Genomic DNA, 144,179 nt, shown 5'->3' with positions numbered 1-144,179 from the left:
AGACATGATCCATTCAGCCCTCTTCCAGAACAAGACATGCTACAAATCAAAAGAATTAGCCGTCTCTCTCTCTCTCTCTCTCTTTCTCTCTCTCTCTCTCTCTCTCTCACACACACACACACACACACACATGCTTTGTGTATAATATTTACATTCGTTTTAAACATATTAAGTAAAGTACGTTGAGCTCCCACCATTGCCACGAGGTGTCAGTCCTAACATCAATTAAATATGAACAGATAACACTCATGCCTTCTAAGAAATTTTCTAGCACGCGTTGCTGAAATCCTTTAAGTTATATTGTTATATTTTTATATATTGCTAAGTTATATTGTTCTCTGAATTTTATATGTAACTGTACGCAGTGACCCATAAACAAATCTACCACTATCCCCTTTCTAAGAAGGCAAGGTGATACATTCCCGGTTTTTCGCTGAGGAAGCGTTACCAATTAAATTTGATTTTATTGTATTGGCAGACCTTGTTTTGACAATTCATGGCCTACGAACATAACATAGTGAGCTTCAAGTTAAAGCTTCATGCTGCACCGGGACCCATGCCCGGAAACTCCCCTGAAGTTTATAAAGTAGAGGAGAGGTACTGGCGTAATTGAAGTATTGAGGAAGGATGTTCAAATGGTAACGGCATTGCTCGCAAAGGTAAATCTTCCGGATTCACACCTACGGCCATCATACATTTTTAATCTGTTAATATTTTCAGAAGAGCACACAGAGTCCCTGCAAAGTAAAAGATCATTCTGAAAAATTGCTGAAGCATTATAAGGAGGTTGCTCACATTGTTTCAACAGTTAAGAAATTGTTAGGTAATTCAGATCCGACCGTACATCTTCGGATGATGTAGTACACCAAAATGCAGGAAAGCGCACGTTATAGTTAAGAGATAGAAGGAGCTTTCTCCAAAGCATGAGTTATGGAAATTTTACACGGTGAATTAATTGTCAGCAAACTTTGTGCAAGATAAATTCAGGAATTCCGACAACAGGCAAATGCGAAAACTAATTTCTGAGCACTGTTTGAACCGTGCCAGAATGAATCTTTTAATACGTAGGCCTTTTGCGGCCAGTGTTTACTAAAACAACTTCCGGTCGGAGGAGCCGTGGTCAGTATATGAAACTAGTAGCTGAGTTTCCGGTGTTGTATTTAATCCAGTCTCTTATTACTTCATCTTCTCCTTCCCCACTTCCATGTGGTCCTCCCCCTTCTCTGACCATCTCCTCCTCCACACAATCTTTCACCCACCTTCTCTTTCTCTCTGTCCACAACCTCGACCCCCCACCCCTTTCTGTTTACGTATCCTCCTGCACCTCTCTTTCTCCATCTGCCCCTTTGTTTATCTCCTCCTCTAGCCCTTCTCTGCCTATGTCCTTCACCCTTTCACCCTCTCCATCTGCCCTTCTGTGTCCATCTTCTCCCCTCTCTTCGTCTGACCACCTCCTCCTCCACGCTTCCCCCTTCATCGTAACGTTATCATTTTTGGTGATTCTTGGCCTCACAGTATTTACTTGCAAATAATAAATAACATGTGTACCGAGTTTAGTTGAATCGATTCAGGAGTTTAGGAAGAGGTTTTCAGCCGTGTCTTTTCCCTGAGTCATACATATTGCACCTACATTTAACATATTTCACACATATTTGTTCGCATGTTTGTGCACATACTTCACATGTATCTCTAGCCAATTTTGTCCTGTAGTTTCTTTTCCGAGCAGCTCATTGTTTACGACGTCATATCAGTGGAACTTGTGTCGTACAATCATAAAATTTTGCAGGTACAGTCAGTGACTGTCTGTGAAATGTGTTTCCGACAAAAATGGTAATAAAGGGCTAATAAATGTCAAGCATACAGCGACAGTTTTTCAAGCATCCTATTGTTTATGACGTGGTCTCTTCTGAAGTGTGCGTCGTCGTGATATTTTTGCAGGTACGTCCAGTGATATGTGTGAATACTATCTGCGAAACGTGTTGCGAATGTAATGAGTAGTGAAGAAGTAATAAGTTAAAACCCTTGCCTAATGAAGCAGCAATGCTGCATGAACAGCGAAAACCTATTAATTGATAAACATTTTTCCTTTCATCATTTTGTGAAGGGGGGGAGGGCTGTGGATGTCAGCGAGAAAAAGTCTCATAAAGGTTTTAAATTATGTGTAAAGTTTATTGCAAGTCGCTTAAGTGCTATCATTCTTAATTCAGTTAAGGGGGAAACCACATTAGGAAGTTGTTTGACACTGATTTTTTGGGATTTTTTTGGGTGGGAAGAATTGATTAGAATTTAATCGAATTTTGACATAATTTCATTCATATTCCCAACAGTTTTTGATAATTTTTTTGAATAATTTCAGCCAAAAATAACAAAGTTACGCTGTGATGTCCGCTGAACGTTGTGAGTATAGTTCTCCAACTGCGTGCAGTGTAACCATTCCTATTTTCATCTGAAATCAAAACAGTTTTGATTTTACATTAATAACTTATTTTCTAAGAATATGAACCTCAGTGCAGGTGGAAATAATGAAAATTAAAACTTTTGCGCGCGTTGTAACAATTGAAACGTCCCCTTAGAAAAATTGGAAATGACTGTGCTTAAACTGACACACAATATTTTTAGCGCAACGCAATCTGACTTTCAATAATCCCTACAAAAGCATAGCCCTGACTAACAATAACCTATACCTTTCATGAATCACTTACCTCACAAAAATCTTCGTTACTCGAACTGCTGCAATACAGCGAGCGCTAATACTGCCAGCTAAATAAAGGATTCTAACTACTGAAGGCACTAACTACTGATAGGCATACTAAGAAAATGAAAGATTTTGATAGAGAACAAGCAATGTATTTACTTTAATAGTGTTCAAAAGTCATTATATATATATATATATATATATATATATATATATCAGTTAATGATATCCAATATTACAAATTTACTCTTTCTGATGGACACACGTCCAGATCGTCCGCTCTCAAAATTCTGCCCTCTCTCTCCCCACATCCACCACTGCTGACGGCTCACCTCCAACTGCACAGCGCTACGCGCTGTTCACATCCAACTGCCCAACACTACAATAGCAAATTCCAGCAATGCAAACCAGCCATAGACTGCACACAGCACAGACAGTGATTTTTATACAGAGCGCTACGTGGTGTTAACAACATAAAAACCTAAACAGCCTAGTTACAAAATTTACTTCGATTTTCACGATTTTTTCTCTAATTATCCAAAGAAAAATACCCTTAAAATAATTATATCATCTCACAAGTTGGTTCACATAATTATAAAGAATCATACTATCAATTTTCATAATGATAGGTTCTATACGTTTTAAGTTAGACTGCATGCAAATGTTTAAAAAAAAAGTTATTTCGAGGTAAACGCATTTGAAAAATAAATTCTCGGAAACTAGAAATTCAAGGAAGTTAACAATAATGACAAATGCGATTCCAGCACCGTATAGTAATTCTTCTTCGTCCTCATGGGCTTCATTTTGCACTTGCTGCTGTGCTTTCCGAGCTTTCCGAACTTTCGTCGATTCCAATGAACTACGTCGATTCTGCCGGTTTATGCGGTGGTTATCAATTTTTTCGGCATAACTGCAGCTTTGCGTGCCTACTGCAATTCCTGCCTCGTGTTCATGACCATCAGAAGGGATGAAGTTCCTTCATCGAATAAGCCTGCTGCCAAATAGAATGCCAGCTCAACGACTTTTAGTCCGGAGTGCAAGTGTTTAGGAGCTAATCGACAAATAGTGGAATTAAAACTTTCATTCGCATTTTGTGTGTGGCGAACTAAACATCTCTCCAGTAATTCATCACTTGATAAATCTTCGCATAAAGACTTTCCTTCTGTACGTCGGGGTGCAATGAAGTAGGGTGCGGTTCATGTTCCATTCCAAGGGCTGTTCGTTTCCACCACTCTCACCAGCTGTCTTCTCCCTCTGGGCAATACTCGTGTCGAGGATTTTAATTCGTGGCAATTATATGATAGTATGTCGCTATACCCGATGTGCACTCGGTTCTATGCTCATAAAATCTAAACGAATGCGAATTTCGCTTTGTATTTTGGACAGCGTATTCTTGGATAGTTAAGCTAACGATTTACGCAATAAAAAAATCGGATTTTTTGAACCTGCTAATGTTGTTTTCCCCTGTTCCGAGCACGGGGCTCACAACCCGAACCGCACGTCACTGTTAAGCATTAATGAAGGACTGGGTCCCTTACTTGGGTTGCACATAATTCATTAAGGTCAAACCAACACATTTATTTCAAATACATAAATGAAGTTACATTTGAATCTGTCTGGCATTAAACAGGAATAAAAAAAATCAGTTTTCTTTATGTGTTTAAATCACAGCATTAAGGAATTCCAAATCTTTCCCTTTTCTAGGCGGAGGATGAGCCAGAAACACAGAATGCCACAAAAACACAATTTTGCTTTGAAATCTTACAGGACACCCGGAAGCAGTAACAGACAAGGGATCGGCACCCACAAATAACACAGGCTAAGAGTTAGGCCGGGAGCACATCCTACGAGAACATGTTCGCACTATGCTCACAAACTGTAGACATTCCGGCCGAACATCCACTTGCGGTGCCTGCCAGAAGGACGAAGCAACCAACAGGCCCACGCCGTGCTTCTCACACAGGCACCTCAATTTGTACAAACATCTAGGCCAACACCAACTTCGGACTCCCCTCTCACTGCGAGCCACAGGCGTTTCAAGATTCGCGAACAGCCCCAGCTTAACATATATCACACATGTGCTTACGCCCGAGCCACAACTCCACCAGTCTCACCTGCCGCCCCAAACCGACTGCCTCTCGCCGTCCCGCGCGCCCCAGCCGAAAACGCAAAGATGCTCATGCCCGGGGACAAGCCAAAGATAACAAGCCGATCGCTGATGATCGACCAGCGATCTGGCTCGCCCCCATAATGGGGGAGTATAGTCTGGCTACTTATGCGTCAAGAGCTACGTTTCTTTTTCACCCCAGCCTCCACCCATTGAGGTTCTTTCTTACCCCAACAGTGGTTCTTTCCTGAGAATAAGTGATCTGTGTACCAAGTTTGGTTGAAATCGACGTGTTCAGATGTGTGTGAACTCGTAACGGACCAAACTGCTGAGGTCATCGGTCCGTAGACTTCCACATAAACGAACTTATGCTAAGAACAACACACACACTCATGCCCGAGGGAGAATTCGAACTTCTAGCAGGAGGTGCCGCGCAATCCTTGAGACGGCGCTACTAAACGCTCGGCTTGAAATCGATCCAGTGGTTTAGATGGAGATGTGGAACATATATACACGCAGACGTACGCACATTTCTATAATATTTATGGATTCCGTCACGCTTTGTCTTCGACTACGGGAGACATCCTCAGAGGTAATACGGCAATTGCATCAAAGGCTCGGAAGGCACTATAATTTATAGAGCCGAACATAGGTCACCAAAATTCGTTACGTGATGTCTGTTGACATGGTAACGTATGTGGCCACGTGAAAGAATTTTTTCACTTGGCACTAACGTTACCTGTTCGCCGCGGCTGGACAATAGCTGCCAGAATAATCACCCTGAATCAGCTGCCAGCGGGGCCGGAATAACGAGGTCCGTTCCAGCTGCCAGCCCTTTGTACCTGCATCGCGCGGGCCGTGACGCGTCCATAATCTGCTTACCGGCGTCGCGGCACGCGGAACGCTCCACCAGACAGCCGTTGTGGTGTCCGGCGCGTATTTGCGACACTGCTGGCGAATCACTGTCACTAGTCCCCTTACAACGTTGCAGTCATTTATAAAGCCAGTTCAGCTCCGTATTAATCATGCATACGTAATATTGAAATTTGTCCTGTTTGTTCGACGTGAGCCAGAAAAAAAAGAAAATTTTCGTTCTCTCTCTGCATTAATTGCTGTCGCAAATAGCTAATTGGTACTGTTACCATTTTCCCAGCGGCGCAACGCCCATACAAGTTCGCGGCATCGCTCTTTCCGGTTTTATGCTCCCAGAATCCAAAAACTCCATCTGTTCTGTCGCGGTGCTTACAGGACGTTACTCCGTAGCAGTCGTGGTTAAGACAAACACTTACAGCCACTAGTGGAAAAGACCCTCATACAAAAAAGAGGAATTCTAAGAGGCGAATACTACACAAGTCTGCTTCATTCTCTAGTTCTTAATGCAACATATGTTAGCCCACATTTCTAGAATAATAAACATCCAACTCCTAAGGAATATCTGTCGTAAACAGTGCCCACATTAATATCCTTGTGTTGTGAGAAGTCCAAATGTGTGTGAAATCTTATGGAACTTACCTGATAAGGTCATCAGTCCCTAAGCTTACACATTATTTAACCTAAATTATCCTAAGGACAAACACACACACCCATGCCCGAGGGAGGACTCGAACCTCCGCCGGGACCAGCCGCATAGTCTATGACTGCAGCGCCTTAGACCGCTCGGCTAATCCGGCGCGGCCTCCTTTTGTTGTGCGAAAGGTATTACACATTTAGAAGGTAGCACTAAACCTGTAATTACCATCCCATAAAAATAAAATTAGAAATTATTTCGTTTTGTTTGGAGGCGCATGTCAGTGTAGCTAGTACACAATGAAATCCTCGTGCGACTCTAGCTTAGCAAGCCACCAGAGGAGCCAAAATAAAACAATACAACCCCACTGATATGGTACCGTGCTATATTCGTTTCCAGCCCTAGCGGAAACGTTCCTCCTTTGTGAGGCCATTCCAGAAGACTTCTTTAGTCGCCTGGATTGCCTTAAAAATGTATTATCGCACTTTAACAATGGGCTGTAAAATTTTGTTCTGCGGCTCTCTAGCGGGGTGCTACTGTACATTTGGCGTAAGAACTTCAGTGAATTCCAGAACTTCAAACACGTACCTCCAAACAAAAGACTTAAATGCGGAACTTTACTTTTTGTTGGTGATACTTAAAACTATTTGACTACCCCATGTAGTGCTGTCATAATGCCAGTGAATTCACGATAGTGTCAAAAAGCGTTAATTTATAAAATATACAAACTATAAAGCTGACATTTCGGAAGTATTACAAAACAGTGTTCCACTAAATGTAAATGTCGTGTGACTAGGGCCTCCCGTCTTCCACTACCGAAACGTCGGTTTAATAGTTTATATATTTTAAATGAAATGGTACAATACCGTAGCGGTCGCGCGGTTCCAGACTGAAGCGCCTAGAACCGCACGGCCACACCACCTGACTCTTAATGACGTTCCTGACAGTAACAAATTTTCAGCAAAATATTGCAAAAATGAAGATATCTCGGAAACTAAAGTTAGTGACATGAGAGAATTAAAAGTTATTAGCATCGGACAGGGGTGCAACGACTCTCACATTACTAAAATTATCCCATATTACAGTACTAGTAACCACTTGCTAAAAATGACATACGTACTTTTTCCACCTAATTAGAAAATGATTGCAAAATTTTTACGCGAACTCTGCTGAAGTAGGCCTTGGAGAGACATCGTCACAATTTGAGTGTCATGATTTGGCTTCAGATGATTTTGTTTCAGCACAACGACACACTGTGTTAATCCCACCGCTTATCTGGTGCACAGTTAGTAATAAGTGGCTATCAGACTGAATGCAGTTATGACTAATGAAAAGATAGCCACAAGCAATATTATTCAACAAAACATAACCTTACGGTGACTGTGAGTTCTTTAGCTGCCACGAGAGACGGAGTCTTCATCGCGAGTTGTAGCAGTTTTCTCCGACTTCGCTTGGTGTTCTCTGAGAACCGGAGAACGGAAACCTCCGACTGCCAACTCGTCCTGTACCTAACCCGTTCTCTCCTTACAGGGGCCACGAAGAAAACATATTCATCTATAGGCTAATTTTTTTACAGATTTTTATATTAGGCGGGTCAAAATTTTAAAATCTATGCATCTAGGCAAAAAATCAAAAGAGTGTTTAAACTCAGTACCTGTCTTATCTGTGCCAAAGTCAAAGGGCAAGTTCATCAATTTTTCTTTACGACGTAGCAGTTCATTATAACTTCATCTAAGCAACACCAACGGCTACAAAATTGTAGTAACAACACAGAAACAACGAAGTTTATAGAAATGGCAGCAAAAGAGTAGAACACATTTGCTCACGCACTCGTATCAGCACTGTTATTCAGCATTCATACTCACACCATGCACACACCAACTACAAAACATAACAGTTTCAATCGGTATGTTTACACAGTCATGATTAGCAACGATTTTGCGATTCTGTCGTTTAATTACCCACTTAGTGCAAATCAGCGAAAAATATAAATTATTTTATGAATTTCACTTTTGAATTTGATTATCTCTTACATAAAAATTGAATCTGGCATGTTTTGGTAGATGATGCTAGATTTAAAATTACCTATTACAAAGGAAGAACTGTTTGCTGCACTATGTAAATTACTGTACACGAACGTAACTTTCAGTCGCCTGGTTTGATGCGGCGCACTGGCCTTCCACTCCTGTGCCAACCGGTTCATCTTAGAGTAGCTATTACACCAAGCGGTTATTAATTATTTGATGAAAATGTTTCCTATCTCTACCTCTGCTGTTTCTGGCCTCTACAGCTCCTTTTAGTAGGGCCCACCATGGAAGTTATTTCCTGATGTCACAACATGACCTATCGTCATGTCACTTCTTCTTCTCAATGTTTGCCACATACACCTCTTCTCGCCGATTCTGCCATATCTGATCTTATCCTTTAAATCAATATTTCATAATTATTCGCAATTTTTATGAAAGAAATAAATGGTGAAGTTTACAAATCAAATTACTGTTCAGATAGAGGTGCACAATCGACGCAATATTAGAGCATTGTAGTGATGAAGCGTTGTCCACACTGGCTGCCGTGCATACCTCTGCAGATTCAGATTCTCGTCTGCATCCTGCTGGACCTCTCCGTCAGGCCAGTCAGTCAATCAAGATGCCCTTCGCCACATTATTTCCAAACCAGGTCTCAATATAGTTGTCAGAGAGTGATTCCTGGATGCATTTCTCCTCACAAGTGTATCGTACTGCTCAGTGTCCATCGTCTGAATCTTTCAAGCGAGCAGACAGTGACAGGGTGGGGCAAATAAAAGTGACCCGGAGAATAAAGTTCCAGGGTACAGAAAACGCAGCAGAGGAAAGGAAATACAGTAATAGCTTGACTATAACAGCTGTTGAAAATGAACACCATTCATCCCTTGGCACCGGGATGGTTCCTTTGAAAGGGCACGGCCGATTTCCTTCCCCATCCTTCCCTAACCCGAGCTTGCGCTCCGTCTCTAATGACCTCGTTGTCGACGGGACATTAAACAACACTAACCTAACCCCCAATCCCTTGGCACTTTGAGCCCTGGTCAGCAAGTTGCTGAATGGATCGAAGCTGGGCTGCTGGAACTGCAGAAAGCGCAGCAGAAATGCTCTGCTGCAGTTCTTGAAGACTGTGAGAGTTGCTACGATACACCTTAGACTCGAGGTCTCCTCACACAAAGTAATAGCACCCCGACATGTCAGGTTACCTGGGTGGCCAGCCACAGCCACGGCCACATTGCTAACAACTCCGTCAGGCGCGAGGGTAGTGTAAATCTGCTACAAGGTCCGGCCGGCTGTATAGGCAGTTGCTCCATCCCGTCGTTATGGCATATATTCACTTCCAATAGTATCCACTTGTCCGGGACACTCTTATTTGCCTCTACCTCTGTAATGCTTTCTTCTAACTGGCAATACTTGGACGCTTTTACAGATATTATAAATCCATACATAGTTTCCAGTCTGATTACAGTTTGCATTATTGACATTTATACGAACAGTACTGATAATTCACTAGCTGCATTTAACTACTTCATTACAAACCAAAAGCTTGTCACTGAAGAAAACAGAAGGTTTGAGAAATATTACACCCAGATCAAGTATGATAAGTTTTGAATCCGACGCCAGTAACGATATCAAAAGGAAACATTTCTGTTGGTGTTACAGTGGTACAGGCCAGATATCCAAAACTTGATTCAGTGTAATTTACTAGACAAACTGCATTAGTGGTAACTGCAAGTTCTGGGTAGCTCCATCTCAGATGTAACCAGGCGGAACACATCTATCCTTTGTTTATAGAATGTGACAGTTGCTAACCACAGGCTGGACACCAGCAATACAAAGAAGAGTGGGCAAGGGCTGCTGTGCGTCCAGGTAGTCGATAACTGCGGTTATGAGACTGAAAGTAGCTGAACTAGCCCCTGATACTTTCTATCCCTATTTTTGACAGTAGGAGGACTATATGGCACTACTGTGAGCATGTTGATTCACACTTTCGATGCAACTATCCAAGTATACTTTCTCATCGCCCATCACAGGACAAAGCGTAACCCGTAGGCACGCTATCATTTGCACCGAGCAGCAGTCCACAGGATGGCTGTTGCTCCACGGAAGATCCAATATTAAACTTCAAAACGACTGTACGTGCCTTTGGTTTTGTTGGAAAAAGAAGATTAATGTCCCATCGACGTCGCGATCAAGCATCAACTCAGACAAGCTAAGGATGGGGTTGAAATTGAGCCTTGTCCTTTTCCAAACTATAGTGGCATTCGCTTTAGTTTCTGGGGAACAGGAAGTAGTTAATTTTGGGAGATCAAAGACAGAACTCGATTATCAAGGTTTTAAGAACCGCGCCACCTCGCACAGTTTGGTTGGAATGACCAACGCTTTATTATGTAAACGACATCTGTGAAGCACTTTTCCAGCAACTGATGCTTTGCACGGATGATATATTACGGGGTTTATGCTCAGATCGCCGTGTTTCACTATGAACTGCAGCTACGGAGGTATACAGAATTTTTCTTTCTTATAGAAACAAAGTAGGAGATAATTCCATGTTATAACGATTCACACCCATGATCGTCTCGTCTACTGGTAAGTTCTACGGAAAATAATAGACCACGTTTAGTTGTTCGACCTGAATCTGAGAAACATGATTGGAACAACCCAGGAAGACTGGTAACTACACGCACTTCTACAGTTTACTATTTCTGGAGCATTACAGATTACTGCATATACTTTACTACTTTTGTTACTATGGAGTATCGCACTCCTTAATGTTGCATTATACGGATGTGACTAACCCAATTGGTATGTGTCAAACGTGGTTTAATTTCAAAGATAAATTCTTTGCCAATTACTTTATTTTACTGTTTTATATGGTTTCTCGCGTTTTATGAACATCGGATAATTTTCGTCGTGTCGAGGTTGCTTCTTTTATTGCACAGTATTTTGCTTAATTTATTTAAACCAATTTATGTTTTCATCGTGAAGAAAATTGTTACAGCATATTTGCAACTGAGAAAATCTGTCGGCGTTTTAAATTTTTCATTTAAGCAGCCATTTACTTAATGTCGTGAGTATTGTTCCTTAATATTACAGTTTTTCTTTTTTCCCATCAGTCTACTGCCTGGTTTGGTGAAACGCTCCAAGAATTCCTGTCCTGTGCTAACCTCTTCATCTCCGAGTGGCACGTGCTCCTTAAGTCCTCAGTTTACTAGTTGGCTGTGCATAAATCGCTGTCTTTCTCTACAGTTTTTACCTTCTACTGCCTTCTCTAGTAGGCCTACTATAGACGTTATTCCGTGACGTCGTAACACATGTCCTGTCATCCCCCTTCTTGTCAGTTTTTGTATTCCAGTCTTGCTGTTGGTATAATATGCCTTACAAGGTATATGGTGTGTCCAATTCAAAGATAAACCTTCACTGTAGTGACGTTGTATGTAGCGCCAATGAGTGGATGTGCTTGCTAGGAGGTGGCGTGGTGGTATTCCCAGCTGCACAAGCGGAATTAACGGCTTCACAGTAATTTCCTAATTTCTGCAGATTTGTTTCCGCTGTTCATTGCGTGATGGATTCCTCGTGATCAGCACAAATAGTCGTTAGTCAAATTGTTCGCGCAAAAGTGGAGCGTGCTTCACAAATTTAACGCAAGATAAAAGAGGCGTACGGAGAGCGGTGTCTCGCTCACTGTACAATGTTCCAGTGGTGTCGGCATTATGAGGCGTGATGTGTAAATATCGAGGACATGACACGCTCTGTGTAGGCGCACGTTGTCACCACCAGTGCCACTATTTTGCCTGTGGACGAGCTCATATGGTCAAATTGTTGGTTCACCAAACGTGACACTGCTGTTAAACTGTCGAGAATCAGGAACTGTGCATCACATAATCCTCGACAATATTTGTTATGGCAAAACTTGTGCACAGTGGATGTCCCACCATCTTTCAGAGAATCTTAAGACGGCGAGGGTGGGTGTTTGCCTGACCCATCTGTTCACATACGTGGAGCAGGTAGAGGATTTCGTTGCTGAGTTGGGGCATATGGTGAGATGTAATGTCACCACTTCGACCCTACCTCCAATCTGATCAGCATGGCGTTGTAGTATATCGGCTCCTCTTGACCACGAAAAGCGTATTCTACCCAGAAGGCCAGAAAAACCATGCTCAATTTCTTTTTCGACGAATAAGAATCTCTACTCATGGACTGGCTCCTTGGGGTGCAATAGTTAACGCTGAGCGGTACTGTAACGCTATGCTGAGGCCCTAACAGGCCATGAATAACAATCGAATGTGCAAGCCCTCAAGTGGGATAGAGCTTTGCCAGGACAAGGCTACGCCATTGTGGCCAAGAAGAGCCTAGACCATCTTCAAAAATTTCGTTTGGAGGTCCTGGAACATCCTTCTTACAGCTCCGATATCTCACCAGGTGACTTGCATATCTTCGGTCCACATAAACCAGTCTCAGAAAGATCAGAGTTTCGTCTGTGGCAAGAAAGTGCAGGACACTGTCGAAAACTGGATCCATCGACAACACAGAAACGGCTTCACTGAAACCATCCACTCCCTTCCAGCGCGTTGGGATCAGTGTACCAGTCGAGGGCAATTGTTTATAGTTGCTTTAGTCCACATGAACTTTTCATTACAATGCTGTTATTAAAATTTCTTTACATGTACCTGTAGTCTCCTTTTCATTTCGGCATACCTTATACAAAAACAAAATAAGATTTACATTCTTGTGAGCGTATTTATATAATCTCTGGCTTCTCAGTTTCAAAAACGGTTCAAATGGCTCTGAGCACTATGGGACTTAACATCTGTGCTCATCAGTCCCCTAGAACTTAGAACTCCTTAAACCCAACGCGGCCGGATTCTCAGTTTCAGTTTCCATCACTGAACAATTATTCATCGAGAAAGTTCCAGAATGTCCTCAAGAGTATGTGCAATGTGTCTCTTCCATATTAGTTCTCTTCATGTAAATATGGACCGTTTCTGGGACGAAGGTAGGATAATCTATATATATACAGGGTGGTCCATTGATCGTGACCGAGCCAAATATCTCACGACATGAGCGTTAAACAAAAAAACTACAAAGAACAAAACTTGTCTTGCTTGAAGGGGGAAACCAGATGGCGCTATGGTTGGCCCGCTAGATGGCACTGCCATAGGTCAAACGGATAACAACTGCGTTTCTAAAAATAGGAACCCCCATTTTATTATATATTCGCGTAGTACGCTAAATAAATATGAATGTTTTAGTTGGACCACTTTTTTTCGCTTTGTGGTAGATGGCGCTGTAATAGTCACAAACATGTGGATCACAATTTTAGACGAACAGTTGGTAACAGGTAGGATTTTTAAATTAAAATACAGAACGTAAGTACGTTTGAACACTTTATTTCGGTTGTTCCAATGTGATATATGTACCTTTGTGAAATTATCATTTCTGAGAACGCATGCTGTTACAGCGTGATTAACTGTAAATACCACATTAATGCAATAAATGCACAAAATGATGTCCATCAAACTCAATGCATTTGGCAATACGTGTAACGACATTCCTTTCAACAGCGAGTAGTTCGCCTTCCGTAATGTTCCCACATGAATTGACAATGCTCTGACGCATTTTGTCAGACGTTGTCGGTGGATCACGATAGCAAATATCCTTCAACTTTCCCCACAGAAAGAAATCTGGGGACGTCAGATCCGATGAACGTGCGGGCCTTGGTATTGTGCTTCGACGACCAATCCACCTGTCATGAAAAATGCTATTCAATACCGCTTCAACCGCACGCGAGCTATGTGCCGGACATCCATCATGTTGGAACTACATCGCCATTCTGTCATTCCGTGAAGCATCTTGTAGTAACATCGATAGAACATTACGTAGGAAATCAGCATACATTGCATCATTTAGATTGCCATCGATAAAATGGGGGCCAATTACCCTTCCTCCCAAAATGCCGCACCATACGTTAACCCTCCAAGGTCGCTGATGTTCCACTTGTCGCAGCCATCGTGGATTTTCCGTTGCCCAATACTGCAGATTATGCCGGTTTACGTTACCGCTGTTGGTGAATGATGCTTCGTCGCTAAATAGAACGCGTGCAAAAAATCTGACATCGTCCCGTAATTTCTCTTGTGCCAGTGGCAGAACTGTTCACGACGTTCAAAGTCGTCGCCATGTAATTCCTGGTGCGTAGTAATATGGTACGGGTGCAATCCGTGTTGATGTAGCATTCTTTTTGAGATTCCCGATTCACGCGCAATTTGTCTGCTACTGATGTGCGGATTAGTCGCGACAGCAGCTAAAACACCTACTTGGGCATCATCATTTGTTGCTGGTCGTAACTGACGTTTCACATGAGGCTGAACACTTCCTGTTTCCTTAAATAACCTAACTATGCGGTGAACAGTCCGGACACTTGGATGGTGTCGTCCAGGATACCGAGCAGCATACATAGCACACTCCCGTTGGGCATTTTGATCACAACAGCCATACATCAACACGATATCGACCTTTACCGCAATTGGTAAAGGGTCCATTTTAACACGGGTAATGTATCACGAAGCAACTACCGTCCGCACCGGTGATACCACGTAGTTATACGTTTGTGACTATTACAGCGCTATCTATCACTAAACGTAAAAAGCGGTCCAACTAAAACATTCATACTTTTGTACGTACTATACGAATATGTAATAAATATTGGGGATTCCTATTTTTAAAAAACGCAATTGATATCCGTTTGACCTATGGCAGTGCCGTCTAGCGGGCCAACCATAGCGCCATCTGGTTTCCCCCTTCAAGCTAGACGAGTTTCGTTCTTTATAGTTTTTTCGTTTGATGCTTATTTCGTGAGATATTTGGCTCGGTCACTATCAATGTACAACCCTGTATATATATACTACTAGCCATTAAAATTTCTACACCAAGAAGAAATGCAGATGATAGACGAGTATTCATTGGACAAATATATTATACTAGATACATGTGATAATACTTTCACGCAAATTGGGTGCATAGATCCTCAGAAATCAGTACCCATCCTGAGAAATCAGTACCCAGAACAACCACCTCTGGCCGTAATAACGGCCTTGATACGCCTGGGCATTGAGTCAAACAGAGCTTTGATGGCGTGTACAGGTACAGCTGCCCATGCAGCTTCAACACGATACCACAGTTCATCAAGAGTAGTGACTGGCGTATTGTGACGATCCAGTTGCTCGGCCACCATTGACCAGACGTTTTCAGTTGGTGAGAGATCTGGAGAACGTGCTTGCCAGGGCAGCAGTCGAACATTTTCTATATCCAGAAAGGCCCGTACAGGACCTGCAACATGCGGTCGTGCATTATCCTGCTGAAACGTAGGGTTATGCAGGGATCGCATGAAGGGTAGAGCCACGGGTCGTAACACATCTGAAACGTAACGTCCACTGTTCAAAGTGCCGTCAATGCGAACAAGAGGTGACCGAGACGTGTAACCAATGGCATCCCATACCATCACGCCAATATGGCGATGACGTCCACCGCGATGTCGCCAAACACGTATGCGACCATCATGATGCTGTAAACAGAACCTGGATTCATCCGAAAAAATGACGCTTTGACATTCGTGCACCCAGGCTCGTCGTTGAGTACACCATCGCAGGGGCTCCTGCCTGTGATGCCCCGTCAAGGGTAACCGCAGCCATGGTCTCCGAGCTGATAGTCCATGCTTCTGAAAACGTCGTCGAACTGATCGTGCAGATGGTTGTTGTCTTGCAAACGTCCCCACCTGTTGACTCAGGGATCGAGACGTGGCTGCACGATCCGTTACAGTCATGCGGATAAGATGCCTGTCATCTCGACTGCTAGAGATACGAGGCCGTTGGGATCCAGCACGGCGTTCCGTATTACCCTCCTTAGCCCACCTATTCCATATTCTGCTAACAGTCATTGGATCTCGACCAACGCGAGCAGCAATGTCGCGATACGATAAACCGCAATCGTGATAGGCTACAATCCGACCTTTATCAAAGTCGGAAACGTGATGGCACGCATTTCTCCTCCTTAAACGAGGCATCACAACAACGTTTCACCAGGCAATGCCGGTCAACTGCTGTTTGTGTATGAGAAATCGGTTGGAAACTTTCCTCATGTCAGCACGTTGTAGGTGTCGCCACCGGCGCCAACCTTGTGTGAATGCTCTGAAAAGCTAATCATTTGCATATCACAGCATCTTCTTCCTGTCGGTTAAATTTCGTGTCTGTAGCATGTCATCTTCGAGGTGTAGCAGTTTTAATGGCCAGTAATATATATATATATATATATATATATATATATATATATATATATATATATATATATATATATATACTGATGATGCGTATAAGTTAATGATATCAAATTTGCATTACTGAAGTAGAGAATCTTGTTACATTTTTAGGGTTCTGTACCTCAGTAGGTAAAAATGGAAATCTTACAGGATCACTTTGTCTATCTCTCTGTCCGTGTGATCGACTGTTGAAAACTTATTTTCTTAGGAACGGTGAGACGCATCAACATGAAATTTATGCCACATGAAGGTCTACGGGCCTTTGGCGGTGTAGTAAACGCAAACATCTAAGTCAATACAAAAAAAAGATATAGAATTTTATACCACTTAGTTTGATATTCGTAAACTATTTTATTTCTTTCATACTATCTGTCCGTTCTTCTGTTAAGACCCATTTATTCTTATGAGTTTTTAGACGTATCAGGTTGAAATTTATGTCATATTCTAAGTTCTGTGGTCCCTTGGCAGTATAATAAACGTTTTCTTCTAAGATTGAAGAATACCTCGAAGCATTTCAGAGGCGGGCTGTAGATATGTTACGGTAGATTTGAACAACACGCAAGAATCAGGTCGAGTTTTCGAGAACTTAAATGGGAAAACCTGGAGGAAACACGACGTTTTTTGTTAGAAACTATATTGAGACAAATTAGAGAACCGGCATTTGAAGTTGACTCAATACGGCCATTTATGTCACACTTTTCGATACTCGCAAACTGACGCATTAAAACCTATAAGGTATTTCCTCTTGGTGTAGATTCATGAAATTTGGTAGGGAGAATGCTTGCACTGTACAGATAACGGAAAAAATCAGATATTTCTTAAGTCATAATTATAACGCATGCAAAAAATATTCTTTTCTTCATTTGCTATCCGACTTCAGACATGAAGTTAAAACGTTCTCAAACGTCTTGGAATCTGTGGGGCCTTTATCTCGCAAGTATCAAAGTCGATAACAGCTAAAAATCTTAGAGATCCTCCATTCATGGAACGGATGGACTGTCTATATGCATAAGTTTATTCGGAACTCTCAGTGCGCGAGTCCTGGCCACTTTTTAATAATAATTACCTTCTTTTTTACAGGTAAGGAATAAGATTGGGAACCATTTCTCTCATCGATCTCATCAGTGCAGTAACCTTTTCCACACCGTGAGTACACAAATAATTTTATCATACTAAACCTGATCTTAAAAGAGTTCAGAAATTAATTTATTATTATCATTACTCACGTTTAGTGCTAATGGACCATGCGGTGTGTAATTAGAGACATTTTCAGTATTTCGTTTTAGCTTTTCTTCGAGCCTACATTATTTTGATTCTCTCATAATGGGTTCGTTTACGCTTGTCATAGGCAGCTGTTCCCGTCTACTTGGGTTTCCTTGCCAGGCCAAATGTCCAGTCTTGAGTTGTCTGCCTAAAATTTTTTCCGCTTTGCGTATCAAGCTGCGTTACTCTTGCTTCTTCCCGATCATGCTTAAGTTCACCGATCTATTTTATTGTTTCAGTTTTAGCTTTACTGCGGATAAAACTGTCTTGTTAATATTATTGGTTTCATTCTTTTAATATACCCACAGAATTATAGGGTGCATCTTTTCATATCTGAATAAATATTTATGCAATTATCAGTTTCTTTGTTTACTCTTTGCACGCTACTTCATCAGTTCAACGTGGACCTAGTATTTTCGTGATTACTTTATATTTTCTCCTTTGAATCACTTCAGCGTTGGTGCTTCTGTTTAAAATGAGTATTTCAGCCCAGTAAAGACACTCCGTTTGACGTCTGTGTTGTAGTACTCCGTGATTGATTCTGCTTGGTAATAGTTTTAGATTCTCAACCCATCATCAGAGCAATTTAAGCACCGAGGGCGAGAATGAAGCGTTTCGATCAACGACGAAGTAACAGCTTCCAGAAAGTATCAGTCTCGTGAGGAGATTCAATGACGTATTGTAAACAGTGTTAGGGAAGGCCTTCGGAGATAACAAACATTGGTAACAGATGCAGGAGCTGTAGAAACTAAGAACTGGACCACAGATTTGTATGGAAGCGAAGTGTGTGGACTGCCGATGAATTTCAACTTGAAGCACTTCAAATGTAGCGCTACAGATTAATGTTAAAAAGATTTGATAAGCAACGTCCAATGTTTAGACCAACCTTACTGCAATGACTAATAGATATTTTGAAACATGTGTTTGGGATTCATTTTTCTTTTGTATGATAAAGTTTCGGCGATCACTAAAAGTACACTTCATCCTATTGCTAAAGTCAATTTGTCAGGAACATGTTCCAGTATTTTTTCTCGAATGTGTGGCTTGGATTGGCGTGGACTGGCATCCTGCCTTGACAGTAGCTTTTATTGTAGTTGCTGTTGCGTGGTATCGACGAATGAGGGGACGCGATAACAGTGAGGTAGTACTTTGCTCCCGAAGTGCCCGGTGGCAGCTGAGGCAACTGAGTGCGTCACGTTACGGGGCTTTGGACGCTCTCTTTACTGCCGTTACTGTTGGGGCTGCACAAAATATGCTGCTAGCAGACACGAATGTGGGCTTTCTATGTATGTATCCTCCACGTTTCATGTTAGCAGGCTGTTTCAAAATTTTCATCGTCTCTCGTATTCACCTCTTGAAGGTAAATGGCTGCACGGCTATTACACGAGTCTCCAAATTTTAAGATCTTACCCTTCTCATTGTGTGTTTCCGCTACTACCGTCTTGCTGTGCTGTCCTAATCGTATATCCCATTGCATTCTGTTAGGCTTGTGCACCCCGTCTCGTGAATGTAAACTATTCCACAACGACTTAAATTGTGTTTCTGATTCAGTACATTGTCTTGATGCCCACTCGGGGGAGAAATTTTGCGCACATGCTGGTTCTTTGAATGCCCTCATGAAGACCCGGTGAAATATCCCGATATCCGTATATGTCGTAGCTCCTCCAGTATAGTGAATACACGCAAAAAACTTAAAAGATCTGTCAAGTTAAATATATAATTGAAGAGAAAAAGCTTCCAACTCAGAAGTGTCAGTAGCGTTCAAATGAAACTTCTGAGTGTAGATTGTCACGTAAGATAAGTAAAGAACAAATCTCCCAAACGTCAAATCACAAATTAAGTTCCATAAACGTAACTACTCGATAAGTCGTATAGTTCGTGCTATTAACAGAGATTGATACATAACTCGAAGTCCAAAGAGAGTTCTACTTCCGCCATTACATGCTGTCAACAACATCAATATACTAGTAATGGCTTCAGAATGGCTTTAAGCACTATGGGACTTAACTTCTGAGGTCATCAGTCCCCTAGAACTTACAACTACTTAAACCTAACTAACCTAAGGACATCACACACATCCATGCCCGAGGCAGAATTCGAACCTGCGACCGTAGCAGTCGCGCGGTTCCGGACTGAAGCGCCTAGAACCACTCGGCCACAACGGCCGGCAATATACTAGTTAGCGAGGAGAGTCGAGAGGTATCGTCTTGCCTACAGTAATATAGTTTATTTGGTGGCAGTGAACTTTTACTTTTTTTATTTAAATTCAACAGTTGCTGTAGAAAACAACTATACGGGAAATTTAACAGATTATTAATAATGAGCTGAGAAATAGGTTTTTGTCCCCCAACTCTACTTCCTCCCAAATATAACTAAATAATTGATAGAATGTTGAAAGTATATACTGTATGTACATACCGAAAAGACTTTAGTAGTGAGATTAAAGAAGACATGGTCCCATGCATCAAAAATTATATACAGCCTTGAGCTTGAAAAAAATTTACCAACTTCCATGAGTTAAGCATAACACGTATTTTCCGTAAACCGACCTACACTTACGCTATAATCAGTAGACTGTTAACATGATTATACGTGCTCTTAAAGTGATTATAAATATTTAGCTGCTAGTGAGTCTCTCGGGTCCACGAAACTTTTCCGTTCCTAACGTTTTGTCTAGAGCTGCACTGGACATCTTCGGAAGCGGTCCTGAGAGTTTGGCGACATACCAGCATCTAAGACACCGGTCGTGAAAGCCATCATTGGATGATTATACATGGTATTGAAGCGAGTAGTCATATAGAAAGAAGAGTCAGGAAAATGTATAGTAAAGCTGAAAACGGATAAAATAAGTTACACGCGAATCGCCAGATGGAGAGAACTGAACTGAATACCCAAAAGTCATAGGAATTGTTGCCCCATTGGAAGATGCAGCGTGTACGATGCCCGAATATCGCACCTAGTTTTGGCTTATGGTTCGGCTGTAGGTAAGATATCCGAGCGGTCTCTTACAGGCAGGTGTCCCCTGACCATGTCTGCACGCTGCAAGTCAATAGACTCTCAATAGGCCTAAGGCCGTGTCCCACGTGAGCGAACACTGTGGAGATGTGGGGTGCAAATTTCTCGACCTCCGCTAATGGGTAGAGAAATGTAGGGTCCCCCTGAATAGGTCAGGCGTGCACTACACGCCGGAAGCGGCTGCAAGGGTAGCGGAGTACGTGTGGAGTGCACATGGGGGTTTTTTAGGTTAGAGAATTCCCTCCCTAGGCCCGACAAGACGCGGCAAGGCAGGAGTAGGCAAAATGCATCAGGGAATAACAATATTAATGTGCTAATAGTAAACTGCAGGAGCGTCTATAGAAAGGTCCCAGAAGTGCTCTCATTAATAAACGGTCACAACGCCCATTTAGTACTAGGGACAGAAAGTTGGCTGAAAGCAGACGTAAACAGTAATGAAATCCTAAACTCAGATTGGAATGTATACCGCAGAGACAGGCTGGACAGTGAAGGGGGAGGCGTGTTTATAGCGATAAGAAGTGCAATAGTATTGAAGGAAATTGACGGAGATCCGAAATGTGAAATGATTTGGGTGAAGGTCACGGTTAAAGCAGGCTCAGACATGGTAATTGGATGGCTCTATAGGCCCCCTGGCTCAGCAGCTGTTGTGGCTGAGCACCTGAGGGATAATTTGGAAAATATGTCGAGTAGATTTCCCCAACATGTTATAGTTCTGGGTGGAGATTTTAATTTGGCGGATATAGACTGCGAGACTCAAAGGTTCATAACGGGTGGCAGGGACAAAGAATCCAGCGACATTTTTTTAAGTGCTTTATCTAAAAACTACCTTGAGCAGTTAAACAGAGGACCGATTCGTGGCGATAACATATTAGACCTTCTGGCCACAAACAGACCCGAACTATTTGAAACGGTTAACGCAGAACAGGGAATCAGCGATCATAAAGCGTTTACGGCATCGATGATTTCAGCCGTAAATAGAAATATTAAAAAAGGTAGGAAGATTTTTCTGTTTAGCAAAAGTGACAAAAATCAGATTACAGAGTACCTGACGTCTCAACACAAAAGTTTTGTCTCAAGTACAGATAGTGTTGAGGATCAGTGGACAAAGTTCAAACCCATCGTACAATATGCGTTAGATGAGTATGTGCCAAGCAAGTTCGTAAGAGGTGGAAAAGAGTCACCGTGGTACAACAACAGAGTTAGAAAACTGCTGCGGAACGTCACAGCAAACATAAACATAGCCAAAGCCTTGCAGACAAACAAAAATTACGCAAAGCGAAATGTAGTGTGAGGAGAGCTATGCGAGAGGCGTTCAATGAATTCGAAAGTAAAGTTCTATGTACTGACTTGGCAGAAAATTCTAAGAAATTTTGGTCTTATGTCAAAGCGGTAGGTGGATCAAAACAGAATGTTGAGACACTCTTTGACCAAAATGGTACTGAAACAGAGGATGACAGACTAAAGGCCGAAATACTAAATGTCTTTTTCCAAAGCTGTTTCACAGAGGAAGACTGCACTGTAGTTCCTTCTCTAGACTGTCGTACAGATGACAAAATGGTAGATATCGAAATAGACGACAGAGGGATAGAGAAACAATCAAAACCGCTCAAAAGAGGAAAGGCCGCTGGACCTGATAGGATACCAGTTCGATTTTACACAGAGTACGCGAAGGAACTTGCCCCCCTTCTTTCAGCGGTGTACCGTAGGTCTCTAGAAGAGCGTAGCGTTTCAAAGGATTGGAAAAGGGCACAGGTCATCCCCGTTTTCAAGAAGGGACGTCGTACGGATGTGCAGAACTATAGATCTATATCTCTAACGTCGATCAGTTGTAGAATTTTGGAACACATATTATGTTCGAGTATAATGACTTTTCTGGAGACTAGAAATCTACTCTGTAGGAATCAGCATGGGTTTCGAAAAAGGCGGTCGTGTGAAACCCAGCTCGCGCTATTCGTCCATGAGACTCAGAGGGCCATAGACACGGGTTCACAGGTAGATGCCGTGTTTCTTGACTTCCGCAAGGCGTTCGATACAGTTCCCCACAGTCGTTTAATGAACACAGTAAGAGCATATGGACTATCAGACCAATTGTGTGATTGGATTGAAGAGTTCCTAGATAACAGAACTCAGCATGTCATTCTCAATGGAGAGAAGTCTTCCGAAGTAAGAGTGATTCCAGGCGTGCCGCAGGGGAGTGTCGTAGGACAGTTGCTATTCACAATATACGTAAATGACCTTTTGGATGACATCGGAAGTTCACTGAGGCTTTTTGCAGATGATGCTGTGGTGTATCGAGAGATTGTAACAATGGAAAATTGTACTGAAATGAAGGAGGATCTGCAGCGAATTGACGCATGGTGCAGGGAATGGCAACTGAATCCCAATGTAGGCAAGTGTAATGTGCTGCGAATACATAGAGAGATAGATCCCATATCATTTAGCTACAAAATAGCAGGTCAGCAACTGGAAGCAGTTAATTCCATAAATTATCTGGGAGTACGCATTAGGAGTGATTTAAAATGGAATGATCATATAAAGTTGATCGTCGGTAATGCAGATGCCAGACTGAGATTCATTGGAAGAATCCGAAGGAAATGCAATCCGAGAACAAAGGAAGTAGGTTACAGTACGCTTGTTCGCCCACTGCTTGAATACTGCTCAGCAGTGTGGGATCCATACCAGATAGGGTTGATAGAAGAGATAGAGGAGATCCAACGGAGAGCAGCGCGCTTCGTTACAGGAGACGATAGATAAACTCCAGTGGAAGACTCTGCAGGAGAGACGCTCAGCAGCTCGGTATGGGCTTTTGTTAAAGTTTCGAGAACATACCTTCACCGAAGAGTCAAGCAGTATATTGCTCCCTCCTACGTATATCTCGCGAAGAGACCATGAGGATAAAATCAGAGAGATTAGAGCCCACACAGAAGCATACCGACAATCCTTCTTTCCACGAACAATACGAGACTGGAATAGAAGGGAGAACCGGTAGAGGTTCTCAGGGTACCCTCCACCACACATCGTCAGGTGGCTTGCGGAGTGTGGGTGTAGATGTAGATGTAGAAGCGAGCGACAGCGCGCTACAGCTTCAGGCGACAAAACACAACAGCAGGTGTAGTTACGGAAGCATCCTACGTGAGCGACATCTGTGTCGCTGCCTGTCTCCCGCTGCAACTGGCGACGTTTGAATTCAAACATGTTTGAATCTCGTCGCTGCAGCAAGTGCGACAGAGAGCGACAGCCCCGTGTCTTCTTGCAAAGCAGTGGAGCGGACGCGACGGCAGCTATGAATTACTAAACATCCGATTATAAGAAAACTATTCGGTGCAAAAATTTGATTCTTCCGCATCTTATAGCTTGATATCTTTAAACGATAAAGGTCTGAATTTATTTTCGTTATTCGTCATAGTTACTGTACTGCACAAAATTGAGTACATGGCTGCACGAATTTTTAAGAATTTGCAGAGATAAAATCACACTGCGAAGACTTTCCATATAGTTCATTTAAGCCCATACATTATTGCCTATGAAACGTAACCAATATGTCTAAATTGTATTTAAAGTTGAGACCGGAATGACATCTCTTTTCATTCTTGAGATATTGGTTGTTATATCCACGGACGGGTCGCTCGCGGCGCGTCCGAACCTTTCGCTTCGCGAATCAAGTGGTCGTAAAAATCGTCGTATCTCATAAATGGTTCAAGATATCGAAACGACTAATTTTGTAAATGACAGCACGCAGAAACAACTATTTTATCATATGACTAACACTTGATACGTTTTTGTAAACGCGTTAGGAGAGCCAAAACAAGACTCTCTATAACTTACACCACGAGGTTTTGTCCAAATTTTCATAGCCAAACGAAGGGAGAGAAACTGGTAAACGGGGTATCAAAGTGATCAGCATGAGGTCTAGTTTGGCATGAAAATATTTAACTGCTTGAAACTAACAAAAAATTAATTAACAAGCCGAGGAAAAACTTAAATATTTCACGAAAAGCTGCTGCCAAGCTATGTAAATGAAGTGTCAAAAATTTCATCTCTTCAAGACCTAGCTATTTAGCACATAAAAAGATACATTGGTGCGGTATTTAAGTGTCAAAAAGGTTTCCTTCAAATCAAGTAAAGTAGGAAGGCAAACGAGAAGTCAGTAAGATCGCGCTTTCTGAATAAAACTTGAAATTAAAAGATGAAAGAAATCAGTCAGATATTTTACAAAATGATTTGAGTAAATAAATAAGTAGATCAGAGAAACGTTCTATGTGCTTTTGAATGATGCTCGACATCATGAATATAAAATGAGGAGCACTAAACGTTTCCCCAATATTTTTTATTTCATACTTTAGACAAATCATTACACAAAACGTTCGACTTTCTTTTCAAAAATTTTGTACACTTGACTTTTACAGACTATTTAGAGCAATTGAAACGCTTGGCCTTAACACTGACTGTTGATGAATTACGTTAGCAATATCAAATATCTAAAATTTCATGGTTCATCGTAATTTATTAGGAATTAAATGTGTGTGGTATACTGGGAGAGGTGTGAAGATCAAGGTCTTTGGCAAGACCTTAAAAATATACTTGGCGATGCAATGTAAACAGTATACATAAAACTTAGTATACAGAATTGTAACTGAGTCAATAAAAATGGGCCGCGCGGGATTAGCCGAGCGGTCTGGAGCGCTGCAGTCATGGACTGTGCGGCTGGTCCCGGCGGAGGTTCGAGTCCTCCCTCGGGCATGGGTGTGTGTATTTGTCCTTAGGATAATTTAGGTTAAGTAGTGTGTAAGTTTATGGACTGATGACCATAGTAGTTAAGTCCCATAAGATTTCACACACATTTGAACATTTGAATAAAAATGCAAGAGCGATGGGGAATCGACCTGAGGACCTTTCCCTGACACATAATCACGAACTGTAAACGCTACCCCTACTCCATAACTAACTGTTGTGTGAAGCTATCAGTCTGTGTACTTCTGTTTCTATTTAGCGTTGTTAGTCATGTAGTAGCCATTCCTCCGCATTTATTGGTTGTTAAAAGTTCTTGATCATGTAAAAAAAACACTCGTATTTAATTTAGTTATGAGATAGTCGAATGCTCCTCTGCTCATTCACGTGTATTCAAAGAATTTGTCTGGTGATCTTCGTAGTTGATGATATTTATGAAATTCTCCACGGAGATTCCTCCCTTTGTAAATTCCATGCACAACATTCCTTTTCGCTTTATTTTCTTAAGTAAACCTAATTCCATAGCCTCCAGCTACAATATTCTACAGGGTAGGGACGGCGTTTTATAGAAACAGCTGGTTGGCTGTAAGCACCTAAGCAGCCATCTTGTAGCGCGACGTGGTCGCTCGCACGCAGGACACCCAAGCTTTTCGCCCGATGCTGCTGCTTGTCGCTGGAGTGTCGCGTATCCAGAAGTCACTCGTTGTCACTCGCTTCTGTCGCTCACGTAGGACACGGCCTAAGCGGTGCAAGAGGCATGCCTCATAGCATGTCGGTGAACACAGAACGCTTCTGTTTTATGAGGTCTACAGAGGCGAGGGTGAATCACAAAAACAATGTCAGCACACGCGTAAACCGGTGAACAGGATAACGACAAGTGTTTTACGAACGGACGTCACGTCGCTCTCTGAGGCTCAATGCACGCAGCGAGATGGCGGAGTCAGAAATAATTTAGAGCTATCGAAGGTCTCCTGTGAGGCAAATCGCCTAAGATCTGAATGGGGGTGAGGTGTGAGGAACGCATTTCTGCCAGGACTGCATGGAGCCAATTGCGCCACATCAGCTGTTGCAGCAGATGACTGTATACAAGTCCAGTGCCCTTCCATGGTTTTCAGCTAGTCAGTGGTCTTCTCTGTGACGTACTAGGTCGCTATACGCAAGATTTGGGTATCTCACGAACAGAACGTACGGGACTCCACTGCAACGTACTGCTAGAAATAAGACAAAGAAGGTCATCAATCAGTCTTTAATAAACTTGGCTGTTAGGGTTGCGATAAGTGTTACTTTTCATAAATTTGAGTAGTTGCATATACGACCATAATGGGAGAATATGCAGGAAGAAGATTAATAATGACAATACGAAGAAGAGCCATTAAGTTTTATTCAACACCATAAGCCACAACTAGCTGCAGTATTCGGTCATCGTAGGCAATTAATTTTAGAGTTCCGCATCTCAGTCGGTAAAAACGAGCCTTTGCTTTTCTTGAGTCATCGGTCTTTTGAGTGGTTTGATGCAGTCCGCTACGAAATCCTCTTCTGTGCCAACATCTTCATCTCAGAGTAGCACTTGCAAACCACGTCCTCAATTATTTGCTGTATGTATTCCAATCTCTGACTTCCCCCATAGTTTTTGCCGTCTACAGCTCCCTCTAGTACCATGGAAGTCATTCCCTGCTGTCTTAACACATGTCCTATCATCCTATCCTTTCCCCTTATCAGAGTTTTCCACATATTCCTTTCCTCTCCGATTCTGCACAGACCTTCCTCATTCCTCACCATACCAGTTCACCTAATTTTCAACATTCGTCTGTAGTACCACATCTCAAATGCTTCGACTCTCTTCTGTTCCAGTTCTCCCACAGTCCATGTTTCACTACAACACAATGATCTGCTCCAAACGTACATTTTCAGGAATTTCTTCCTCAAATTACGGCCTTTGTTTGAGACTTCGACCAATGTCGAATTGTGTAAAACTTGAATAAATAAACAGTATAAAAAAAGCTCTCCGTCTTCAGCCCGCGAGTGGCCTACCTGGATCATCCGACCGCCGTGTCATCCTCACTGGAGGATGCGGATAGGAGGTGCGTGGGGTCAGCACACCGCCCTCCCGGTCGTTATGATGGTATTCTTGACCGGAGCCGCTGCTATTCGGTCGAGTAGCTCCTCAATTGGTATCACGAGGCTGAGTGCACCCCGAAAAATGGCAACAGCGCTTGGCGGCCTGGATGGTCACCCATCCAAGTGCCGACCACGCCCGGCAGCGCTAAACTTCGGTGATCTCACGGGAACCGGTGTATCCACAGCGGCGAGGCCATTGCCACATAAACAGTATAGGTAACAATATTTACGTTCAGCAGTCACACAAAGAAGTGATACATTTGGTAATGTGAAAGGCAGTTTGCAACGTCGCTACAGGAGTGGGTGCAGTGGGGTAGCAACGCGACAGAAGCCTACAGTGAAGCTGCCCTTGTTGCACGGCGACGCGCCGTCCATTAGTCCTTTGGGTGGGGGTGGCGGCGCGGGTGGTGTGGAGGCGGCAGCTCGGCCCGCTTCCGGCCAGCGCGGCGCCCTCGCTGGGTCGATGCACCGCTACAGCCACAGCCGTCACCGCCGTCGTCGCCGCCACGCCAGCGCCGCTACCTTCCTTCTGCTCGCTGCCTGTTCACGTTTTCCGACTCCCGGGGACCACAGTGAGGAAACCGCTCCTACGCTCCCTTCTTCTGATCCAGGGAATCAAATTGTGAGCGTCCTGCAGGTTCTGTGATCGAAACGTCAAATGTATTAAGAGTGCGTACAAATAGTCTGCCGTAGTCTCCAAGACGAGTTTGTGCGGTTCTTCACGCTAGTCCGTCCTCAGCAGATTCCTTCATGTGTTCGTAATTACAGCGATTGGCATTCATACGAACCTGCTTACTATACAGGGTGGTCAATTGATCGTGACCCGGCCAAATATCTGACGAAATAAGCGTCAAACGAAAAATCTACACAGAACGAAACTTGTCTACCTTGAAGGGGGAAACCAGATGGCGCTGTGGTTCACCCGCTAGAAGGCGCTGCCACAGGTCAAACGGATATCAACTGCGTTTTTTTAAAATAGGAACCCCCATTTTTTATTACATATTCGTGTAGTACGTAAAGAAAAATGAATGTTTTAGTTGGACCACTTTTTTTGGCTTTGTAATAGATGGCGCTGTAATGGTCACAAACGTATAAGTACGTCGTATCACGTAAAGTTCCGCCAGTGCGGACGGTATTTGCTTCGTGATACATTATCCGTGTTAAAATGGACCGTTTACCAATTGCGGAAAAAATAGATATCGTGTTGATGTATGGCTATTGTGATCAAAATGCCCAACGGGCATGTATGCTGCTCGGTATCCTGGACGACATCATCCAAGAGTCCGGACCGTTCGCCGCATAGTTAGGTTATTTAAGGAAACAGGAAGTGTTCAGACACATATGAAACGTCAACCACGACCTGCAACAAATGACGATGCCCAGGTAGGTGTTTTAGCTGCTGTCGCGGCTAATCCGCACATCAGTAGCAGACAAACTGCCAGAGAATCGGGAATCTCAGACAAGTCGGGTTTAGAATGCTACATAAACATCGATTGCACCCGTACCATATTTCTATGCACCAGGAATTGCATGGCGACGACTTTGAACGTTGTGTACAAAAAAAAAAAAAAAATGTTCGAATGTGTGTGAAATCTTATGGGACTTAAGTGCTAAGGTCATCAGTCCCTAAGCTTACACACTACTTAACCTAAATTATCCTAAGGACAATCACACACACCCACGCCCGAGGGAGGACTCGAACCTCCGCTGAGACCAGCCGCACAGTCCATGACTGCAGCGCCTGAGACCGCTCGGCTAATCGGGCGCGGCCGTCGTGAACACTTCTGCCACAGGACACAAGAGAAATTACGGCACGATGACAGATTTTTTGCACGCGTTCTATTTAGCGACGAGGCATCATTCACCAATAGCGGTAACGTAAACCGCCATAATATGCACTATTGGGCAACGGAAAATCCACGATGGTTGCGACATGTGGGACATCAGCGACCTTGGCGGGTGCGGCATTATGGGAGGAAGGATAATTGGCCCCCATTTTATGGATGGAAATCTACATGGTGCAATGTATGCTGATTTTCTACGTAACGTTCTACCGATGTTACTACCACATCTTTCACTGCATGACAGAATGGCGATGTACTTCCAACATGATGGATGTCCGGCACATAGCTCGCGTGCGGTTGAAGCGGTATTAAATAGCATATTTCATGACAGGTGGATTGATCGTCGAAGTACCATACCATGACCCGCACGTTCAGCGGATCTGACGTCCCCAGATTTCTTTCTGTGGGGAAAATTGAAGGATATCTGCTATCGTGATCCACCGACAACGCCTGACAACAAGCGTCAGCGCATTGTCAATGCATGTGCGAGCTATACGGAAGGCGAACTACTCACTTTTGAGAGGTATGTTCTTACACGTATTTGCCAAATGCATTGAGGTTGACGGACATCATTTTGAGCATTTATTGCATTTATGTTTTATTTGCAGATAATCACGCTGTAACAGCATGCGTTCTCAGAAATGATAAGTTCATAAAGGTACATGTATTACATTAGAAGAACCGAAATAAAATGTTCAAATGTACCTACGTTCTGTATTTTAATTTAAAAAACCTACCTGTTACCAGCTGTTCGTCTAGAATTGTGAGCCATACGTTTATGACTATTACAGCGCCATCTATCACAAAGCGAAAAAAGTGGTCTAACTAAAACATTCATACTTCTTTACGTACTACACTAATATGTAATAAAAAATGTGGGTTCATATTTTTTTTAAAAATGGCAGCGCCATATAGCGGGCCAACCATAGCGCCATCTGGTTTTCCCCTTCAAGCTAGACAATTTTCATTCTTTGTAGTTTTTTTCGTTTGACGCTTATTTCGTGAGACATTTGGCCCGGTCACGATCAATGGACCACCCTGTATTCCATCCATGATATCCCTCTACAGTTTTTATGGTCCTCTCTTTCTTCCATTACAACATTAAGTATTCCTTGATGCCACGCGACGCGTCCTATTAAGATACATCTTCTTTGAATTTAGTTAAGCCATAAATCTCTTTACTCCCCAGTTCGATCGAAACCTTCTATGTTGTATGGTCTTCCCATCTGAGCATCAGAATCTCTTGTAACATATCACTGCAAAAGCCTTTATTCTCTTCTATTCCTATTGCTTATCGTCCACGTTTCACTTGCAGCAAGTGCGATATTACAGATGGACACTTTCATAAAAGACTTTCCAACCCTTAAATTTATAATGTTAAAAAATAACCTCTTTTCTCGCTGTTGCCACTTTGTCATTTTAGAGGCCAGCTTAAAATACTCACATACTACTCTTACTTATAATATCTCGTTGCCTGATCTAACTCCCTTAATGTCTTCTTCTTTAATTCGACTATACCTAATTTCACTTTTGTTGGTATTAATCTTGTAATCTCATCTCAAGACATGTTCAGTGCGCTCACCTGAACTTCCAAGTCTTTCATTGTTTGTAATGACACTGAATGCTGTCAGATGCTGTTTCTTTCCCTTGACATTAACACCCTTTCCTCAATTCATCTTTAGTTTTCTTTATTTAACCTAGGTGCCGTATCTATTAAACGGGAACAGGCACTGAAAAAGACGGGTAACAATCTGTTATTGTCATGCGTAGAACGCGCAAGCGCTATGAGGTCGTCGCTTCCAAACCATGTTCCAGATCCGTGCGACATGTGTAAGCAGCCACGATACGGCAAACATGTACTGAAAGCGAAACAGCGGTCGTTGTCATCTGTACTTGATTGGTAAGACGCACAGAAATAATGAAGTGAGGAAGGGCTCGAGAGCCGGACTTCCTGGGAGATGGACAAACGAGACCATGAGAAAATATGAATGAAAGTGGAAGCATTCGTGACAAGGCGTCGACTAACTACATGATTGTATGCTAAACTAATGAACACGTACAATATAGAGGCATAGGATTCACGAAATAGGCCTATGTCTTAATGAGCAAGCCTATTACGAATGTGGAAAAGTCGTTGGCACAATCTCTAATCCAAGGAGTTAATACCCAGTGTTGACCGTATGAACATCTCACGTGTTTCTCCAGTGTGATGGACGCAAAAGCAATCTCACGTTACCTGGGAACCAGAGAAATATGTATCTTTACACTGAAGTGTAGAAACAAACGGACCATTTTCTGTATCATCTACCAAGAAGTACATATGGCTATGAGCAGGCTGTCGTCATACACTATAGAAAAGAATTGAAAGCATTTCAGACACGTATAGTAAGTGTTACGTCTTCTGCACCACTTGTTAGCAGCAGACACAGTGGCTGCGCCAAAGACTGAGACGGCGTGGAGTTTTACAATTATTTATTGAACTTTCTTTACAATTTCTCCCTCGTCATCGCTACCCAGCCCTGCAGATCCCTCCGCCTGGCTGCTGCTGTATAGATCCTCCGACAATGCGCTCAACACACGCTGCTGATCGCACTCGGAAGCCTCGGGCCACAGTGCTCTGCTGAAGCCAGGATGCCCTGTGGCTGAGATGAACTCGTCGCCGCTCGGCGCCCCAGTACGGGCACGCCCACGTCGCCATGAAGTCCTCTGCCGACGCCTGCTACACCGGCGGCTGGGAAGCCATCAGTTGCGGTCATGGACGCACCACGCGCCATGGGGCCGGGTTACCGTGAAGTCCAGGCGTCAGTCCCTGGCGGCGCCTGTGACCCAGACCGCGCTGCGGCCGGTCCTGCTGGAAGTTCTCGCTGTAGTTAGTCAGTCATGGTGCCGACCGAACTCGGCCGACCTCCAGAGCTAAAGTTGGCATCTGGCGGCGAACGGATGACTCCTGCGAGTTGGAACAGACTTCCGGAATCGTCACCTACGAAGATTCAACATGCAGACACTGTCCCATAATTCCATCCCTGTGGTTGCTGCCCAATTCCCACTGTCATAACACTTGGCTGATATCCTCTCCGTAGCGAATACTGAATACAACCAATGCCTCCCAACTTGCTGAAAATGTGGTGTAGGCTTCACTGTTATTCTCCGACACTCCAAAGCTTCTGCTTCTGCCCTAAATAACTGAATCTAACATGACCCCTTGCCTGTGAAAACAACCCTTGATGGACAAATGGAAACTGACTCCGTTAGACATCTACTCAACTCTAAACTTGACATAGTAGCATGAGTATCCCCCTCCTTAGAAATTAATAAAACCTCCTGTATCCTGAACTGTACACCCTTCCCCATGTGCTCCCATCTGACTGGATAAGGATGCCCTGTGTAACAGTGATGTCTCCCCACACTAGTTACTTGAAATCTAATCTCTATATACATCTTAACTAGATCCGTTGTTGCCTTAATCCTAGACATATGATAAAAAAGTGACATACTCGCTTCAATTATCAGCACTATGTGCTCTACCCCCTCTGGAAACTCTTCCTCTGCCTGCTTCAGACTCCATCTGAAATTTTGTGTTGACATCAACGTCACACTCACCTGCCCGTGCAATGCGTGATGTACTGCCTCTTGCAGTTCATCCGTCCTCACTCCTGCATCACCCGTGCTGTTAACCAGTTCCTGCAGCAACTTAGCCATTTCCAGCTTCCTTTCCACTATATCCAATCGCATTTGTACCTGTTCCAGATCCGTATTCAATTATTTCTGTGTTCGTTCTATATATGCTCGCACCCTGTAGCCATCCAACGCACCACGTGTGTCACATTCAACAACTCTGTACCTAATTCCCATATCTCTGTTGTGTGTATATCCACTAACCTCCCTATGCCTTCCCTATGCTTTCCTCCCTGTCGCGAATAACTGTTAAAGAATTGTACAAACCCCTCGCCGGCCGGTGTGGCCGTGCGGTTAAAGGCGCTTCAGTCTGGAACCGCGTGACCGCTACGGTCGCAGGTTCGAATCCTGCCTCGGGCATGGATGTGTGTGATGTCCTTAGGTTAGTTCGGTTTAATTAGTTCTAAGTTCTAGGCGACTGATGACCTCAGAAGCTGAGTCGCATAGTGCTCAGAGCCATTTTTTCAAACCCCTCAATATCGTCTCTATCCGCTGTTCTAAAAATTGTTTTCAGCAACTTCCCATCTGCATTCAACCAACCCTTCTTTACTCTCTTTCTCCTCCCTGGAATCATGCTCACGACGTGGCGCAGTTGTTCCCTTACTTCCTCACATGATCTATCCAAAGCCTCGTACTCTCCTTGCACGTCCCGTAATATTCCATTCTTAGATGCATCCGTTTCCACACTCGATACCTCCTGTAGCTGCCGCATCTCGTTCCTTACTTGCAAGATGTTAAGTGCCAGCCAAAACGTCCACTCGTGACTCCTGAGGACCACATCCGGTTGTATCCCGAACAACACCCTGTAACCTGTCTTGTACTAGGAACTGTGGTTGCTTTCTGAACAATTGGCAATCACTATCCACGGCTTGTGCCCTTTTCCACTCATCTTCAGTCACCCCTGTTACTTGTAATACTGCCACTTTCCTGCTCAATGCGTCAGCATTGGCAAGTTTCACAACTCATAATCGAACTCACTGAGTTTCAGCGCCCATCTCACTAGCCTACTCGCTGGGTCTTTCAGACCTAATAACCATTTGAGAGCTGAATGCTCCGTCACAACCTTAAACCTTCTATCATACAGATAACATCGAAAGTACGAAATCCCGTATATTACCGCTATCAATTCCTTCTACGTCGTGGAGTAATTTTGTTCTGCCTTGTTAAGTTGACGAGACGCGAACGCAATCGTATGTTCTTTGCCATCAATTTCTTGCCCAAGTACAACCCCAAGAGCGTGATTAGACGCGTTGCATTGTACTATAAACTCCTTCGAAAAGTCTGGAAACTTCAAAACTGGATCTGATGTCAGTATCTGTTTCAACTCTTAAAATGCTTTGTCGCACTCTGACGTCCACTGGAAGGTAACACCTTTTCTTAGCAACTTAGTAAGTGGCCTTGCTATTTCTGCGAACCCCTGTACGAATTTTCGATAATAGCTCGCAAGACCAATATACGATTGCAGTTGTTTAACCATTTGCGGAACTGGAAAATCTCGTACTGCAGAAGTGAGACGAGGATCTGTCCGTACCCCGTCCTGACTGATAACATGCCTGAGATAATTTACTTGTCCTTGCGCAAAATGGCATTTGTCCAAACTTAAGCCATGCTGCCTCTAATCTTTTAAACACCTCCTCTAACCATTCCACATGTTGCTCTTTCTCTCTTGAAAAAACTATAATGTCATCTAGATACACCATGCATTTTTTCGGTTTCACTCCGTGAAGGACTCCATCCAACAACCTCTGAAATGATACTGGAGCGTTTTTTAGTCCAAACGGCATTCTTTTATACTCTATGTGACCATAATGCGTCGTAAATGCTGTTTTTGGCCTGTCCTCCAGACATACTTCAATCTCCATAGTGGAGAAAAATTTACACTGTCCTAGGTTGTCTAACGTTTCTGTGATGTTCGGAATCGGATGTACGTCCGCCACTGTCCGTTCATTCAAATAACTGTAATCGCAACAAAAGCGAAGTTTTTTCGACCCGTCCAGTGTCTTCTTCGAAACTAGGACCACGCTACTAGACCAAGGACTATTACTGTGCTGGATTATCCCATCTTCCAGTTTTTGCTCTATTAATTGCTCTACTAGTGGTTGTAATTGTTTCCGTAGTCTGTATGGCTTACGATCCACCAGAGCGTGATTCCATGTTGGAATACGATGCTGTGTTATCGGTGTAGCAGGTAACGTACCCTGTGCTTCAAAAAATCCTTTATACTTTAGTAATAATGCTTCCATACCCGAACGATCATTTCCTCTTAAGTGCTTTACCTTGTCACGAAGTGAAGACATGCTGACGGTTTGCTTTACATCATAGTCTAGCCTCGAACTATCGATGTCCTCTTCATCCATTAACTGTACTGTGGCTATTACTATTCCCTTCCGCAGATCGACATCATCCCGCCCAAAGTTATCTAAACTCACCGGAACCATAAACTACCCATTTATGTCCGTTACCCGTGATACACTCCTTCGAATAAAGCAATGCTTTTCGTCTAAAACCTCATCACTCGGTAGTGGCTCTACCAAGAATAACCCCTGCTGTGGCACATCGACATTCACCGGTACCCAGATGAACTTCCCTGTACCTGTTCGTACTTTGTCACACGAAATCACCTTTAATGCACTTGTACACAGGTTAGTTGGTATCACCTTAGCTATCGGTGCACCTTGCGACTCTGAAACATTTGCAACGGCTGTACACATTGAGAACAAGTTCCCACCGAGTTCCAGCGTATGTTGCGAAAGGTCAATTTTGGCATGATGTTTAATCAGATAGTCCAACCCAAGTATCGCTGAAAATCCCTGTCCCACAGTTGACAACACCTCCATTTGCTCCCGGAACCACACGTTCCCTATCTTAAACTTGAGCTGTGCTGTCCCTAGTGCATCTAATTCTTTATCACCTACTGTGCGTAATCCGTTCTTGCCCATGAGGTCCACACTGACAACTCATACAGGGTGTTTCAAAAATGACCGGTGTATTTGAAACGGCAATAAAAACTAAACGAGCAGCGATAGAAACACACCGTTTGTTGCAATATGCTTGGGACAACAGTACATTTTCAGGCGGACAAACTTTCGAAATTACAGTAGTTACAATTTTCAACAACAGATGGCGCTGCAAGTGATGTGAAAGATATAGAAGACAACGCAGTCTGTGGGTGCGCCATTCTGTACGTCGTCTTTCTGCTGTAAGCATGTGCTGTTCACAACGTGCAAGTGTGCTGTGGACGACATGGTTTATTCATTAGAACAGAGGATTTTTCTGGTGTTGGAATTCCACCGCCTAGAACACAGTGTTGTTGCAACAAGACGAAGTTTTCAACGGAGGTTTAATGTAACCAAAGGACCGAAAAGCGATACAATAAAGGATCTGTTTGAAAAATTTCAACGGACTGGGAACGTGACGGATGAACGTGCTGGAAAGGTAGGGCGACCGCGTACGGCAACCACAGAGGGCAACCCGCAGCTAGTGCAGCAGGTGATCCAACAGCGGCCTCGGGTTTCCGTTCGCCGTGTTGCAGCTGCGGTCCAAATGACGCCAACGTCCACGTATCGTCTCATGCGCCAGAGTTTACACCTCTATCCATACAAAATTCAAACGCGGCAACCCCTCAGCGCCGCTACCATTGCTGCACGAGAGACATTCGCTAACGATATAGTGCACAGGATTGATGACGGCGATATGCATGTGGGCAGCATTTGGTTTACTGACGAAGCTTATTTTTACCTGGACGGCTTCGTCAATAAACAGAACTGGCGCATATGAGGAACCGAAAAGCCCCATGTTGCAGTTCCATCGTCCCTGCATCCTCAAAAAGTACTGGTCTGGGCCGCCATTTCTTCCAAAGGAATCATTGGCCCATTTTTCAGATCCGAAACGATTACTGCATCACGCTATCTGGACATTCTTCGTGAATTTGTGCCGGTACAAACTACCTTAGACGACACTGCGAACACCTCGTGGTTTATGCAAGATGGTGCCCGGCCACATCGCACGGCCGACGTCTTTAATTTCCTGAATGAATATTTCGATGATCGTGTGATTGCTTTGGGCTATCCGAAACATACAGGAGGTTGCGTGGATTGGCCTCCCTATTCGCCAGACATGAATCCCTGTGACTTCTTTCTGTGGGGACACTTGAAAGACCAGGTGTACCGCCAGAATCCAGAAACAATTGAACAGCTGAAGCAGTACATCTCATCTGCATGTGAAGCCATTCCGCCAGACACGTTGTCAAAGGTTTCGGGTAATTTCATTCAGAGACTACGCCATATTATTGCTACGCATGGTGGATATGTGGAAAATATCGTACTATAGAGTTTCCCAGACCGCAGCGCCATCTGTTGTTGAAAATTGTAACTACTGTAATTTCGAAAGTTTGTCTGCCTGAAAATGTACTGTTGTCCCAAGCATATTGCAAGAAACGGTGTATTTCTATCGCTGCTCGTTTAGTTTTTATTGCCGTTTCAAATATACCGGTCATTTTTGAAACACCCTGTACATGCGCTCCAGTATCCACTAAAACTCTTCGCCACTTATCTTTTATCCAAACCATCAAACTACAATCCGCCTCTTCGTGCACTCTCTGAGTACTTCTTTTTACTGGGAATGCCTCCCGACGGCAGGAACACTCTCTTTTTCGTTTAACAGTTTTTTACCTGATGCATCATTAACCCGTATTTCGGCTTTACACTGCCGTGCCTTATGCCCTATTTTCTGACAATTGAAACACTGCCGTTCCCGACATTGTCCCTTAAAATGACCTTGCTTCCCACAACGGTAACACTCTTTGGAAGACGAAAAAATTTTCTTGTCATTTCGACTTCTAGTGGTGCTATCCACTTCTTGCAAATGTATAGCTACGCGCAATGCTGCTGCTGCTAAGATTTTCCATCCGTATCTGGAGTGAAAAATCCGGCGAGACCCCTCGCAAAAACGAGTCTAAAGCTCTAGCTCTGCTTCTTTCAATAGAACTTCATTTGCACTCGCATCTTGGGTTAACTCATACGTGTGCGTATTCGTTCTCATAATTCTGTCTGCAAATTCTTCTACCGTTTTACCCGTTTTTCGCGTCATCCTCCCCAATTTTTCTCTAAAAAATGTGGCACTGTTTTGTTTCCTAAACCTTTGCAATAATCCCTCAGCCAACTCTGTGAACATAGTAGCATCATTTAACCCTTAGTGGTATGCCACATAAGTCATTGCGTCACCTACTAACTGTAACCTCGCCATTTGAAAACACATTTCATCCTACCAGCACCACAGTCTAGCCGTACTACATACGTCACCAATGAAAAAATTCACATCCTCTGATGTTTTACCCGAGAAGGAAGGTATCAAATTAGCCGCTGAACAATCTGCCACACCGGAAAAGACAGTACCCTTGCATTCTACACTATCGCTTCCCGAGCCTGACTGAGTACTTTGCAACAACTGTTGTTCCACCCCTGCATGTGCTGCTTTTGCAACTTATTTTCTTCAATCAGTTTCTTAACTTGCTCTGTCAATGCGACTATGGCGTCACTAGTCCTAGTGGCACGTTTCTCTGGCATTTTCCGTGTGGTACACCTCACCTCACAAATATAAACTTGTATTACCCAGAAGCAAGTTAATTCCTAGCACGTCTAATGGCAAGCCATCTAGACTTAACACATTGCCCCGTTACATGACCATAGAAGCCACACACATCACAAGTGCTTGGTACAAATTTATTGCAAGGAGCGACGTGACCTGTTAATCCATACGCTACACATTTAGATGGTACTAAGTTAACGTGACTATCTTTCCCACGAAACTGCGATAAGTCTACAGGACTGTTAGGCCTTTCAAATGACACTCTCACATCCCTTAACGTTACCCTCAACATGTTTAGCTACACAGAAAACATAGCGAGAAGGCAGTTGCTGGACTCACCCTATTGGGTGTTTCTCGGTTGCTCCGCACGGTGCTAGTCAAAGTCGTGGCGTGGGTGCGACTGACACCACTTGTTACGACTTCTGCACCACGTGTTAGCAGCAGACACAGTGGCTGCGCCAAAGACTGAGACGGCGTGGAGTTTTACAATTATTTATTGAACTTTCTTTACAATTTCTCCCTCGGCGTCGCTGCCCAGCGCTGCAGATCCCCCCCCCCTGGCTGCTGCTGTGTAGATTCTCCAACAATGTTCGCAACGTGTGCCACTGATCGCCCTCAGGAGCCTCAGGCCACCAGTGCTCCGCTAAAGCCAGGAGGCCCTGTGGTTGAGATGAACTCGTCGCCGCTCAACGCCCCAGTACGGGCACGCCCACGGAGTCGCGTCGCCGTGAGGTCAGCTGCCGACGCCTGCTGCACCGGCGGCTGGGAAGCCATCAGTCGCGATGTCCGCGAGGTCCCGTCATGGACGGCCCACGCGCCGTGGGGCCGGGTTGCCGTGAAGTCCGGGCGTCAGTCCCCATCAGCGCCTGTGACCAAGACGGCGCTGCGACCAGTCCTGCTGGAAGTTCTCGCTGTAGTTAGTCAGCCATGGTGCCGACCGAACTCGGGTCGTCCTCCAGAGCTGAAGCTGACATCTGGCGGCGAACGGATGACTCCTGCGAGCTGGAACGGACTTACAGAATCGTCACCTACGAAGATTGAACATGCAGACACGGACCACGTCTGTCCTCAGATCCGAACTGCTTCCTAAAGGGTTCTGTCTGTTGCTGCTTACGCTCCACTATTTATATGCGGCAGGAGGACGTATGTTACCCTTGGTGGTAGCTATTTGTTATTACTCTCGCAGTATATTGCAGCGTAACTTAGCGTGCTGGCCTCACTTCCCATTACTCAGCACTCTCCAGGCTTCACTCGACCCTCAGTCTGTGTTAGTCCATGTGTCAGTCTGTTGGTAGACTGCTGCTGTCAGCAAGGCTATTTGTGCTTGCCTACTTCGCAACGCTTCGGTTGCCAGCGCGCCTCTGCTTTGCCGTGAAGCAACGCTTACTACATGTGGCCGCAACATCAGGTTCGCAGATAACATTGGTCTTGTAACAGTCAGAATAAACAAAGCACGCACACAAGTGTACGTGACAAAGAGAAAGAGAATACTGTCAGGAATATCACAACTACAGTATACATTACGAGAAGTGAAAGAATTTTCCTTTGTAGGAAGTAAGATAACAAAAGATATGGAAATGAGAAATATTTATACAGTGAACCCACTTTAAATCCAGAAAGGGCGAAATAAAGATATGCTGGCAAAAACAGGTAGGAATCAACGAAAAACGCTTAGAACACGGAATATATTAACGGAACATCAAATGTGGGGTTAATAAACTCCACAATGAAATCAGCAGTTGAGTGGATGAATCTTAGAGGCAGGCATAGTCGATTCTTTTAAAAATTGGGGGACATGGAACTGAGCAGGTAGTTAGAGAAGGAAATAAAGCCGTATAGCAAGAAGGGCAGCTTGGAACCAAGGAAACTTAAAGTAAAACCTGTATATCAGTTAGTAGCATGCGGCAGAAAATTAATGTAGCTTTTGGTAAGCATTGCAGTGTACATATTTGGAAATGAAGAACAGAGTAAAAGGGCTACGAAAACCTGGATACCGATCCATTAAACCGACTGCTTTCCTGTGTGTTCGATATGAGTATAAATAAGTGATTGTATGTAGAGTCGCATTATAATCTTTGAAGACCATTAGGGAAACAAGTTACAGCGCCAAAAACAGCATACAAGTGTGTCTCGGTTTTATATTTCATGGGTACAAATATTTTTCAGTCGATGCAGGAAGAGAAAACCTACTGCGTAGTACATATGGTAGGGCCTGTGCCTCTTCACAACGAGTGTGACAGGAAGAACGACATTTCGGTTACATGTCGGTAGAACATGTTACATCCTAACCCGTAATGCAAGCCCGCCTGTAAAATAACACAAATTCCATTGTTTCTCAGTCCCATTTTTGATTTAACTGTACAGAAACACGACATATTTATTGTACAGCATATCAGAATAGTTGTATGCCATTTGCACTGAGCCGCAACTAATGTGTGTGTGTGTGTGTGTGTGTGTGTGTGTGTGTGTATGTGCGTGCGTGCGTGCGTGCGTGTGTGTGTGTGTGTGTGTGTATGTGCGTGTTTGATTCAGGCTGAATTAAAAAAAAATAAACTGCGAACAGCAATGAAAAGCATTAGGGTATTCAACTGATTTAACTGACATCAAATGCTTGAAGGAACTCAGTAATACATGAACTGCTACACAAACCGTTATTGACAGGTGATCATCAATTTTATATATCTAATTCTTACAATAAAGCTCATATGTGTACAGCTATGTATAAAATATCAGCTACGAATATTATCCTGATACCGATTTCACACTGCAACAAATGTCCCTCACAAACTGCTAGATGAATTCTCCACCGTCAAAGGATTATGTAGAATAGTTTCTTTTGTTGTGAAGCGCATAACACTCAGACCATCTTTTGGTTGTACCGCGTCTGAGGACTCGTTAGTGCTTTTGAATGTCTCGGCGGACGTCGAATTGAACTGAGAAGAAAGAAAGCGTAGATTTACACTCTTGTCCACAGTGAAGTCATTAAACTAAAATTTGAGGAGGCATCGACCGAGTCCCTGAATGCAACTTTCCTTCCATTTGTGGAGATTATCGGTAGCATAGACTACTATTTGAATCCTGATCGTGGATGCAAGAGGCTCGTAATTGCCGAGCCAAATCATTCAGTTTTAACTTAGAAATAACCGGTGAATGAACCACATCTTCAGCAAAATTTAAGCTCGGCATGGTGTCGTCCTCTCAAGTGTAGAGAACATAACACAAAGAGCTGCCTATGAAACAGAACAGAGCGTATTACATATATTAATAGGGAACATAGTAATGGATAAGATTACACAGTTTTATAAATGAGTTTTATCCTTTTAACTACAGTGATGCTGAGCAGTAATTTACAATTTTGTTTTTACTGTTGGTAGGCTGGTGCAACAACTTGATGGTGTCTGGTGATGTTCGTTTCGATATAAAAGTCTTAGTGCTGCATAAAACTTACTATTCACCACTTGCACGAAAAGGAGCCTCCAAAGTGCTCCGTGTTACTTCTGTACCATGGCACTCAACGCACAGCTCGTTTTATATCAGTGATGAATACTAAGGAAAGTCTTTGCTCAGTCGTCAACAAAATGAGTATCACGTTACTTAGAACTCTCCAAAGCGAACATATCTTCTGCTGTCGTTGCCTCCTATGGATCACAGTGGAGACCAAGAAATACGACGCACTAACATAGTAATTGAAAATATTGGCGACAGTTTGTGTTAGTTACAATATTTTTTCATCGAACGATGAATCTCTGCGTTGGAAACTAAAAATGGTAGGTTGCGATTATTCTGACATTTTTAAATGACATTATACTCGGTATCGACGTATTCTTTATTACGATTTCCACGATTTGCGATTTAGAGCGTAGGTCATTTTCAAGTGGTCTAAGTTGCTGTAAACGTAGTAGATGTCATCATTAATACAATGGGTAGAAAGGAAGGAACCTCTATAAATCACGTCAGCGTTCGTCACATATACCATCGATGTGTAACGGATGGGATTAAATATCTTGAGACTAGATTCGTGCTTACTAATTATAGCAGTAACAAACACTGTACAGCGTTTCAAGTGTTTCAATCCAATCCGTTACATATCGATAGTGAATGTGACGAATGCTGATATGAGACAAAGAATAATACATCCTTTTTAGCTAACAGCCTTGTCACGTTGGATTCAGGAGCCCCCCCCCCCCCCTCTCATCACTGTCACCAAGATTAAGCAACGTCGGGCCCAGGAACACGCAAGTCGTTGATGTGGCGTCCATCTGCAAGACATATTACTCATTTTATTCATGTTAACAAGTGCTGTGCTTTCAGCTCCTTTAACCACCTGAAGCTGATCAATGTTGGAAATTGCAGTCGTGGACATTGTAATAAAAATTACAGTCGATGACGAATTTGTTGTCATTTAAAAAGTTCTACGAGACTGTGACACCACTACAAAAATAATTGTGATTATAACGTTAGTTCCCACCATTTCTAGAGATTAATTGTGGGACCATACGTAAGAATATTGATTTGAAAATTGTGGAGATTATTTCTTTTTTCATCTTCCTGAAATTTAAGTTAACGCTCTTAACCAGAAATAAATCTATTCTATAATATTTTCACTAGTTTGTGCCCCACTGATTACAGTTGTCTATATAAAATATCTAGTGCGGACGTCAGTGTTAATCTCCACTCTGCTGTCCAATTCGGTTACGTAAGCTGAGATGGAGTGCGATGTACTCGTATGTATCCGCACATATTCTCGCTGCAAAACGTCTTGTGCGTAGTGGCTGTTGACAATAGTCGGATATTGTAGTAATAATAAAGGTTTTCACTAAAGCATGGTGGAACAACGTGGATTTTAGTAAATATACTTTTCTTTTATCATAGTTCCTCCAAGAACTCTTTATGCTGCTTGCTCTTATGATTTTAACACGGGTGCAGGAAGGCGTCTTCATAAATCTGCATTTAGCATTATGCGAATATTACGCAGAATAACGAGCTTCACTATTGATTCTGGCACGACTGGGGCGTAGCTTTAGAGACAAAGAGGGGGTTTATGGGAGGCCATAGTAAATTCTTTTTCATTCGCAGTAAATGTCCGCTTCTAGCGTCCGCTCCAATGGGAATTTACAGGTTGCGTGCTTTCATAGCGGCGGAAACGCGGCAAAATATTTTCACTTTTATGGACCTAGATGGGCGAGGTCTGCGCCTCGCATTTTGCACTTAGCCGTATTACTAGGAATCCGAATCTCGCGTCGGGGTGAAGTACGGGCTATGCGGAAGCACTAAAAACGCTCCACCAACGGTTCCCGTGTTCTAACTTTCAGCGAACTGCACAAGCTACGTGGTTTATTCGTAAATGAGATGCCGCCTCTTTCATCACGCTCATACCTGTGCATAGCAGCAGTCACAGTGTGGACGCCTAATAAAACCAAACAAAGTTATGTCGCAGTATTTGACAACGAAGTGTGCTAACAGGGCGTCCTCAGTGAGAATAATTTTCACGAAATAACTGACAATCATCATTTAATGGCTCTGAGCACTATGGGACTCAACTGCTGAGGTCATTAGTCCCCTAGAACTTAGAACTAGTTAAACCTAACTAACCTAAGGACATCACAAACATCCATGCCCGAGGCAGGATTCGAGCCTGCGACCGGAGCGGTCTTGCGGTTCCAGACTGCAGCGCCTTTAACCGCACGGCCACTTCGGCCGGCCATCATTTAATAATAAATGCTGTAACGACACGCAAATTTATGGTTCAAATGGCTCTGAGCACTATGGGACTTAACATCTATGGTCATTAGTCCCCTAGAACTTAGAACTACTTGAACCTAACTAACCCAAGGATACCACACAACACCCAGTCATCACGAGGCAGAGAAAATCCCTGACCATGCCGGAAATCGAACCCGGGAACCCGGGCGCGGGAAGCGAGAACGCTACCGCACGACCACGAGCTGCGGACACGCAAATTATTGAGTGTGCCGTTACTACCGTTTCATAAACATGTCCAAAAATATAAAGCCTTTTTTAAGTCTTTTAGGTGCTAGTAGCGTCTGTTTGGAACTTTTTTTTTTTTGTTCAGTGATCTGTGGTGTACATATATTTCATGAAGTCCATCGAGTTCTTTTGTTTTTCTCCTATGGCTGCAATTTCCCTTATGTCGAGATTCTTCTACTGTAAGTTAAGTGCATGCGTGGATACTGAAATACATTCTTAACATGTGTGCGAAAGGCCTTTCTTGCGATATTTCCTTGTGGCTATTTCCATATCTGTTCGAAATGATTCGCAGTATGGTTCAAAAAAGCCAATTAAAATAAAAAACCAATCACGGATACAGTAAATATGGCAGAAAAACAGTATACTGTTACTGATATTTATATACGTTTTATAAAAATTCAGTTTCGGTTTATAAGGCAAACGCCTGGTTACAACTTCATCCGACGAAGATTTGATGGGGCACAAACAGATGATGTGACAAATATTATTTACAGAATTTCAGCTTACGTTCTTTCCACCACGAAATATATATTAACCTATTGAGAACAGCCAAAATTCACGAATGAGCCTGTTTTTTCCTTATTTTTCTTCCTGATCTTATATCTATTTCAGGGTCTATAAATGACTGTTTTCTGATTGTCACTCCACAACGGTTTCTTCGACTTATTACGCTACATCGTCACCGTGTTGTCTTAATATGAATGTCCTGGACCTCATACGTGCATGAATTGTGTCAGTAGCCGGTTTTAACAGTGAGCGCACCTTTGTGTGTGTGTGTGTGTGTGTGTGTGTGTGTGTGTGTGTGTGTGTTTTGAATAGCGATCACACTAGACCGTCTGTGGACATACTTTCATACAAGATTACGTTTACTGTCGTCAGCTCACAAGTTCCTATGCGCTCTTTTGCAGCATGTTTCTGAAGAAGTACTGTACCATTCGCAGGCTTTGGTACTTCTTAGTGTTACATCTCATTGCTATTGACGACTGAGTCTGCTGGAACGCCGAATACAACCACTTCTTATAAGTCTTAGAGGATGTTGTCAAACTCATCACATTCAACATACCCTTGGTGGTTCGTTGCACCATCACTGACCAATCATCTCATTGGCCATAAATAGATTTTCAGAACAGCAAAACCACTAATGCGCCAAAAACTTCGTTGTCTGGACATGAGCAGTCACGACCTTTGTTGAAGACGCAACTGGGGGTTTGAGGTGATGACACCGACCACGTTCTACGAGACCTTTGGGGGCCAAACTGATCCATGACTGCTCAAACGGGATAACATCTCACAGTAGCGAGCGAGGTGACGCAGTGGACTCACCCTGGCGGACGGCCTGAGGAAATTTTGGGAAGGGTGTGGCCGATTTCCTTCCCAAGTCGACGCTTGTCCGACGTCTCTGATGACGGCACTTTAAATCCTAAACTTAATTTTTCACAACTGGATGAGACTGGTAGGAGACGAGTCGAAGTACCACACGTCTCGCTCGATGGTATCGCAATGTGCACAGTAGATTTGAGGTCAAATGTCTTTGGGAGCCACACAAGCTCAAAACGTTGTCAGAATTCGATCAGTGGGATAATGCATCGCCTTATGAAGGTACGACTGGGAGTGATGTAACAAACGGATCCACGAAATCGGTCTTTTTTTCAGTAAACTGTTCACTAATGACAGCGTCAAGCTGTGTCCCTGAGTCAATCCACGTAACACCTGGCTGAATGACGCCCTCTTGGATGACACCCTCTTGGCAAGTGGGATACATAATATATTATGGTTTACGACATACTCTTTTTCTGTCGTCCAACGTAAAATTTGACTTACAGTATAGGCGACCTATTTTCCATGTTCCTTGCCATCTGAAGAGAGGCAAGTAGACGCACCAGATTGGAGTGACCTGTACTAACAGTCAGTCTGTATGCTACACCTGGTCAGTGGTTATAGTATATTGCTTGCTATATTTTGGCCAGCCTATAATTTGTTGACGTAGATAAAACGTGATAGTGAAAGGGATGGCAACAGACCATCACGGGTCGTAAAAACTGGACGGCGGCAGTTTCCACGAAATCTAGGTACTGGCAGTGCATCCAAGATACGGTGTCACGTGAGAAGCATAGTACCTGCACCGCTCGAGAGATGGGATATCGCACGCGATGGATGCCGTTTGTTCACGATCAAATGCACTGTTCGCAGTTACGACATTTGGTACTTGGGTTAGTAGGCGCGGCGGCTTCAGGTATTCGGCACCGCGTGCTTGGCCGTAGATTATGCTACCTTTTGGGCTCTGGGCATCAATCAGGTGGCAGGATCCGCCAAAGAAATAGACGTCCAATGTACAGGAGTTCGACAAAAACATGGGAGATCCGCGAGAAATGTACACTTGGACATAAATGCAAATGCGATTGAAAACTGCAGGTCCCGCTGCTGTACGAGGGCTGTTCGGAAATAAAAGTCCCATCGGTTGCGAAATGGAAATCACTGTCAAAATCAAAACTGTTTCATTTGTAACAGTTACCTGCACCTGCCAGCTATTTCTCTACATGTCGTTCCGACTTAGACAATTGTCGTAGCGTTGTACCAACTTTCCAGTCCCTCGTCATAGGCGACAACCACCCGTGATTCCACCAAGTTTTAATGCTGGTCTACAGCTTGTCGTCTGTGCCAAAATGTTGTCTTCGTAGCCAGAGGTACATGTGAGCAGAGGTGAACTCAGGGGCAGCCAGTGGCGGGCTGTATTTCGGGTGATCAAACACTTCCCATGTCCATTGCCCTGCAGACTGCGGCCGAGAATTGTCACGAATAAGAAAATGCATGACAGTTGTGTTTTGTGGGCTGCATGACATCAGGCGAAATCTCTCACGTTCTTAGTGGGAGTCACTACTGTCCAGGCATCTTAATGTGTTCACTGTGGGCTCAGAGATGAAAAGCGATGTGACGCCATCGACAGGCATACTGGGGACACTGCGCAACACATCTGTGCAAAGCTTCATCGGATTTTCACTGTGAATTCCATTTCGCGCCCGATCGGACCTTACTTTCCGAAAAGCTCTCGTTTTTAATTACGAACGGCACCTGTGCAGTGCCCTCAATAGTTTCAAGTATCAGTCGTAGTCAAAATAGTTTTCTATGTAGCCGTGAGAGCATTATGACGTGCTAAGTGAACTCGGAAGTGGGTAAATTGTTGGTGCTCGTATACTGGATGCTTCTGCACACAAGGGAGCTCAACTGATATTTCAAGAGGCACCGTACATTTATGGCACAGAATCAGAAAGCGGAAAAATATCATCCGCTAACTCACATCGCGGACGAAAGTGAGTGTTGAGAGATCGTGACAGAGGATTGTAACCGAAAATAGGAGGAAGACGGCTGAAAAAGTCACTCCGAGATCGAATTCCAAAACCACAAATCACGAATGCAGACACCCGTAACAGCAAAACGTGGTGCAGAAACCATAAAACCTGTGGAGGAATGGATTTGATCGGTTAAGTCTTGTTCCACATAGTCTCCAACTTCTGGCCGAATTTTAGTTCCAAGAGAAAAACATGACGGTGGTTTGGTGATAGTTGGGCAGCCATATAGTGGCATTCCATGGGTCCCAAGGTCACTCTGAAAGGTCCCATTACTGCCAATGATTATGCGAGCACCTTGGCCGATCGGGTCCGTCCTGTGCTACAGTGTTTGTTCCCCAAAGGTGATGCTGTGTTCCAAGATGACGCAATCGCTCTTCACACAGCTCGCTTCGTTCAGGGCTGATGCAGTGAGCGCAGGGATGCGTTGTGGCGTCTCCCCTGTCCACCATAGTCACCCGATATCGGTATTATTGAACCTTTGTGGTCTAACTCGGACAGAAGGGTGCGTCACAGCTATTCGTTGTAAGAATATTAAACATATTATTATTAGTTAGTTAGTTAATAATTAAAAATATTCTTTATTTATTTGTTATTATAAATAAATATCCTCTATGTGTGCTTTTATTTTAATTATTGGTTTAGTTACCGGTACTAGTTGATTTAGCTTAGTCCATTATTTCCTTTTATCTTTACTCTCCTGAAAAACCTCGAGAATATAAATATTTCGTTTTAAATACAACCGCAGCGGCGATCTCGCGGAAATTTCTCCTCTTTATCTGTTGCATTTGAAATCTATAAAACGTTTACTCGATACACAGATCGTTCGGCACAACTGTGTGTTGTGTTGTTTGATGAGTCTGGATTATAGGTCCAACAATTTAGCAAGTTAAAGTTTATTAATTCGGAGATAATCTCTCGACGAATTATGGCAGTGGAAAATGCAGGTTTGCACTATCGCTCCAAACTTCAGCTCCGAGCGATATGGGCCTCATAATACGAGGGTTGGAAATTGGATAGTGGCAACTATTTATTTATGGCTCGTACGAAATAGATACGTGTTTCAAAGTTTAACTGACCTTCAAAGTAGCCACCAGCATTGTGTATAACCCGTTTCCAGCGATGTGGAAGTCGTAGGATACTCTTAGCAGTGCCAGTTGTGTTGACAGTTCGAGCGGCGCGGTCTATTGCCCGACGAATTTGTAGCAGTTCTGAAGCGAATGTCGTGAAGTGTTTCCTTCAGTTTAGAAATCGAACTCACGAGGGCTTAAGTCAGGGTACTGCAGCAGGTGGTACAGCACTTAGCAGCCCTATCAGTCAAACAAATCAGTAACAGCTTGCACTGTACGTGCTTGAGCATTGTCCTGCAAAATGATGGTCAGGGCCTCCAGAAAGTGTCATCACTTGTGTCTTTACGCTGTTCATTTTTTGAACACAACCTACGACGAGCTTAGAGAGAAGTGATGACACTTTCTGCTGGACCTAACCACCATTTTTCAGGACAATGCTCAAGCAAGTACTGTGCAATCTGTTACCATCAGCATTTTGTCGCTACACAGCCACTGCGTAACCAGGCGTTCCTGCGAACTTTTGTGCACCAGGAAGACAGACAGAGACATAGTTCGGGAAGAGTAACTACATTCAGAGAACAAGAGCCCTGTTCTGACTGAAGTTGTGAGAGCACGACAAAGGTGTGTCTCTACAAAAGATAAGAGGCCTCCACAAAAGGTAACACGCTTCGCGATAAAATACTGCACCGGCGTGGTGCGCCGCTAAGCTGCCCAAACACCCCTCTACCTTGTGCTTCTACAAAGGGGAGATAAACGAGTATGCGTATTTCACGACGGTGTCCTGCGACGGTGTCCTGGCTTGAGACTGCCAGGACTGGACACTGTGCGAACGGAAACATGGCGCTGGTAGGATGAATCACGTCTGTTGTTGTACAACGTCGATGGTTGTATGGATAAATCGTCTTCCATGAGAACGGGGTAGCAAGAAACACGGGGCCGCACCAAAGACGAAGACCGGTGGGGGCAGTATTATGCTGTGGGGAATATTTATTTGGGCTTCCATGGGACCTTGGTAGTTAATCGAAGGCTGAAAATCATTGCTCACGGCCTGTATCCCTTCATGCTTGTCAGGCCTATCTGGCCGAGCGGTTCTAGGCGCTTCAGTCCGGAACCACGCTGCTGCTACGGTCGCAGGTTCGAATCCTGCCTCGGGCATTGATGTGTGTGATGTCCTTAGGTTAGTTAGGTTTAAATCTAGGGGACTCATGATCTCAGGTGTTCAGTCCCATAGTGCTTCGAGCCATTTGAACCTTCATGCTTGATGCCTTCCTCCACGACGGTGGTGGAACTCTCTTTGATGACTCTGCCACTAAATTCGCCCGATCTGTATCCGAAGCAACAGATTTGGTGCGTTACTGGGCGCCATCTCCGAGAACACAAACCATTGGTCCGTAATTGATCCGTGGACAGTCATCTGCTGCCGCAAATCTGCTAAAACCTACCAAGCTCTTTTTGAATCCATGCCAAGCAGAACCTCTGCAATAACCCGTTCCAAAAGTGGACCAAAACGCTGTTAATCAATTGGTCATAACACGCTGTGGATTCTAAGTACTTCGTTACTCAATACTGCCTCATCTCTTAAATGCCATACCTGACGTAAGAAACCTTTTATTTCAGCTGCTGATAGTTAACGCAGATTTAATCTTGATTGTTTGAAACATTAATCACTACCATCTCAATTCGTTGTACGTGCATCACTATACACTGACGGAAAATAACGCAACATCAAAGAATAATTCATGCAGAGTAAAAAAGTTTCGAGAATACATTTGCCTAGGTACATATTAAACATTAATAATAATGAATTAAGGATGAGTTCACCTTCTTGAAAGTACACAAGTTATTGCTTTGTTTTATCACTCAAAAAATGCTTCACCACAGATGTGGCATTCTCCGTCATTTTTTATTATTTTCCTGAGAGACATACATACAAGTTATTCTTAGGTTAAGGAATATGATACATCAGATTTTGCGTTATTTATATAACATGTGTACTGTACCTTGTGGCTACCAACTAAAATCTGTCAAAAGACTAAATTAGTACACCATGTCATGTGCAAATATGAAGGAAGTTAGTCTCTGGATTGAAGTTTTTGTTTATCATCCAATTTTCAAAATGAATGTTCTGATAAAATTTGTAGTATATGCCCGTTTTTGGACATACAAATTCAGTATTTTACTGCAACGGTAAGGTCAGAAATGGGCATTGTAGTATTTTACTATTGCAGTATTTTGCTACTGTGGTAATGCCACGGACGTTACCAAAAAATGCAATTTAAAAACTGGATAATAAACTAAAAACTCAATGCGAACGATTTTCTAACATCCTTCGTGTTTGCAGATGGCATGGTGTACTAATTTAGATATGTGACTGATTTTGGTTGGCAGCCACAGGACACACACAATCTAAAATAGAAGGTAACGTGCACATACAATTTAAACGGCAACAAAATCTGATGTTTCACATTCCTTAAATTAAAAACAACCTTTACGTTTGTATTTCAGGAAAATGATGAAAAATATGGAGACTGCCATAACTGTGGTGAAATATGTATAGGTGATAAAACAAAACAAGAAACTGCGTACTTGCAAAAAGGTGGAACCGTCCTTAATTCATTATTATTTTCCTGCAGAACTTAGCTCAAAACACAAATATAATACTTAGGTGGCTAACGTTTCAAGATCACAATTTAATGTAACCGCGAATGAATCAGATTGTGGGATGTAGTTACATCCCTGTTGCAGTTGGTCGTTCAATACAGGAACAGTTAATGCCATTTGGAACGACGCTGAAGCTGTCTTCCGATGATGTCCCACATGTGCTCGATTGGAGACAGGTCTGATGATCGAGCAGACCAAGGAAACATGTCAACACCCTGTAGAGCATGTTGGGCTACAACAGCAGTATGTGGGCGAGCGTTATCCTGTTGGGAAACACCCTCTGGAATGCCTTTCACGAATTGCAGCACAAGAGGACGAATAACCGGATTGGTGTACAAATTTGCATAACGATGCGTGGGATCACTGTGAGTGGACTCCTGCTTTTATAAGAAACTGCACCTCTTAAGTGTAAGTCCAGTGGGTCTAGAACGGAGACTGTTTGGTTGCGGGCCCTCAACTGGTCTCCTGCCGACCAACGTATGGCCACCACTGTCACCTAGACAAAACCAGCTTTCATCAGAAAACACAACAGATCTTCACCCTGCCCTCCCATGAGCTCCCGCTTGATACCATTGAAGTCACAAGTGGCTTTACCTTGCTCTGGCTCGGAGATTTCCTTGAAGTAACCGATTTGTAACAGTTCGTTGAGCCACTGTGGTGCCACCTGCTGCTCAAATTGCTGCGTCAAATGCAGTACTGGGCGCCAGATCCATACGCCAAGCACAATGGTGTTCCCTCCCGGTAGTGTCACGTGCTGTCCGTAGCCCGGTATCTTGTAACCGTACATTCTTGTGACCACCACTGCCAAGTCTTTCTGCCGGATCGCAGAACGAGCATCCAGCTTCTCTTTGCCGTATTACAAGACCTAGTTCCAAGTCAGTAAGGTGTTAATAATAGCATCTTTGTCGTCTTAATGGCATTCTTGACGAACACCGACTCACGACGTCCAATCCAAAAGATAACTAACGTTCACAACTGTTCACTGTGTATTTAGAGCAAACCCGATTTGCACCCTTATAGTAATACTGCTAGCGCCACTCTTGTGCGACTGGCGCTAAATTTGAATAGACGTTATCTTTCAACTTTCGTTTATGTCGCACAACTCCTTCTTGCGAATTTCTTTTCTCCGTCAGTGTATTTCTCGTTTTTTTTATCTCCACTAAGCTGTTATGTCTTCTTTTAATAATAAATTCTGCAATAACTGACACTTTTAAAGACACAATAATTAATGAATCAATTGTAGCCGAAATTAAAATGGCTCTGAGCACTATGGGACTCAACTGCCGTGGTCATCAGTCCCCTAGAACTTAGAACTACTTAAACCTAATAACCTAAGGACATCACACACATCCATGCCCGAGGCAGGATTCGAACCTGCGACCGTAGAAGTCGCACGGTTCCGGACTGCGCGCCTAGAACCGCGAGACCACCGCGGCCGGCTAGCCGAAATTAACAAAACCGTTATTTCTCCAGAACCCAGTAAATAACATTATTAAGACAGCAAGTTTTTCCTTACTAAAATAACTAATGGAAATACTTTTTGAGTAACTGATTCTGATTTTATATCATCCTGTATTATTATCGGTACCAGTGTCGATGGTTTGTACAGTTTGAGATATACATCTACTTTGCATGACTGTTTATTAAATGCAAACAGCTGAATAATTCCCTTGGTAAAGTAGCAACATGAACTGTTTCACAGCCATTTAGAGACGCTACTGCAATTCCGCTGCAGAAATGGTTATTTTTGGCGAAGGTACGTTAGTGGTCTTCATTCAATTCTATAAAAAAGTTAAAGATCCGATGAAATATGACCCTTACTTAATATTTAACGCGCTATAGGACAGTCTGTTGAGATAACAGTCATCGCCATGAAAACTCACCAAGTTATATTATCCAACATAAACGATAGGAAAATTTAGGTCTTTTGGGGCAGATTCGTAATATTTGTAATATTATTTTATGCTGTGACTCACTAAATACGTGAGACGACCACAGTTCATGTGCGCTTTGCTATAATTACTAAATCTTTATATCCCCACAAATCCAGTTTCTACTTTCAGGAACTACAAGTGCTGTCACTTGTTTTTTGACCTTCTGAAACCCGTGTTATGTTTTTTGTGGATTTATATATAGTGTCAAAGTCGTATTCTACGATACTGTTGTGATTAGTACGTAATAAAAATTCCTTGTTATAAAATTTCGTTATTCAATACAGTCAGATAACAAACAAAGGGAATGTACAGTCTTTCGTTCTTTAATGCCCCAATTTTCGCTTGTGTAGTACGGAGGGCACTGAAGATTGATAGCCCTGAAAGATTTTTCTTGTGTTTTAATTCACGAATGTTGAAGCCTCAGTGTGCCACAGAAACCTTGAAGTTGTACTTTGTAGGATAAGAGAACTTGGCCTTCATAAAAATGAAATAATGAACTTGTAGTCTGTCAGAATACTTAAAAGTATTTTATGGAGCTTTCCTTCTGATAGTTAAACATGGGCGATGAACAGTTCACACGAGAAGAGAATAGAAGCTTCTGAAATGTGAAATGCTGTGCGGCAAAATGATACTAAACGTTACGTGGGTGGAACCGATAAGTAACGCTGTTTTTTTTTTGTTTTTTTTTGTGGTTGTCTTCTCTGACGGGTTTGATGCAGCCCGCAACGACTTCCACTCCTGTACTAACCTTATCATCGCAGAGAAGCACTCACACCCAGTGTTCTCATTTATTTGTCTGATATGCAGGGTGATTATAATTAAAAGTTAAACTTTCAAATCGCTGTATAAGTAACACCACTGGTCAGAATGATGTCAAATTGCAACGGAATGTCATCGGAGGAGGAGGAAAACGTATGGCAGATGAAAAATAAATAGCTACAAAATGTAGCAATAGATAGCGCTGTAAGCATCGTAATTTAATAGTGGTCCTCACCATTTCAGACGGTCGTCGCCTCCGTCCTGATCCTCGCATCGATCCTCCCTCAAAATATGTCCATGATTATTCCCGTGTCGACTAGAATGCCAGCCGGGATACCCTCACTACCCAGGTCGATAGCCACCCCCTCGCCTACCACCACCCTGATGACGATACCCATGCCGCCTCCTTTCTCGAGCAGACCTTGTCTGAGGCCGTGGAGGCCCACATCCCTACTGTCACCATCCACCCACACTGCCCCTCCTTACCCCCACAGGCCGTCCTCCTCCTCCTCCATGAATCACGCCATCTCTAACGTGCCTGCCTTCACACGCATGACCAGGACACCCTACGACGCCACCGGCAACTCCAACGACACGTCCGAAACTTGCTCGCAGCTAATAAATGTCGGGACTGGCAACAGACATGCACCCGTCTTAATGCTACCCTACCTATCAACTCGTCTAAGTATTGGTCAGCCTTCCGCCACCTTACCGGATCTAACCCCCCCCCCCCCTACTACCTTCTCGTTCATGATGACCACCCCTTTCCTGATAACCTCAGTAAGGCCAATCACTTTGCTTCGTACCTCTCTGATGTCTTTACCCTCCCTGACGATCCCCATTTCAATTACTCACTCTTTCTGATGTCTGCAATCGAACTGACACCTCTGCCCCTCCACTCGCTCCTGGCTTCCAGTACTTGGACCATTACACACACAGAATTCAATGCCCCGATATCTACTCAGGATATCATATCTACACTCCGCACAAAACGCAACATCGCTCCCAGTCACAACCTTGTTACCTATCGTCAACTCCGTGAAGTTCCCGCCTCCTTCCTCTCCACCCTGGCCAGGCTCTGTAATGTGGTCTTCTCCACCTGCTTCTACACCGACCTGTGAAAAACTTCCTGGATCCTGATTTTCCTCAAACCCGACAAACTGCCATCCACTATCTCCTCCTACCATCTCATCAGCCTTACCTCGGTCTTCAGCAAGGTCCTAGAATCCATCCTCACCTGATGCATTCACCAGTATCTCCGCCAGCACCACTTCCTTCCCACTACCCAATGTGGCTTTCGACCATCCTCCTCTGCCTATGACCTTCTCCTTCACCTTACCCACCTCCTCTCTCAACAACTCAACTCCCGTCGCTCCACCATCTTCCTCTCCCTCGACCTTGAGCGTGCTTACGACTGTGTATGGCATTCTGATCTCCTCTTCAAGCTCCAAACCTTCGCCTTTCCTATTAACTACGTCTGTCTGACCTTTCTATGTCACCATTCATAACACAGATACCTACACCTTCTACCCCTCCGCCAGTATGCCCTAAGGTTCCATCCTCTCCCCTCTTCTCTACCTTCTATATACGGCGGACATGCCGCCGCCTTCACCCCCCATCCACCTTCTCCAGTATATGGATGACATCGCCTTCCTTGCCCTCACCCCCACCCTGAAACGCTCCTAACACTTTCTCCAATCCCATATTGACCGGTTCACCACTTGGTGAAACCAGTTCTTGCTCAAGGTCAATCTTTCAAAGACCCAGGCGATCATTGTAGACAAAATCAGCCCGTCGTTCCGTCTCCTTGATTTCTATCTCACCATCTACGGCCATCCTATCAACCTCACTCCCACCTTCAAGTACCTTAGCGTCACCCTTCACCGTCGCCTCTCCTGGACCTCCCCACCTCCAGACAATCGAAGCCAAGGCACGCTCCCAACTCCGCTTCCTCAAGCTCCTTTCCGGCCGCCCATGGGGTCTGGACCCCTCCACCATCCTCCACACCTATAAATCCGTCATCCACCCTATCCTCTGCTATGCCCATACTGCCTGGATTTCTGTCCCTCCTACCTTCTACAAATCCCTTCAAATCCTGGAACGCCATGGGCTCTGCCTCGCCTATCGCATCCACCTCCCCTCCCCCCATGCGGATCCTGTATGACCTAATTCCCACACCTCCTCCTTTTTCTCGAACGGATACAGGTCCTCTACACCTCCAGCAAACTTCATCCCCCTCACCCGCTTGTCTCTCCCATCATTTCCCACCCCTGTCCATTGCCGCACCTGTATTCCCACATCCCACCCGCTCTCCATGTCTCCACCCTCCATATCCTTGCCCAAGGTGGCTTCCGCCAACTCCCCCTCCCTGATGATGCCCTCATCCCCTCTATCTACCCCTTCTACCAACTTTGATCCTCCCATTCCTCTCCCTGTGTTTTTCCCCAGGGCACCCTCTCTCCCTTCTCTCTTCCTCCCTCCCTCCTCTCCCTCCAGGCTTCCCCTATCCCCCTACCTTCTTTCCTCCCCCTCCCCTCGCCTCTTCCACTGGCATCAACACCCTCTCCTTCCACCCCCACCTTTTCCCCTTTGGCGGGTCCCCGGATTTGTACATGATCAGTGACTATTCATGCGCCGGAGATCGTCGCCAGTGTTTGTGTGTGCCTTCGTGTTAGTGCTTCAGTGTTTCACTGTTTGTGCTCCATCGTTCACGTGTGTCATTTCTGTCGTCTCTGTTTGTGTACAAGTGCTGAACGTTTTTTATTCAGACACTGCGCCTGTGAACGGCTCCATGTATTTTAATTTGTCTGTCTACCGTTTTTTATTCACCGTGTTTGTTTTGTTTTTCTATTGCCTCTTTATGTACTGTTTGTATTATCTGTGGCCGAAGAGCAGCGTAGTTTTGCCGCTGCCGGCGTACCTTTCCTGTAAAGGTTTGAAAATGACAGTAAAGAAAAAAACACACACAAATTGCCTCTGCCATTCTATATGGAATTTAAATAAAATAACGCGTAAATGACGAGACAGTCGAGTTTCTACGAGCACTATCACGATCGGTGCACACCAGTGCTATGTACACTCATCTTTGAGACAGCTACGAATTGCCAACAGATGTTAGCTCACGGTTAACCTCCATTGTATGATCTTAATAACTGCCACAAGGACCCCGCAGCAGGCGCACCTCAGCAATATACTCTCGTTTCGGAATTCTGCATGGAAATTCTCCAACCCAGCAATGAAAAAGCCTCGAAGGAACCGACGACTTTATATGTGGCCATCGATCACGCAGCCATTTCCAAACATGAAAACCCACAGTCTCCCCAAGTTATCGCTCGCTGCTTCACGTTTTTGCGGCTGCTAGCAGACACTGTGTTTCCGATGTATTCTTTACGCCCCCCTCCATCGTACCGCTCTTGCGCATGGCCTCCAAGGGAGCCACATGTGATATGGACGAATAATTGTTTCTTATTTTGTCAATGCTTCTTGGATGTACAAAATGGGCAATAGGGGAGAATTTCTTCTTCTTGTTTTTCCATTCTTATTCTTCCCTTTCGATTCTTGTACGTGATTTTCTTACAATTTCAATCATCTTGCACCGTTAAAATTGTCGAACGCTTTTTGCGATCAGTCAGAGCTGTGAAATTGTCTTGATTTTTTAGCTCCAGCTTCCATTGACGAGCACAGTGTCAGAACTGCCACTCATCCTTTAATTCTCCTGGAGCTAAACTGATTGTACTCTTCCAGATCCTCGATTTTCTTTCCAATTCTTTCTTACATTACTCTTGACAGCAGCTTGGTTAGGCTTTCCTTGGATAGATTTTCTTTTAAGGCGATTGTGCGATATTTCGTACGCTTACTGCCATCGGAATTGTGTGGATCGTATGCCTGCACTATCTGAACATCACCGAACACTTTTAGAAATTCCGCTGTAATGTAATCCATCTTTGTGCTTGTTTGTTCTCAGGTCTTCCAAAGTTCTGTCAGACACAGACTTTAATAATGGATCCCTTATGTCTTCTGGCTCCGACCAGTATAACGTCAGCAGACAGTTCTTGTCCCTCGTCTTGGGTGTATTCTTTTCACTCCTAATGTTGAACGCTTTGCTTTTAATTGCTTATATGCTGGATCATTCCTTGCGAAGAAGAAGTGCTTCCATGACTTTCTTTTTATTTCAGTGCTATTTGACTAATTACTATTTCTTCTGCTACCCAAGATTTTTTCTCACTTACCTCCCTTGCACCAGTTCGTCTGTCGAACTTTTGGGACCGCTTTTTTTTTAGAGACTCCAACTAAACTGCCTCTTCTGGTACTAATTATCGGATTATCTAGACCCTTAGGGAATTTAGGAAGCTCGTAGTCATTCCTTAATACTTCAATATCCCACATCTCTCCGCATTTGTTATGGCGATTCGCCTAAACTTTAACCTACTCCTCATGCTAACTGAACTGTGATCCTAGTCTGTATCAGCTGCTGAATACCTCTTACAATCCAACATCTGATTTTGGAATCTGTCTGACTACGAAGTAATCCAGCTGGTATCTTCCCATGTCACCAGGCCTTTTGCAAGTACGTCATCTCGTCTTGTGATTTTTGAACAGAGCATCCGCTATTACCAGCTGACCGTTATTACAGAACTCTATCAAGCTTTTGTTCTCCCATTCCTACTACTGAGTCCATGTACTGCCGTAACTCTTTCTTCTTTTCTGTCCACCTGTAAAGCGTCTAAGTCACCTATTATTATTGTGTTCCCATCTCTCTTTACGTGTTGAGTTGCCCTTTCAGTGTCCTCATGTACTCTCTGAGGAAGTACTAACTCGAATTGAGAAGAAAAGAAATGTAAGGCACAAATGGACTAAAAGAAGGTATAGGTTGATAGGACAGATCCCAAGGCATCAACAAATCGTAAATTTGGTAACACAAATTGTTTCTTGGTATGTGTGTGCGGGAGGTGAGGGGGGGAGTTGGCCAGGGGGGAAGATCCAATACAGTGAGACTAAGGTTTGACTAAAGTAAGCAGATTTAGACGTATGTACGTTGCAGTAGCTATGCAGCTTCCTCAGGTTAGTCTGCCCGGTTACTGTGCTACTTTCAGGTTAGTCACCAAATTGAGAACACGATATGGTTGGAGAAACAAAAATGTCCTAATCGTATTGTGAATATTGTTTAGTACATAAACATATTTTTCTTTTACACTTATTAGATGCTTTGACGGAAACGATAGATTGACACTCGAATTCCATCCAGATTTCAATGTCCTGAACATCACGATGCTGTTCAAAATTCCAAAAAGTCTCTCGTGGTAATTTTTCTAAGTGTTCGATCATAAGCAAAGATTTTTCAAGCACACTAAAGAACTAAACTCTGAACAGGCCTTGAAGGCTCAACGACACCAACCGATCGCCATGTCGTCCTCAGCCCATAGCTGATGGAAAGCTTTGTGATCAGCACACCGCCCCTCTCGGCCATTGTCAGTCTGCAGATGGCGGATCCATCCTGCTGTTACTGTTTGTCCACCTACAACACAATGATCCCCACCTCCTTTTATATCAGCGGGTCTGAGTCTCGTCACGTCTCCATCACACAGCGCACGTGTTAAGAATCAACGTTTAGCAGCTCAACTGTGAAAACTTTTTCTAATCCACGAACTCGAGCAGAATTTTTATAAATTCTGGTCGCGACAGTCACACAAGACATCCGCGTTGGTCTTGCCTCGACAAGCTTTTTCAGCCTACTGCCTTGGACTGTAAACTGACATGGGTTTTTTCCTCGGGTATTTTGGGAGTTACTTACATCCAGTTGCGATGAAGGGATCAGAATTTCCATTACTCGCCATTAACTGTATAAACTGACTGCCGCGTTATCCATAGTTCTTTCATATTATTGACTGAATAGTCAGCGCATGTCGCTGCCATAGAGCATTCCCGGGTTCGATTCCAGGCAGGGTCGGAGATTTTCTACGCGAGGGGAATGGGTGTTGTGTACTCTTTATCATCATTTCATCATCGTCTACACGCAAGTCGCCAAAAGTGGTGTCAGCTGAAAAGACTCGCAACTCGGCAGCCGAAGTTCCCCAGGTGGGGCTCCAGGCCATCAGTGCCACAGAATAATTTCATTTCATATGTAAATGAGTTTTTTAGTCATCAGATTCAACTTTAAGGCTCATTATTGATTTCGCAATGCTTGAATGAAACAAACCTGAGCCTTAGTTTCGATAGTGCTGTTCACTTGCTGTCAGTGGACACTTAGTTTGTTGTGAACGCTTACGCCTTTTTGAAGCTATTAACTTTTAGATACAAAAAGCACATCTATTTCTTACAGTGTCTGTACCTACCGCACTCTTTCAGCCACACAGCGAATTGTTAAACTGGCATCCTTGCCTCGTTTCTCGGTCATGTTGTCAGATTGCATACTATGTAGCTTCATTAGTGCTGGTTTTACTCATGCGGCACCCGTGAAATGATTTGCAACCTTCGCGTTTCCACCATATTGGCTCCCACACTCACGCAGTCTTACAACGACCACTCGCCAGAGGAAAACCATTCATAGTAGTTGACCTCTTGCTCTTCTGACTGCGTGATCAGAACACCCTTCCGGCAGTAGAAGCACAGGTGTCGTATGCTGTAATCTGACGGCAACAATCTATCTTCACCCTTCCGGCAGTAGAAGCACAGGTGTCGTCTGATGTAATGTGACGGCAACAGTCTATCTTCTCGCAATGCCCGCCGCTGTCTGGATTCCACAATGAGTTATCTTTCAGATATACGCCTGCCTTCTTCCCATAAGCTCTGTAGATGTACTGCTAAATTAAAGCACCACCTGTTGCGTTACGCTCTCATTTGCATTTCATTCGGAACGTTTCACGAGCTCTGAAAAGTTATTCACAAATTTCCGTTTCTTCCTGCAGCTAATTTAGTCCCTTCGCTGAGGCCGCGCGTCCGCCTCTTTCAGAGGCGACGTCTGCTCGTTATGGACCCTCACAGGACACGCTACAGTCAGCCTCAACTGCCGTCGGCAGCAGCGAGGCCAGCTTACGTGGAATAATAAACAACAATTCTGTACGCCATTTTCAAACAAACGCATTTCTTGTATTTGCCAAACGGTCGTTATTTCCTGGACTGAACTGGTATTTGATTTTGAGCCTGGATGGCCTCCCTCTTGCTACATTTGTCAGCTACATCCACACAAATTGTAGAAATGGATGTGTGTATGCATGTTTGTACGTATGTGTGTTCCACATCTCCTCATAAACCGCTGGACCGATTTTAACCGCCGGCCGCGGTGGTCTCGCGGTTCTAGGCGCGCAGTCCGGAACCGTGCGACTGCTACGGTCACAGGTTCGAATCCTGCCTCGGGCATGGATGTGTGTGATGTCCTTAGGTTAGTTACGTTTAAGTAGTTCTAAGTTCTAGGGGACTGATGACCACAGCTGTTAAGTCCCATAGTGCTCAGAGCCATTTGAACCATTTGAACCGATTTTAACCAAACTTGGTCCTCATACCATTTACTGTCAATATGAGTAACTTATAAATAGATATCCTCAGAGTAGAGGAGCGACTTAAATCACTTAATAAAAGCAAGTCTTCCGGTGGAGACTGTATACCAATCACGCTACTTTCAGAATATGCTGATGCAATAGCTCCATACTTAATAATCCTATACAACCGCTCGCAGGACAAAAGATGAGTACCCAAACACTGGAAAGTTGCACAGCTCACACCGATACTCAAGAAAGGTAGTAGGATTAATCCACTAAATTACAGGCCCTTATCATTAACGTCGGTGTGCAGCAGGGTGTTGGAACATATATTCTGTTCGAACATTATGAATTCCATCGAAGAGAACCGTCTATTGACACATAGTCAACATGAATTTAGAAAACATCGTTTTTGTGAAACGTAACTAGCTCTTAACTCACACGAAGTGTTGATTGCTGTTGACAAGGGATTTCAAACTTATTCCGTATTTCCAGATTTTCAGAAGGCTTTTGTCACCCTACGACAAAAGCTGTTTGTAGTGAATTTGCGTGCTTATGGAATACCGTCTGAGTTACGCGGCTGGATTCGTGATTTTTTGTCAGAGAGGTCACTGTTCGTAGTAACTGACGGAAAGTCATCGAGTAAAACAGAAGTGATTTCTGGCGTTCCTCAAGGTAGTGTTATAGGCACTCTGTTGTTCGTTATCTATATAAATGATTTAGGAGACAATCCGAACAGCCGTCTTAGGTTTTTTGCAGGTGATGCTGTCGTTTATTATCTAGTACATTCATCAGAAGATCAAAACAAATTGCAAAATTATTTAGGAAAGATATCTGTGTGGTGCAAATATTGGCAGTTGACTCTAAATGATGAAAATGTGAGTTCATCCACATGAGTGCTAAAAGGAGTCCGTTAAACTTCGGTTACTCGTCAAATCAGTCAAATCTAAAAGCTACAAATTTAACTAAATACCTAGTAATTATAATTACGAATAACTTAAATTGGAAAGAACACATACACAATGTTGTGGGGAAGGCAGATCAGAGATTGCATTTTATTGGCAGGACACTTAGGAAGTGTAACAGGATCTACTAACGAGACTGACTACACAACACTTGTCCATCGTCCTTTGGAGTACTGCTGCACGGTTTGCGATCCTTCCCAAATAGGATTGACGGAGTACATCGAGATATTTCAGTGAAAAGCAGCACGTTCCGTGTTATAGCGAAACAGGGGAGAGGGTGTCACTGACATGATACAGGATTTGGGGTGGACATCATTGAAACAAAGGCGTTTTTCGTTATGGTAGAATCTTCTCACAAAATTTCAATCACCGTACGCAAAAATACTTTTTTGACGTCGACCAACAGAGGGAGAAACGATCATCGTAGTGAAATAAGGAAAAGTTTGGAAGGTAGGAGACGAGGTACTGGCAGAAGTAAAGCTGTGAGTACCGGGCGTGAGTCGTGCTTCGGTAGCTCAGTTGGTTGAGCACTTGCCCGCGAAAGGAAAACGTCCCGAGTTCGAGTCTCGGTCGGGCACACAGTTCTAATCTGCCAGTAAGTTTCATATCAGCCCACACTCCGCTGCAGAGTGAAAATCTCATTCTGGAAACATCCCCCAGGCTGTGGCTAAGCCATGTCTCCGCAATATCCTTTCTTTCAGGAGTGCTAGTTCTGCAAGGTTCGCAGGAGAGCTTCTGTAAAGTCTGGAAGGTAGGAGACGAGGTACTGGCAGAAGTAAAGCTGTGAGTACCGGGCGTGAGTCATGCTTCGGTAGCTCAGTTGGTAGAGCATTTGAACGCGAAAGGCAAAGGTCCCGAGTTCGAGTCTCGGTCGGGCACACAGTTTTAATCTGCCAGGAAGTTTCAAGGAAAATCATAGCTCGCACAGAAAGATACAGATGCTGGTTCTTTCATCGCGCTGTTCGAGTTTGGGATAATATAGAATCATTATGAAGGTGGTTGGATGAACCCTCTGCCATTCACTTAAGTGTGATTTGCAGATTATCCATGTAGATGGATACTGTGTAGAAAGGATCAGTGTGGGGATCGGAACCACCCACATGTCCAAGGGTTGAGGTTGGGGCTGAAAAAACAGTGTAGACCATGACGCGAGTATAGCCGTACTTCAGTCATACAGTATTTGAGAAAGAGCGCACGTAAAGATTTGCAACAAACTTTACAAATAATTTCAAACATTTGTAAAAATCTCTTCGCTCACTACTCCCACAAAATGATGAAAGAGGAGAAGTTTATCACTTACTGCATTTTCGCTGTTCATGCAGTTAAACTGCCATACTAAACATGACACTTTAATTTATCACTTCTTTAGTACAAACTGTATTCGTAACACATTTTCCATACAGTATTCATATGTACCACTTTATGTAGATGAAAAATTGCTTCATTGTAGGATACTTAGTTCAGTAGATATGACGTCATACATGAAAAGCTACCGCACCATGCTGGACGTTTAAATTTATTACTTTGTTGCTACTAATTCTATTCGCAACAAGATTCGCAGATAGTATCCACTTAGGTCACTGACTGTACCTCTGACAATATATCATTGCGCGAAACATACTTTAGGAGAGATGACGTCATAAACACTGAGTTGCGTGTAAATGAAAATACAGGGCGAAATTCGCTAAACAGACATATTAAATATGTGCACTAATACGCGTGAAGTATGTTATATATGCGTAAAATACATTTGATATGTGCGTATTGGGGCAAAACCACGGACAAAAAGCTCCTACTAAACCCCTGGAGATATTTCAATCAAGCTTGGTACACTATTACTTTCTTTCTGGAAAGAAATACTGCAGGGGTAAGAACCACCAGTCTCCTGTTGGGCCGAGTGTCATAACGTGGAGAAACAAGGGAGGATTAGGAGATGGAGAGAGAGCGAGGGGAAAGGAGATAGGAAAAGGTAGGAGGGTGAGGAGGTGGACAGGGATAGGAAGGGGAAGGGGGGGGGGCGGAAAGAGAAGGACGAGGAGAAGATGGATAGAGAAAGAAAAGATGAGATGGACAGAGGTAGGAGGAGGAATACAAAGAGAGAGGAGGAGGGAGAGATGAAAAGACAGTGGGGAAGGAGGAACTGGATAGGGAAAAGGAAGAGGACTAGATGGGCAGCGAGAAGAAAGTTGACACTGAAAGGAGATAAGTGGGGAAATGTGGAGGAGGAGGTGGACAGAGATAGAGGGAGGAGGAGATGGATAGTGGGAGGGGGGAGAGGATGTTGACAGGGGGGAGGAGGAAATAGAGGGTAGAAAGAGCAGCATGGGGAAGCAGCAATGCTCAGATGAACGGAAAGAGGACGAGCAAGTTTGCAGAAGGGGAGGAGGAGATCAACACAGAGAAGGGCAGGAAGAGATGGACAGATGTGGGGTGGGGGAGGTGAAGAGAGGGATGGGATGGTGAAGACGGATAGAGAGAGGAGGCAGAAGGGCGTGGACTAAGAAAAGTTTGGAATAAATAATAAATACATACCCTGCCAACGAAGGATACTCAGGTAGTGAGTTGATAAACGTCTTGTGCACCACTCTTCTGTGAATCACACACACTTTGTTGTCTGCGTATTACTAAATCAACTTTTCGCTCTTTGTGTTTCTGAGGCAGACATCAGGAACTAACCCAATGCTTACTTAAACGGCTGCGGAAAATTGTCTAAAAACGGTTGCCAGGCAGGTGGACCAAAGCGCACAATCATGGTAAGCTCGTATGTTATGCTATTCGAACAAGTCAAGAGGAAAGGTCGTAATTCGTAGGGAAGGAATTACTTCCACAAGATACCAAAGAGAATACAATATAATGTCCCATTAGCGACGAAAATGAACGACGAAGAAATAAACTCCTTCGGGATTCTTATGGCGAATGAAGGGGTTGTTTCTCATCCTTGAAACCCATCTAAGCTTGTGATCTGTCACTAAGGACGCGTTCTCATTCAAATGAGCAAAAAATAGGCAGAATTTGGAATTTTTTTCTGTTTTGAGACGATGCAAATACGTAGAAAAGATCTGTTTGGGGATTATGATAGATCATATTTTGAACTTTATTTTAGATTTTCATTACAAAAACAGTAAATGGCACTATTCATTGTGGTCCGATCAAGAACCAGGGAGTTTGAAGTAGGTAGATTGCTCGCGTTATAGCCCCTCAGGAGGTATCTGAAATGAAAAGAGGAAAACAGCAGTCGATATTACATTGTCTGTATCCTCTTCCCGTTCCCACACTGTTTGTTCCTCCGCAGTTCAGTCGCATCATCACTCTTTGGTCCGTACAAATTCGGAATTAGTCTTCGATACTTCTAGTTGATTCCTGTTAATCGATTTTGTCAATCGTCTCCTCTGTCTCTATTTCGATATCTTACGGACAATAGGCTCCTTATCGTAAGATTCCTTCCCGCATTCTTACCACATTTTCAGCACCTCCGCTTGCTCAGTAACCATTCTGTTCCGAACGTCCTTACTCCTTTGTTATCTCTTTCTCCCAGTTCCTTCGTTTTTTTTGGTACATTCCACTTCTTTGTAGTTCTTCTGTTTTGTCGTACATTTATTCTATGTACTTTTCCTTCTCTTTGTCTCTCCTGAGAGCGTTGTTAAGTCTTCTGCATTCTTCTTCGTTAACGTTGTTACACTTCTTCGTTTCCTCCGTGCTCTCCAGCATCTCAATCGTGATCCAGGGCTCCCTCGCTCACTTTGCTTTCCTCTCAACTTCACTCTTCAAAGATCATCATTCTGCCACTGCACTTCCACACTTGCATTCCCACTTCCAAATTCACTAAATTGTTGCCCCAGGTATCCTCTTACTGCCTCATTGGTCTTTCTTAGCTTTTCCAGGTCCTATCTCAACTTCCTCTTCCCAAGTTGTCGGATCCTCTTCAACCTTCTACTGAAAGGTTGTGATCCGAGCCACTATAGGCATCCAGCAAAGTCTTGACGTCTTTCGCGCTGACCCTAAACCTCTGACTAGTATACGTCGTCTATCTGATATCTATTAAGGTCTCCTGGGCTATTCTACAGTGTACAGTTTACTCTTTCTTTTTTTGAACTAAATGTTAATCCCCACCAGGTTGTTTTCTTGATAGAATCCGACTGTCATTCCTCCTCTGTTGTTCCTTCTTCCTAATCCATATTGTTCCACAATGTTTGCTTCTCTATCTTGTCGAATTACACTGTACCAGATGCACATGATCGTGGTGTTTATTCTTCCTCTGCCCTCGTACTGGATGATGTCCTCTACTTCATTTTCTCCATTTCTTCGTCGTCATGATGTGATGTTGGCCTGTGCCCTTGAACTATCAGAATGCCACTGGTTCTGCACTTATTTTCACAAGCATTAAACGAACTGAGGGGTGCAAGTATTCGACCTTCGCCACACCCATAAACGTGTAGCTTTAAGTGATCTTGAAGGCCGATGCAGCATCTACCCTCGTTCTTCGTCCGACTAGGGCCTGCCCATTTAAGACGACAGGAGATAACTTGCTGGACGGCTTGAAAGCCCTCGTGCAATAGCGCGATGCCTATGTGGACGAATGTCTCCTTCATTTAAAGAAAAGTTCGGTTGGATGTCTCCCGTGGGAACCTCAATACACGCCATCCGAGTGGCTGCTCCGGAACGTGGCTAGAAAGATGGTTAGTTTGGCCTTTGCTCCCGACCACAAAATAAACAAAAGGTCTAGCTGACACTGTGTCGAAATCTTGAAATTTCGTTGACATCTCGGTAAATCTTGGACGGCGCTCGGTATCATTATCGTCATAGGGGTTTGACTTGGGCACACTCTGCCTTCTGCCTCCGCAAATGATGGGCTTGTTGGCATCCTCACAGGTTGCACAAGAGAAGATGCAGCTAGTACGCAATTAACTGCCAGTCACAGCCTGCGCCCACTCAGGCGAGTACAAGTAGTTTATTTGACGAGGCTCGGAAAGCAATGCTTTTTCGTAGAAAAGCTCATGGGGCGCAGTATTTGTTAGCTTTGTGGATTTAGTCGTTTCCATAACTGATGGCCGTTTAATTGATGACCATTCAGCTTAGTTTTTTTTTTATTTGCAAGACACATATTGCTTGTGTGTAGGTGTTTTTTCTTCCAAGTTCACTTTTCATTAGCACTTTCTGATATGCTCTTCACTTGACCATTGGCAATTTTCATTCGCAATCCTAAAATTTGCACTTGGAGCAAAGTTAGACATAAATTGTCTCTTTACATTCATTGCTATCTTGCTGAATGTTTTCCATACATAAATGCTCATCAAGGTATGTAAACAGCATCTTTTACAATAGTACAATTTTCATTCAGTAGTTAGATGCCTCCTTTAACTGAAATGTGCTGGCGTGTGGTAGTTGACCTGTGTATTTAATGCATGACATCAACTTTTGAAGGTAGCCCTACCCTGTTAAATTCAGACTCGTATCCAGTTGCGTGACCGTTTCATTACCTTTTAAAAGTAAATTCACATTATTACCTACGGACTTCAAATTTTGTATCTGAGGGGTGTACACTGTTACAACCACAACCACCCCATCTCACACTCTGTTACTGATCTACAATCCGATTTGTCAACTCGTCACTGTGGGTTTATTTTAGAATCGCTCGTTGGACATATTCAAATGGTTCAAATGGCTCTAAGCACTATAGGACTTAACATCTGAGGTCATCAGTCCCCTAGACTTAGAACTACACTACTGGCCATTAGAATTGCCACACCAAGAAGAAATACAGATGATAAACGGGATTCATTGGATGAATATATTATACTATAACTGACTTGTGATTACATTTCCAAGCAATTTGGGTTCATAGATCCTGAGAAATCAGTTCCCATAACAACCACCTCTGGCCGTAATAACGGCCTTGATACGCCTGGGCATTGAATCAAACAGAGCTTGGATGGCGTGTACAAGTACAGCTGCCCATGCAGCTTCAACACGATACCACAGTTCATCAACAGTAGTGACTGGCGTATTGTGACGAGCCAGTTGCTCGGCCACCATTGACCAGACGTTTTCAATTGGTGAGAGATCTGGAGAATGTGCTGGCGAGGGCGGCAGTCGAACATTTTCTGTATGCGGTCGTGCATTATCCTGCTGAAATGTAGGGTTTCGCAGGGATCGAATGAAGGGTAGAGTCACGGGTCATAACACATCTGAAATGTAACGTCCACTGTTCAAAGTGCCGTCAATGCGAACAAGAGGTGACAGAGACGTGTAGCCAATGACACCCCATACCATCACGCCGGGTGATACGCCAGTATGGCGATGACGAATACACGCTTCCAATGTGCGTTCACCGCGATGTCATCAAACACGGATGCGACCATCATGATGCTGTAAACAGAACTTGAACTCATCCGAAAAAATGACGTTGTGCCATTCGTGCACCTAGGTTCGTAGTTGAGTACACCATGCGCAGGCGCTCCTGTCTGTGATGCAGCGTCAAGGGTAACGGCAGCCATGATCTCCAGGCTAATAGTCCATGCTGCTGCAAACGTCGTCGAACTGTTCGTGCAGACGGTTGTTGTGTTGCGAACGTCCCCATCTCTTGACTCAGGGATCGAGACGTGGCTGCACAATCCATTACAGCCATACGGATAAGATGCCTGTCATCTCGACTGCTAGTGATACGAGACCGTTGGAATCCAGCACGGCGTTCCGTAGTACTCTCCTGAACCCACCAATTCCATATTCTGCTAACAGTTATTGTATCTCGACCAACGCGAGCAGCAATGTCGCGATACGATAAACCGCAGTCGTGGTAGGCTACAATCCGACCTTTATCAAAGTCGGAAACGTGATGGTACGCATTTCTCCTCCATATACGAGGCATCACAACAACGTTTCGCCGGGCAACGCCGGTCAACTGCTGTTTGTGTATGAGAAATCGGTTGGAAACGTTCCTCATGTCAGCACGTTGTAGGTGTCGCCACCGGCGCCAGCCTTCTGTGAATGCTCTGTAAAGCTAATCATTTGCATATCACAGCATCTTATTCCTTTCGGTAAAATTTCGCGTCTGTAGTACCCATCTTCGTGGTGTAGCAGTTTTAATGACCAGCAGTACTTAAACCTAACTAACCTAAGGATATCACACACATCCATGCTCGACGCAGGATTCGAACTTGCGACCGTAGCAGCAGCGCGGTTCCGGACTGAAGCGCCTACAACCGCTCGGCCACAGCTGCCATACAGGCATAGAGGAACAACAGCAACAGCAGAACACACGGCGCCCCTGCCGGCGAGCAGCTTCGGCGACAATGGCCCCATTGAGGACGCGAGGCGAAGCGTCGGTTTTGGCGGCGCCTTTGATGTGAAGCGACCGGGCGCCCACGCCCCTGCAGTCGCTCCTCTGCCGAGGGAAAGCTGCAATCACCACACAGCGGCCTATCAGCCTGTGATACCATCGCCGCCCTCCGCAGGGGCCAGTTTCTCTCAGACGGCTATTGGCCAATTCTACCCCTGCTGGAATTCTTCACTCGTAGCTCGCTGTTCGTGTGCCAAACGGTTACATCACTGCAGTGAACGGTCAACCAATTTTGATTCTGTCAACAGAGAAATGAGAAACGAGTGAAGCGCTGCGGTCACAGTGGCACATAGTCACTCTCTGCCCTACAGGTCCAGATATACTATCTTTATTTTGGAGAATGTTAGGCTATCGCCATTATCAGTGCATGAACACAGTTCATGTCAGAGTTCGGCCATATATTACGGTACTGTTGTTACGTCTTCGTAATTAAAGTCAGCTACCTCCAGCATTCAGCGAGGCAGATCATATGCTCAGGTTGAGGTAGAGCTGATAAACATGATATGAGGCTTAACACCTAATAAAGCAGACGAGGAGACGAAGAACGATAAAACTGCTTCGATAATAAACGGAGAGACCAACACATATATCAAGGGTAATACCCACAGGAGGATCATATTCATTCAAGGGTTACATTAAGACGTCTTTTCTGGTGCCTATCATGTCCTTGGAATTTGCAGGTCTCTTCTTTAAATAGACCACAGTTTTACTAGGACAAAACGAACGCTCCATCACTTCTGTACTAACTCATACACTACACTGTATTTCAGTTTCTCCGTATGCTTTTCTTCCTTATCCCGCATAACATTCCTGAACGATTTAAAACTACGACTTTCCAGTTAACAGAGAAATACCTGGCACATCAAACGTCGGCCGAAGAAATGAGATTTGTGTGGGAAGCTGGTAGACACTTGATAATGATGTTGATGCGTGGTGCTAAAACTAGGCTATGGGAAGAAACATGTTCAGTTGCAATCCACCCCAAAAATTTCACTCCAGTAGCTAGTTCTCAAAGAAATAATTTCTTCATATGCAGAGCATGAAGTTCCACAAATGTGTCAATAACGGCATATAGTTTTAATAACTACGCCTGGTTTCTGACTAAACAAAGCGATTTTCGAGTTACCTTAAGAACATATTAAATCAAGTGAAAAGACTTCATCTCGATGACTACGTCATTGCACTTGAAAATGAACTACAAGATGGAAATCAGGTGTGGATTTGAAGAAAAAGTCTGTCTTCGGCACCTCTCGTTACTGCCACCAGTTGTACAGTTTAAGGTGACAACTTTCGAGAAACATGACACGAAATCTGAGTTCAAGTGTCCGCCTGACACAAACTCTCACTACTCACAAACTACTCAATACTCTGGGACTTCATCCTTTTTGCAAGTCACTTCTTTCATATTTTTTCATGTCATTGAATGTGCGTTTTTATGCCAGTGAACTCGATATTCATATTCGGTACTCGGTATTCGTAGTTCGTCCTTGTCGTTCGTTATTAATTTACTTTCACTTTCAAGAAGCACTTCTCTTACTGTTGCAGACAGATATGTGCTGCTGATAGTCCTGGTACCAATAAAACAACCTCACTCTTTCCCAACAAATTCCAGACTACTATCATTTAAAAGAAGCTTTTTACGTGTGACTTTTCCAATAAATATATATATAACTTTGAAAAATGTTTTTACATAGTTTGCACTGCCAAGTTTTTGTCTAATATGTCACTGCACAAGACTTCTTCAAGACATTTTGAATTACCTGAAATTATCATTAGATTCTAGATATTACGGAACTGAATCGTTATATTTATAACTCTTTTTACTTTTCATATTCCCTCTCGTCCTCCGTACCTGTTTAAATACTGTACAGTACAGGTACTGTGATTGTTCGCTTTTGCAGCAAAACGTGTTTAGTTATTGCGTTTTGCCCGGTTTCCGTTGGCCCTCCTTAATGATCTCCAAAGCAAATTTTTGTATACACATCAGTACGGGAGCTCTTCTTGTGGGTGAAGGAGGGCAGAGGCGACGGGCCTGCCACTCCCCCGCTCTAAGTGCTGCGTCTCCAAGTTCAGCACAGTGCTCGTTCCACAGGACCAAACGGACATTCAGTCCCGGGAAGTAGAGATAAGTTACGCAAGTGGGATACAGTGTTGACGCTCCATGGCTGTTATTGTGAGCGAATAAATTAGTTGTCTTCGTCACACCTGTGTTCGTTTCAGTAACATTTTATTTTGAGTGATACAGGCTTGCAACACAGATGAGGTGAGGATAAGAAACAGGAACTAATACTAAGAGCATTCCAGAAGACATAAAGGAAGTGCTTTGTGTTTTCCATCACGAAACAGATGTTTGAAATAATAGATGAAGCAAGAGACGTGTAATACAAATATACCACCAAAGATAACTAACTCAAAACATGCGAAACTATTTGACTTGAAAAGCTTCATAAATTTGTTTGTGAAACACGTAAACAAATCATTACCATGAGTATTAAATATTCTCCAAATCACAGTTATCAAAATAACTTCTCGAGTGAAGAAACCAAGCAGTTCATTTTACTTCGTGACCTTTCTTAGTTCCAGCAAAAATTACATACGCTGTGGGCCTTCATTTGCCGTGCAGGCACAGGTGGCAGCCAGCATTTTCGGATTTCGACAGCGCTGGCCGCGGCACAAGAGGACGCCTCCTTTATGTGCAGAGAATCGAGATTTGAAATTCAATTTTCTCTGCATCCATTCGGGGCTCTCTTCAAGCCGCGTACCACAGTGAAGCATGCGACGTTGCTTTTCTTGCCTGTAGATGAAATTTTCAGGAACAAAAGCGGGAAGATTGCATTAAAATAGGCAGCAGCGGATCCAATAACAACCCCTTCCGCTGGGGATGTTTTGAATACGTCCCCAACACCACCTTTTGAATCAAGGCTTTTGTGAGTAGCTCGTATCTCTAAGTTCACCACAGTTGCACAAGACGAAAAGGACAATCAATGCCTGGGAGTAGAGATAAGGTACGCAAGTGAGATGCAGTGTTGACGCTCCATGGCTAATATTGTGAGCAAATAAATTAGTTGTCTTTACCACCTGTGCTCGTTTCAGTAACATTTTCTTTTTAAATTGTATGTGTACCTTAAAATTTTGCAGCTTTGCCTCCACACACACACACACACACACACACACACACACACACACACACACGCATGATCAAAACCATTCATTTACCTGTTACCTTTTCATGAGGCTCTTCCTCCCACACTTTGTCCTTCTACGTCTCTTTCTTACCAGTAGTTCGGATTTATACTTGTTACTTTAGCCAGTGTTACTTTCGCATTCACTTGTACATTACATGACGTTCACATTTAGATAATCTGCTACTATTTGGTTACATACTGACTGCACGGTTCGTTGTTTCTTTCTGTCGTTATTTGATCCAGGAGGCAATATATATATATATATATATATATATATATATATATATATATATATTTGATTGTTTCGTTGAAATCTAATCTCTCTTACTTGAAATTATGTTCAAATCAGCTTCGTGTAATGTATAATGTTAACGGTACAACTGTGCTTGAAGTTTTATGATTATAAAACTTACAGTTTTGTTTTATTGCAAAGTTATTTTTTCATAACTGTGTTCAGTCCTCTACCCTTTTGTAGCTTTTTTTATTATCCAACCGTTTCATAAGTGAATCTTTTTCAGTTGGCTTATTATTTGTAACTGTTTATTACCCGATATTTTTCTCAGAATACCAGCATGATGGATTACTCGACAGAAGACTGTAGTTCGTGATTGGCTAATGTCTCCTGAAATTCATGTTAGTGTTTCTGTTTCCTTGAGAATTACATTTGTCGTGAATAAATAGCATATTGTTTAGTGTAGCAAATAAATGACTCAAAAAGATTAGTTCCTTTATTTTTTCATTTAAATATAGAGAACGAGAGAGAGTAAAAGTTTTCCTACGTTTGCATTGCCTTGAATAGTTTTTTACTGTTCAATAGCAGATCACTGTTACTTCACACAAGAATTCTGACAGTAACATCTAAGTTATGCCATAGGCAGTGAATACGAATAATACCTATAAAGTAAATACAACTCTTTGTCAGTTATCTTCTGTGGAATGAACACATTGTCAGTGGTGGACATGCCAGCTCTAAACATAGTATTCGGAATTCTTTATTAAGATCTAGAGCTATTGGTGAATCCAATATATTTCCTAGTAAATTATGCATACGTACCCGATATTTGCACTTCTGTTTATTGATAAGAATAGGAACTTTACTAATTAGACGAAACTTTCTCCAAACTCGTAATCCTTCTGTTTAACAGGTAAGATATTATAATATTATATACACTTTACACGAAAGTAATTTCACGATTCGCGTGTTTGCTGGTATACTATGTTGAAAATTTTTTGCCATGCGCGAGACCCGGGTTCGATTCCCGGTATCCCCAGGGATCTTTCCTTGATGGCGGGTTTGGGACGGGGTGCACTCTGTCTCATGAGACTAAATGCGGAACTGTTCAACCGGTTAATAGCGGTCCCGCGTCAAGGAACCCGAAAACACCGCGAGAGTGGTGTGCTGACCACATGCCCCTCCCTACAGCATCCGTGACGTCATTGGTAGAGGCTGATACCGCCATCATTCGTTGCCGACTGCGCCGTCAGTACCAGAACACGGAACTATAACTCCATTTTTAGCGATTTGAAATAAAATCATATCTAAACAGTTTTAGTTTCCTATTTTCTTGTACGCAGTACCTTATGAAAAACACCCATTACAAAACGTTTTGCATTACTCCGGTTCCCAGAACCACTGAAGATAGACGTTCACTGTTGATATTGCATCAGAGACACAGACCCTTTCACTGTTGAGAAATGTCAGCCTATTAGATGGAGGGAATCCGGTAGCCGATCAGTTTCATTCATTCCACCAAAAGCAGGTAAACGACTCATGTTGTCTGCAGTTCAACCATGTCTAGACGGTCAATACCGCGGTTCGATCGCGTCTGCATTGTTACTTTGTGCCAGGACGGGCTCTCAACAAGGGAAGTGTCCACGCCTTTCGAAGTGAACTAAAGCCATGTTGTTCAGACATGGAGGAGATACAGAGAGACAGGAACTATTGATGACACGCCTCGCTCAGGGCTTCCAAGGGCCGCTAGTGCAGTGGATGACCGCTACCTACGGATTATAGCTCGGAGGAACCCTGACAGAAACGCCACCATGTAGAATAATGCTATTCGTGCAGCCACAGGACTTCGTGTTACGACTCAAACTGAGCGCAATGTGCTGCATGAAGCGCAACTTCACTCCCGACGTCCATCACGAGGACCATCTTTGCACCCATGACACCATGCAGCGCGGTACAGATTCGTCCAACAACAAGCCGAATTGACCGCCTAGGATTGGCATCACGTTCCCTTCACCGATGATTGTCGCATATGCCTTCAACCAGACAATCGTCGGAGACGTGTTTGGAGGCAACCCGGTCAGGCTGGACGCCTTAGACACATTATCCAGCGAGTGCAGCAAAGTGGAGGTTCCCTGCTGTTTTGGTGTGGCATCCGAGGTACGCCGCTAGTGGTCATGTAAGGCGTCGTAACGGCTGTACGATATGTGAACGCCATCCAACGACTGATAGTGTAACCATATCGGCAGCATATTGGCGAGGCATTCGTCTTCATGGACGACAATTCGTACCGCCATCGTGTCCGCCCCAGTAGCTGAGTGGTCAGCGTGACGGATTGCCGTCCTCTGGGCCCGGGTTCGATTCCCGGCTGGGTCGGAGATTTTCTCCGCTCAGGGACTGGGTGTTGTGTTGTGTTCATCATCATTTCATCCCCATCCGGCGTGCAGGTCGCCCAATGTGGCGCCGAATGTAATAAGACCTGCGATATGGCGGCCGGACCTGCCCCGCGAGGGGCCTCCCGGCCAATGACGCCAAACGCTCATTTCCATTTACCGCCATCGTACACATCTTGTGAATGACTTCCTTCAGGATAACGACGCCGCTCGACCAGAGTGGCCAGCATGTTCTCCAGACGTGAACCCTATCAAACATCCCTGGGATAGTTTGAAAAGGGCTGTTTATGGATGACGTGTCCCACCAACCACACTGAGGGATCTACGCCGAATCGTCGTTGAGGAGTGGGACAATCTGGACAACAGTGCCTTGATGAACTTGTGGATAGTATGCCACGACGAATGCAGGCACGCATCAGTACAAGAGGACGTGCTACTGGGTATTAGACGTAGCGATGTGTACAGCAATCTGGACCACCACCTCTGAAGTTCTCGCTGTATGGTGGTACAACACGCTATGTGTGGTTTGCAAGAGCAATAAAAAGGGCGGAAATGATGTTTATTTTGATCGCTGTTCCAATTTTCTGTACAGGTTGCGGAACTCTCGGAATCGAGGTGATTCAAAACTTTTTTTATTAGTGTTTATGAAATTGAAAAAGTTTGGTGTAGGACTTGCTCGTATTTGCCTGAAATATTTGCGTATGCAGTGACAACAACGAATTTGAAGTAACCCCCATTATCAAGTGAATAAAGTAATAAAATATTATTGACATAGGCAATCAGGAAGAAATTAATTACTATCACTAAATATGGAACGATTCTTATGAACCTGTATGGATATGTCCGAAAGAACAGACACCATTGATGACCTGCAGCCGTCTAGAACTAAATTAGAATTATATTTAATACCTTCAGATGCTGCCGGGCGTTGATATACAGGGTGAGTCACCTAACATTACCGCTGGATATATTTCGTAAACCACATCAAATACCGACGAATCGATTCCACAGACCGAACGTGAGGAGAGGGGCTAGTGTAATTGGTTAATACAAACCATAAAAAAATGCACGGAAGTATGTTTTTTTAACACAAATCTACGTTTTTTTAATGGAACCCCGTTAGTTTTGTTAGCACATCTGAACATATAAACAAATACGTAGTCTGTGCCGTTTGTTGCATTGTAAAATCTTAATTACATCCGGAGATATTGTAACCTAAAGTTGACGCTTGAGTACCACTCCTCCGCTGTTCGATCGTGTGTATCTGAGAGCACGGAATTACGTAGGGATCCAAAGGAAACGGTGATGGACCTTAGGTACAGAAGAGACTGGAACAGCACATTACCTCCACATGCGAACACCTTTTTATTGGTCTTTTTCACTGACGCACATGTACAGTCGTGTACAAAACGAGCGAGACCCCTCGCCTTTTCGTTATGCTGATCCGCACAGCTTTAAAGTCTGCTACCCAGCATAACAGGCAAGGCGACGAAGTGCTACCAACATACTATGCACAGGTGTGAAATTGAAAAACTATCCGAAATTTGTCAGACTGTTTTCAATCATATGTAAGACTAAATTAATGCTGATTAGTGTGTTAACCACAACACTTGAATATAAGATATAAATGAAAAAAGAAACACTAATTAGTATGAACTGTACTAATAAAAAGGAATTTCAGCTTATGGAGATAACATAACTGTTTTAGTAAGACAAAGTACCCCAGATCGTTACGAATTGGCAAATTTTATGCGCATTCGTGCCGCGAAATGGTCTGCGTCAATGTTCAGACCAGTCATACTGGATTACCGTTGCTGACCTACCATGAAAGTGTGCAAATTTAGCAATGCGTGAAGATTCATGACGAAATTTAGTTAAAAATCACTCAGTGCCACGATTAAGTCAATTCAATTATTGACAGAAGCGGAAAAAGTAGGCAGTAACAAGTATGAAATTCTACAAGTTTCATATCGACATCCACAGGGCGCCGGTACAGAATAAAGGTAGCAATAAAAAGTATTGGGGGCGCGAGAATTTCTTAAAATTCCTTTACTGATAGTCAATCTGCCTCCATCGAGATTAGAACCGAAAACAAACCAGACCTCCCTTTCAGTAGCAAACACCTTTCACTACGCTAGCAGAAAACCCAGGCAAACAGCCCTCTATTATTACCCCAGACATGAATAAGCCGGCAATTTCGCAGTGAAAATGGCGAAATGATCTGAAGTTTCTGTTGCACAAACCTTTCTGGACTCAAAAACATGAATTGTCTACCTTTATGTCACCGCTTATGTGACAACCATTCGGCATGTTTATCGAAATAACAAAAAACTGTTATTAGCGAGTAAATTTAGAAGGATAATTCTGCACCACCCCAGGAAATAAACGGCGACGTAGCTACCAAACGTATTCTACAATGCTTCGAATTCTCCATTAGACGTGCCACAGCCAGAAAACGTTCATTAGCCGAAGTGTTCCTTAAGGTAGGTAGCAATGGGAATGCTTGCACATCCAAAACGCGGTGGCATTAACAGTGGGTTCTGAATTACCACGTGTATAGGCAAATGGATTTCATTTGCATTCCTGTAAGTGTGATTTGGATGGAAAGCATAGCTACGATTAATACGCTGATATATCGACTGCAACTAGAACATTTCGAATAAAGAGTAGGGGAAATTATTATGCGGCCCTCAACTTCAGTAACAACTTTTTTCGTTGTTAGGATTTCGCCACGTAAATCGGTAAAACTGGAACCCTACTAGACTCACTTTCTTGACCGTCTATCTGTCTACCCAACCCTTAAAACCCGTTTACCTCGAGTACAGGTGGACATAATAAGCGTAAATGCATCGCACTACCTGCGGTATACGATCCCTTGGTGTTGTAAAAAAGTGAGCTATGTCATTGCAATCTAAAAATACGGCCGTTTATGTAAAGAAAATTTACGCGAAAGATTATAAATTGGCTCTAAGAAGTATGCCACCAAACTGCTTAGGTCATCAGTCCCCTAGACCTAGAACTACTTCAACCCACCTAACCTAACACACATCCATGCCCGGGGAAGGATTCGAACTGACGGCGCCGGCAAGCTGTGAATATCATCTGGTGCTGCTAAAAAGTTATTCACTTCTGGTAAATGATTTTCTGCGCAGTTCATTTAAGAAAGAATAACTAAAATATATTTGATGTTACGGAAGTGGGAGGACGCCTAATTCATTTCCCCTTGTCTTTATTCATGATGCTAGATTAGCAATCTGAGCGTACGTACTATCATCCATAACCACACTTCAGATCCAGTTCATAGTCACAGACATGCGAATACAACACATTGGCGTATACTTGAGGTATTTCGTTTCCCACGAAATGGTGGCAGACGATGCTGTGGCGTCTTCGAAGCGCGAGTTTCGCCAGTGCTAGCTATCTAAGCACATCAGCTGAGCGAACTTGCATAGTATGTTGGTAGCACTTCGTCGCTTTGCCTGTTATGCTGTGTAGCAGACTTTAAAGCTGTGCGGATGAGCATAACGAAAAGGCGAGGGGTCTTGCTCGTTTTGTCCACGACTGTACATTACCATGAGGGGTGAGGTACACGTACACACGTGGTTTCCGTTTTCAATTACGGAGTGGAATAGAGTGTGTCCCGACATGTCAGGCCGATAGATGTTCAATGTGGTGGCCATCATTTGCTGCACACAATTGCAATCTTTGGCGTAATGAATGTCGTACACGCCGCAGTACATCTGGTGTAATGTCGCCGCAGGCTGCCACAGTACGTTGTTTCATATCCTCTGGGTTTGTAGGCACATCACGGTACACATTCTCCTTTAACGTACCCCACAGAAAGAAGTCCAGAGGTGTAAGATCAGGAGAACGGACTGGCCAATTTATGCGTCCTCCACGTCCTATGAAACGCCCGTCGAACATTCTGTCAAGGGTCAGCCTAGTGTTAATTGCGGAATGTGCAGGTGCACCATCATGCTGATACCACATACCTCGGCGCGTTTCCAGTGGGAAATTTTCGAGCAACGTTGGAAGATCATTCTGTAGAAACGCGATGTATGTTGCAGCTGTTTGGGCCCCTGCAATGAAGTGAGGACCAATGAGGTGGTCGCCAATGATTCCGCACCATACATTTACAGTCCACGGTCGCTGTCGCTCTACCTGTCTGAGCCAGCGAGGATTGTCCACGGACCAGTAATGCATGTTCAGTAGACTCACTGCTCCGTGGTTTGTGAAACCCGCTTCATCGGTAAAGCCGGCCGAAGTGGCCGTGCGGTTAAAGGCGCTGCAGTCTGGAACCGCAAGACCGCTACGGTCGCAGGTTCGAATCCTGCCTCGGGCATGGATGTTTGTGATGTCCTTAGGTTAGTTGGGTTTAACTAGTTCTAAGTTCTAGGGGACTAATGACCTCAGCAGTCCCATAGTGCTCAGAGCCATTTGAACCATTTTTCATCGGTAAACAGGTAGAACTGCAACGCATTCTCTGTTAATGCCCATTGACAGAATTGCACTCGATGATTAAAGTCATCACCATGTAATTGCTGATGTAGCGACACATGAAACGGGTGAAAGCGGTGACGATGCAGTATGCGCATGACACTACTTTGACTCGGTCCACCGGCTCTCGCCATGTCCCGTGTACTCATGTGTGACTTCATGGCAACAGCAGCTAACACACCAACTGCACCAGCTTCTCCTGTGACGGGCCTGTTACGGACCCGTTTGCGTGCTACGACCATACCTGTTGCATACAGTTGGCGGTAGATGTTTTGCAATGTGCGGCACGTTGGATACACTCTGTCCGGGTACCGTTCTGTATACACCCTGCAGGCTTCAGCTGCATTTCGTCGACACTCGCCATAGATAAGTATCATCTCCGCCTTTTCAGAGTTCGAATACACCATGGTCACAGTTCCTACAACACTACACTATCACAGACGTCTGGTAACACAGTGTACTACAGTTGGTCTGCGTGCGGAGACGAATGCAGAATAACAATAGCAGCAAGTGCTACATGCGGACACTGCGACAGCTAAACCAAACCACAACAGTGCACTACAGCCACACTCGTAAACACGGTCGTCATCGTAAACATGTCCCTGCAGATGATGCTCGCCGACCGTGGCCCGTGTTTGTTACAACACGCAACTGAACCTCGGAGGTTTCAAGCGTCAACTTTAGGTTACAATATCTCCGGATACCCCCATGAACCATGGACCTTGCCGTTGGTGGGGAGGCTTGCGTGCCTCAGCGATATAGATAGCCGTACCGTAGGTCCAACCAAACGGAAGGGTATCTGTTGAGAGGCCAGACAAACGTGTGGTTCCTGAAGAGGGGCAGTAGCCTTGTCAGTAGTTGCAAGGGCAACAGTCTGGATGATTGACTGATCTGGCCTTGTAACACTAACTAAAACGGCCTTGCTGTGCTGGTACTGTGAACGGCTCAAAGCAAGGGGAAACTACGGCCGTAATTTTTACCGAGGGCATGCAGCTTTACTGTATGGTTAAATGATGATAGCGTCCTCTTGTGTAAAATATTCCGGAGGTAAAATAGTGCCCCATTCGGATCTCCGGGTGGGGACTACTCAAGAGGATGTCTTTATCAGGAGAAAGAAAACTGGCGTTCTACGGATCGGAGCGTGGAATGTCAGGTCCCTTAATCGGGCAGGTAGGTCAGAAAATTTAAAAAGGGAAATGGATAGGTTAAAGTTAGATATAGTGGGAATTAGTGAAGTTCGGTGGCAGGAGGAACAAGACTTCTGGTCAGGTGATTACAGGGTTATAAACACAAAATCAAATAGGGGTAATGCAGGAGTAGGTTTAATAATAAATAGTAAAATAGGAGTGCGGGTAAGCTACTACAAACAGCATAGTGAACGCATTATTGTGGCCAAGATAGATACGAAGCCCATGTCTACTACAGTAGTACAAGTTTATATGCCAACTAGCTCTGCAGATGACGAAGAAATTGAAGAAATGTATGACGAAATAAAAGAAATTATTCAGATAGTGAAGGGTGACGAAAATTTAATAGTCATGAGTGACTGGAATTCCGTAGTAGGAAAAGGGAGAGAAGGAAACGTAGTAGGTGAATATGGATTGGGGCTAAGAAATGAAAGAGGGAGCCGCCTGGTAGAATTTTGCACAGAGCACAACTTAATCATAGCTAACACTTGGTTCAAAAATCATAAAAGAAGGCTGTATACATGGAAGAAGCCTGGAGATACTGACAGGTTTCAGATAGATTATCTAATGGTAAGACAGAGATTTAGGAACCAAGTTTTAAATTGTTAGACATTTCCAGGGGCAGATGTCGACTCTGACCACAATCTATTGGTTATGACCTGTAGATTAAAACTGAAGAAACTGCAAAAAGGTGGGAATTTAAGGAGATGGGACCTGGATAAACTGAAAGAACCAGAGGTTGTACAGAGTTTCAGGGAGAGCATAAGGGAACAATTGACAGGAATGGGGGAAAGAAATACAGTAGAAGAAGAATGGGTAGCTTTGAGGGATGAAGTAGTGAAGGCAGCAGAGGATCAAGTAGGTAAAAAGACGAGGGCTACTAAAAATCCTTGGGTAACAGAAGATATATTGAATAAAATTGATGAAAGGAGAAAATACAAAAATGCAGTAAGTGAAGCAGGCAAAAAGGAATACAAACGTCTCAAAAATGAGATCGACAGGAAGTGCAAAGTGGCGAAGCCGGGACGGCTAGAGGACAAATGTAAGGATGTACAGGCTTATCTCACGAGGGGTAAGATAGATACTGCCTACAGGAAAATTAAAGAGACCTTTGGAGAAAAGAGAATCACTTGTATGAATATCAAGAGCTCAGATGGAAACCCAGTTCTAAGCAAAGAAGGGAAAGCAGAAAGGTGGAAGGAGTATATAGAAGGTCTATACAAGGGCGATGTACTTGAGGACAATATTATGGAAATGGAAGAGGATGTAGATGAAGGTGAAATGGGAGATACGATACTGCGTGAAGAGTTTGACAGAGCACTGAAAGACCTGAGTCGAAACAAGGCCCCCGGAGTAGACAACATTCTATTGGAACTACTGACGGCCTTTGGAGAGCCAGTCCTGGCAAAACTCTACCATCTGGTGAGCAAGATGTATGAAACAGGCGAAATACCCTCAGACTTCAAGAAGAATATAACGATTCCAATCCCAAAAAAAGCAAGTGTTGACAGATGTGAAAATTACCGAACAATGTTTAATAAGTCACAGCTGCAAAATACTAACGCGAATTCTTTACAGACGAATGGAAAAACTAGTAGAAGCCGACCTCGGGGAAGATCAGTTTGGATTCCGTAGAAATATTGGAACACGTGAGGCAATACTGACCCTACGACTCATCTTAGAATCTAGATTAAGGAAGGGTAAACCTACGTTTCTAGCATTTGTAGACTTAGAGAAAGCTTTTGACAATGTTGACTGGAATACTCTCTTTCAAATTCTGAAGGTGACAGGGGTAAAATACAGCGAGCGAAAGACTATTTACAATTTGTACAGAAACCAGATGGCAGTTATAAGAGTCGAGGGACATGTAAGGGAAGCAGTGGTTGGGAAGGGAGTAAGACAGGGTTGTAGCCTGTCCCCGATGTTGTTCAATCTGTATATTGAGCAAGCAGTAAAGGAAACAAAAGAAAAATTCGTAGTAGGTATTAAAATTCATGGAGAAGAAATAAAAACTTTGAGGTTCGCCGATGACATTGTAATTCTGTCAGAGACAGCAAAGGACTTGGAAGAGCAGTTGAATGGAATGGACAGTGTCTTGAAAGGAGGATATAAGATTAACATCAACAAAAGCAAAACGAGGATAATGGAATGTAGTCGAATTAAGTCGAGTGACGCTGAGGGAATTAGATTAGGAAATGAGACACTTAAAGTAGTAAAGGAGTTTTGCTATTTGGGGAGCAAAATAACTGATGATGGTCGAAGTAGAGAGGATATAAAATGTAGACTGGCAATGGCAAGGAAAGCGTTTCTGAAGAAGAGAAATTTGTTAACATCGAGTATAGATTTAAGTGTTAGGAAGTCGTTTCTGAAAGTGTTTGTATGGAGTGTAGCCATGTATGGAAGTGAAACATGGACGATAAATAGTTTAAACAAGAAGAGAATAGAAGCTTTTGAAATGTGGTGCTACGGAAGAATGCTGAAGATTAGATAGGTAGATCACATATCTAATGAGGAAGTACTGAATAGGATTGGGGAGAAGAGAAGTTTGTGGCACAACTTGACTAGAAGAAGGGATCGGTTGGTAGGACATGTTCTGAGGCATCAAGGGATCACCAATTTAGTATTGGAGGGCAGTGTGGAGGGTAAAAATCGTAGAGGGAGACCAATAGATGAATACATTAAGCAGATTCAGAAGGATGTAGGTTGCGGTAGGTACTGGGAGATGAAGAGTCTTGCACAGGATAGAGTAGCATGGAGAGCTGCATCAAACGAGTCTCAGGACTGAAGACCACAACAGCAACATCTCCGGATGTAATTAACATTTTACAATGCAACAAACGGCACTGATTACATATTTGTTTATATGTTCAGATGTGCTAACAAAACTAACGTGGTTCCATTTAAAAAAATGTAGGTTTGTGTTGAAAAACATACTTCCGTGCATTTTTGTATGGTTTGTATTAAACAGTTACACTAGCCCCTCTCCTCACGTTCGGTCTGTGGAATCGGTTCGTCAGTATTTGATGTGGTTTACGAAATATATCCAGTGGTAACGTTAGGTGACTCACCCTGTATATCAATGAGGACAGGTGAAAATGTGTGCCCTGCCCGCGACTCGAATTCGGGATCTCCTGCTTACATGGCAGACGCTCTGCCCATCTGAGCCACCGAGAGTTAAATCCCTGCAGTCGCAATATCCTGTGTGCCCTCGCTGGCTCAGATGGCTAGAGCGTCTGCCATGTAAGCAGGCGATCCCAGGTTCGAGTCCCAGTTGGGGCACACATTTTCACCTGTCCACGTTGATATATATCAACGCCCGTCAGCAGCTGAAGGTATTAATATATAATTCTAATTTCATTTTTAGGAACGTTTCGGTTCCCTTTTGTTTACCGAACTTAAATTGCATGCAAAGTTCCTTCAGATTAGTTGGTATCGTTGTCCACTGCGCAGTTGACAAATACATTCAGTGATAAACGACAAGAACTGAACATTTCAAGGAGCATCATGCAGTGAATATTAACAAATGGTTTTCATTTACGCCATCATAAGATTCAAGTGACGCAACAACTTCTGCCAACCGACCATTTTCAATAGTATCAATTCGCCAATTGGCGAAAGCTACTAAACCTGTCCAAATCGACTATTGGTGATGTGACTGGGGAATGGAAACTGGAAAGAGCAAGCACGGCTAAACAGGGACCAGGCATACCACATATACTGACGGGGGCGACAGGCGAGCATTGAAGAGATTACAGGAAACAATCTGGTGTTACAGAGTGCTACCAGCAGTCCATCACTTAATCAGCCACACATTTCTGTTGTCAATGTTAAACGATGCAAAGAGCGACGCCACTTGACGAATGAAGTGATGTATCATACTATAACCTGTGACAGTCCGAGTCCGATGGGAGGGTTTAGATTTGGTGACTACCTGCCGTATATGTGTATTATCTACTAAGTATGATTTACAGTAGTGAAATGCGGACCTATAATGCGAAACGTTTGCAAAATTTGAGGGTTGATAACGAGCAATGAAATGATGTGTGTTAAAAATAAATGAGAAAAAAAAAAAACAAATGGATCGGAAAACAGACTGTAGTGCGAGAGGTAATTATGACTAATGAAAAGGAAGTAGAGATATGAGGGACATCAGTTCAACGGATTATATATGGACAAAGGAACATCGTTGCTGCATTTCGGAAGATACGGAAAGATCGATATGACAGTTAATGGCGTTTTAAATCACACAACGGCAGCATAAACTGTGCGTAGCTGTACACATTTACGTATGGATTAGCCTGGAGGATGCCTTTATACGTAATGGCTCTCAATTGGCTATGGTGATGAACTGCTAATGTTGTATATTTTCCGCTAATCAATTTTCCTTATAATTCTAAAAACATTGCTGGTAGACTAAATATAATTTACATTATATTATCGGTAAAAATACACAAAAATAAAATAACAAAAAAAATCAGAGAACCATGACCACTTGTAATTTTAGTGAAGGAAAACACCATTTGGATCACTCGGTATGTTTTATTATGACAATATTTCTCAACACTTATACAGGTCATCGTCAAATGTAGACATCCAAGTACTGCGAAGCACAGTATAAAAAGTCGGAACTGATTATCGTGGTAAAACTGTTTCAGATTGTGTCTTCCTTCTTTAAGGGGAGTTGGAACGCCCTATACCGACATGTTAAATTTAGTGACTTGGCTTCCCTGTATTTCAGGAACCACTGTAGCCATTGACATGAAATTTTTATAGGACATTAAACGGTATGTTCTAAGTCTACTGAACTACAATAATTGTATTTCAGCCACTATTTTCAGGAATACGATTTTTTAATTACATGGTTAAAATTTTGTGTACTTTTTCTGTACGTTATCCTAAATACTTCCAGTTATACATGACATTATGTTCTTCTTTTAGTTCAGGAGACTCAGGATATTATGTTATTAATCCCTGAAAATTTGAATACTCTACTCGAAGTGGTTTCTGACATTTAGGGAAAAATGCAACAGAAAATATAAACATTCGAGAACGGCTTCTAAAGTTTCAAAAGACTGTAACTAACTTAATATGCAAGGTTCGCAGGAGAGCTTCTGTGAAGTTTGGAAGGTAGGAGACGAGGTACTGGCGGAATTAAAGCTGTGAGGACGGGGTGTGAGTCGTGCTTGGGTAGCTCAGTCGGTAGAACGCTTGCCCGCGAAAGGCAAGGGTCCAGAGTTCGAGTCTCGGTCCGGCACACAGTTTTAATCTGCCAGGAAGCTTCAATGCGAAACTTGTCCATCCGTTCAAGTTCTCCGATGCAGTTTGCTCCAGGATTAATTCCCATAGGCTGTAGCACTTTCACCCTTCCAGTGCTGCCACAATTAAAAGCAATAACAGCATCACTGACCCCCACTTTAGTGTCTTCATTCCAAAAAAACATTTTTTGGTAAAAAAAAAGAGTCCATATGAGATTATTGAACGACTCGTTGGGAGCTTGAGTCTGACCATGTACACACTTCTTCAGTAATTCAAGATTTTCCAGGTCTCTGTAAATAGGTTTTATGATATCCATGACTGCTGCTGGGATGGAATGTTATAGCTGTATGAACTGTCTGAGTACTGGGCATTGCGGCAACTGCACAATAAATCAGGTCTAGGAGGGCAAAGGTGGTGTACTGGTTTTTCATCAGTTGACAGTCAGTGGAACAAGGTAGCCCATACTGCCTGCTTCATATTCAACAAATCCTCAGTATTATTTCTAATTGCCATCCCATGATACTGCTGTAGTTCATCAATCATTTTGTCTGTCAGCCTGCCTCTTATGATTTTACCATCCGAAAGTTTTGAAACTTTGTTTCAACTTCCTCAACCTGCTGCCCATCCTCTTCTGGACATGACCAACACACTCCAGTTTTGTGATAATCTTCTCACCATAAGGCTGACCGGCTACTACATTGTTTAATGCTTTTGAGTCTCCATCACCTAAGAACTTAGTGTAACACATTCCTCTTTCGTTCACAGATCAGTAGCTGCAGAGGCCTCCATACCACCACTTGTTCCTTCATAATTTCTGTCACAGATATAACCTTCTTCATTCACTGATTTACATTTATAACAATGTGTGGTTAAAATCTGAAAAATCTACCACCTTTCCATTATCCGCACTGGTCACCGTAGCAACAGAATTATTAAAACTGCAGCCGCACTTATGCCAAGAGCCATCAAAAGCTACTGGTACTTCAGTCATACTATCATTTATTTCAATAGCTTCGTTTGCAGGACCCTTCATTGACTCACATGCAACAGATTCCACAGCAGCCCCAATAAATCCTGCATACTTGTCGATTTTAAAAGGTGGGCGTGGCATATTCATCACGGCACATCTTGTTTCTGCTGCAGTGTGTCCTTTGTCAGTAGCTCTCAATCCGTAAAACCACCTAACATTTACTTTAAAATAAGTATCTTTACACTTATCAGAATTCCAAAATGAATGAGTGTATTTATAACTGGCACAATTAATGATAAGTTTCCTGCCTAATCCATTTCATACGTCACTGTCTTCATGTAAACTAACTGGCCGTCCACATATTTTCAACACACACATTCACGTAACACCCCTGTTAGGATGTGTAAATCTATCAGAATATAATCTAAACTACCATTTACATCACTTTCTTGTCCAGAAAATTGTGTATCTTAACGTTTTATTTTACTCTTAGAAGCATTAACTGGGGTGTTTCTCTAGATACTGGCGAGTTTGCCTGTTTTACAATCTCTGTAACACTCCACATGTTGATCTCAATGTTTCCCTTTATTCGAAAATATATTACCATGAAACCCACGTTTCTTAAAATCACTTCGTTTTGGTGTCATACTTTACTTTTTGAGAGGTTTACCGACCTATTTGTCACTTTTCCTCGGAAAAACGTTAGCACTTCGACATACAATGCGTGTTTATGCTATGAAACGAACCGATAACTGTTTTTGACAATGCTACCAGTACAAACATGTAATTTAACATTTACAACACAGCAATCCACAGCCTTATACATAAAAAATTACCGATTTTATTAGATCTTGAAGTAATGCACGTAAAAATTTTAACATTTTCAACCGGTGTAGATTATATTTAAAAAAATAAAATAAAATACTTCCCATGTGAATTTATAAGTGATATATATGTCATTTTATTCGGAAAATTGCAAATTTTATGCTAAGATAAAAATTCGAGAACGTGAAAAAAATTTTTGTTCCATTCTAACTCCCCTTAAAATTCATAAATAAAGAATTAGTGAAAATATTATCGATGTGAGACAGTACGTTACAACCCACTTCGTAGCCAACCAAGACCCTCGCAAATTGTTGAGTACTGCTTTGTACACGACGACCCACTTCAACATCGTCCATAGTATATAAAAAAAAAATAGTTTTCTAGTGAAATATGCGATTTCCGCTACCTCCAGCACGTCCAGCACGGAAAAGGTAAAGTGATACCTTTCATTACCTTTCCTCAATCACCAAATGGCCTGCGTTACGTGGACCGCATTGCGACTCCAGTCCACAGCTTCTGCCAGCCAGGTGTGTGCCCCTTGCTGGAGAAGCTGGACATGTTTCTCGGCACGTGGCGAGGCTTATTATGCAAGGGACAGGACGGAGCGCCTAATCCCAGCCGTAGCGAGCAGCGAGGGGTCTGGCGAGGCCCAGGCCGGCCCCTGCGTGTATGCAGCCGGGTGCGGCACGGCAAAAACCTCCGACTCGTGGGCAATTACGACTGCCAGTCAGTCAAGCAGCACCTCAGAAAGCGGGAGCTGATAGCTACTCCTGCTCCACTGCAGAAAGCTGCTCCATGTCGACATTTGGTTTTAACATGTAGGACATCCCACTTAAATTACTCACACACGTCAGCTACTGCACGATCGCTAATGAAGAAAATGAGATGCGCTACAAATGAAATCACTTTATGTAAGAAAGAAAAAGTTCGTCGCTCCATCACCAACTACGTCATTAGAAAATGTACAATAATGGGAAAGGGAATGAAGCATTATTTACTTCTGAAACGGTAAAACGCTTCTATTGATACAGAACAACATCAGGAAACGCGTCTACACGACTAGTCAGATATGTGATACCTTTCCGAGTGACTCTTATCAAAATGAGAATACCACAAACTCGGATGTAAAAAGTCGGGAAAACAAAAGGCTTTCTTCGATTTCGGTGTATATCGGAAAATCTGATTCTTCAATTTGAACCTTGCACCCTCCGTATGCGAAAACGTGTCTGCTGTGCTCATTAGTATCAACATAGATTTTTTGAGTAGTCAGTTTCCTGACTGGTTTGATGTGGCCCGCCGCCAATTACTCTCCTGCTCCAATCTCTTCAGCTAAGAATAGCACTTGCAACCTACGTCCTCAACTATTTGGTGGGTGTATTCCAAGCTCTGTCTTCTTCTACAGTTTTAGCCCTCTACAGTTCCCTCTAGTACCATGGAAGCCATTCCCTTATGTCTTAACAGATGTCCTATCATCCTGTCCTCCTTAGTAGCTTTTTCCACATATTCCTTTCCTCTCCGAGTCTAGGCAGAATCTCCTCATTCTTTACCTTATCAGCCCGCTTAATTTTCAACGTCCGTCTGTACCATTACACCTCAAATGCTTCGCGTCTCTTCTGTTCCTGTTTTCTCACAGTCCATGTTTCACTACGGTACAATGCTGTACTTCAAACGTATATTCTCAGAAATTTCTTCCTCAAATGAAGGCCCATGTGTGATCCTAGATTCCTCTTGGCCAGGAATGTCTTTTTTGCCAGTGCTAGTCTGCTTTTTCCATTTTTATATACACACATCAAAAAAAGTTTTGCATCACCTCGGTTCCGAGAGTTCCAGAACCTGTACAGAAAATTGGAATAGCTATCAACATAAACATCTTTTCCGACCTTTTTATTGTTCATAAAAACCACACATTGCATGTTGTACCAACGTACAGCGAGACCTTCAGAGGTGGTGGTCCAGATTGCTGTACACATCGCTACGTCTAATACCCAGTAGCATGTCCTCTTGCATTGATGCATGCCTGTGTTCGTCGTGGCATACTGTCCACAAGTTCATCAAGGCACGATTGTCTAGATAGTCCCACTCCTCAACTGCGATTAGGCATAATCCCTCAGAGTGGTTAATGGGTCACGTTGTTCATAAACAGCCCTTTTCAATCTATCCCAGGCGTGTTCAATATGATTCATGTCTGGAGGACATGCTAGTCACTCTAGACGAGCGACATCGTTATCCTGAAGGAAGTCATTCACAAGATGTGCACGATGGCGGTGCGAATTGTCGTACATGAAGACGAAAGCCTCGCCAATATGTTGCCGATATGGTTGCGCTATCGGTCGGAGGATGGCATTCACGTATCGTACAGCCGTTACGGCGCCCTCCATGAGAACCAGTGGCAAACGTCGGCACCACATAATGCCAGCCCAAAACAGCAGGGAACCTCCACTTTGCTGCACACGCTGGACACTGTGCCTAAGGCATTCAGCCTGATCGGGTTGCCTCCAAACTCGTCTCCGACGATTGTCTGGTTGAAGGCACATGCGACACTTATCGGTGAAGAGAACGTGATGTCAATCCTGAGCGGCCCATTCGGCATGTTGCTGGCCTCATATATTTCCCGCTGCATGGTGTCGTGGTTGCAAGGATGGTCCTCGACACGGCCATCTGGAGTGAAGTTGCGCATTATGCAGCCTATTGCGCACAGTTTAAGTCGTAACACGACGTCCTTTAGCTGGACGAAAAACATTATTCAACATGGTGGCGCTTCTGTCAGGATTCCTCCGGGCCATAATCCATAGGTAGCGGTCATCCACTGCAGTAGCAGCCCTTGCGCTGCCTGAGCCAGAAATGTCATCGACAGTTCCTATCTCTCTGTATATCCTCCATGTCCGAACAACATGGCTTTGGTTCACTCCGAGACGACTGGACACTTCCCTTGTTGAGAGCCTTCCTGGCACAAAGTAACAATGCGGACGCTATCGAACCGCGGTATTGACCATCTAGGCATTGTTGAACTACAGCCAACACGAGCCATGAACCTCCTTCCTGGTGGAATGACTGGAACTGATCGGTTTTCGGACCCCCTCCGTCTGATTGGCGCTGCTCATGCATGGTTGTTTACATCTTTGGGCGGGTTTAGTGACATCTCTGAACAGGCAAAGGGACTGTGCCTGTGATACAATATCCACAGTCAACGTCTATCTTCAGTTCTGGGAACCGGGGTGATGCAAAACTTTTTCTGATGTGTGTCTGTTGCCCATCTCTCCCTGTAGCTTATCCCTACTTTACTCAGAATTTCGAAGATCTTGCACCATTTCACTATGAAACGCTTTTTGCAGGTCGACAAATCCTATAAACGTGTCTTGATTTTTCTTGAGTCTTGGTTCCATTATCAATTGCAAAGTCAGAATTGCCTCTCTGGTGCCTTTACGTTCCCAGAGGCCAAGTTGACCGTCATCTAACACATCCTCTACTTTCTTTTCCGGTCTTCTGTACGTTATTCTTCTTGTCAGCAACTTGGATACATTAGCTGTTAAGCTGATTGTGCAATAATTCTCTCAATTGTCAGCTCTTTCAGTCTTCGGATTTTTTTGGACGATATTTTTGCGAAATACTGATATGCGACAATAACGACCATCCATTCAGATTTACTTTTTGGTTACGCCACCGTATTTCGGAACTCGGGGCAGAACTTGGTAGTGGAGCAGAACAGGATTGTGATGTTTTCTAGACTGGAAAACAAGGAAACTTATTATAATTATATGCACCTATGTTCCTGAATGGAAGCAAAGGTACGACAGTCATTTTGACTTGGTTTGGAGTGCGATTCATAAGTGAAGGGTTGTTTTCCGCATTTCCATTTATGTTTTTCAACTTTTGAGGAATTTAAACGAAAGATAATCGTTAATTCTTAATTGTACGCCCTGAAATGACATATAATCTCAAAGCGCATGAGATTCGGTATAAGTCAGTTACTTAATACGTCTAAATTTATCGGTCATTAGGCTCTGTAACAGTTGTTAACATGAATAGGTGCTTGAAGCGGAATTGGACGGGGGCTGAATGGCATATTGTCCCCGTTCTGCCCCTTCATTCTATGATGCAAGTAAATTTCAAACTACGTTTTTTCTCCTTGCTTTTCCAGATGTGTGAACTTTTATTGGAAAGACTGATAGACAGCAGTTGAATGTTAAACCACTGCACATGGCAGTTTCAGCCATTGTATCTTCTGAAACGGGAATTTCTGAGCGTCTCAAGAGTTTAACGTTACCAAATTATCGTTGGAAAGAAACATTCTAAAGCTGAGAATAATCCCAGCTGCAGAGTTGACAAATCAGATTGAAAATTTAAAAATATGTTTACTGTAGAACAAAAGATGAGCTGGTATCAAAATGGTTGAAATGGCTCTGAGCACTATGGGACTTAACAGCTGTGGTCATCAGTCCCCTAGAACTTAGAACTACTTAAACCTAACTAACCTAAGGACATCACACACATCCATGCCCGAGGCAGGATTCGAACCTGCGACCGTAGCAGTCGCGCGGTTCCGGACTGCGCGCCTAGAACCGCGAGACCACCGCGGCCGGCTGAGCTGGTATCATACTTGATGTCAGTTGAGATACTTTTTGGTCCTACTATGAAACCTATCATTGTCAGATCCTTAACCTATCAGCTAGCAGAAAAAATGCTTTAACACACACATTTGGTGAAGAAAGTTGTCTAGGTGGATAGGGCTGGGCTATAGAATTTGTTACTAGGCATTCTGTGTTTACCACTCGCAAGCCACAAAATACATAAGGTGTATGAGTGATGTGAGGACCAAGGCATAATTGCACATTTTTCAAAATGACATTAAAATATTTTCTTATTGTTAACGATTTTCTTGAAAATTCCATATTCCTTCGTCTAAACTTTTTATTAAACAACTTTATTTCTTTGTTTTAAGACGATATTACTAATAACTTCAACATATATGCAATAATTTCACAAAAATTTGCCTTCTTCCATTCTGACCCGTGGATGGGGCAAGTAGGAGGTATGTAAGCGTTTCTTTGCAAAAATTTTATAAGTACGTAACAGACACATATAAACGATTTTCAAGTAAGGGACGTTAGATTATACCACAAGGTGAGTTTCTAAATCTTTAAGAAGTGCTTTCTTGATCTTCTTTACTTTAAAAATATTGTTGAACAGTAAGTATCCAGTTACTTCTCGAATTCCCGTTTGTCACTTGAGAGTGCCAACTTGTGCATTAATTTCTATCGGTTTATGAACTTCTGTGAAATTTGTTACAATAGAATCACCGTGATATATTAAAAGTGTGCGTGCCATATTTTACGGATGGAAATTATGATTCTGGGATTATTTGAGGCGAACATCTTACAGGAACCATTTAACATATCGCAGTTCTGTTTTAACCTAGATGAGCTGTGAGAAAGTCCTCATTAAACAATGTATGTGCTATTTCTATAGCTGTATTAATTGCAGAGATATCGATATCAACATTCATTTTTTTCAGATTTAACTATAGTAATTTCTACTGCTAGTAGTGTCCTTTTAAAAGAAATTAATTTCGGTTTAAATTAACTTCGTGGTATTCAAAATATTTTAAATTTAGGTTTTCTACGATTTTAGCACGAAACTGCTTTCTGTATTTCATACTCAAATAGAATACGTCACGTTGGACAAAACAAAGCTGGAAAGCCTCAATACTGGTAGAAAAGTGTCCCAGAAGAAATGTAGCTCATATTCCTTTTGTGTCGTTTATGTGTATCGAATGCTACTTAGTTCTAAAAAATAGTTGAAATGTATTTCACTAACCAAGAGAAACTAGGTTCGCTACTCGGTTACGGAGAATGCACAAGGAACGCGAAGATAACACTTGAACTACACGCACAAAGGCTTCTCGGCAAACTGCGTCCAGTGACTATTCAGTGAAAGTACAAAAAAATTGTTGTAGGAAGAGTATTGGAATACCATTCAGAGGGTAAGAAGCAAGCTTTCAGTGGGTGATGTTAATGATGTAGATGTTCTGGTAGCTGTTCCTCTTAATCTACATGTGAGGTCCAGAGAAACTGCGAATGCCTCTGGAATATATCGACCCAGCGCTGTTCGTATTTCACACGTAAACAACTTTCATCCCTACAGTGTCACTTCACCAGCAGGTTAACCAGGTCCAGTGAAATCGCTCGTATGGGATGTGGCTTCTGGGCAATAGGCTCTTCCTTCAAAGAATTCTCTTTACCGATGAAGCTACCTTTACGAATTATGTGAAGATGAATGTTACTGACCCGCTGAGAATCTGGCCAAGCTGACGTAGGTCGAACGTCAGAGGCAGTGAAATGTGAACGTTTGATGCGGTATTATTGATCTCTACATGACTAGCCCTTGGTTCATTGAAGAAACGTAACCGGGTAAAAGAAACACACGAGTTTTTCTCTAAAGACTACCGGCACCAGTGGTGGCCAGTTCGTTACTCGCTTGCGACTGGATTAGGGGTCACTCAGTTCTTATCCCCAGGTCGCTGGAAAAGACGTGAAGGCGGTATCAGTTGGCCAGCAGGTTCACCTGTTTGGGGCCAATGGACTTTTTTCTCTGGAGTAAACACGAAGTTGAAGTCTATGTACAGGGTGTTTCAGAAACACTTTTACAAACTTTTGGAACAGTTCCCTTGCACCAAAACAAGTTCGTACAAATAAAAGTCCGATAATCCTATGTTTTCGAGATAATGATGTAAGTTGACATTCAGAGACATTCCTGATACAGCCCAACAATGTCACTCCGTTTGACTCATAGTCAGGTATCAGCGAAATATACGTATTCAGTTGTGAGTTGACAAATCTAAAGCAATAATTATCAACATAACATAAAACACAACTGATGACTACAGAACTAGAAATAGTTACATTCAGTTTTTGGCGTGCACCTATCTGACAAGGCTCTGGTAAATACAAGAGCAGAACTATTACGGTCGGTAACTGATGGATTATCCTTTGAAGCCCCCGTCCTTTGCCCTCCAGTTGCTGTGTCGGTCCAGCTATATGTAGCCAATTGTGATTAGTATCAGTTTAATTTAAGAACTTTCTCCACTGTTTCGCTTTTGTAAGGAGACTGTTATCTGCGCCCCATCACCCTGACGTGACAGTTGCATATATCATCTTCCACAAAAGACAGCAATTGGCTTAACCCTCAAAAAAATAAATCCTGAATGCTAACTATCGTAATTTCTTCGAAATTACTCAGTTGATTTTAACGAGTGAAGTGTCATTAAATTCATCTCTTTTAGAATTTCGATACTAGTAATAGGAATTACTACACTTCCATTTGTTCAAGAAAAGTTGAACCGGTGTATCTGTAATTAAAATAGCCATGAAAGGAGACTGTACGTCATATTGTGAAAGCTTTCTGACAATTTATTTTGGGTGAAACAAAATTACGGTATCTTCAAAGATTCAGGAAATATCTGGGATGAATGGCTTTGCTGAATTCCCCTGTGCATATGGTAGGGAGTAAGTTGAAAATTTTCTATAAATAACCCTTGTTTTTAGGGGATAAATATATATTATACGGTAGATTTTGCATTAGAAATAGAATCTGCGTAATATGTCTTTTTCTCTTCTAAGAGAGAATAAACCACCACAATGGCTGTCCTTTAATTTTGTATTCACTAGTGGGCATATTCATTGTATGACGTGTTCGGTATGGTCCGTCAAACGGATCTATTTGGATTACAGTCGATATTTACATTGATCATAAATTTTTGAAATGTAGTGGGCTGACCTGATTTTGAAATAAATAACAGAACATGCTGAAAGTGGCTTTACCTTCACAAAGTTCCATTGTTGTAATACTTGCCCTGAAATGAAACATTAGCAGTATCTGTATGGACACCCCCTTGCTCCTCCAACATTTGCACGACGATTTGTACATGTATGCAGATATTTGATTTTTCCACTATCGATCTTTTCGAGGTAGTAATGTCTCTGAGCGTAGGCCAAGGGAGTATTTCCGATGTCTGACGCGTACATTACGTTCCGCTGTGATTAAGAGAGTGGTAAAATTAGCAGAGGTCCAGTCAGAGTAACGCATGTATAAAGATTTGTGCAAGTCACACTTTCCGCTGCGTCTTGCAAAGAGGAAGAATGCGTGGCGCGTCTGGTAATCAGCGATCGAAAACTGCCTACCCTACAGCGTGGCCTGAAACATGGTGAAATTCCGTACCGTTATGCAGGTGACTGAACGACGTTAACCTTGTTTCTCGTTTGTGTGTACGAGAATATAAATACCGGAATATATTCATACAGTCTTGCACGCAGGGATTCTCAGTTCGTGACGCTTCTTGGTAGGCACAACTGATATGCCAAAATGTTATTCATTATTTTGTGATGCCACTACTAATTTTATGTATACTGCTCCATTTGCTAATTTTAATGTGTATTAGTAGATTGGTCTGTGGTTTAATACCAACCATGTGCCATGCACTCGTAATGAAAATCACGAAACAATCGACCTGCAGTATAATTTGTATGAATCCCCCCGCTGAAATTAAATCTTCCATCTTACTAATGGTGTTTTATGTTGTTTCATGTCAGGCATCGCGTATTTGCGGTAGACTGTTAGTCATATGTAAGTGACTCGTGGCTACGAATTTGGTCGTGAGTATTCAGCTACCGATTACATATGCTACAAGTAATCAAGTGCATTGGATATTACTCGCTTTCGCTGTGCCGCTTCACAATTCCATCAACTCTCACTTATGATGAATTTCTTTGAAACACTTACTTTAAATGCATTAGGAATGTTTTTCAGAGTATTAGTAATATAGCAGAAATTTCTAGACGGTAAAAGGGCACTCGTATTCAATTTGTGTTCGTTTATTGATACTTTCGAGTCGTCCATTGCATGATCTAACAATCGCTTCACTCTTTAGTGAAAATGTATGTATCTCCAGTGACATGATTTTATTCACTCTTCAACAGTTGTTACTGCAGTATCAGCATTTTTAATTGAGTACACGTGTGAACGTTGCATTATAATAGGGCGACCAGATTTAATGCAGACATACTGATTGTACAGAGATAATAAATCTCACACTCAAACTCATGCAAAAAAAAAAAAAAAATCCTTACACGTAAGTGTTTCTTGAATCGCTGTGGCATGACACATACACTATACAATCTCACAGTTGCATATGGTATGTTGCAACAGACCAAGTACTATATGTCGTGTTACTTGTATGTCACTCTGGCCATGCCACTGAATTTTGACATTGTGAGAACAATCAAAATTTTGACTTCAATCCACACACGTTCGTTTGACACGTTACGCTTTAAACTTGAAAGTGACTATACAGGCGAAGCTGTGCCATAGTATGGAATGAAAAGAAATATTTTAATCCAAGTAACGATTGCCAGAATGGTAGGTTATCGTTTATAACAAGTGTTGAGGATCACGTTCTAGCGCCACGTCGGTAACTAGGACTTCAGAGACGGAGATTGGGGGGGGGGGGGGGAATGGGAAAGGAAATAGGCCGTACCCTTATAGAAGAAGCACCTTAGCACATGTCTTAATTGATCTGGGGAAGGAACCGCAAACCTAAATTTGTAAGTTGCGAGTTGCAGGTATGACCAATATCTTCCAGAACGCAAGCCTTGTGTCTTCCATTTTATCACCTTTCTCGGTGGTTCAACTAAGCCACAAGGAGAGCGAGTATGAAGCCAAAATAATGTAGAGCCAGAGGTGGAAGATGGGAAGGGGAGTGTCTAGTTCTAAGGAGCAATGTCCCCTATCTCTCACGGAATTCCCATGTAATACAGCAGGAAGAAGCTGAGGTTCTTTGGAGCAGTCTCCTTGGGCAGCGGCCGAGACCCCCTATTGGGGTAACGCTGAATTAAAGGCACGGGCCCGGCGTAAAGCAGCGACGTGAGCGGGTTACAGCGTGGAGCTGCGCCGCGGACAGCCTACAAAAAGGGGCGGGCTCTGCCGATAACTAGAAATACAAACAGCGCAAGACTTCGTCTGTTTTTAACGACCCAGCTGAAGTCAGTAATACCCATAACGAGTAATTTAATCATTTACTTCATTTCCTCAAATAATCGGCACCGAATAGAGTAAACATTTTTCAAGCTAGGCCAACGAAGCACGCATATTTTAGCTATTAAACTCGTACAGCTTCTGAATAGAAACATTTCAATCCTATTTACTTTCTAGTATTTTTTATTCAGCCCACATACAACTGTATTGTACATATAGTGTGTGATGTTCTTCAAGGCTACGCAGCAGCAATATTTTTGCATTAAGGGGCAAATGGTAAAGGCCATCATGGAGAGAAGCACTTCTGGTTTCTGCTTAATAGTGAAAGAAAGAATAAATAATAACGTAGAGAAGGAATTTGACAACGTGAAGGGGTGTAAGATGTCAAACCGAAGAATACATTTGAGTGACACATGAGTAAAAAAAAACTTATAGAAAAACCAAGTTTGAACAATAACAGTGAAGGGCTACATAGGAGAATGTTTGTAAAAAATGAGAGATTTGTTTGTTAACAAATAATATTAGCTAACAAAATATTAGGTTTTAGAGGTTGAGTTCCGAGAAACGGTTACACACAATTCATCGTTCCAGGAGTTGAGCATGAACTAAACAGCTACTCCAGTCCTTCTTGCGTTGAAACAAAGGGACAAAACTTAATTTCTCTTACATGTCATGTGAAATTCTCTCAGCTCCACAATAATTATGCGCGAGCATCATACTACCACCTTTACCAGAAACAAAATGAATAATTTAAATTAAGATCATCTCAGCACTTGCCAAACACACATAATAACATAACATATTACTATTAAGGGAAAACACACGGTGAGTAAAGGACTACTGTAAAATGGGTATCCTTTTGTACAAAAATATAAATGTGCATTTGTTCCGAAGATATGTTATCTGAAAGTAGACACATATTTATTTAAATCTGTCCCAGATATGTGGTCACTAGTCAGGAAATAGTTATTTCGTGTACTTAAGCATTGTACTAGATTATTAAATTATTGTTCATGTCCTCCAGAGAACAGATGAATTGACGAATGGACCCAAAAAGAAATCTTCTCCTAGTTTATATCGCCAACCCTAAAACTCGCTACGGACTTCTTCAGGAAACATTTAAACTATTCCATTCGACACTCCTGCTTTAATGTCGAGCATTGGTTGTCATGCAAACCAGTATTAAGAAGTGGCACAACATCGTCTACTGCGCTGAACACTACCACACGCAACGACCGTGTACATGTAAACCAAAAACAATTACAATTCAAATAAACCTATGCTGTACCCATGTAGATTAACATCAGTATCAATGTTTGTCAGTAGAATACCAGGTCTGAATGAACAGATCCTGTTTAACGAGTTGCCATGCCAGACACCTCCCCCCCTTGTGTCTAAAAACTTAAACTGTACTGTTAGACTGAGCACTGACTTATATTTCTAATTCTTACTAGTTGGTAGAATTGATCATTATATGACCCAGACTGCCGTAACTATGAATCCACTACTGTCCATTGCATACTACGTGTATCACCACAACTAGTAGCATGAGAATTAATTGTAAGTGCCCACTAAGTGGTATACAATTTCGTGAAACGATCTGAAGCCTCTGCGTCAATAAATTATAAACTTTATAATTAACAATCGCGACCTGAAATCTGTCATGAACACTGCTTTCGAATCAAGTTCTCAAATTGATCTTGGCGCCATACATCACAGAAATAGAAGAATTCACGTTATACCTTGAACATTAATATTTGTTACGATCTCAGTGCTTCAGTACACAGAATAATTTTAGTACAATTTCTCTTTTGTACTACTCTTATGGTAAAATTTCTTTCTCATTGAAAGATTTTGCTTATCACTATCAATAAATTTTGGTATTCGCTGGAATTCATTGTGTAACTAAGTACATTGTGATCTTTACTAAATTTCTAATATTGTATATTTTCCTCCTCCACGTCTCTCTCAGAATATGTAAATATAGTGCACTGAACTTAAAATTAATCTTGGAATTTAGAAAACATTCTCTCTTTGTATAAATATAATCACAGCACTGTTTTTGTAGCTATTAAAATTTTCTTACTGCATTTTATCAGTTTATTGTTGCTGTTACTTCGACAGCCAGTTTTAAGTAGGCTCTTCGTTAATGTTAAACACATTCCTTGTTTTCTACAGATTGCAGAAACAGTATGGATCTTGTTTAACGCATTTCTTTAACACATGTGTCTTTCAGCACTCTTCCCTCGACTCTTATTCTATGGAAGTTAATTACCGCTACCTGCAACCTGTTGTGCAGACGTTTATATTCAAACATTCCTTAACTAGTAGTTCTCCATTTATTGATTATTCTGTGGTATGAATGGCTTTTAATATATCGTAAAACGCACCTTAAGTTCTTGATTAATTAACCCATAATCAAAAATATGCCGGTAAAAATGTCTAATTTGTTTCTTACTATTGTAACAGTGCCCTCGTGGACACACACATGCGCACGCACACTACCACCACCTCCTCCGTCAAGAACGTAGTTTTTCCAAACAGTTCCATACAAAACAATTATGACTAAGCAAGGATTAATGTAGTGCTAAATGTATTTGGTGCAAATAGCGCTGCACAGCTTCAATGTATTTAGAGAACGGTACAGAGAAACCATGAAAAGCTACTACGTAAAGTGTATTTGTTTACCGACCATCACAGATTAACAAGTGAAAGGCATGAAAGACATGTTCATGGTACGCCTTTGGTGAGGCAGCATTCTGAAAAGAAAAATGGACTGTCAGTTTGCGCATTTAGTCTCTAACGGAAAAATTTGCAAGATAATGGATGGATGTGCAAGTGACAAATGCTGAAACTCATAATTATGCACTTGATGCTACGAAAAATACTATATTCTATTTTATACCGACCTAATTTTCAGTTGCAATGACCTCGCTATCCATATTTTCAGCATTACACATCTAATTATAAGCAACATTATATAAGTGATTCTTCAGTTTCTACCGGTGTGTTTCTTGCTCGAACAGTCCACTTCACCAGCCACAGCCTTGAGTACAACTCCCAGGAACTACTTAAACTACCTCTACAACTAGCCAATCAGTTTAATTCCGGGACCTGGGACTGGATTGATGGTGTTACCTGAGTGACCACCGATTCTGCACATAAGAAGGCCCCGGGACGTCAGATATCTAAGTTCTCTCCTCTCTCCGACAAACCATCGCTGGAGGCCCCATGCAAGACGGTCATCAACCTCACCGACATTGAGCTGATTGGGGATGCAGTTTCTGTTCTGGAGAAGGGACTTAATTTTGTTCCCATACCTAGGTTAATGCCGGTAGCGGACATTGTCAGTGGAGTTGACCAGGTTGCTGCGCGACTACCACCTGAAGCAGCTGAAGAAGTACGCCAGGAAACCTGCCGTGCTCTGACGAGAACTAAACCGATCAAGTCGAATATAACCAGCAGGGAGAGGGCAGCCGTTCGACACCTGAGGCAGAGCCCTGAGGTTGTTGTCTTACCGGCTGACAGAGGTAGTGCTATGGTTGTTCTTTCACATAAGGACTACATTGAGAAGATGCAGAGCCTGCTACATGACGAATCTTACAGGAAGATCAACGCTGATCTCACAAAGAAGGTGGAGGACGAGTCTAGGGCTCTTCGCAATGACGCAGATTTACCAGAGGGTGTCGCCAAGAAGTTGACAGTTCAAGGCCCTGTACCTCCAAGACTTTATGGACTCTCTAAAGTCTACAAAGAAGGAGTACCGTTACGCCCAATTGTCAGCAAGATTAGGACACCTACATATTTGCTGGCCAAATACCTGGCACAATTACTAAGTCCTTATGTGGATAAATGCCTTCATCATGCTCGTAATTATGTGAATTTCGTAAAACATCTCGACAACTTCAAGCAGAAAGACTTACATATCCTGGTGAGTTTTGAAGTTGTTTCATTGTTAACCAGGGCGCCTCTTCGAGAGTTAGTTGAGCTTATTGCACAGAAATTTAACGAGAAGACGACCGACCTTTACAGGCAGGTTCTGACCTACACGTATTTTCTCTTTAATGGAGAGTACTATGAACAAGCAGAAGGAGTCGCAATGGGGAGCTCACTCTCGCCTGTGGTCGCGAATTTCTATATGGAGTACTTCGAGGAGAAAGCTTTGGCGTCATCCACATGGAACCTACTTGTCTTCTCCGTTATGTGGATGACACGTTCGTGATCTGACTTCCTTACACACCTTAACTCCATACTTCTGAACATCAAAGTCACTATGGAGACCGAAGCAGAAGGAAGATTACCATTCCTGGACATCATGGTCAAAAGAAGAGCGGATGGCACCCTGGGCCATGGGGTATACAGGAAGAAAACGCACACCGACCTGTATTTGCACACGGTTAGCTGCCACCACCCTTCACAGAGGAATGGGGTGCTAAAAACACTGGGGCACAGGGCGCGCACCATCTCTGACGCAAATAGTCTGCTCCATGAAGTGGAACACCTCAAAACTGTATTCCGGAAAAACGGGTACTCGGAATGGCAGATCAGACACGCTCTCCACCCCACCCCTACAGTAAGGCTTGTAGAGACCGAAGAAGTCACGGAGGAAGAGATAGACACCGCCTATATACTGTATACTGGCGCACTATCGGGGTAAAAGGACGAATATTGAGAAAATACCTAGTAGGAACTGTCTTTTGCCCACTCAATAAAATACGATCATTATTGGGAAGTGTGAAAGACCATCTCGTTTTGGGGCAGGTTGCATATACCAGATGCCGTGTCAGTGTGGGAAGACTTATATTGGACAGACAGTGAGCACCATCGAAGATCGTTGCCGAGAAGACCAGAAGCACACTCGACTTAGGTACCCCAACAAGTCGGCGGTCGCAGAGCACTGTTTTCCCGAAAATCACGAAATGGACTACCAACATACCTGGGTCTTGGCACAGACATCTAAATACTGGGACAGCGTCGTTAGAGAGGCTATCGAAATTCTTACCAGGGATGGACTCATCAACCGAGACTGCGGCTATAACCTCAGAAAGGCATGGGAACCAGCATTGTGTATAATTAAAAAGACGCCGAGCAAAGAAAACGAACGGGCGACCAGGGCGGACGAGACAATTACACCGACGCCACCACAGACGCCGACGCCAGCGTCTCAATGACCGCCAACGCGCGGTCGCGGAGAGAACGCCTCGCAGGGGGAGGGGATTTAAGACGCCCCCCCCTACCCTCAGGAGCTCAGTTCGTCAGCGCACCTGACGATGGCGACATGTCTGATCGCCGAAATATTGTGCCCGTTGGACACTATGGACCGGCAGTACACCAGTGGACTGTTCGAGCAATATTATACATAGTCATGGTTGTCCTACTGGAGCAGGCTGCCACAGGTTATGGGAGTGTTCCCTATGGAAAGCAAAGACTAAATTACTATACCATCAGCGTATATCTCACACAGACCTTAATTTCGCAAAATTTGAAAAGCATCGCTTCGGAGGAAATATTAGTCTCAAGTGGCCGTGAGGGATCCCAGGCACTGTTGTAGTCATTGGCCCCTGAGGCAACGGTCGGATCGCATGTCCCTATGCTATGACCCACTGCAGAAATATGTGAGATTTATCACATGACATTGATACTCAATTTGGCGATCATTGGTTATACCATAGACTATTCTTTGTTAGCGACGTTTAGCAACATTGACAGCACCGAATGATGGGAGAATGAGAGAGTGTTTCAAACCTACCTAGAGTTGTCCAGGTGCTTCCTAAAGTAGAGTAAGAACTGTCCTACAGTTGGGCTATTTTATGGTTGGTTTTAATAGCATAGATGATGCGTGGTTTGTATATAAGGCTCATCTCTTGTTTCATATTTCGTTGTGTGAAGTCAAGTAAACTTTTCTTAGAGTCGTTCATAGTTAGAACCTCGTCATTTCTACGTATCTCGCTGACAATTTATATCAATTCTGCTGCTTCCTAAATGCGATGACAACAGCAAGTGATTATCCCTGAGGTAGCCATAGTGTTTGTGCGACTAAAAATGCGAGGATTCAAAAAAGCAACAATATTACACTGAAGAAAGATACTATAAAATCCACCAGGAAAGACAACGAACTCTTAGGCAAGAGAAAATGGAATACTACAACAACATGATCAGAGAAAAAAAGAATGATTTCAAGCACCACAGGACGAGGCAGATGTATAAAAATAAAAAAAATCTTTTGTTACATGCGAAAGACGAAAGGTATGCTTTTCACAACTACTCAACTGCAGTGATCTACAGTCTTAGTTCAAATTTTAAAGAACCTGTTACAGTTGGTGTACGTCACCATCCCATCAGTAAGTGAAATACAGCAAGCAATAACGAAATTAGAGAATAACAAGTCTTATGGTGAAGATCAGTTATACGCTGCGTTATTAAATAATGGAGGATCACAACTGGAATTAGAGCTACAGTCTTTAACACATCCAGTTTGGAAGACAGAAACCATATCTGCAGATTCAAAAACAGCAGGCGTATGCCCCATATTTAAGAAGAATGATCCCATTATGTGCGAGAGCTACAGAAGAATTGTTTTACTGGATGTCACTCATAAAATTCTACCGATTTGCCTATTAAACAGGCTGACAGGAGAAGTGACTGGGAGCTAGCAATGCGGTATCGACAGGAATAGATCCCCATTAGATCATTTATACACTCTAAGACAAATAACTGAGAAGGTGTGAGAATTCAGTGTAGACGTCTGCATATTAATTTTTAGATTTAAAAAAGGCCTACGACAGCATACACCGACACTCCTAAACATAATGAGGGAATTTTGAAATACCCTCGAAAATTAGTTAATGTATCCAGAAGAAAGCTTATGTGGTGTAAAGACACCAGTAGGAGATAATGAAAATTTTAAGGCGTACACTGGAGCTAGACGAGAGGCAACATTTCACCAATTTTTTTTAACTTTATCACACAGAAAATCAATAGAGATTTTTCACTGGTGTCCAAAACTAAAGTGACAAACGGAATTTTTGCAATATTGCTTTTATTTTGCCATAAAACAAAATAAACAGGTGATAGTAACGTAGAAACATTGTAAAGAATACAGCACGTTAACAACTGCAACATGCATAACGGTAGACATAAATGTTCTTCGTTTTTTCCAACTTAACAGATTTTCACGCACATTCTGACAACTGATTAATGTGCTCCGTATGGGATGCGACCACCTCTGGCAGCAACAAAAGACTGACAACGATGGGGCACGCAGTGAATGATGTCATCAATGTCATGTTTAGGCAATAACGCCCATTCTTCCTGCGGAGCTGCTCACGAGTCTTGGAGAGTGTTGGTGGATGCTGACGTGGTGCATCCCGTCTCAGCAGCTCAACACAGACATGTTCTATGGGGTTCAAATCGAAAGAGCGAGCAGGCCACACCAGGCGTACAGTGTCTTCCGTTCCCAAGAAAATATCGGCCAGCCGTACTATGAGGTCGAGCATTATTGTCCATCAATACAAAGTCTGGGCTCACATCATCTCGCAACAATCCCATATCAGGTCCCAAGATGTCACGATACCTGACAGCAATTAAACCTTACCGATGCATCCGCACGACTTCATGAAGGGCGGCTGTTCGAGTGGTCAAAATAATCCCTGCCCACACCGTTAGAGATCCTCCTCTATATCGGTCTCTTTCAACAATTAAGTATTTTAGGAAGGTGGCTGTCAACAGCCGTTAAGCAATGTATAAAATGCATATTTGAACCATCAGATGTTTTTATTTTAAACCCAAATATCTACCGACATCGGTCTTGGACCATCCTCTCAAATGAAGGATTAAAATGGTTTAAGCCAATGACTAATGCAATATGGTGGCTTAAACCACTTTAACCTTTCATCCGTGAAGATGGCCCAATACCGAAACCGGTAAATATTTGGTTTTAAAATAAAAACAGCTTATGGTTCAAATATGCATTTAATACATCTTTCCACAATGTTTGGGCCCCAAAATCGTGTTCCACGTTCCCTCCAGAGGCGAATCCGTCGAGGATCATTCTGCAGACCAAATCGATACTCAACTGTGAGAAGAACATTGGCCCACTCTTCGGCCGTCCAGGCGGCATGTTGACTGCTCCTCTCTAGAAGTTTTCCTCTGAGAAGACTTACTACAAGACTCCGACAATAAAGGCCACTCTGTCGAAGACTTCTTGGTTGTCTCGATATAACACGGCCAGTCTCGATATAACACGGCCAGTGGACGTTGCGAGGTCAGATGCCAGTAACAGTGCAGTACTAAGGCGGAGCCGCCGTGCGCTTACAGCCAAATAACGATCCTCTCTTTCTGATATCACACGTGAGCGGCCCCGCTCTGGTCTTTGGGATTCAGTTTCGATCTCTACAAACTGTCGCCTCATCCGAGAAACAACAGAACGAAACACATTAAGCCGTTGGGCGACATCAATTTGTTGTTGTCCTGCTTACATTCTTCCTGTGGCTTCAACTGCAGATTCTGATTGGCGTCTTCTCTGTGCCACACTGCACAGCCTGTGTGCACAGCGATTGTGTATATGGGACTACCCAACGAATGTTACTTCCTTTAATGGGTGCCCTGACGTCATTGCTTGTGTGGTTATCCATTGACCGTAATACCATCTTACCTGCAGAAAACGATCGTTCGGACATCCGTTGACAGTCGTATGACTATATCGTGACTTAGATACAGCACAGGGAAATAGCGGTTTGTTGTTTTAAATTTGGACACCAGTGTAGTAAAACTAATCCACAAGAGATTCAAATTCACGATATGAAGGTTACTAGACTTGCCAAACAGATGATTTAACATTAATAAATAGTTCCAGAACAGAATTAATCAGAATCATGCAAAATTATTACAAAATCGTTGAGAAAACAGGCTTCTATGTTAAAGAAGAAATAATAATATCTGGTCATAAGTAAGTGAATCCAACCTTTGGCTGTAGATGGATTCACTTTAAAGACAGACGACGCCTCAAATACTTACAACAGTAGAACGGATATAGATACCAGTCTAGCAACAGCTAACAAACCACTTTTTAATTTTACCAAAATCTTAAAGAAAAGATGATTTAGTTCCATCTTGTATCTATCGACTGTTACGTAGGCAACATTGTATGGATATGAAGCATTACTGTTTACAAAAAGAAGTTTAAGAAAAACTGTTAGTATCCGAAAGAAAAACACAAAGAATTTTTTTGGATCGGTATATGGTTATAATAACGTGGATGGACGATAAGAAAAAGATGAACAATTCAGAAAGCTCCACGAACACTGTAACATCGTCGAAGCGCTACAGAAGAGGAGTTTGAACGGGACAGGTCATATAGTAAGAAAGACGGAGAACAGAAAACCACGAACAGCATTCGGCAGCACAATAGATCGAACGAGAGGTAGAGGAAGAACCAGAATTATATGGTGAGGTAACATCCTGACGACACAGCTAGGACGAATACCAGCACCGAATGGACAAACAGTGCACTCTACAGAAAAGAAAAAAATGGTTCAAATGGCTCTGAGCACTATGGGACTTAACTTCTGAGGTCATCAGTCCCCTAGAACTCAGAACTACGTAAACCTAACTAACCTAAGGACATCACACACAGCCACGCCCGAGGCAGGATTCGAACCTGCGACCGTAGCAGTCGCGCGGTTCCAAACTGTAGCGCCAAAACCGCTCGGCCACTCCCGAGGGCGACAGAAAAGAAGGAAGAGGCTTGTGAAACAGGCATACGATCGACAAGGCCCTTGCTACATGTGAAGTGAAGTAAAGTAACAGTTAAGAAACATACTGCTTGAATGAAAAGTTTGAAAAATATTTGTTGGGTCTAGATGTTTTAGCCTTTGCTGTTTCGAGATAGCTCTAAAATTCGAAGATAAAGAATTTCTTCTGCAAGATGTAGGTAAGAAAAGGGCCACTGTAGAAGTTAATTGGGTGCACACTGAGCGAAGTAGACAGTGAGAGGTTTTTACGCCTCAACGGCGCGGAAGAGAGCAGATAGCGCCGTAGCAAGTAGCGCGCCAGCGAATGCTTGCGAGGGACGCTGAGATAGCATCCAGCATTGTTTTCATTGGTTTGTCGTATCCCTCAGCGTAACTTACAAGAACGTTATTCAGAATCATTTCTTGCACTGAACTGAGCTTTCTGAAATGAATTCCATATTGCTTATTTTTTTACCCGTCTTTCGGAAATGAGTATTTTCAATCAGTTGCACATATTCTAATTAGCGTCTATTTTCGATAATTCAATTATCATCTTCAGATCTACAAATAATAGAGAAAAGTATCTGTTTAAGTAGATAAATATCAAGTTAAAGAATATACAGAAAATGGAAATCATTATTTTACCTGATTAGATAAAAATATCAAGATTCAAAAGAAAATAGCTATATACAGTAAACCAAAAATTAACTTCGCCAGCTGCTCTCATAACAGTTTCTCGTGGTACACAACATACTACTAATGCAAATACGTTTCGTTCACTATACCGGTGTTTCAAAATGATACTGAAAAACTTGGATGAATTTTTATGAGTGAATGGAAGAACAAACTGAAGATAGAAATCCATGACGAGAACGTACGTTCAAAGCACTTCTAGGCATCAAAGAAGTGAAGGAAAAATTGATTCCTACACACCACTTGAGCAAGAATAATATTGGCCACTGGACACTGCAAGAATCAGTAGAAATCTAGATGTAATGTCGTTGATATGTTCCAGAATTTTCTTAATGAAAACGAAAATAAAAACAAAAGCAGACCGAGAGGAAATAAACTATATATTGCTCCAGCAAATCAAACAAGGCCAAACAGTAGAAGTACCTATAACTCATGAAACTTTTAAAAGGATATAGACAGAAACACAGGAAGTGTTCGACGTCCCTGCCTCCAGCATTATTGCTTATCACTGACTGACGAAATCAACTGAACGTCGGAATGGCTGGTGTGGTAAAAACATCTGCAGGCGCTTCACAAATGTTGTGATCTAAGTCCTCGTCTAACTGCTGACGCCGGCCGCGGTGGTCTAGCGGTTCTAGGAGCGCAGTCCGAAACCGCGCGACTGCTACGGTCGCAGGTTCGAATCCTGCCTCGGGTATGGATGTGTGTGATGTCCTTAGGTTAGTTAGGTTTAAGTAGTTCTAAGTTCTAGGGGACTGATGACCACAGATGTTAAGTCCCATAGTGCTCAGAGCCATTTGAACCATTTCAACTGCTGACATCGGATGAGGTTTACGGACCTAGGTTACCACACTTACCTCGTACAATACCCTGCTACAAATGGACAATGTATCGCTTACTAAAATTTGTGGTTTTCATTGCGCTTCTTCGATGACGCTTAATGAAAAGCTGTGACGTCCCACAGATGTAACCCAACGCTAAGCATATAGAATCTGTGAGTGTGACGTTATCACTCTTACTTTTAACAAAGGAAGGTTGCAAACAGACAAAGCTGTTACCATAATGGCTGAGTAGCCTTAGAGAAGACCGTAGAGACTGGAATGACTTCGCCACAGCAACCAAAGATCTCCGTTAGGTCTGAAAATTGATCACAAAGAAGAAATTTCTGTGTCACGTATATATCAGATTTCCGTACATACGGTAGTTCTTCGTTGTATTATTAAGGTACGATAAACAAATACACCGTGACCGGTCCACAAACGTTAGAGGATCGTAAAGTAAATATTTTCAGACCGGAACCAGTTACCAGAGATGAATATTTTAGGGGTACGAGGGGTTGGGTTGAACCTACTGATATTGCGTGTCAGCATTGCTCCTTTTCGTGACGACGATGTTGCGTGTGACGATGTCACGTGTGCACAAACAGTACAACAGAATACACACAACATTTATTTTCCTTTTAGAGCACTTTCGGAGTGTAGTAATAAGCTGATATTTAGCATAGCCCGAGATCTAGAGTAAGCTGATAGCAAACTGGGGTATCAGCGTAGCTGATGAAAGTTTAGTCATGCGAATAACTGTAATTGTCGTTATGTCACCTTACTTACACGTAATAGATTTTAACGTGTTGTTTATGCATTACATTTTAATGATGTCGTGGCAAAGCAGACACATGGTTTCGGCAAGTTCAATATATTCGTACAAGGGCTTAAATAAGCAACGTGTGTTACTCATCTTCTAATGCTTCGTAGAAACGACTATCTGCCGCTTCGATATTGGTGGCTCTAACTCAACAAACAATACACAATGGACTACGACTTCTTCATAATGCGATTTATCGCTACAGTGCATGAGTGGTTGCCGTATAGCGAAAATTATCTGTCGCAAGATATGCATTTCCTGTATGGCAGCTGAACGATTGTGCAAGTGAATTTCACAAGAACTGTGAGTAAAAGCTTTCGAGAATCTGAAACGTCCAAGCCGCAGTGGGCTGACAACGGTTCGCGACAAAGAACTGTTAACCCAGTAGAGTCTAAGGGATCGAGTGGGAGAAGATTCGTCGCTAAGCGCCCACAAACTTGTGCATGTGCTCACTCCTAAAAATATAATGTGAAGAGTACTGAATCGTGAGATTCTGGCTGTCCGCCTCTTTGTACAACATACAACCACAGTTTTTGAAAGCATGTCTCCTAGAAAAATATGCATCGAGATTTGCTGTCGTTATTTTGAATAGATGCTGTGAAGTTAAGTTGTTTGTATAATGTGCAAGATACGTCAGTCAGGAACTGAATATTCATTTGCAAACATTAATCCCTTATTCTTATTCATATAATGCACTATCCTTTGCCATTGTTATGGCTTTGATCACAAGGGCTCGTGGCGTGTGATACAAGCGATAGGTCTGAAGTGCGCCGCTCTTTGATCCTACTGAACGGCTGCGACACTGACGCAACTAGCGGCCGCAGTGGCGTCAAAACAACAGTAGCCGTAGCCGCACAGTGGAACCGACAAGCGAGGAGCGCCGCCTACGTCAGAGGGTGGGGGCGCGGCGAGGGCTGCTGGCGTCGGACCCACACGGCTCGACGCGGCAAGGGGCGGCGGGAGCTCCACTCCCATCGACAGGCGCGTCTGTTAATTGCGTCCCGGCAAGTGGCGACGCGCGGCAGGCGCTGATGAAATGCGAAGCTCACAGCCCAGACTCGTCGCCGCCGTAATTACTCGGTGAATAATGCATCGTCCCACACTCCACACCGCCTTGCCACGTACACTCTTTGTTTGCAGCGACTGAAGGCTACGCTGCGCCCACGCCGCTTGCAGATCGGGCACCTGTAATGTTACTCTTAATGGGTCTTACGCAGTAATTCAAAATTGTTAGACGGTTTCGAAAGTTATGTTTACACCGGCACTGATTGTAACTACCTCTACAGCTACAGCTATACTCCACAACACCGTTAGCAGCTTCCTCTTTTTTTCTCTGCTTCATACACGTATCGTTCGCGGGAAGAAAGAGCATGTACATCAGTCTTGCTAGATTAACGCCCAATGCTTCGCTCTCTTAGAAATTTATTGGTCTGCACAGATTTTTTTCTTTTTCTTTAATCAAATTTGTATGTTGTTAGGCCCAATAAGATTATAAGAGTCGAGGGGTATGAAAGGGAAGCAGTGGTTGGGAAGGGAGTGCCACAGGGTTGTAGCCTATCCCCGATGTTATTCAATCTGTATATTGAGCAAGCAATAAAGGAAACAAAAGAAAAGTTCGGAGTAAGTATTAAAATCCACGGAGAAGAAATAAAAACTTTGAGGTTCGCCGATGACATTGTAATTCTGTCAGAGACAGCAAAGGACTTGGAAGAGCCGTTGAATGGAATGGATAGAGTCTTGAAAGGAGGATATAAGATGAACATCAATAAAAGCAAAACGAGGATAATGGAATGTAGTCGAATTAAGTCGGGTGATGCTGAGGGAATTAGATTAGGAAATGAGACACAAAGTAGTAAAGGAGTTTTGCTATTTGGGGAGCAAAATAACCGATGGTGGTCGAAATAGAGAGCATATAAATTGTAGACTAGCAATGGCAAGGAAAGCGTTTCTGAAGAAGAGAAATTAGTTAACATCGAGTGTCAGGAAGTCGTTTCTGAAAGTATTTGTATGGAGTGTAGCCATGTATGGAAGTGAAACATGGACGATAAATAGTTTAGACAAGAAAAGAATAGAAGCTTTCGAAATGTGGTGCTACAGAAGAATGCTGAAGATTAGATGGATAGATCACATAACTAATGAGGAGGTATTGAATGGAATTAGGGAGAAGAGGAGCTTGTGCCACAACTTGACTAGAAGAAGGGATCGGTTGGTAGGACATGTTCTGAGACATCGAGGGATCTCCAATTTAGTATTGGAGGGTAAAAATCGTAGAGGGAGACTAAGAGATGAATACACTAAGCAGATTCAGAAGGATGTAGGCTGCAGTAGGTACTGGGAGGTGAAGAAGCTTGCACAGGATAGAGTAGCATGGAGAGCTGCATCAAACCACTCTCAGGACTGAAGACCACAACAACGTAGGCCCAATACTCATGTATAAATATACACACTGAACTTCAGTAAGCGTTTTAAAATTTAATAAATACTTTCACAACGAAATAATTCTATAAGAACTTTCATTCCCTATTTCACCCCCTTACAGGTTGAATTTCGAAAAACATTGAAATACGTATTTTTTTATTTCCAACCTAAACTCCAAACACAAAATTTCATAAATTTTTATAAAACTTTTCATGACTCGTTTCACCCCTTAGGAGCTGAGTTGCCAAGCATTTTCTTTTCCTTTTACTTCTTACAGAGAAGTGAAATACCAATTTTCATAGTTATATCTTCAAAATTGCATTAATGGCAACTTATTTTCAGAAACCCTTCAACCCCTATTTCTCCCCTTAACGGCTAAATTTTGAAAAATGCCAAAATACGTATTTTATAATTTCAGACCAAGAAACCAATTGTCAACTTTCGTAGTGCCAGCTTGACAATTACCTTAAAAGCGACATTTTTAACAAAGACTTTTATCTCCTATTTCACCGCCCCATGGATGGCACACCGAAAATTCCCTTCTTAAACAACGCCTGAAATATAGGATCTACACCCTCTACAAATTTTAAGTTGCTATCCTTAGTCCTTTCGGCTGGGTCAGTCAGTCGGGACGCTGCCTTTTATATGTAGAGATTACTTTACAAGCCACACTGAAGTGTTTGCCAGAGGATTCGTTTATCTACCATTCCACTATCTGGCAGCAGTTGGGACAAATGAACACCTATATCTTCCCATGCTAGTTGTGATCTGTCTTACGTTAACACGGTGGCCATTTCTCACTCTGTCAGTGGGAGTTTTCAAAATATTTTGGCATTCGGAGGAGAAAGTGAGTGATTTTTATAATCTCGCTGTAACGAAAAACGCATTTGTTTAAATGATCTGCACCCAAATTCATAATGTCTATCACTCTATCCCCTGTTTTTTTAAAAAAAAAGAAGAAAAATGGCTGCCCTTCTTTAACTCTTTCTATATCTTCCGTCAGTCCTATTTTTAAAGGAACCCGTACCACGCCACTTTAGTACCCAAGAGGACAGACAAGTGTAGTGTAAACAGTCCTTGTAGTTGATTCGTTGCATTTTCTAAGTATTCTGTCCACCTTCGTAGCTCAGTGGTGACGATATCTGGATGCTACGCAGGGGCCCTGGGGTCGATTCACGGTGCTGCTAGACATTTTTCCTTCGTGGGAGGACTGGAGCGGTTAGCACACAGACTCCTGATGCCGAATGAGGAACTACTTGAGTGGGAAGGAGCGGCTCGAAGGTCCAGAAAGCCGGAAAAGGCAGGGAGTATGGTGTGCCGGCTCATGTTCCTCCAGACCATACCCATAGAGTAGGATGACACGGCGGTCGGACGGTCCCGATTGGCCCTTTATGGCGAGAACGCGGAGTGTATCTTAGCTTAGCCGAGTATTCTGGCACCAAGCCGCAATTTTTGGTTCGTCTTCCTCACTACATTTTCTGCGTGATGATTACAATTTAAATTGCAATCCCTAGGAATTACGTACACCGATAATCTTTAAATGTTTGTGATTTATCGTATACCCGAATTCAATACAATATTTTTAATTTCGATATCCCGCCGTATGGTCCCGAATTAATTTCAGCGTCGTGGTTATTAGGCCAGAAGTATGTTGAAGGAAGCAGAACACTTGTTGACTTTTTGCAACGTGGGCTCTCGGAATTCTGTGGATAAGGCTCTCCGCGAGGCACCACGTCTCTCATATACGGTCATCCATTGCTGTTTGTCGAGCATCTCCGTGATATTCTTATGCTGACTAAACAAATTTGTTAACAAACGTGCATCACTTCTGTGACTCAATCACCAGACTGACCAAAGAGAGACATGGAATGGGTGAACAACGGTCTTCTGACCAAACCACTTTTGTGCATGAACCACACTTCATCAGCGTTCTTCCAATAAATCTGTCTGGCATCCGCCATCTCCACGTGTGGATTAATGTAGTTCTAACACCTTAAACTCCTCTGGACAGTAGCTCCTAGATGCTTGAAACTTGAATGATTCCAACTGCTGATCGCCGATAAAGGTGTCAAACGGCATCGGTTTTTTCGGTATACTTACGCCTATTCGTTTCGTAATATATTTCTAATTTTGAGACTGGAAATACGGTCCACGAAGGCTGTAATCTTTTATTTGTGCAGTTGGCCAATTTAAACCGTGGGTCATTTTCAAGCACATGTTTTAAGCTTCACGCATCGTTTCACATTTTACCAGATAGAAGAATTAAACTTAAAGTATGTGGTTGAAAATGATCCACGGTTGAAATTGGTTAATTGCACAGATAATAAACAGGTCACAGCCTACTTGGATCATGTTTTCATTCTCAAAATTCAATGAGGCTGTGGAGCGCCACAAAAATAGAATTTTGAAAAATGTTTGTATTTATCTGAGCTTCGCGTGTATTACCACGTGAGTGCAGGTGGAAGTCCCACTCTTAGATGACTCCTCCAAACGTGTCTGCTATCATCTCGTCGCTCACGGTGGTTCTGCGTCTCTGTCGATTTTGTAAAAGACGCTTGAATTGGAAGATAAAACCCTTCGGAAATATGTCACAGGCAGAGGTCCATTGAGTGAAGTTTACACGCTAAGGATGAGTTATATGAGATCGCTGAGCGACCTAGAGGGCCTGTTAAAGTTTGATTGGCATTGGGTTTAGTCCTACCTTGCTCTCCCTCTTCCGTACGTCTGCCGTTATGCACTTCCACGACATTTATGGGTTTATCTGTCCTCTAACCAATCAAAGAAACCAGAAGAGCCGACCATTTGTTCGGGGAAGATCAATAATAAGCGAAGGCGTCACGGAGATGACAACTCCAGAGGCAGGCGCTGCGAGTAAGTCGTTCTGTATCACGATGGTTTACTCTTACGCTTCCGAGGTTGTACGTTCCTAAGACTGTCAACCAGAATACTGCTTCCTCTTACATACGCCTTGAGAAAAATCCATAAAGGTAAAATTGAGAGATTCGTGTTCACACACTTCCCAAAAATCGTTCTACCCGCAAGCCATTCGTGACCAACGGGGAAAGGATTTAGGAGAGGGACGGGGGGGGGGGAGGGGGGGGAAGGTGGGGAAGAGGGTGGAATAGTGATAGGGGGTACCTAAAGTACTCTCCACCGCACAAAATAAAATAGCTTGTCGAGTACGAATGTAGATGTACACTGATCCAGTGTAGCATATTTTCTATTTTATTTGATCAATAGTTTCGGTCAGTTGTGGTCTTCAGTTGGAACAAGATTGATAAAATTGTACAAAAGTATAAGATTTTAAAAGGAATGACTGCATTGTAAAAGGTAAAACATGGCGAAGCTGAAACAGATCAATGATAAGTTTCATTTATGACATTATTATCCTCTGAGAAAGTGAGGTAGAATTAAAAGATCTATTGAACGGACTGAATAATTGCCGTGACAAAATACTGGAACAGAGTAAACTAAAGAAACACGTAACTTTGTGAGGACCACTAAAAATGAGATTACCATCAAAACTGAGGATCACTTAAGAGAGAAAGGAAAACTACTACATCGGACACAAAACAACACGTGACGAACGAAGGCCATAAGTAGAGTAGTACAGGCAAAGAAAGTATTCCTCGCCAAAATAAATCTGCTAGTATCATACATAGGCTTCCAGAAAGATATTTCTGTTCGGAGTACAGCGCAGTGTAGAGGTGAACCATGGACTACAGGAAATCCGGAAAAGTAGAATCGAAAGCTCAGGATTGTGGAATTACAGAACAGTTTTGTAAAGTAGATGGTTTATAAAGATATGAACTTCTCCGGAGAGTCGGTGAGAAAAGACATATGTGGGAAATAGTCGGTAGAAGAAGAGTGAGTTTAACGCAGCAATATATAAGTTTATGCTGTTTCATCTTCATTACGGTTATGAACTATAGCATACCAAAAAGTAATGGAAATGACACAAAAAGAAACAGGATTCATGTGTTAAAGTCGATGTAAACAGACATAAATGGCTTCACTTAATTACAAGGCAGGATTTCGCAATTACTAATTAATCAGTGGTGAATTTTGTCATAACAAATCCACTGTCAAACGTACGGAATTTTTTCCGATTTGTGCAAGCTGCCTATTTTCAGCAGCAGGATTATCCAGAGAGGAACCAGAAGAATAAAGGAGCACGTTCGAGGCAGGAATATTGTAGGAAAGCATGAAGATTTGTGTAGCCAGCTGTAATGAGTATTTACAAAGAATGTCATGTAACAGCCTACGCTAAGTGAAAGATAAAGTTAGTGTATTATACTTACATTAGAAGGGAGAGTACACTTTTGTATGTGTATCGATCTATCTGTGCAGTTCCGTTACTTAGTGTATGTTATGAAAGATAATCATTGGAAAGCGGTGGCCCGCTCAAAAGGAGTTTCATTAAACAAAACTCTTGTTACTTAATTTGTTTTTGAAGTTGTTCTGGTAACAGAAAATTGATGCCTTAGTGTTTTTGTGTAAAAATGAACAATTACTGTGCTCTTAAAAATCCCCTACATATTCCTAAGAGCTCATACACACGAAAAAAAGACCTTTTTTTAAAGACCCCAGTAGTCTCGTTTACAAATGTACTTATCATGTTGTATTTGCTATGCAAGAAATTAATGGCAGTTATGAGTTCTTAATTATTTGTGCCTCATCTCCACATAAACAACTATGTATGTTCTCACTGTTAATTAACCTCAATAAAGTATCAACTCAAAAATCGCTAATTTTACGAGCGCTGCAGTTATTTTGTTGTCAGTTGCCGTATATTATCATCGTTGCTTGGCTGGGGCGTCACGATATGGTTGTTTGGCCTTGTCTTTAAGTAGCGTTGCTGTAGCGGAGAAAAACTGTTGAGGAAGAGAGAGACAGGAACAATTGTAACAAATAATTGAGGACACTGGGCGTCAGTGCTACTGCTGATGAGGACATTGGTACAGGAAAGGAAAATGTGGGAGACTACTGAAGCCTGGTTGGTAGGTACTCAGAGAGCGCACAGGATGTTACGATTGTGGATGGGGTCGTAAACGGTAACTGTGAGTTGCACAATCAAACACACAACTTTATTTTTCTAAGAACCATTTATTTACATATTGCTTTAAAATATCACACTTAGACAATACGACTGAAGGGGTAGTTAAAGAAAACTTGACATTCTTTCTAGGCTGAAGGCCCAAACCCACACGAAAAACAAGAACAGCTGAAGACCTGGCTTAGAAATCAAAAGTAATTAAAATAGAAGGTAAATTTTTAAAAAAAGACATGCAATTGAAAACAATTAGCGGCTGAAGGCCTACAATACACGTCTCAAGGACAACTATAAGTAAAACACATTAATAAACAATTTTTTCTAACCAATAAATTTCTTTTTAAACTTACAACAGAATGGCCGATACCCTAACTCAAGAAATATTAACCTATTGCACGGCTGAAGGCCACAAACAAATTTGAAACAACGGCTGAAGGCCTAAACAACAAGTCAGACAAACACTTTAAAATAAACCCCTTGCTTCTTATAAAAAAATTTCCTTTAAAGAATTCATACGACTGAAGGCCTTCTTAAAAGGGGTTCACATAAATCCTCAGCTGAAGGCCACACATAACACATCGAACAGCTAACGGCTTAGGGCCTGGATTATAAACAATTTCAGATAGAACAAATTTAAGGGAAATATATTTTTTAATAAAAATTAATCATCAAAATTTTAATTTAACACGGTTGAAGGCCTTTATGTAAAATTTAAAAAAGTACTGAATTAATATACGGCCGAAGGCCTCGCACAATTCTTCAAACTAAAATGAAAATCACAATCTAAAACAAACAGAACAAGTGGTGCTCAGAAGTGTTCCAAGGGTCGCCCTGAGAAGGTAGCTCAAACATAAGGTGTGGTGAGACAGGCAGCCAAGAGTTGAAGTTAGGTAATAGGATGGCAACCCATACTAGGGACGGTCCAAGGACCGATCAACATTTTAACCAATTCCCTTCCGTCTGACCATCGGCACGATGACAGAGAATATCGGCCGAGAATGAGGATACGAACACGTCTTCAGAAACTGGCGTCTAAAAACAACCAAGGGAACAATAACCACTCTAAGCAAAATATGAGCCAAACAACTTCAAAGACTGTCGAACTACACCTCGTGCCGGACAGCATCAACACGACGAGGAAAGGCACACAACCGGAAAACTAAGCTAACGACCAGGGCAGGTAACTGGGGCGTTAACGGCCACAGAGCAGAAAATACCGCTGGTGCAGTTCACTGGCAAGTAAAAGTCAATTTAATAATTAATCACAATATAGGAAGACGGCTGCAAGATTTCGCCAACTCCAACACATCATACATTGCTGCTAGCCCGAACAGCCCAGGGAACAACAAGCCGCAAATGAATGAAGAGATGTCACAATAGTTGAGGTTTCATAACAGGTTAACTGATCACTTAACTTCGGCGTCCAAGTTCAATGGGCAACGAACTTTGTCGCTCTCGCAGCTAGCGCCTCACGATCCAAAAGCGCTACCAGCCTGGCCTCTCGCTTACTCCGTCCCAACCAACTGACTACCACACCACCACCATCACCACCACCACGACCCGGAAATACTAGCGGTCACTCCAAACATAGTACGACAGTACTAGTATCGATAAGCGCTGCTGCTGCCACTAAAGGAGGCAAGCCAGCAACTTCGTTATGCCAGTAAGTGAGGAAGAAGCAAGACGTCACTCGATGTGACAAAATGCCAAAGAACAAACGGTATGAACGCGAGCCGCACACGGCTCAACTACAACAAAAACTTAGTAGACTCACAATCTAAGAAAAATAAAGTAAAGTAAGAGGAGCAGTGAGATCTGGCAGATGAAATGTTGCTCGCTCGAAGTACTAACTTACGGGAAGGAGGCCCGCGAGGGAGCCCCGGCGTTATTGGGTTTCGCGTGGATCAGCGCTGTGAGCCACGAGGTGCGACCCCTTGAGCCGAGCGGCAGGCAGTGGCAGCCAGTCGCGAAGCACAGGTGGCTGTTGCCATGTCGTGCCATGGGCCTTTTGTGACCGACTCCTCGACTCACGCAGCTCCCTGCACCCCTGCTGCACCAACGAACTCTCCCTTTCAACCTGACACGCCCTCAGCCTTCCCATTCTCAATTTAAAAAAGCTACAGCAGATTAAACATCTCTACCAGAAAACTAAACTGTCCAAATAAATTTCGGATTAATTACCAAACACGCTATAGGAAAACAGGTAAGTGAAAGGATGGATTCGTTCCAACAAACAAGTGGTGTGGAACAGGCCAGTGCACTGTCACCTCTCCTCTTCATTGTGGTCTTGCATCAGATAATGGCTAAGGTAGAAGAAATAACTGGAGGAGGAGATATGAAAAGATTGGTGTCCAAGGATGACTTGATGATCTGGGGAAACACGGAGGAGGAGATTCAGGAACAGCTGGGTCCTTAGGAAGACTCTGTGAGGAAGTATGGAATAAAATTTGATGTAAACAAATGTGAGATTCTGGTTACAACAAGAAAGAAAGGCAGAACGAATAGCGGAATAAGGAGTCGGGGTGAACAATTGAAGAAGGTGGAAAGTAATTGCGAAGTGTGACAGAGGAAAATAGAAGAAATAAGAAAGAGACAAATGAAAGTGGCAGACATGCAGAAGCATTCCTGCGGAGTGTCAGAAGTCTTTTTTTAGAACAAAGATGTTCCACAAATAGGCAAAGAAATAATATATAGAAATTACCTACATCCCAATACTAATCTATGCATCTGAAACAAGGGTAACGAAAAAAGAGATGTAAGCAAATGACAGGCACGTGGAACGAACTTCCTTAGAAGTAGGACAGGAGCAGTACGGAGAAATAGGACGAGGAATAAAATCCTACAGAGCAGGATAGAGACATCAAGGCTAAGATGGTATGGACATTTAAAGAGAATTAAAACCAAGAGAATTCCGAAGAAGATACACGAAATGGAGATGCGAGGCAAACTACCACGAGGAAGACCACGGGATGGAAGGCTGAAAAGTGCGGAGGTGTGTGTTGGAAAAGAGGTGAGGATGGGGCTAATTTGAACACAGGAAGATGTTGGTAAAACAGAACTAGATGGCGAGGCTTACATTCCAAACAGACGGTCAGTGACAGAGCACCTCGTGTTCCTTCTACTAAAAAGGAAAGTACGCCGTTCGATTGTTGTATATTTTTACGAGATTCCAGCAGGAGCGACTTATTTACATATACCTGTGTAGTTACTAGATTATTTTTGTAATTTCTTGAGTATTCGAGTGCCTATTAGGCACAAGCTTTTATTTTAGTAACAGTGTAGCGTACCGTACCGCCATACCTGTCGACCCTTACATCGACCCTCGTATCGTACAGGCTTTTGTTTGTTTTGGTTAGTATAGCTCAGTGTCGGACAGGCTCTCAGTGACAGAGCACCTCGTGTTTCTGCTGCTAATAAGACGAGTACACTGTTCGTTTGTTGTGTATTTTTACGAGCTTCCAGCAGGAGCGACTTATTTATTTATGGATACCAGTGTAGTTACTAGTTTATTTTTGTAATATCTCGTGTGTTCGAGCGCCTACCAGGCTTCAAATGGCTCTGAGCACTATGGGACTTAACTTCTGAGGTCATCAGTCCCCTAGAACTTAGAACTACGTAAACCTAACTAACCTAAGGACATCACACACACGCATGCCTGAGGCAGGATTCGAACCTGCGACCGCAGCGGTCGCGCGGTTCAAGTCTAAAGCGCCTAGAACCACTCGGCCACATCGGCCGGCGTGCCTTCTAGGCGCAAGCTTTTATTTTAATAATAGTGTACCGTACTTTACCGCCGTTGCTATCGATTCTTATATCGACCCTCATATCATACAGGCTTTTGTTTGTTTTGGTTAGTGTAACTCAGTGTTGTTTAGATTGTTAGTGAGAAAGCACTTCTTATTCCTGCTGCTAATAAGCCGAGTACATCGTTCGTTTGTTGTATATTTTTACGAGCTTCAAATGGGAGCAACTGTAGTAATGGATAGGAACTGTGATTGCTGTGTACAGATACGAGCTGAGCTGAGGTGGTGACCATTTGCTCACAGATCCAGGCTGTGTTGGCTTTCGTCACACAGCTTGAGGCTGCTGCCAGGGGGCATCACTCTGGGGGGGGGGGGGGGGGGGGGTCGGACGCAGGGATGTGAGGAACGTCGAGTACGTCCCACGTGTCTCCCGTTCCGTCTGCTGCTGTGGCCGCCTCGGGTACTGCCTGCACTAAGTTGGCCCCTCACTCGTGGTCGAGTGGGAGATCATTCTAAAGTCTGGCAGTCAGCGAAAAACTTTCCGAGGGTGCGATCGTAGGGCCTCCCTGGTTCGTTTGACGAACAGATTTCGGGCGTTATCTGCGGCTGACGATGTATCTGAGCTGGATGCGGTCGTCCACCCTGTTCCAGAGGAAGCTTCTCAGCCTGCAAGGTCTGGACCTTCACAGACGGTGGGTTTTCTGGTAGTTGGGAGCTCCAACGCTACGTACGTAATAGGGCTCCTTAGGAACATGGCCGCCAAGAAGCGGAAGGAAGCCAGGATATGGAAAGGCTGCTTCCGGATGCCATTAAGAAAACAAGGTGCAGCCAACTGCAGGTGGTGGCTCATGTTGGTACCAGTGACGTATGTCGGTTTGGAATGGAGGACATTCTCTCTTTGGTTTTTGGGCGGCTAGTGGGAATGTTAAAGGCTGCCAGTCTTGCTTGCGGAGATTAAGGCGGGGATCACCATCTGCAGCATCGTCGATAGGACCAACTGTGATCCCTTGGTGCAGAGCAGAGTTTAGGGTCTGAATCAGAGGCTCGGGCGGTTTTGTGACCGTGTAGGCTGCAGATTCCTTGACTTGCACCATCGGGTGGTGGGTTTCCGGGTACCGCTTAATAGGTCAGGAGTCCACTACACGCAGGAAACGGCTACACGGGTAGCGGGAGCTGTGTGGAAGGAACTGGGCGGTTTTTTAGGTTAGGGGGCCTCAGGGAACCACAGAAAGGGCGACCGTCTAAAAGGGGCAGGCAAAACACAGTAAGTTAGTTGTAGAAACGATCAGTATTGTAGTTGTAAATTGTCGTAACTGTTTTGGGAAAGAACCAGAGCTCCAAGCCATAATAGAAAGCACTGAAGATCAAATAGTTATAGGTACAGAAATCTGGCTAAAGTCGGAAATAAGTTCAGCAGAAATTTTTTGAAACCATCTAACAGTGTTCAGAAAGGATAGATTAAATACAATTGGTGGTGGAGTATTCACTGCTGCCAGAGGTAGTGAAATTGAAGCAGATAGTTCTTGCGAAATAGTATGGGCAGAGGTTATACTTGACAATCGGACTAAACTATTAATTGGGTCGTTTTACAGACCCCCCGGCTCAGAAGATATAGTTGCTGAACAGTTCAAAGAAAACTTGAGTCTAATTTCAAATCGGTACCCCACTCTTACAATTATAGTCGTTGGTAACTTTAATTTACCCCCGATACGCTGGAAAAGTTATGCTTTTAAAGCCGGCGGCAGGCATGAAACGTCATGCGAAATTATATTGAATGCTTTCTCAGAAAATTATTTTCAACAATTATTTCATGAGCCCACTCGAAGCGTAAATGTTTGGAAAGCATACTTCACCTCTTAGCAACAAATAGTCCTGGACATATAGTGAGTATCGTGACGAATATAGGGATTAGCGACCACAAGGCAGTAGCTGCTAGGATGAATACCGTAACTCCTACAGTCATCAAAAATAAACGCAAAGTATATCTATTTTAAAAAAAGCTGATAAAAATGCTCTTAACGCCTTTTTAAGAGACAATCTGCTCTCCTTCCGATCTGATCATGAAAGTGTAGAAAAGTTGTGGAATGATTTCAAAGAGATAGTATCGACAGCATTTGAGAGGTATATACCACATAATAAGTGATGGTACTGCCCCCCCCCCCCTCCCCATGGTACACAAAATGGGTCTGATCGCTGTTGCAGAAGCAGCGAAAAATGCATGCCAAATTTTCCGATTGCGAAAACATTCTGTTGGCACCCAGCTACTTGAGGAGAAACGATCATCACGATAAAGTGAGGGAAATCAGGGCTCGCACAGAAATATTTAAGTGCTGGTTTTTCTTGCGCGCCGTTCGAGAGTGGAACGGTAGAGAGACAGCTTGAAGGTGGTTCATTGAACCCTCTTCTAGGCACTTTATTGTGAATAGCAGTGTAATCACGTAGATGTAGATGAAGTAGATGATGATGGTGATGAGAAATTAGTGGAATAGTGATATCGTAGGTTTGAGGTTTTATTCACATGTTTCACTTGTTGTGTACTATACAAGACAAAAATCTAAACTCCCTCCGAACAGGCCTCGGGACACCTAACGGTACTGACCGACCGCCGTGTGATCCTCAGCCTATAGGCGTTGCTGGATGTGGATATGAAGGGGCATGAGATCAGCACACCGCTCTCTCGGCCGTAGTCAGTTTTCGTGTCCGGAGCCGCCTTTTCTCAGTCGAGTAGTGCCTCAATTTTCCTCACAAGGCTAAGTGCACCCCCCATGCCAACAGCGCTCAGCAGGCCGGTCACCCACCCATCGCAGTTTTAGCCAAGCCCGACAGTGCTTATCTTCGGTGATCTGGCGGGAACCGATGTTACCACTGCTGCAGGGTCGTTGGCTTACACAGTAAAAGGTGTGTTCAAAAAACGGCAGAAAATCTTTACTGCTCATTGTACAATATTTTAAGCACCGTCCCACACAAATTACTCCCTTCCATTGCCAATGCGCAGTTCCCGATGTTCCTCCCATTTTTGGAAAGAATACTGGAATGGCGCGCTGGCCTCTTGTCACATTATTTTGGATCTCCTCCCTGATTCGGAAACGACGTCCTTTCGACGTGGTTTACAAGAAAATGTTTGCTGAGAATTCGGAGAATAGTGTGAAAGGGTTAAAATCTAAGACTGTTATTTTGCCAGACGGCGGCGGACAAGGAGCGAAGTGGGAGTCAGCGCATTGTCATGATGAAACATACGAGTCCACTTTATCACTAAAAATTTGACTGTATGATCCTTCGCTGATGCCCATTTTGCCAGCATCTTCTTGAACATTTAGACGACGTTTTTCACGGTTCACACCTCGAACTTTCTCGGCATAGTCATCCTCTGTTGATGTGGAAGGTGGTACAGGCCTGGGATCCTTAACGACCGACGTCCTGGTGTCTTCAAAACACTTCAACCACTCACAGGGCTACGTTCGACTCACACAAACCTCACCGTAAGCGATCAAAATACCTCTGTACAAGTTTTGCCAAGTTTGTATGAACATTCCCCATGCATCCGTTGTTCGATCTCATTCATTGTCATTTTGTTACTAATCCGACGAACATCTTCCGCTCCATAGCAAATTTGATCGAAATCAGCTCAGCAAGTTAGTCATGAAAAAGTAAAAGAGTTACTTTTGCATTTATAATATTAGTGTGGGTAAAACTTTCAGTTACCATACCTTTTTCCGTGATTCGATTTTGATCAAATACAGCCTACGCGGTGCCCAAGCTATGCTTGAGTTATGCGTCGAAACGCCATGAAAGAGATTAGTATTTTCGAACAGACATATACGGCTGTTTTATATGACAATAAATCACGATAACTTTTTTTATCCTAATCCGATTTTTATGAAATAAAACTGTACGGAGCACCAAGATATGCTCAATTTACCTACGAAAATCCCATGAGTGTTCGTCTGGTAGTTTTGGAGAAACATGTTCAAACGGGTGGCCCTCACAATTTTGTAGATTTATTATTAGTGTAGATAGATGTAGTGCGAGATTTCTGTGGTTTTCTTTAAACACTTTTTTCAGCAACTTATATTTTTGCTTATGCAACGTAATTTTTCTCAAAGCTACTCATTAGAAATGAATAAAATTTTGATATTACCTGCTTGTTTGCGCGCACTTATGATCCAAAAACCCAGTTTTGTATTATTTTCGGTAGTAAAGAACATATTCGTCGTCGTCATCGTTGTTGTTGTTGCGATATGACGTGGCTTTCGAAGATAGGCTATACCGTTGCGAGATAACATCCGAAAGATGTTCGGGCTCACATGCGGTTCCTCTTTGTCGAAATGTCTTGGCTCAAGCTAGTCTGTGGGTTGAACAGCACGTGTCGCATTACACGCCCTAAATTAGGCATAAATGATGTAGGCCACACAGTTGCGATTTTGTTAGAATATTGTTTATTCAGAAAGCAAATTAACAGCGAAAGTGATCGTATTTGTAGTTACTGTTACACTCGAGCGCATAGCCATTTGGCACAGTTCGATCATTCACAATCTCATCGCCATACTCCACACCGTTAACTACGCGAAAAGTTAGAGTTCACACCAGACTCGCAACTGCTCACTGCTCAGAGACTACGTCCCGCGACACGATACAATGCGATATTTTCTAAGTCGCTTTACTTCCGACCGTCCGCTTTCGCGTCTCCACCAGCACGTCTCTCTGCCCGTCCCCGGCCGCGTTTCCCGCGCGCCGAATATCCTCGCTCAACTGACCTTTCCTGAAGCCGTCCATCTGATTGGCTACAGCTTATTCTACATTATTTTACATTTTAACATATTTAAAAAAATCAAAGCTTAACCACTTTCACATTCTAAATATTGGATAATAATATCCATTACATAGTAAAAGTTAAATTCTTTTACATAAAACCAATCCAATTTCCTTCTTAGCTTTGAATGCCATGGCCAGTAGCCTTGCACCAATGTGATTTCTGATAAATAAATAAAGAACAAAAGTAACTATTATGCACTAAACTTAAACTTTACAACAGATATTCTATTACCTAATGATTTAATAAGGTGTCATGCTGCCACCGTTCAGTGTGTTTTGTGTTGAGGCAATGGTGATCTGATGCTTAACTGTAAATACTGATAATTTAAATGTACTATATCTTTTAAATAAATAAAGTTACAGATTTGATATTTACAACGTTTGTCATTTTAATGATGCGCTTCTATATAAAACGTCGATCGTTAAGATTGACCAAAGCTTTCAGATTTTAGCATTCAGGTCTTTGTTACAAAACTTGTTATATTTACTTCAGCAGTAAATCCTAAACTGTTATAGATATGATCAATATTCAAGTTTTATTGGGATCACCATAAAATTTTATGGAGTATGGCAGATTAAAATTACTGTGGCTTCATTCCCTGCTTTACTACAGAATTAAATAGTTTCCATAAATGTTTCCCTTTATGGCCGATCTTAGGTCCTCCATATTTAACACTGCTACGTCTCCTTGGACATAAAGGTGTTCTACTGGGTTTCGCTATACATCTCCTTGGCCGCAAAGGGCTTCTAATTGGGTTCCCTATCACGTGCGTTCTCGTCTGTCTCACTCGCACACTACATCGCTTGGGCCTCGATGTACAATAGACGCCTGTGAGTTTCCCCATCTGTGGTGAATCTGCGCCCTTTGTGGCACGCTGTCCTGGACGACAGGGTTCGTTTCACAGTTCCTGAAGGCTGACTCTTTCGGCCATATATTTAAATGAGAGTGCAATGTTCGTTAACTCACACCGTGCAATTGTCTTCATCTCTGGACAACTACTCCAAGTTTCTTCCATCTCAACCTGCCTAATATAACCACTAATATAACTGTGGTCTGCATGCTTAGCTGATGAGGAAACTCTTGAGTGAGGGACCGCAAAAGGTCAATGGTTCAGTGATGCTTATGACACTCAGCACCTGCGTATTCTCATGCACGCAACAACAATATCGGTTGATAATGGCAACATGGGACGGGGCTGGAGGTATGTAGTGGTGTGCACAGCATGAGGCTATGTAGCACAGTTGAACTGCTTAGTCGATGAGTAACTCCCAACTGTGTTACAGGTGCTAGTGGTGTTGATACAAAGCAGAGCAATGGCAACGACAAACAAAGCAAACATTGAATTATGTATACAACAACAGTAGCCGAAGTTGACATTTGATGAGGAAGAAACTCAATGTATTTCGCAGGGCGAGAAAGACGTGGAACCGGCCCGAAAATTTGTGGATGAGGTAAACCATTTTACCCCATCGTTCAATAAGGAATTTCTTTCAACTACGACCATTCGGGATTTGAAAAGGAAATGCATATGAAAGGAACCTTGGAAATCATAGGAGCCAACAGAATTTTATCAAGATCAACTAATGTCATCGCCTTAACGCATTCGTAAACGGTTGTGCCGACTGCTAGTAAGAATGGCAAATTGTCTGGAAAGTTATTCATTGTGCTGCGAGAAGTCGGAGGTGCTCTGCCCTCTGCGATTCTTTCTCGTGTGGGTGATCTTGCAAAGGCGGTAGAGAATATTTACGTCACAGCAAGTAAGAGTGGAAAAATTGGCGTAAGACCACAACTGTGGTACGAGCAGTGCTTTTGGACAATAGCTGGTCAAAATAGTTACTTTTGCTTGATTCCTGTTCTGCGTTTAAAAATCACACTCGTTTTGAGCGAACTATCTCTTCTGAAAAGTGTGTGCCTGTAAAACATATTATCACACTGTCTGCAGCTATGTCTGAAAGGCCACCGAGTTTCACGATAAGCTCCAAGACAGACGGTTTCGCTTTCGGTTGCATGCCATCACATTCCACCAGTTCTCATCACTCCGTAACACCAATATACGCGTTCTTTAAGACTGGATACCCTGCTGAACGTCTTGCACGCTTTGCAACTCCCAAGGAGCTCGCCTTCGTTGTTTATGTTGCGAAGCTATGTGATCACTCTGACGCGCCATTTTCACTCCGTGTTGATGGTGCAATTTGATGTTTTGTTTTGGACATTCCTTGAATGTCGACGATGTCGATTTTGTGAACTGTAATACATACATACCAAAGAAAGTTCATCTCTACACCTTCCAGTCATTCGTTTTCTGTCGCCCTCCCGACGCACATGGTGTGTCATTAGCACCTAGTATTTTTCTTGTCATAATTATTAACACAATGAGCCTTACTAACGGCTGAACTTGAGACCTCGCACGCAAGGGGTTCCTTGTGAATAGTCGGCTTGCTTGACTGCAGTGTGGAGAACCTTGGCTCTATTCCTTGTACTGCCAGGATTTTTCCATGGTGAGAGGACTGGAATGGGGTGCACTCAGCCGCTTGAAGCCAGCTGAGCAGCTACTGGACCAAACAGCAGCGCCACCAGGTCTGCTGACCCGACAAATGCGGTGTGCTCATCTCCAGACTTCACCCGATGACGCGGCGGTCGATCGTGTCCGAGTGGCTCGTCTGTGACCAGAATGACGTCGATCGCTGCGGTCAAGCCTTTGCATTTTTTTAATTGCTACGCCCCTCTGAACAGTTCTCTCCATTAGCAAATTGACAAATGCTAGATGCCTCAGGATAAGTCATAACAAACGAGCACTTCTTTTAGTAAATTTGCGCCATCAGTTTATTTTCTCCTCAGTTGGATTCAATACCACTTGGTTAATTATCCTGTCTACCTGTACCACTTTTGGCATTTACCGTAGCGCCACATCTGAAAAGCTTCTATCGTCTTCTAGTCTGAACTTTTTATCTTCCATGTTTCACTCTTTGAGAGGGCTACAGCCCAGACATATATCTCCAGAAAAAGAGTTCCTAAAACTTATATTTATATTTGATGTTAAAGAAGTACAGTTTTTTAGCAGTGATTTTCTTGCTATTGCCTGATGTCTACTCCTGCTATTGAAATAAGCATTGTTTCTAAAATCATAAAATTAAAAGTATGACAGTTTTATTTCAATATATTATCGTGTAGGTATTTTGTGTTATTGAATCATGTTTCGACCTTCTCCTGTTAATACTTTTCAGAGTAGGTAGATGTAATAATTCAAGACTAGCAGTAAAATCAGTAAAATATGGGAGCTGTAAGTTAGTAATACTATAATACTTTGGACTGAATTATTGTCGTTAACGAGGTTCTTATGTGTTGTGTTTCAGCAAAATTCTACAGTAAATGATAAAGTTTATGAACAAGTGAATGTTAAATGGTTCAAGACAATTACTTTCTAAACTAGGTTAACGATGTCCTCATCCATTGAAACAAATCCAACTGCTTTGACGGCTGAAAGTGTTCGTGTGAAACACAAACGTTCCTCGTGTTGCACTGCAGATGACAGCAAAGGCATTAATTATTTTAGACTTAATGAGCTTTCGGGAAGGCGCTGTTGTTGAGGACATGGAAAGACCGTGAGGATATAGATTTCTTTCACCACACCTCTTTTGAAATTCATAAATCTCTCCCTCGCTTTTGAACGTCATTCCCGTTTTCTCCCTTTGCCGTTCTTTATAACTCATCTTCGCGAAACATCGAGCGAAATTAAACCACCAGCTGTTAAAGCTCAAAGCGACTACGCCTTGTCCTCCTGTGCACATCTAAATAGTCCGCTTCATTCAAGGAGAAAGAGGATTTTCTGATAGCGCCGGCGGAATTACCTCTTTCAAACGACTCATACTGCTTCGCCTCCTTTATTACTCTCCCCGTTCTCTTTGTTCACCAAATTCGGACGCCGAAAGGACGATAAATAATTGGTGTGTTCTTAGTTCACCAATCCCTGAAATAGGCGAAGTAGAAAGATACATATCAAGAATATTCTCCTGGCACGTATTATTTTAAGGAAACCTGCAACTCACAGAGGTCTGGTATTGGTTGTAATTATCGTATCGCAGAGAAACTTGGTAGTTATTCTAACGCGTTAATGGGGAATCGATTTACGCTGGAAAAAGACAGTTTCCATTTTAGCTATCAGGCGCAAATCTGGCGCTGTTAATGGAAAAAAGACGAATACAAACGTTCCCATTTGTAATGGATTATGACCGGGGCAGAAAAGGTCACACAAGAGACAAAAGGATAATGTTGACTTCATTATTAACCACCGCTTCCACAATTCGTTCAGTATAAGCACAAGAGACGTCGACGAGGTGCTGCACAGCGTCAGGTTTGCGCCTGGTGGCCGAAATTACAAATACTTTTTTCCAGCTTATATAGATTCCCCATTAACGCATTATAATATCTGCCAAGTATCTCTGCCAAATGATAATTACAGCCCGTACTGGACCTCTGTCAGTAGCTGCACTTTATTTATAACCACCCGGTAGATGACTTTACTCCACTCTGCTTTGTGTGAATGTGCTGAAATGTTATCATTTGAATGAAATTAAATTTAACCATGCACAACGAATTTAAAACCTTATAAGGCCCAAAATCATTTAAAGAACAATATTCATCTTCATCTCAGTTCTTATTTAACATTTTAAAGAACATAGTTCTTGAAACTTCCTGGCAGATTAAAACTGTGTGCCGGACCGAGACTCGAACTCGGTAACTTTGCCTTTCGCGGGCAAGTGCTCTACCAACTTTTTTTTTCCAACGCATGCTACCGCTTTTTTAAAAATCTTATTTTGTTCGTTTTCGCCGGCCGCGGTGGTCTAGCGGTTCTAGGCGCGCAGTCCGGAACCGCGCGACTGCTACGGTCGCAGGTTCGAATCCTGCCTCGGGCATGGATGTGTGTGATGTCCTTAGGTTAGTTAGGTTTAAGTAGTTCTAAGTTCTAGGGGACTGATGACCACAGATGTTAAGTCCCATAGTGCTCAGAGCCTTGAACCCTTGTTCGTTTTCGTTCGTTTCATCTGCTCGGTGCGGACGTCGCAAGACGGCCGTGTCAGTTCGTTGTTTGATCCATTAACTCAGTTTTTTTTTTATTACAGAGGGCAGCTAACCCTCTGACCGAACACGCTGAGTTACCGTAACGGCGGCCAACTGAGCTACCGAAGCACGACTCACGCCTCGTCCCCACAGCTTTGCTTCCGCCAGTACCTCGTCTCCTACTTTCCAAACTTCACAGAAGCTCTCCTGCGAACGTGGCGGAAGTAAAGCTGTGAGGAGGGGGCCTGAGTCGTACTTGGGTAGCTCAGTTGGCACAGTCTGCCTTCGGCAGTGACACAGTGCGGACCGTGTTTCCCGCCGGCCGCGCTGTCGTGTGCGCGCCTGTTTGTTTACGCCGGACCAGCTTCGCGTTTGCGGTGTTGTGAGTCTAGAACGAGATGGCACACTCGTACAGAAAAACGACTTTGAAGTTCAGTTTTGCAAACGACTATACACGACCAAAGGCACGCGAGATTGAACGTTTTTTAAGAGAAGAGATAAAAATCGTTCCACAGGAAATCGTGGGAATCCATTTACCGATCGTTTCAAGCGTCGTCTATGTCAAGCTTATTGACGAGGCTGCTTGCGAAAGACTTCTACAACGATCACCGAACGGGTATCGTTTCTGTCATGCCGACGGGAATGTTGGTGCGGTTACGGTCGATCTCGCGGGAATGGGGATACGCACTATAAGGGTCTTCGAACTTGCCGGCCGCGGTGGTCTAGCGGTTCTGGCGCTGCAGTCCGGAACCGCGGGACTGCTACGGTCGAAGGTTCGAATCCTGCCTCGGGCATGGGTGTGTGTGGTGTCCTTAGGTTAGTTAGGTTTAAGTAGTTCTAAGTTCTAGGGGACTGATGACCACAGATGTTAAGTCCCATAGTGCTCAGAGCCATTTGAACTTCCGTTTGAGGACCCGTCTGAACTTGTGACCGACGCCTTTCGACCATACGGTACAGTTCTATCCCATGTGGCTGAAAAATGGACGAGTTTTACCACATACCCCGTCCTAAATAGGGTGAGACAAATACGGATAGAACTGTGAAAGCACGTCCCCTCTTATTTGTACATAGGAAGTTGTCGAGCGATTATAATCTATGATGGACAACCTCGCACTTGTTCGGGGTGCGGGAAAGAAGGTCACATCCGCTCGGAATGCCTCGAGCGACGTTTTGTGCGAACCCCACGGGATGACGTTCAGGCGCCACAACAGATGACTGTATTACCGTTGACCTTTGTGCAAGCCCTAAGAGGAGACGTGAGGGAGATTTCCGACGGGCACCAGCAGCTGCGCCCTATAGAGCACATGGACACCAACGAACTGGAACACCGACCACCGGTTCCACCACAGCAGACACAGGACACCACACAAGAGATGCAGCTGACGGCCGCTCCGGGCTCAACCGCGGTGACTGCCAGTGCTTCCACCGAGAGCGTGACAGGCCAGGCCTAAGACGGAGGATACGCAACCCAAACAGCCGATGCGGAAGCAAGGCAACGGAAACAGCGTCCGCCGAAGAGGAGAAAGAAGCGTCGACTGACTTCTGCTGACGCTAGCCATAGTCCCGAGGGGACAGTGGACGACAACGACAGTATCGACCTGAGACCAGTGGATTCAACAGATACCCAGGTGACGGTGCATGAATTGCACAGCGACGTTAACTTGAATTCTCCTTCTGGTGACCAGAAGGCAAAAGTGGAGATGACATTTGTCCAACATCAGAGCGGTGACAACGTTTCCTACCATCCTTCGGCCAGTTTCGGAAATATGCTGGGGGACTGGGCGCAAGAAATGGACCAACGGGAACAGAATGAAGATACGAACGCGAAGATTGAGAATAGTCCTGGCCAGGCGCAGGGAGGGGTGGAGGAATGTTGAACAACTTAGTGTGGTGAGGAGCGCCGGAGGTGCCGATAGACGACAGCAGTCTGGCTTTCAACACCATCGCTTGATGTCACACCCCCTACAACTGATGAACACACGCCAGGCGTACCGCATTGCAACGATCAACATTAATGGCATTCGGACACCACTTAAAATTCAAATGCTGAAAGATTCGTTACACGCTGCGGACAAGAAGTGCGTTTCACATCGCCGCCGGAGTTCTACGGCTACGATGCACATTATTCAGTGCACGATGAGAGTGGATGCGGTGTGGCGATCCTCACCAGGGAAGGAATAGGATTGGAGGAAGTCACGTCTCTCCCTTCGGCACGCGGCATAGCGATCACTGTCGACGGCTTTCGTTTCATCAATTTGTACGCGCCATCTGGCTCCACAAAACGAAGAGAAGGGGCGACCTTTTACACCGAAGAGATAGCACCGCTGTTCGCTGGTCGCTATGATAACTATGTAGTGGGCGGTGACTTTAATTGTGTCGTTGACCAAAAGAACCAAGTACTTCATTATGAGCCATACATGGAATTGCGTGCTTTGATTACGGAAATGGCGCTTCTGGATACCTGGGAACAGCAGCATGGCGACAGAACGGGTTATACGTGTGTAACGGGACACTCGGCGAGTAGACTTGATAGAGTGTATGTGACACGAGCTCTACGGACGGCGATACTGGATGCCGAAATCTGGCCAGCGGCTTTTACGAATCATATGGTGTACGTCTGTACGATTTCACTAACGCGTCAGAAGGTACGGCGGAGTAAGGGTCCCTGGAAAATGAATAGTGCCCTTTTACGTGACACTGCATGTCGCCAGTCGATAGAGGTGGTCTGGGAGACTTGCGTTCGCCGCCAACGAGCATACACCTCGGTTCTTCAGTGGTGGGTCAAATGAGCAAAACCAACGTTACGGAGAACGTTGATACGATACGGGCAGGACAAAACGCAATGGAACCGCACGTCGGCGGATTTTTATTTTACAGTCCTGAGGGAGCTGATGACCCAAAAACCATCGCCGGAAAGGCACACGGCCATGCGCAGGATAAAAGCCAAGTTATTACAGTTGACGAGACTAAGAATGGAAGGGATAATGGTCCGGGCAAGATTGGCGGACACAGTTGGTGCCGAAGCCCCCTCCATGCACCACGTAGTACGTGAACGCCAACGACGACGAAGGACATTGATCAGGGAACTAATCTCTGAAACTGGCCAGCAAGTTGTGAACCAGTGTGATATTGCGCATGTGTTTACTGACTATTTCCGCCAGTTTTATGGACCTGTACAAGTGAACCACGAGACACTACATGATGTCATCAGGTGACTTGCGGAGTATGTATGTAGATGTAGATGTAGAAATGCCAGATACAGGACCACCACTGGATGCAGAGACTTTCATCACGGCGATTACGGAGGACGAGCCGACAGACGCAATTGCCAGGGGGGCTCCGAACAAGTCCCCAGGACAGGACGGCTTCCCAATTGAATTTTACCGCGCTTTTGCATACCTCATGGCACGGACTTGGATTCAGATGTACAATGAACTCCTGTTTCCCGCAGACTGAGATACCTGTAGAATTCACGGAGGGTATCATCATCCCAATACCCAAACCACGCGGTGGCAGAAGGCCAGAAGATTATAGACCACTCACTCTCTTGAACTGCGACTATAAGATTTTCGCTCGCATCCTTGCGGCTCGCGTGAGGTCTTCAATTTCTGATAGACTCCTCATAGATCAAACGTGCCTCGGCGGTAAGAGTAACGTACATACGGCGCTTGGTGACTACCGAGATATCATCGCATTAGCAGCGGCATGCCGAGTGCGTGGAGCACTAGTCACTATTGACATCGATCATGCGCTCGACAGCCGGCCGCGGTGGTCTCGCGGTTAAGGCGCTCAGTCCGGAACCGCGCGACTGCTACGGTCGCAGGTTCGAATCCTGCCTCGGGCATGGATGTGTGTGATTTCCTTAGGTTAGTTAGGTTTAAGTAGTTCTAAGTTCTAGGGGACTGATGACCACAGAATTTAAGTCCCATAGTGCTCAGAGCCATTTTTTTGAACCATGCGTTCGACAGAGTGTATCATATCTTTTTGCACGCAGTGATGGGCAGATTGGGAATCCCATAGGCCTTCATTCTAGTGATCATGTGACTGTTACACGGCGTGCGATCAAAGGTCTCGGTGAATGGGCGGGGCACTGACTACATCGTTATTTCAAGGTCAGTTCGTCAAGGTTGCCCCCTTTCGATATTTTTGTATGAAATGGCTTTGTAACCCTGTCTGTATGGTCTCCGAAGAAAGGTGGAGGGAGTGCCGTTGCCACAACTGACCTTTCATTGCTGCGCTTATGCCGACGATGTGATGCTGATGGCAAGGACAGGCGACGACGTACGTACGGCGTTGGCATGGATACAACGATATGGGATGGCGGAGGGAAGCGTGCTTAATCTTCAGAAGTCACGCAGCATGAATGTCGGTCGAGGATTACAACCGGGGCAGGAAGGCCCGCTCATGATAGTTAACACCATAAAATGTCTGGGTGTTACGTTCCACACGGATGTGCAGCGGACAGCAGCGGATAACTACCGACGCATATTGAACCTGATGCGGACAATGGTGCTGTTATAGAAATTAAGAGCGTTTTATATGATTCAGAGGGTGACCTATGCTAACGTATACCTAGCACAGACTCACTCACGTAGCGCATGTCCTGCCTTTAACGCGCACAATGGCATCACGGATACAAGCAACTTTCGGAACTTACATGAGTGTGGGACACCTGCTTAAGATCCAATACACAACGCTTACGCTACCACCTGGAGAGGGTGGACTTGGTCTGGTGAACGTATATGAAAAGGCACGGTCGTTATTCGACAGTACGATTTCTCGACAGTGATGCGGTCAGTTTCGCATTTTTTTTATTTTATTTTTTTTTAAAATTAGCTATGTCATAGAATCCTTCCCAACAACACGACTACCGACGACGCGAGATGTATACCAACTCTTTCTGCGCCGGTGCCCCAGAAATACCCTGGAAAAGAAGTACCTAGACGGGAACTGGCGACATATGGCGCGTTATATGGAACGTTTACCTCCCAACGTCGGTACGCTCAACATGGTATGTGGTGGTAAATAGGAAGGTCGCAACGAATCAACGGCGGCACGCGATTCATTTGGCAGACTCTCCACTGTGGTTAGGCTGCGCAACAGTGGACACTGATGAACATCGTTTGGCATGTAGTGGGACGGCTCCGGTGTGGCACTTAGCACGACAGATATTGACGTTCCTGTTACGCTCCGCCCCTCACACAATTTCATCAGACACCCTTCTTTCCCCCAAGAATCTTATTTTCCGGTCCAAAAAAACCAATGCAGTGACATGGGTACGGGGAATGGTTGTGGGCTACATCTATAACGAATCGGAAAAGGACAAAATGGATTTTTGGCATTTTCTCCAGGATGGACACACGAAGCTGCAGCAGCATATGAAATATAGGCAAGAATTCGCCAATTAGCCGCTACTTACATTTACCGACCAGATGGGTTGTGACGGGTGAGAGATGAGATAGACGAAGAAGCCGAGATAGACGTCGATCACACTTACGGACCCTTAGTTAATTTCGAAAAGACGACCCAGTCTTACACCAACGGCTGAAGATCGGGACGATAGATGGCTCTCTAGCTCTATCGAACGTCGGGTCGTGAGCAGGTGTCGCCCCCGACACGAATTTCATTTAATTACTAGAGGAGCATGTTTCTTTTGTATTTGTACTATCCGCTATGTCTTCATGACTTTTTCATTTGGACATTTTCTATTTTATTCATTTCCTTAATTAATTAATTTTCTAATTAGCCAATATTTGTCAACATTTGGACATTGTAGACACTATTTATGCGGTAGTATAACAAAATGTATGTCAGCAAATGTAAGTCAGACATTGAAAAAAAAAAAGTTGGTAGAGCACTTGCCCGCCAAAGGCAAAGGTCCCGAGTTCGAGTCTCGGTCCGGCACACAGTTTTAATCTGCCAGGAAGTTTCATATCAGCGCACACATCGCTAAAGAGTGAAAATCTCATTCTGGAAACGTAGTTCTTGTTATAGGAAACAGCGATCTATAATTATTATAAATAAACGGGAGCAGTACACCACCTGCTACAAGTTAGAGGGTTGCCATGCGCCACCGCCTCCGGCAGACATCTATGGTTTGAAGATCATGTTATAATAACTGTCCACCACATTAAAAACTTATGCCATCAAGACTGATTCCCGTTTATTCCATTTTTATTATAATACTACTTGCATATCTAGGCATGTTTAATACTTTCAACGTTTCTGCTAAGTTTTGAAAATGGATTACCAATGAAAATATGTCGTGCTCGTACGCTGACTGTTGGTCGGTGAAAACTCGTCCAAATGGGAAACTGATTAACAAGAAAAACTTTGAAAAAGCGTTTAAATACACTACAGGTCATTAAAATTGCTACACCACGAAGATGACGTCCTACAGACGCGAAATTTAACCGACAGGAAGAAGATGCTGTGATATGCAAATGATTAGCTTTTCAGAGCATTCACACAAGGTCCACGCCAGTGGCGACACCTACAACGTGCTGACATGAGGAAAGGTTCCAACCGATTTCTCATACACAAACAGCAGTTGACCGGCGTTGCCTGGTGAAACGTTGTTGTGATGCGTCGTGTAAGGAGGAGAAATGCGTACCATCACGTTTCCGACTTTGATAAAGGCCGGATTATAGCTTATCGCGATTGCGGTTTATCGTATCGCGACATTGCTGCTCGCGTTGGTCGAGATCCAATGACTGTTAGCAGAATATGGAATCGGTGGGTTCAGGAGGGTAATACGGAACGCCGTGCTGGATCCCAACGGCCTCGTACCACTAGCAGTCGAGATGTCAGGCATCTCATTCACATGGCTGTAACGGATCGTGCAGACACATCTCGATCCCTGAGTCAACAGATGGGGACGTTTGAAGACAACCACCATCTGCACGAACATTTCGACGATGTTTGCAGCAGCATGGACTATCAGCTCGGAGATCATGGCTGCGGTTACCCCTGACACTGCATCACAGACAGGAGCGCCTGCGATGGTGTACTCAACGGCGAACCTGGCTGCACGAATGGCAAAACGTCATTTTTTCGGATGAATCCAGGTTCTGTTAAGAGCATCATGATGGTCGCATCCGTGTTTGGCGACATCGCGGTGAACGCACATTGGAAGCATGTATTCGTCATCTCCATACTGGGGTATCATGCTGCGTGATGTTATGGGGTGCCATTTGTTACACGTCTCAGTCACCTCTTGTTCACATTGACGGCACTTTGAACAGTGGACGTTACATTCCAGATGTGTTATCACCCGTGGCTCTACCCTTCATTCGATCCTTGTGAAACCCTACATTTCAGTAGGATAATGCACGACCGCATGTTGCAGGTCCTGTACGGGCCTTTCTGGATACAGAAAATGTTCGACTGCTGCCCTGGCCAGCACATTCTCCAGATCTCTCCCCAATTGAAAACGTCTGGTCAGTGGTGGCCGAGCAACTGGCTAGTCACAATACGCCAGTCACTATTCTTGATGAACTGTGGTATCGTTTTGAAGCTGCATGGGCAGCTGTACCTGTACACGCCATCAAAGTTGTATTTGACTCAATGCCCAGGCGTATCAATGCCGTTATTATGGCCAGAGGTGATTGTACTAGGTACTGATTTCTCAGGATCTATGCACCCAAATTGCGTGAAAATGTAATCACATGTCAGTTCTAGTATCATATATTTGTCCAATGAATACCCGTTTATGATCTGCAATTCTTCTTGGTGTAAAAATTTTAATGGCTAATAGTGTATAAATCCATATAACTATCTCCAGTAGTAGGAAACATGTGGAACATAGAGTTCGAAAAAGTGAGAAAATCAAACAAGTTAAAATCTATACACATCCCACAGCACTGACAAAGGTTCATTGATACGGGGTGTGACGAAATTGAATGTTCTACCAAATGGATGAATTAGGGAAAAAAAACAAAAAAAAAAAAAACAGATTCAGTACCAAGCGTCGTAATCTATCCTCCTCCCAAACGTACAAGGAATAGGTCTCCTCCTCATGTGAGACACGATTCCAAGCCATGAAACTTCCAGTGAAATACTCTGCTTTCAGTTACGCGATGCGAACCAAGAAAATGATGACGCCCGAACAACGCGATTCCCGTAATCAAATATACGACTCATATTATAAATGTGCTCGTACTGCGCAGCGTCAAAGTACTTTTTACCACACTGTAAATCTTGAGACAGGCGTTTACTCCGTCATACATCAAATCAAGACCCCCGCTACACTCGCCAGAACACATAGAGGTGCCTCCTGAAACGCATAGCCCAGAATTCGCGGCGGGGTGGGCTCCGACATGATTGGTTACTCGAACAATACTTCTTGCACACCTCGCAGACAGACCCAAAGACAAACTACGACGCAAGTGGTCGAAACTAGATACAGAATTTTATTCTTGCAGAAGACCTGCTGTAACTATATGCGAAACAACTGAATAGTGACGTTGCAAATTAAATAGTGAAATTGCGAATGTAAGCGCCAGCTTCGACAGTTCTTGCCAATTTGACATTTCAACCCCACTCTTCTGTAAACGAACCCTGTTGCTTAACCAAGGCTCCGTGTAGGGCCCAACTCAACATCCCAGAGCTGCTTCGAGGGGTCGCATACGTTCTAAAGGGGGGTGATAATTGTAGCACAGGCACGTTGCAAATTAAATAGTGAAATTGCGAATGTAAGCCCCAGCTTCGACAGTTCTTGGTTATTTCACATTTGTTACATGCCGCCTTTACGATATTGCAGTTGTAATGGCTGGCAGTGCATGTTGGGAAACATTTGGAAAGCTTAACCTGGATAGTCAACTGGGGATTTCAACCCCGCTCTCCTGAATACGAATCCTGTGGCTTAAACAAGGCTCCGTGCAGAGCCCAACTCAACACCTCAGAGGTGCATAGGGTTTAGAGGCGTCGCATACGTTCTAAAGGCGGGTGATAATTGTGGCACAGGATGCGCGCCGAGCTGTCTACTTGTCGTGTTCGCATTGGAGAAAGCTACCAGCTGGCAGCGTAGCGCGAGCGGTCGTTGCCTTTGACGACGCGCCACGCCCCGCCACGCCACGTCGCGTGCTGCAGAAGGCAGATCGTGTGTCGCGGGGAGATGAATTGCTGCGCAACACACATCAAAGGCGCGCCGGGTCAGCCCTAACCTCGTCAGGCCGCTCCGTCACATGTGTGCGCTGCCACGAGCCCCGGGTCTGCAACACACGCCGAGAGTCGGCAAACGCGATTAGTTGTCGTGCGCGTGTTGCAACGCGGGCGGTACACCCGGTAAGGTAGTCCTCAAATGTCGCACTCGGAGTATTTAATTGGCAGGGATAATCAGATTATAAGGTACACCATGGTCAGTAATGGTACTACGATGGAAACATAAACACAGGGCACAGAGCCGCGCTTGGTAGCCCCGCGGTCTAAGGCGCCTTGCTACGGTTTGCGCGGCTCCCCCTGTCGGAGGTTCGAGTGCTCCCACGGGTTTGCGTGTGTGTGTGTTTTGTCCTTCTCGTAAGTTACTTTAAGTTACATTAACTAATGTGTAAGCCTAAGGACCGATGACCTCAAGGAGTCTTAGACGTATTATCACAAAGACGTGGCGGAAGCGGATCACATAGATGTTTCAGCGTCTACAATCAACGCTAATCTGTGCACGTTGATCAGAGGTAGACTCGAGGAGCACGAGAATGAGACGGTGACCGTGTTCTGGGACCTATCACGAGCTGGTGTTTCTGAGTGGGAAGGATTCCCATTGCTTGTTGCTTGCTTTCTTCCCAGCAAAGAATTGGCGAGTGATCCGCTGCATTTCGGTCCGTCTATCCGCTATTAAAATTCAGGTTAGCCGACGTGGACACCTGCGTGGTCACGCCAGTTAACATCAGGATTGGTGGTCACTAAATATATGAAGTTAAGGAGTTATACAACCTAGGCAGCAAAATAACCAATGACGGACGAAGTAAGGACATAAAAAGTAGACAAGCACTGCAAAAAGGGCATTCCTGGCCAAGGGCAATCTACTGGTGTCAAACACAGGCCTTAATTTGGAGAAGAAATTTCTGAGAATTTACGTCTAGAGCACTGCGTTGTATGGTAGTGAAATATGGACTGTGCGAAAACCGGAACAGAAGAGAAGCGAAGTATTTCAGATGCGGTGCTACAGACAAATGTTGAAAATTAGGTGAACTGATAAGGTAAGGAATGAGGAGGTTCTGAGCAAAATCGGAGAGGAAATGATTAGTTGAAAAACACTGACAAGTGAAAGGGACATAGGGCATCTGTTAAAATATCAGGGAATGACTTCCATGGTACTTGAGGAAGCTATGAGGGCAAAAAATGCAGAAGAAAACAGAGATTGAAATACATCCAGCAAATAATTTAGGACGTAGGTTGCAAATGCTACACTGAGATGAAGAGGTTGACACAGGCGAGGAATCTGTGGAATGCCGCATTAAAGCAGGCAGAAGATTGAATACCAAAACCAGGAAAAAATATAATGTTTTGTTGCGCTGCAGCTACCCCCTCAGTTGTAGTCATGTCTTCGAAAGAAGTACTTGAGAATTCACAACATCCGGAAAGATATGGCTTCAGCATTCCGATATCGATTATTTTGGAGAGGTGTACATGGGGCTGAAGACGGCGTAATGAATTACCGAAACTGGTAGAGAAAATTAAATAAAACAACTTATCAATTGCACGTCTGTTTGGCGAATTTCATTGTTATATAAAAATCTCCAATATAAAGTCCTCCTTTAGTTGTTCGCAAGCTGTGGCGATATGGAAGTTTCTCTTCTCTCTTTCTCCGTGTTGAGGCCTGGAAATGTTTATTAGGGGTTATTTCTAAACTGGCTTCGAGGTTAGTTCAATGATCTCCTGCGTTTTTCTGCAAGCTGCTGGTTGTCCTGTTGTATTTCTTAGGGATTGGCCGTCATCCTCCGCCACCCTAAAGAAGTCACGGTGGACACTGCGTTAGTGGAGGCTCTCTAAAATCTGCTGGAACGAGACACTGCGTCCTCAGTGGGTATAAGTCTGTTATTGGCGTATGAACTTGGATTAAATCCGGCTGAGATGTGCAAGTTCAGCTGTTGCTAGACTTGAAGGTTTAGGCAGTGATCACTTTTGCTTTCCTAGTTGTATCACAAAATGGGTATGACCGAGTGGGACTCTGCAGTTATTGTCACACTGGGTTGTCATTCTAAAAACGGCGGTTCAAATCCGCCTCTGGCCATCCAATTTTTAGATTCCATGGGTTGCATAAATCGCTTAAGGTAAACACTTGAATGGTTCCTTTGAAAGGACTAGTGCTCCATGTCTAGTGACATCACTGTCGACAGGGCGTTAAATTCTATTCTAACTTTCTTCCTTCACGAAACGTGGTTGAGTGAGTGGAGTGTTAATTGGAAGTCTTAGCGACAACGAAATTCCGATAGCAGAGCAGCCTTGTCATCCTTCACGAATGTGTCTTTTAGTGATACTTGATCCTTGTAGCTTGCTCGTTTCTTTTGGTTTCGGAGGGATCGGAAAAAAAAGAAAGAAATGTGCTCTGACTGTCACCGTCCTCCCTACCATCAGATTAGAAGAACCTCACGTGATGATATGCTGCTTGCCGGACCGTAATGGCGTCGGATTCTTTTTCGGTAACTGCAGGGATATCGATTGCTGATTGAAGTTAATTGGTTAATAAACACAACAAGGGGAGACTACAGACCAGTAACAGACTGCTAAAATAGAAACAGATGTATTCTCGTGAACACACTGAAATGAAAGGCAGTTTCGATACAAATGGATGGTAACTAGTTAGTCCACAATTTCGGACAAAATAATCTGTAGATTTCTTGTGGGTCAAGCCACAATTACATGGAATGGAACAAAAGCGAACAAAGATAACAACTGTTCCAGTCGCTAGAGAGAGTTGTGATGCAGCTCGTCAAACTGCAAAAAAATGGTTCAAATGGCTCTGAGCACTATGGGACTCAACTGCTGAGGTCATTAGTCCCCTAGAACTTAGAACTAGTTAAACCTAACTAACCTAAGGACATCACAAACATCCATGCCCG

Source organism: Schistocerca piceifrons, chromosome 1, assembly GCF_021461385.2.
Source record: "Schistocerca piceifrons isolate TAMUIC-IGC-003096 chromosome 1, iqSchPice1.1, whole genome shotgun sequence".
Classification (NCBI taxonomy): domain Eukaryota; kingdom Metazoa; phylum Arthropoda; class Insecta; order Orthoptera; family Acrididae; genus Schistocerca; species Schistocerca piceifrons.
The sequence above is the reverse complement of the archived record's forward strand: the minus strand, read 5'-3'. Positions refer to the sequence as shown.